This window comes from Euleptes europaea, chromosome 1 (genome assembly GCF_029931775.1).
Source record: "Euleptes europaea isolate rEulEur1 chromosome 1, rEulEur1.hap1, whole genome shotgun sequence".
NCBI lineage: Eukaryota > Metazoa > Chordata > Lepidosauria > Squamata > Sphaerodactylidae > Euleptes > Euleptes europaea.
In genome coordinates this window covers 79,135,175-79,257,070 of record NC_079312.1, presented here as the reverse complement: position 1 = coordinate 79,257,070, position 121,896 = coordinate 79,135,175, and the positions used below count along the sequence as shown (strand labels likewise).

The 121,896-nt window shown below is 44.7% G+C and overlaps 2 protein-coding genes across 2 annotated transcripts; one reads left to right on the top strand and one right to left on the bottom strand.

The window, feature by feature from the left end:
• Nucleotides 1-3,629: 3,629 nt before the first annotated feature.
• Nucleotides 3,630-72,205, bottom strand: UIMC1 (ubiquitin interaction motif containing 1). Its single transcript, XM_056866361.1, has 13 exons — nucleotides 72,059-72,205; nucleotides 47,296-47,386; nucleotides 41,849-41,973; nucleotides 40,373-41,542; nucleotides 35,582-35,646; nucleotides 32,187-32,275; nucleotides 30,591-30,670; nucleotides 24,764-24,929; nucleotides 15,371-15,449; nucleotides 12,816-12,954; nucleotides 5,540-5,603; nucleotides 4,539-4,578; nucleotides 3,630-4,000 (listed from the first exon to the last, which is right to left on the bottom strand). The coding sequence occupies exons 1-13, from the start codon at nucleotides 72,203-72,205 to the stop codon at nucleotides 3,787-3,789; spliced, it is 2,469 nt and encodes an 822-aa protein (XP_056722339.1). The 3' UTR covers nucleotides 3,630-3,786.
• An 11,686-nt stretch (nucleotides 72,206-83,891) lies between these two features.
• ZNF346 (zinc finger protein 346) lies at nucleotides 83,892-109,066 on the top strand. The gene is made up of 7 exons (XM_056854712.1): nucleotides 83,892-84,003; nucleotides 89,727-89,830; nucleotides 89,927-90,022; nucleotides 92,373-92,514; nucleotides 92,960-93,196; nucleotides 107,438-107,531; nucleotides 108,720-109,066. The coding sequence occupies exons 1-7, from the start codon at nucleotides 83,943-83,945 to the stop codon at nucleotides 108,823-108,825; spliced, it is 840 nt and encodes a 279-aa protein (XP_056710690.1). The 5' UTR covers nucleotides 83,892-83,942; the 3' UTR covers nucleotides 108,826-109,066.
• Nucleotides 109,067-121,896: the final 12,830 nt, after the last annotated feature.

Here is a 121,896-nt window from a genome sequence, read left to right as displayed (position 1 = left end):
GGCATGGAGACTGGGGCCCGGTCATGCGGGGCTCCGTGCGCCGCCGGGTGTATGTGTGGGCGGGGGAGGCGGGGAGGCTGGGGCCTGGTCAGTGTGCGCGGGTGTGTGTGGGGGGGAGGAAGACTTTTCTCTTTTCTTCCTCTTTTTCTGTCACTCTCTCCCTCTCTTTCTCCCTCTCCTTTCTCTCCCTCTCTCCCTCTTTTTCTGTCTCTTTCTTTGTCTCCCTCCATCCTTTTCTTTCTTTCCCTCCGTCGTTTTCTTTCTTCCTCCCCCTCTCTCCATTTCTTTCTCCCTTTCTCTCATTCTCCCTCCCTCCCTTTTCCTCTTTCTGTTTTCCTTCCTCCCTTGCCGATCAACTGTGGGCTGTGCCCCCCTGGCATCTCGTTTGCTGGGGCCCACTGCTGGCTGCCCTCCTGCCTGGGAGGGGGGAGAAGGGCCCCCTGCAGGCCTTCTCTGTGTGGCCTCCCCTGGGTTTGCCAACCTCCAGGTGGTGGCTGGAGACCTGGCAACCCTAGCCTCTCCCCCCCACCGGGAGATCTATACCTGGTATGGCCCCTGAATGATGTCATAAATGTGCAAATGGCCCTTGACAGGAAAAAGGTTCCCCACCCCTGCCCTAAATGGTCTGGTACCTTCGTACCTACAGAACCGCCTCTCCTGATATACCAGTCAAAGAGCATTATGTAGCCAAATAACCTACTGGAGATCCCCAGCCCAAGAGGTATCCAGCTGTCCTCAACTAGGATTAGGACTTTTTTGGTTCTGGCTCCGGCCTGGTTGAACTCTGTGTAAGCGGAGACTCAGGCCCTGCAGGACTTAGCTCCGTTCCGCAGGGCCTGTAAGACAGAGATGTTCCGCCAAGCCCATGGTTGATGGCAGCGATGGTTCCACTATGACCGGCCTCCTTGCACCCACTGCGCCACCTGCCTATTTTCTGCATTCTTTGCATTAGTCAATCTCCGCCTTTTCACCGGGCTGGGACACTGCCAGTACCAATTTTAAAGGCACCGTTGGACTCTTTGGTATCGTTGTTCAATTATTAAAATGTATTGTTGATTTTAATGATATTTATTTATGATGAGATGCTGTATTTTAACTGATGTAAACCTCCCCGAACCCGACCATGGTTGGGAAAGGGCAGGCTAAAAAAATCTAATAAACACTGTGCTTCCCACATTATGTAGCTGCCATGGCCGGGCCTGCTGAGTCTCCCAGGCCATGCAGCCACCATGGCCAGGCCCAGCATGGCTCCCATCCACCCACACACACTCACACACACACACACCAACAGCGATGCTCTGTCTGCTGAAACAGGAGGAGGTAGGTGCATGGTGTGCCCATGCGCAGACAACACTTTAGGGAGGATTTAAACTCCCCCTGCAATTTGTTTTACCGATTTCAGATTTTTCTGCAAGCCTGGGGATTCTCCCAAGGCCACCTATGACCCTAGGTGCTGATAAATGCTTGGGAGGTAGTCACACCACCAATGTTCTTGTTTTGATCATGGAATGAGACAGCTCCAGCAGAATTAATAGTTGTACCTTCTGCCTCAAGGCCCACAGGATCAAAACAACAACACCTTGATTTCTCTGGAACTGAGACAGCAAAGTAGGCCAGTCCTTGCTGTATGCTGTCTTTCTTTTTTGGATGGCATGCTGATAAGGAGACCTTTCTGCACCAGCAGGGCATCAACATGACACATAAACCTTTTTCAGGACACCTCCAGGCCACTGAAATCCATCCCCTGTAGCAGGAGCCAACACCAGCCTTTTCACAGTAGATAAAAGCATGTCCCATTAAGATAACATGTCATCGTTTCTTTTGTTCTCCCTGGCCTCTGCAAGCAATTTAGAGACAGGGATCTCTCTCTCTTTTATGTGTAATTGCTGCTACCTGCAACTTGCCCTTGAGCTCTTCCCATGGCACAGGCTCTGCGTCAAAATAAAATAAAATCCTAAGAACACATAGTATTTTGTATGAACACAACAATTAGGCGGCAACAGACCATCAAGGTGTAGGCTAGTTGCTCTTGCTGTGCCATAGGCCACTGGTTAGGTACCCCTTGGGCCTCATTTTCAGACTCGACTCGTTCAGGCAAGGGCTGAATGAATTACATACTAGTATAATGGCCGGGACAACTGAGCCCAAAGCTGGATGTAGCTTTCAGGAGCTGCTAATTAAAATGGAAGCAGCACAGCAGGGACGGCTCACAAAGAGAGTCCTACCATTGTTCCTCTAACTCAAGGATGGCAAACAAGTAACTGGTGGGCCCCTATTTAAGGATGCCAAGCCACTAAATGGCATCTTTGAGAGCTTTCTGGGTGGGGCCAGGGCCAGAAATGATGTCCAGCAGCATGTGACCATCCATCCAGTCTAAAACCTGGATGTGACATAAGCACATTGGGTGACACTCTGGCTGCCCCTGAAAACTATGGACACAGTCTTAACTATGTTAGGACTCCCAGAGCATCAGCTAACATGCTTATATCACATCCAGGTCTTCAGGTGGATGTGACATCATGCATCTCCAGATATAATTTCTGGCCTGGGTATTTTCTCCTGCCAATCAGAGGAGCAAGGGTGGAATAGAGGGTCCACCAACTGAATCTAACTATAAGCAGGCAAATGGTCTGCCTAGCCCAATTTCACCCTTGCTGTGGTTTCTGTGGCCCCACCATCCTTCCACATGCCTCACAATGCATGAAGTACAATGGTAAAGGTCCCCCGTGCAAGCACCAGGTCATTCCTGACCCATGGGGTGATGTCACATCCTGACGTTTACTAGGCAGACTTTGCGGGGTAATTTGCTAGTGCCTTCCCCAGTCATCTTCCCTTTACCCCCAGCAAGCTGGGTACTCATTTTACTGACCTCGAAAGGATGGAAGGCTTGCTGGGTGCCTTCCATCAGCTGGCTACCTGAAACCAACTTCCGTCGGGATCGAACTCAGGTCGTGAGCAAAGCTTGGACTGCAGTACTGCAATTTACCACTCTGCGCCACGGGGCATCATAGCAAAGAGGAATCCAGCCCCTAAGCAGCTTGGCAAGTGAGAGCCCAGCCCTTCAGGCTCAAGAAGCTGGACACCCCAAAGAACTGCCCACAGGACTGGATAGAAAATGGGAGCCACTTTTTCTATTGTTGGATGCCTCTTCTCTTTAGTGTTTATTCATCTTCGCCTAGGGCTTGGACTACCTGTCCATGAAGCACAGAAGCCAAAGTAAAGGTGGATAATCCTTCCCCTAATCCTACAGAATCTATTTTGCAAAATTAGCACAATCAAGGAATGGTTGTTGATAAAGTTAAGAACCTTTTAAGTCCCATTGATTGGGAAATTAAACATATGCTTAATTATCTTCTGTTGGTCTAAGAGGACTTGAAAATGTCCAGCTTCAGCAAGATCATGCCCTACATTTTCGTATATACTAGGGAGACAGTTCACACTGACCTGTGGGCTCTCTCCTTTATCTACAAACACGAAGACCAGAAAGCAGTTTTTTACACTTAGGATTTTTTAAAATAAAGAATGCCCAAGCACCAGCAAACTGGAGTTTATAAAAACATAATAAATATATTTTTCTTTTGTAACTGAAAAAACAAGGTTGAATAGGCACCTATAAAGTCCACATTCAATTTATGACAAATGCTTGTACAATTCATACAAAAATGTACAGAAGAGAGATGGTTGATGCTGTGTGGGAGGCAACGCTCTTCCTGCCAAGCAAAGTCAGTAGAATAGAAAGCTTTGCTTTTTATTCCACTTTGAGTTCCCTTTCTCATTGTGCAAGACTCAGAATTTCTTCCTTCTCCTGAAGCTGGCTTTGGTTTGTGGCCGACTGCCTGAGCCTGTGGCCAACTGTTTTTTCAAGTCTGGTAGGCAGCTTTTGGCTTCTGAAACAGACGTGAATGATTTAAAAGGAGAGTCACTGCAAGAGGCATGGGGGGAATGGCTCCAGTTGTCCTTGTCACACTCGGCCTCCTTGTCCACCTCTGGTGAGCTGCACCTGGTGAGAGGAAAGTGCAAAAATACTCTTCTTCTTTCTTTTTTCTGCGCAAAACCAGGCAACACTCTCAACAAGTATGCATGTTTTCATCATGGCACTGTAAGTCACAGTCTTACAAACAGAACCCTTTCTAACGGTTTCCTCTTCAGTTCTGTTGCTAGTGACCTGTACTGACTGGGACATTATTATCACCTACTCTTTTTGACCATTAATGCACGAGCTAGAAGAATGGCAAATCAGGAGAGTTTCCAGTACCACAAAAAAGTCCCAAGATTAAGAAAGGGAAGGTTCTATTATCTGGTGTATCCAACAACCTGGCCCTGATGAAAAGCTACCTGCACTTTGAGCAAGAAGGTAATGACCAAGGTTCCCGGGAAAACAACACAAGCTGTTGGTTTGGGCTCCTCTCTGGATTGCCAAAGCTTTTCTCTTGGCTTTGGACCTGGTTACTTTCTCTCAGACAAGAGTGGCCCTGCTTTTTGCTCAAGGCCTTGCTAAGCTGCTGACAGAACCTGTGACGAAAGAGTCACTAGCTAACCTTGAGTCTTCTTCAGATGGTGTGGCCCCCGACTCTGCATCTGAAATGAGAACAGATCACAGACTCTTAATTAGCACAGACTCTCCATTCCAGCAGTACTAGCAGATGCTGGTGTCTTGAGATCAGGCACAGCTATTGTTCCAGTGGACAAGCAGAAAAAGAGTAGTCCTCACTAAACACTGTCAAACCAAATGGGACAAGAAAGGGTAGACTACTGTATTTATTTAGAGCATTTTTAACCTTCCATTCTCTGGTCTATGTCCTTCCCTTGGCTACAGTCTGAAAGGAGGCACATAGCAGTATTTAAAAATCCGTTTTAATTTTATAACTTCTATGACCCATGCTGTCTATTCAGGTACAGGGCAAGACCACATACATTTAGAAAATTTGTTCCTGAAATGTTTTTAAATGTACCATATTTTAAAACACTACATGTACCATGCAGGGAAGGAGATCAGTATGCTACACACATGGATGTAAAGTAGTAGCTAAAAACTGAGGTACGAATCGGGAAGTCCCTGGTTCCACTTTCACCACCCACGGATTTACTAGGTGGCTTTAGGCAACCCGCGCTCGGTCCGCCTCACTCTTCCATCTGCAATATGGGAATAATACAAGATTACCTTTCATCTGACCTACCATGTAAAGATTACATGATGTACCAATGAAGTACTTAGAACATGCAAAAGCACAATACAGATGCTAAATATCAGTCTCAGGCTCTCCTGCCTTATTGCAAAGCTGACCTATCAAGTACAAAGCCAACTGAGGCCCCTTGAAGAAAGAGAATCCCACCAATGGCTTTTGCTCTCACCATGGCCAGCAAGAGCTACAAAGGCCTGGTGTTTGTGTACAGACACACATAGTTGAGGGAAGAAGAGCAGGACCGAGGTTGAATAAGGAGGAACAGTAGCTCAGTTGTGCTATAGAGGGCAGTCATATTCAGCAGTGCTACCCTACAGAAAACTGACTAGCTAGGCACCAGGGCAGGTCCCCCTTACCGGCAGCTTTGTGTTCAGATTGCTCCAGCATGTTTAGGAGTCGGCCTTCACTTCTTCCCTCCTCCTGTAACAAAATAAGAGAACAAATTCATGAAAACTTCCACAAAAAATGACAATATTTGCTGTCTCCTGGATAGAAGTTAGGAGCATGGGGTGGGGGTGGGGGGTTGAGGTACATGTGAGGTTTCAGAACAGAAGCAGGCTTTCCAAATGGGAGGCCCTGCCTTTTTAGCTGGTAAGCAGGTTTTAACATTCTCTAATTGTGAAACCTCAGATATTTTGTAAGCTTTATACAGCTGGTACTTTCCTGTGCCTCAGGATTTAGAAATGCTTTGCCAGAAAATGAGAAGGAGGGTTGAATCTCACAGAAACCTGATATGTGTGAATGCAGGGGGACAAAGGAGCAAGGATTCTTAGATCTCTTGCTCCTAAGGGCAGTACATTGGAGAACATGGGAGAAAATTACTTCCGGGTGTTAGCAGTAAGGGCCAGGATTCAGGAGCTCTAACTCCAGATTGTGTAAAACTTCTCTGCAGCCTTGATAGTGTTAGCCCTTTACCTGGGGGATAATCTCAGCCTTCTTTCAGAAGAAAACACTGCTGAGGTATATTCCCATTGTGGGTGTCTAAAGTACATGGTCCTGGGAAAAGAAAATGTGAGCCACTCTGGGCCCAGCCTCAGCTGGGGTAAGAGGGGTATAAATTTAATAAAATAAAATAAACTGAGAACAATTTATTTGCCTAGAGGTTTGCTATCTCTGGATGAGGGGAGACATCTTAAGAGCTTTACCAATCTTCTTGAATAATACCGTAGCCATGTGAGGGAGCTATGCTCTGGGACAGCCTGCAGGCTATGTGGGGAAACAGGACTCCGACTTACAGTGAGATACTAGGCAAAATCCCTGCCCGAGGCCTAGGCTCGTCTCCTTCCAAAAGGATGCCAGGCAAAATGAGCAGGAAGCTGACAGGAGTCATAAACTGTTTTGGACATGCTGACCTCTTGCAACACCCTTTACTCTCCAGATTAGACTTTTCATACACCTCTCTCTCTGTCACATCAAAATGTGAATTGCCATGGAAATAATCCCAGCTCATCAGTCCATTTTCTTCACTACCAGAAAAACTTGCTCCCTGAACATGCCAGCAAGTCAAAAGTCAAGGCTGGATGGCATTATCTATTTGTAGGCAGAGATGTGGACTTGGCTGGAGGAAGGGAAGGCGAAACGAAATTGATTTGGTGAGGGGCTGACGACAAGAACTTACAAGAAAGAGACAAAGGCAACCCAAGAAAGGAGGTGCTAGGAAAGGCTCAAGAGAAACTCAGGATTTCCTTGCCTGATATACATCTATCAGGGGGCACACTGTATCCCTTCCTCCATGGAGCTAGGGACAACTTACAAGGATCTCTGTTTTCACAACAACCCTGTGAGATAGGTTAGGCTGAGACCACGGGCCTGGCCTAAACTCAACCAGCAAGCTTCACGGCAGTACAGGGGTTTGATCCCAGCTGTCTTAGAACCTAGTCCCAACTGAGACAGAAAGCACCTTTAGTACGACAGATTCACTTTTCTGCGATGGCACATCAGAAGGTGTCAATGATGATCTTTAGACCGGAGCTAGAACAGACTTTATGAGAGTTGCATGGCAGCCACCAAAAAAAGGAGGCCCTTTCTCTGGCTTGTCATGTGGATAAGGATCACTGTACTGGACAGACATCACCATGTGGCCCAAGTTTCCCTTCCCCTGCAAGCTGCGCCAGACGAAGGAGGTGGAGGCAAAGAGACTCTGAGCAAAGTGACACCTCGACATGTAGAGGCAGGATTAACCAGTCGTTCTGGAGGAGAGGAGGGGGATCCAGGATGGCTGCTTCTGACAGCACGTGCAGAACTTGCCATCTAGCTTCAGCCAATGAAACTGATTTCTTATTTTGTTTTGCAGTACGTATTACTGTTTTCCCTTTTCCTATACCCAAATGTTGCCGTCTCCATTGATCAACTTCTTTTGGTTTGTCGTAATTGGACACAGAGCCCTGTATGGTTATCTGGAAGAATGCTGAGGTAAACATGTCAACTCTTGGGGTTCAGATTCTTCAGTGAAAGAAAACTTTTTTTAAAAAAAAATTCTTATGCATCTTCTCGGGATTTGGGGGTATGAGTAGGGTTGCCAACCTCCAGGTAGCAGCTGGAGATCTCCCACTTTACAACTGATCTCCAGCTGATAGAGACCAGTTCCCCTGGAGAAAATGGCCACTTTGACAATTGGACTCTATAGCATCGAAGTCCCTCCTTTCCCTAAACTCCATCCTCCCCAGACTCCGCCCCAAAAACCTCTCGCCGGTTGCAAAGAGGGACCCGGCAACCCTAGGTAATGGGACTCGTCCCCAGGAGAGAGAAGCAAGGCTAGAAAAAGCTCAAGAGAAGCCGCTTGCACTCTGACCCTTGCTAGGGTCAGAGTGCTAATACCCAGAGGAAGAAGCATCTCTCTTGGGCCAGTCCTGAGGCACAACACCAAAGGGGCACCCCTCTCATGTCTGTTTTAACATAAGTTCTGTCCACACAGAAGAGAGATTTGGGAAGCAGAGTAAATGGCATGAACAGAGGCCTCCCGCAGTGCTGGAAACGGCATCACGCTTGGCTGTGCCCCAGCCAAACTCATCAACAGGCAATCTCATCGTTTGCGTGTGCATCCCTGAGGGGCTGGGGCCTGTGATGGATTTAAGGGATTAGACAAAACCGAGACATCTTGTTGCATCTTCCTGCTGAGAAATCACATTGCCTGAGCGCTCACACTGCTGCCGTGGATTACAACCTCACCGTCAGAAATAAATCAGCGAGGAGGCTGCATGCAAACCTCTACTGCAAATAAGAGGGTAGGCAACTGCATCAGAGGGGGCTGCAGAACCAGGATACTGAAGCCCCACTGACCTGTGAGAACTGTATATGATTGCAGCGTGGCCTGAAAGAATATCAGTGACGAGTACGAAAAGAAAGGGCCAGCGAGATCATCTAACTACAGTGTTTGGTGCTTGGCACTGACAGTAGAGTTTTTGGAAAAGACCATCATGCTAGCAAAAGTTGAGGGCTGCAGGAAAAGAGGAAGACCCAACAAGAGATGGATTGAATCAATGATGAAGCCACAGCCCTCAATTTGCAAGATCGGAGCAAGGCTGTCAAAGATAGGACACTTTGGAGGACTTTCATTCATAGGGTCGCCTTGAGTCGGAAGCGACTTAACGGCACTTAACACACACACACTGACAATAAGTCCAGACACACCATTTCACAAACTGGTGTGATGAGAGTGCATGCTTGCTGTTCATAATGCAGGCTACCTTTCTTGGTTGTGGTGTGACCTCTGATAAATTTTGTTCTTGCTTTTTTCACCTGAAAAAAATGCGAGAGCATTTCTCCCCCCCACCACAGCAACCACTGTCAAGCTGCGATACCAATTGCCTTCCCTATCCTGAGAACGCATCCCAACTTAATTTCCCAACTTCATCTCTCCCTCCATGTCTCATTCCTAATTCATTTCTCCATTTACAGGTGTTTTTAAAATGTTTTCACTGTGATTTTGAATTTTTTGCATGATTGCACATTTTAAATGTACCCTCCTCCCAATTCTCCTGCTTATATATAGTGTGATACAGAAACATGAGGGGATTCTGGACCTCACTGATACGCATGTCTCAAAAAGGCACAGAAATGCATTTTCGGCTGCCAGCCAGCCTGCAAGCAAAGGGTGATTTTGCAAGTCTCATTGCTAACTGGAAAGGTCCGGGTTCTGTCCCTGCTCACGGTTGCCACTGTGAGCAGGGAGATTCTCCAAGCCTGACAGGAACCTATTTGCATTTGCTGACTGAAGCAGTGAAAGAAAGGGTGCGCCCCTCTCCTGTGGCAGCTACAAAGGAGACAGCCATGAATGTTCGTAAGCAGACAAAACACTGTTGTGGAATGAGCAGATGAGCCACACGAGGAAAAGAACAGTGTACGTTGTCTCAAGGCGGAGTGCAGTACATTTACTAACCACAAGGAATAACTGAGGTACATACAAGAAAACATTCACATTTTGGATGAATATGCAGATATTACAAACTGATATACTCGGGGGCTCTGGCTCTTCGCAGGCCCTTGCAGTGGTCTTATGCTGCAAGCAAGCCCCACTTGTTCTATTTATTATGTTAACTGGAATAGGAATCTTATTGAGTTTAGATACTTTTGTGATTTTAATGATTTTAGAATATTATTGTATTATTGTGGTTGGTTTTGAGCCGCCCTGAGCCCAGCCTTGGCCGGGGACGAGTGCGGGGTATAAGAATGAATAATAAATGAATAAATAAATAAATAAATGAAATAAGTGAACATCTTGCGAGTACTCAGAAGTCACCTGAAGATTAAAAAATGGGGCAAGAACAGCATCAATATTCAGGGATTCGTTATGAATCAGTTCCTTACTATAATACATCTCTGAATGCAAAGCGGGCTTCTTTGGAGTTGGGAGAAGCATATCACCTCCAGCACTCAATCTGCTGGCATGGACAGAAGAAGGGAATGGAACATAAGTTTGCAACGGGGAACAGGAATGTGTGCTTTCTAGAAGAAGACGAAGAGTTGGTTTTTATATCCTGCTTTTCTCTACCTTTAAGGAGTCTCAAAGCAGCTTACAATTGCCTTCCCTTCTCCTCCCCACCACAGACAGGCGGAGAGAGTTCGGAAATAACTGTGACCAGCCCAAGACCACCCAGCAGGCTTCATGTGGAGGAGTGGGGAAACAAACCCGGTTCACCAGATGACAAGTCCGCTGCTCATATGGAGGAGCGGGGAATCAAACACGGTTCTCCAGATTAGAGTCTGCTGCTCTTAAACACTGCACCACACTGGCTCTCTAGGCTGCAAAGATGCAGTTGCGCAGAGACTGGTAAAAACTATACCAACTTTGCCAAAACCACATGTCTCTTCACTCAGAAATAAGCCATTTGGCTTAGAAAAGCAGAGCTGACTGCCAGGGAGTTGTACAGATGTCGATGTTGTCCAGCCCCTCAGGTTACACCACTGAGGAATGTTACTTTCCAAGTGGAGATTGATTTTTTTTCCTGCTCCCAAGAGAAAGGAAGCTGTCCTGGAGATCCTCCTTTATCAAGCATGTCAATGACTTTTGCAGAAACATGGAGAACAGCATAGACAGGGCCCAGAAATCTCCTTTCAGGGCACAGAGGGCTTACTAGCCCTCGTGGACGTTTGGGGGACAATGGCATAGTGGACAGTATTTGCTGAGAAAAAGGCGATACACAGAGATTGCTGCAGTCACAGACCAAGACCTTCCAATCTTGTCTTAAGGATTTAGTGTAAGTTGTATCATCCTGTTTTCATTCTGTCTACACAGTCCTGTGAGAAAGACTCGACTGAGAGATAACTAGTTGAACTGAAGTTCATGGCTGATTTGGATCAGGCTGTTTCTATATAAGTTATTTACCCCAGATTTGATGCTGCAGGGAAGTAAATTTCACCCCCTGCTTCTCTAAAGTATTACAATGCATTCGTTCACCTCCTGGGGTTTCCCTGGCTTTTCCCTTGATCTTTCCTACATCTGTTTTGCTCCAAAGTTGGGGGAAAGATAGCAGCAAAGCTTGCATGGCTGCTGTGTGGGTGGGGAAGTTCAAATTTTTTCAGTCCCACCCACATGGCAGCCATTTTCCCCATAGTAGGCATTTCTCCCCCTCCCCTCAGGGGGGAGCTTTTCAAAAAATTGACAACTAAATATCATTACAGCAATATAACATCATAACAATTAGTGTAACAGGTTCTCTGAATTTCCAGCTTTCGTTTTTTTTAAAAGTACGTCTCTAGACTCCTTTGTTGTACACATATAAAGGGAAAGGCATGTCTCGTTAATGCAAAGGACTAGAAACTTATGTTTTTAAATGAAAGGTAGAAATTCAGAGAGCCTGTTACAATATTGTTATAATATCACATAGCAATATTCAGTTGCTGATTAAAAAAAAAAAAAAAAACCTCAAAAATCCCTAGTGCTTGCAGGGATTGTGTGGCCCCTACCAAGGGGCCAGGGCAACTATGGGGAAACCTGCCATCTGGAAGCCCTACTGCCACTGTAGCAGCAACAAGGAAACTACACATGCCTGTCCCCGTGTGGAAAACATGTCAGTCCCTCTCATTTTCATCTCCACACTGGCTCACTTCTCTGCTCCTTCCTTCACTGACTGAAACCAATCCTGTGTCGTTCCCACCTATCCTTCTCCACTGGCAGACTGGCCTTGGAGCACAGTGGGGGTTTTTTTTGGGGGGGGGTTGTACACATAGCACTGAAAATAGGTTTTTGTTGGCACCTTCAGACGTACCTGCAGTCACACGAGAGCTACTGGTCTGTGAGCCAGTGCAGCTGCAGGAAGCAGCTAAATGAGGCAATGATGGGGACAGGGAGCAATCAGGTGGGACGAAACCCACAGAACTGGCACCCCCTCTCCCCAGGGTGGCCCATGTCCACAACTGCTTCATTCAGCCATGGCCCCAGTCAACCATGGAACTGACTCCCAGAAGTGCAGCTGTCAGGCAGCTGGAAGTACATATGAAGAAGAGGAAGAGTTGGTTTTTATATGCTGACTTTCTCTCCCACTTAAGGAAGAATCAAAGTGGTTTATAATCCCCTTCCCCTCCCCACAACAGACACCCTGTGAGGTAGGTGGGGCTGAGAAAGCTCCAAGAGAGCAGTGACTAGCCCAAGGTCACCCAGCTGACTTCATGTGTAGGAGTGGGGAAACCAACCCGTTGACCAGATAAGTGTCTACCACTCATATGGAGGAGTGAGGAATCAAACCAGGTTCTCCAGATTAGAGTCCACTGCTCCAAACCACTGCTCTTAACCACTACACCACGGTGGCTGAAGGGAACTAGAGCCAAACTTACTTTTGTGGTAGGAGCTATCAGCCCATCACAGTCTCTCTTTGGGGGAATAAGACAAGACACATGAACACATGAAATTTCCTTATACTGAATCAGACCCTTGGACCATCAAAGTCAGTATTGTCTACTCAGACCAGCAGCGGCTCTCCAGGGTCTCAGGCAGAGGTCTTTCACATCACCTACTTGCCTAGTCCCTTTAACTGGAGATGCTGGGGATTGAACGCGGGACCTTCTGCATGCCAAGCAGATGCTCTACCACTGAGCCACATCCCCTCCCCCAAAAAAGCAGGACAGCTGCCTCGTGCGCGCAATCATGGCTTATGGCATCGGCACCAAGCCTTACAGAGAGAACCCCTCCCTCACCTTTACACACCGCAGCCTCCTGCCGCCCTGGGTTCCATTAGCACTTTTGGAGCACCTTTGGAGTCGAAGGCAGCCGTCAACATGCCTCCGGTAATCCTTCAGCGGCATCAGAGACTTGCAGACATAACACTTCTCATACCTGCCAGGCCAGAAGAGAAAGGAGCCCATTAGGATTCGCTCTGCTTTGAGTGCTTCTGCAAGCCATTTCATGGATAAGGCATGTCAATGAAGCTGGATGCACACAGCGGGATGACCAATAAAGCTGGCCTGTTGCCAATCAAAAGGACGGAGTGATTAGCAGTTCTCCCCCAACTGCTTCTCTGTGTCCTGCTGCTGTAGCTGTGGGATGGTAATGAAATCAGCTCCTCTAACTATCTCAAACAATGCAGATTCCCCTTCAGATATAAAACACCCTGTCATCACAGCCGAAACGAAGTGTTACACTTTTGCAAAAGGGAGTTACATTCCCCCCCCCCAAAAAAAATCAAAACCAAGCGATGTTAAATCAGAGACCAGTTTTTCTTTCTCTGAGCGAACTTGTAGAACTGGCAATTCAAGCCTTTGTGGGCAGCATCTCCATTTTACAGCGTGAAGCACGGGGAATGCAGTAAGGCTGCAAAGAGCTTGGCAGAAGGGCCAACCTCTCTCCTCCTGCTGTCACTCCAAGCCAGCTCATCCGTGTGCAAATGCTCCCCTGCAACTTCAGAACCAGCAGTTTTGCCCAAAGCGGTAAGGAAAGCTAGACCCTGAGAATGACGCTGGACGATGGGAGCAAGATCTAAAAATGGAATTGGATGAGGCTGCTCGGTCAGAGGTCTTGTACAGAAGGAATCTGGCAAGCCGCGCTACTTTGTGGCATCTACAATGGGCCTGAAGACCGCCCTTCATGCTACGTTCTGCAGTACTTTTCCATATTTTCTTTCCAGTCATTGCTGATTACCAAGATAATGTGTCTAAACAGAAGCTGTCCTCTCTATAATTAGCCTAATTCCATTAGTGATGTTGCCATCCAGTGTTTGCAACAGCAAAATTACTTCCATGGCAGGGATTTTTTGCTGTCAGATCCATTCTTATGATGCCGTGTGGGTGGGTGGTGCAGGAGGAGGAGGAGGGGCAGCGGCAAGAGGGATGAAACAAAACCCTCTCCATCTGAACAAAGTCTAATTTCATTAAGGATGTTGCCACAGGTGCCACTCTTGCCAGCCTTCTCCATCACAGCTTCTGGCTGACATGCACACGCAGCCACGCTATTCAGACCTGCCCTACATACTCCTGTGGCTTGTCTGCAGCCGAGGGTGAAAGACCAAAGCTCTGGCTTGTGATGGTTTGTGCTTGCCTTCCATCAAATCTGGCCTCCCTCCCGCTTTTAGGTTCCATCAAATTGTATTGGGGGAGGGGGGGCTGATTGCATTGCTGGGCATGTGGCGGCCCTGGGCTCTAATGATGCGGCATTTGTTTTATGAAACTGATTAATTTTATAAGATTTTAATGATTTTAGGTAGTTTGTTTACATTTTGATTGTACCATTGTATGGTTTGTATAGTGTTGTGAGCTGCCCTGAGCCCGGCTGGGGATAGAGGGCAGGGTAGAAATCAAAGAATAAAATGAATAAATATTCATCTGCCCTGTTAAGGGCTTGCACCCAAGCTGTGTGCTCTGCTGCAGTCTGCCATCACGCGGCAAAAAAGGCTGTCCAGGCTTTGCAGGCCCCATTTTCTTCTCCTAGCTGGCTATCAGGGCTTTTCACTGGTCAGCTACTCTCACTGATCAGGGTTTTGTTTTTCCAACTCAGAGCAATGTGAAATTGTACCTTTCTATCATACTGAAACACAGATGTACGCAGCTGTACAAGCAACCAGCAATCCCCTCCAACCCTAGAGAACCAGGGAGAAAACAGGCACCATGGTCATGTGATCTCTTTTTGTGAAAGAGGAAACAGGCAAAGGCAGCAGGGAGAGAAGAAAGGGGGGGCACGAGCAGGCACCAGCCCAGATCAAACCAGGTGACCACGGTGGCCATGTCAGCCATTAACCGTCGAGGATCATCTGTAGATGTTTTTGTGCTAATCTTTCTACTGTGACCAAGAAACCAGAACCCAGGGCAGGACTGGCTTGGTTCCCAACATCTCCCACTGAGGTCTGTGGGATGAAGCCAGAGGCATGGGTCTCAGCGATGGAAGGGGGAAGACGCTGGAGAGTGAGTGAAGTACCGGAACTTCTCCCTCGTGTAGCTAACAGTGTATAAAAAGCCTGTGGAGAAACTGTGTCAGATCAAAGGCTTCCAAAAACGGAACACAGAGTGGCGCAAAACAAACTAAAGGAGAATGACAGGCAAAAATCAGCAACGAAAGTCAGATGAGAACCAAATGGGCTTTTCCTTCACAGCAGGCCTCTCAGATTCTAAGGGGAAGCATGGTGGGGAGAAAGAGAGAGAGGTGCCGGCGCAATCAGCTGAAAGGAGTCGTGCAGACAAAGACGTCCCCGAGCGGCCCAAAATGGAGCCTTCCCGCAAACTGAGGAGACGGGGTGCTGTGAGATGGCAGCAAACCTACTTACTTGCCCGTGTCTACTGGTTGGGATGTCTCTTTGCCCCAGGCGGCTTTGCTCTTGGCTTCCTTCTGTCGCCGGGTCATCACTTCAAAACAAGAAGAGAGAACAGCTGCTGCTTGCCAGGCACCACCTCTCTCCTTAAGAGCCGGAGGAGGGTTTGTCAAATGTCCCAACAAAATACACAGTGCCAGTTTGGGAAAGCATTTCAAAGCCCTCCCAGCCAGTTGCTTTGGGACATCATGGTGGGAAAGGTGAGAGGAGGACTAATGTATAATGGCGCTGCCTTCTCTTACTGTGAAAGCTGCGGCAGAAGAGCTTCCACCCAGAAAGAGCATTTGCTTTCTGTCATTTTGACCCAAACATTAAAAAAAAAACAAAAAAAAACACCTCGGTGACTCCTTTAGAGTTAGCTGGTGAGGGCTTAAAAGAAGACTTTTTTTTCTGGTCAATAATCTGTAACTTGATTGCCACGTTGACATGAAATCTGTTGGGAGTCAGAGGAGAAAGGGGCTAAATACTGCCTTTGGAATTCAAAATAAAGATTCTCTTTGATTATTTGGCTCCCTTACACAAGCAACGTCAAAATGTAGGACCACTCTATACAAGTTTCAGGAGCCCCTTTCTCCTCCAGAACTACGCTGCATCCCTAAAAGGTGGGAGATCCTCTGGTTTAAGTCAAGGTTTGGCTAGGTGGAGCTCTGTGAATGAAGATAAAGACTATTCCAGTAGTTTTGTACATAGTGCAAGGCGTTTTATGACAAGTCAGAGGTCAAAGTTGTACTGAGGAAAGACTCTGTTCAATTAGTGTACAATCCCCAAAATATAATTTTAGCGTACAATCCCCAAAATATTCTAATTCTATACTCAGATTGAGTATAAATACTCAGCATAATTGGGCACACTTGCATGCATTTACTTAAAGGTATATAATCCACTGTGATTAAAAACCCTTGATTTTGGCAGACTTTGGAACCTTTTGGCAAGGATTCTAGATAGTGGAGGGAAGGGATGTGCTGGACAGCAGGGGAATAAGAAAAAGAACTATGGGAAGAGGGAAAGGTTATTTCCTTTTCAGGTTGTATAAATCATTTGGCTTAACACAGATGATGATGATGAAGAAGAGTTGGGTTTTTTATACCCTGCTTTTCTCTACCTTAAGGAGCCTCAAAGTGGCTCACAATCACACACACCCTCCACAACAGGCACCTTGTGAGATAGGTGGGGTTGAGAGTTCTGAGAGAACTGTGACTGGCCCAAGATCACCCAGCAGGCTTCATGTGGAGGAGTGGGGAATCAAACCCAGTTCTCCAGATCAGAATCAGCCACTCTTAACCACTACACCACACAGGCTCTATCCTCTGATTGGATGCCTGTGTCCAAGGCTCCATTTAGTTTTCTGAATCTTTAGCTGATGCTAACCACACTCGCTGAACTTTCTCTTTGGGGTCACGAGGACTAGAAGCACACGTGATTTTTAAAAAAGCAAACAGATGCTGATGAAGCCAAATTTTATACTTAATTTAAGTGTACATATCCACAACCCCAAGTGTGGGCAATGGCTCTCCTCTTTTTTTCTAAACAAGTGTGGCAACAACAATGGCATCGAACTCGACGATGTGCATTTGTCAGCAAGCCCAGCCAGGCACCCCAGATTTTCTCGCCAGACATCTTGGAGAAAAATTTTCAAATGTTTCCTTCGTATAGCTGAATCTCCCTCATTGCATCCCTGTTGACAGGCCACCAGCTAAGCTACTTGGGGAACACAGGCGATAACCTCAGCCATTTCCACCAGGGTGCTGGAGTTTCTAATGCAGAAACAGATGTTGCTTTAAGCACTCTTGGGCAATCTAGCAGAGGGGACAGTGTTATTAGAACACTTTTACAGCCTGGTATCAGATCTTCCTGTGCTCCATACTCTCATTAGGGGAAAGGTCTGAATCAGTGTTATAGGCGCTATAAAACCATTATTGTTTGCTCAACATCTGCTAGAAAGGATTCCTTATCATTGCCGGCACAGCCTGGGCCTTGGAGCATACATTTTGACTCCACAGCTCCTCGGTCCCCGTTCTCTTGGCGGTTACGATAATGGACCGTTCATCTGCTCGCTTTAATGGATGCACTTTCCAACTTACATGCTGCAGTGACCAGAGTGCAGTCTGTGTGTTCTTCAGGTTGAAGTTTATAGTTACAGGAGGATTCTGGGAGATCTATTAGAAATGGGGGTGGGGGGAGAACTACACCTTCGCCCCATGCCCATAGACACTGACTGGTCATTTCCAATAAGCCTGACTTTGCTTTGAATCAGTGACCTGGGTGCAAGAGGCTCTCCTGCCCTGCTGTTAATCCTGGAATTACTTGACACTCCCAGAGGGCTTTTTAACAAGTCTGTTTGCAGCAAAAGCAGAACAGCTCTCAGAGCCAGTGTGCAGTTGTTAATATTCCTGTAACAGTCTCTCTTAGAGTGCCTTGTGCACAGCTCAGGTGTTAATCAGTGCTATTTTTTTCCAGGAGAAGAGAACACATCTGGCACAGCAAGTCTGCTAGAAACCTTTGGGACTGGCACTACAGAAATGCCAGGAAACACCTCCAGCTGTGCTGCCAAGAGCAGCAAGAACAGGGACGGCATTGCCAAGAGGCTCACCCGACACAGACAAGTTGGCCTGCGCCCGTTCCAAATGTGGGATCCAACGGTGCCACTGCACGACTGGCCCAGCAGAGCTCAACTCCAGCCGAGAGAGCAAACCTAGAAGAGGGTTCACTCTGGAGAAGTCAAGGGGTGGGAAAAACCTCCTTAGGAGAAGCTGCTACAAGATAAATTCCCCCTCAGAACAAGAAAAAGAATGTGCCGCACAACAGCAGCAGCAGAAGCAGAAGCAGAAGAAGAGAAAGAAGAGGAAGAGGAGGAGTTGGTTTTTATATGTCGACTTTCTCCACCACTTAAGGAAGAATCAAACTGGCTTACAATCACCTTCCTTTCCCCACCCCACTACACCACGCTGGCTCCTACAAGTTCCTACAAGCACAGCAGCTCCTCTCAGAACCTCCTGCAAGGCTACAGGCAGCCATGATCACAACGTGAACTGTAACCAAATTAAAACTTTACCAGAATCAGACTTCATCCTACCAGGACAAAGGAAGTTGGCCTCCTCCTGGCTCCTCTAGATGTTCTCTCGCCCTATGATGATGCACCCCACATGGGCTAGACCTTTCCATCCATGCTGAGACAGTGTGAGAATGTGAGGCAGGATGTCACAGGGAGGCTGTGCATGCGCAAAGAGGAATGGGATTTTGACACAGAGCAAGCTCAAATTCCTCTTTCCTTTGCTCCTACACTGAAATTTATACCTGGCTCTGGACTGAAAGCAGGCTGATACCCTCTCCCTCCGTGCTTCAGGTGGGCTTTGTTTTTGGTGTCCCCTCCCCACCCCCAAAAAAAACAGCTATCAAAATGATCTTTGTCAGTGTTTGGGACTTTATGTTTAAGCTATTTCTCACTTAATTCTTTTACACTTTGAAATCTGCCCAGTAAATCATGACCATGCACCGTCCTGCTCTGAGGGGGCGGGGAGAGTGCAGCTTCAATGAGAGACACAAAGTCTGGCCAATCAGACTGTACTAACCTGGCTTGCCAAAACAGGTTCCCTTTGAGCCCAATCTAGGCAAGATGAGTATGTGTATGTCAAAAATGAAGCGAATGTGCCCCCACAGGGGGTTCGCCACTGCATTCCCATACATCTGGAAGCTCTCTTAGATTACTCCAGGATGGGGTAATAAGTGGCTTCCCTGAGGCCTGCATGGTCTTGCAGATTCCCGAGAGCCCCAATTCTCTCTCTTTACATAACAGCTGGGTACCACTCACATCCAGGTCTTTACAAATATTGGAGAAAGTATCCTTAAACTGTATCAAGCGCCTTGCTGTGCTGGCTGTCCTTTTTGCAACAGACATCCAATTGCCTCTATGCAGGGCTTCTTTTCCCCATTTTAAGTATCTATTCTCATTTAGCAGGCAGACTATTTTTGTGAGAGTTCCTATTAATGGAAAGAATTCCTTTTACATCGGCCCTTCTAAGAAGTGATGAAGCTCTTCCCTGCACCAGTTGTTACCTTTAAAAAAAAAATGCTGCATCAGTGCCACTTCTCTTAGCGTTGAAGCTCTTTTTAAAATAGCATCAGCACCAGCGTGGCTGCGGCTTAAAAAAAACTGAAGGCTGTTTCACCTTCCACCTGAGACGTGGTTGCAGCAAGGAAGACATCCTGCCGTGATCTATTCTGATGCTGGATGTCTTCAACAATGTGGTCACCACTGGAGGAATGAAGTTAGAGGTCTGTCAAGACCAAGAGGACTTGATAACCGTCAGTCTTTGGTAATATTCTTGGTCAATATTCCTGGAAACCTCTGGAGGGCAGAGTGGAGGGGAAATGACAGAAGGAAAGACAAGCCGTTTTCCTCAAGCTGTCCCGTACTGATAGTTGTGCAAGGCACTAGGGGTAGGTCACAAAAGGAGGAGGACTCCAGTGGCAGGATGCCGGTGCCTAACTCTCTATATAAGACTGGTCACTTGCCCCAAGAAAGAACTTCTGATCTATCTCTGCTGAACCTTGGTTCCGCCACTACACATGGCCAGAGGATGGTACTGCAGAAATCAGCTTAGCAGGGTGACATAAGAGGCGGTTAAGGTTTCCTCTAATCCTGTAATGCTGCTGACTGTACCTGGCTCCTCCGTTTCAGAAATTCTTTGCTCAGGCACGGACTGAACTCTCAAGCTTGCCTGTCCGTGCATACCTGCTTGACTGTCTGCTTCCCGGTTGGACTCCAGATCATCGGCCCTGACAAGTTCCAACAGTATAGAAAGAGGTGTGGTGTGCATATTGTCAGAAAGATGCATGCCAGGAAGACTTGCCGCAGAAGACACAGGTTAGCTCAGTGAACTTTCTGAAAGGCTTGGGTGTGCAGCTCCATGAGTACTTGTTGCAGACGAGTGTTCGGCCACGGCAACAGGGCAAACAAACAAGACATGCATCTGCGTCCGGCGGAACAGATGGCCTTAAGTATCATCCAAGATGAAATGGCTTTTTAAGGCTCCAAGCTCAAACAAGAGCTAGTGAATTTACAGTAAGGCAGTAAGAGAACAGTAGACTGACAAGTCACAGAGGTCCTTTATAACAGAAAACACTGAAAGATGTTAGAGTTTATAGTACCGGAGACCTCTAGAGTAAATCCAATTAAGCTATCCTGAAAGTGGATCGTTGACCTCTAAAGCCAACAGTGAGGAGGAACTACAGCCGCCTTCCCTGAGCAGATCAAGAGGGAGGACGCTGCGCAGAGCTTTGATTTTTCTTCCACACTGTGCTACTGCCCTGATCACAGGCCAGCAAAATACAGTTAAGGGCGGGGAGGAAACCCTAGTCAAGGGTGGAATGCAAAATCCAGAATTTTCAAAGTCAGATCAGTCAAGCTTGGCTCAGCAAGCCTGATGTAAGCTTGTACCAGCTTTTTCCCAGGTGTTTATTCAACGAAAGAGCATTAGCTAAGTTTGTAAATGTGAGCTTGGCCCAGGTTCACAGGGCTCAGATGAAAAAAAGCAAAACAAAACAAAAAAAGACTTCTATCAAGATTCAGACCTACACTTTATATGAGTTGCCAACAAGGACTGGCTGCCATATTGCAGTTGTGAGTCCCTGGTGACAATTCCTGTGTAAAAGTACATCAGGAGCCCAATTCGGATTGGGACCACAGTGCAGAGGGAGGAGGGGCTCCTGCCTTCCTCCCCCATGCTGTTTTAGGGGGCTGAAATGGCCCTGGGGGATGACAGGGCAAATAAGACCCCACAGGCCCTGGGCTATTTCAACCCCCCAAAACAGCACGAAGGAAAGGCAGAAGCCCCTGCCCTACTGCACTCCTAATCCAAATCTAGCCCCTGCTGCACTTTTACAAAGGAGTTGCCACTGGGGACATCTTGTCTGCAGTATGGCTGCAAGTCCCCATTGTGGACTCATGTAAAGCGCAAGTTTGGCCTTAGTTTTCAAAAGGCGCCAACCTCTAGACATTGTGTGAAGGAGGAGGGAGAAATCATCTTTGCTTTCAACCTAAAGGGAATAATTAGTAGAGTCAGAAAGGATGTGGAAAGATTGGATTTAAAGCCAGCTTTAAACAAAGGGAGGCGACAGAACTGAGTAGAGATGGCAGGTAGGGACAAAGGGGACTTGGAGAACTGCAACAACAAAGTAGATTGGGTTCAAATTTATATGTTGTGATAATTTCCAAATTTTGCATTTACCTCACTTCTTCCATTTCCCATGCCCAAAGGTGCATAATAATTGTGCCATGTCTAGGCAATTCAATTCCTGTTTCTGCATGTGATTTGTTTTTAGTAGTAATTTACAGCTTTTGGGCTTGTGTTGCAGACATAATGTCTATTTGTGTGCTACATGAACAAAACTGCATGAGCAAGCTCAAGGCTCTTTCCAATCCTTCCTGCCACCAAACATTCAGGAGTTATTGGGGCGGGGGGGGGGTATTGGCAAACCAGTTTGGCATTACATCCAATCCAGCAAACAACGGTTTGTCGCCCTGCAAACCAGAATGGCAAACTGGGAACAAACCATGGTTAGCAGTCCTGGTTTGCGCTTGCCCTGCAAGCTACAATTTTCTGGTTCCGACCCAGGAAATAAATACTAGCTTGTAGTAGGCAAAGGGAGGAAGGATTGTACAACTGAGTCTAAATCTCCCTCTAGGCTCATTCATATGGTGCCACACTCTAGCTGATCTGAACCAAGCCATCATTTTAGGAGCCATATTTTTCAGAGCTCCGGCCTCGTACTATACAGTTTCCCCTAGGCATGCTGGAAGCCAAGGCTTTCTATGTGCTGCAGCTGGGATATTTGCCCTGAACTCACCATATTATGAGGTTCCAGAGATGTTATCCTACATTGCCCTGTGCGGGTAGCAACAAGCTCAAGTGGTATAAATGCAGACTTTCATCTGGATTTGTGCTGCATTTGCCCACACTTGTAATGTTTTTCGCTATATTTAACAGATCAATTGAAACACACGCATAATACACAAGACACCTCAAGAGTAGGTCAGCAAGGTAAGAGCATGCAACCTGCACATAATCCGTACTTGTTCTGTGGACCCACACCCTCATTGGGATTTTGGGAATGCTTCCTTTCATTATAAAAAATTCCATGCCTCCTGGCTGCAAAGAGATTTGTGCCAAGTTATGTCAAAAGAGTTATGTGCTCAAACACAAGTTTAAAAAAGCACTCAAGTTTATTGCATTTAATTGTCATTATTTTTAATGCTATATACTAAGATTTTTTCAAAGGCTGAGTCAAGTTTTTCACATTTGAGGGCAACTATTTCAGAATAGGCATAATGCCTGCTAATAATTTATAGTAGCTTGGCTTGACAAGGCTAACAAAAAAAGCTATGCCAATTATGTTAATCACATGCCATTAAATATGCAAATTGGCAATGGCCCTCTGGCTTATAATGTATTTCAAATGTGGTCCTCAGCACTGATCAAATTTTCTACTCCTGCCTTAACAAAAGAAAGGCCAGGCACTGCAATAGCGCTTTCTTCACTTGATTTCATATAATGACTAATAGCTACATATAAAACCATGGCATTTGTGGAACAACTGGATTGCTATTCTTGTTAATTAAAATACAAAAATGTTATGCCATCAGAGGTAGATCATTAATAGCGAACAGCCTTTGTATCTACGTGTTCAATCCGCCTAAAGCTGTATTTGTTCGGGTAGCCAACAGCCTTTCCTCACATTTTGCCAGCTGAACAGTTACAGAAACCATTGCATGTGAGAAGCCTCCTCTCTCAAAGGGCTACTTTGTCAGCAAGGAAGCAGTAAAAAGAGTTAGGATTTTCTTCATATCAACAGGCTGCAAAGAGGAAGGGCTGCGCTGCCTCCAAAGGAAGTTTTGGGGGGGCCCACCGAGGCCAAAACTTTCCCCTTCCCACAAAAACCCGTGCAACCGCTCCATAGGGTTGCACGGGGATACATCACCTAAAAAGGTGGCGTATCTCAGAAAAAAGGAAAGGAAGCATTCCTGGGCCGAAAGAGCTTTGGAGCCTGCCAAAAGGCAGCTCCTCCCCGGCCCCGCGCCAGAATGCCCTGGAAACGCCCCCAGGAAGACAGCGCACTTCTATGCCGGTGCAAGGCTGTGCCGGCGTCCCTGAGCGGCGCTGCCATGGCAGTGCTGGGAAGACGGCATCTAGGCCTCCCCACTGGTGTCTGTGCCACTCTGGGTGGCATAAGTAGCATGGGTGCCGGCGCGGGGGGCACAAAAGCCAGCACAGCCCCTTCCTGGCCTCCAAAGGACTTTCATCCTTGTGGGTCAGGAATGGGCTGTATAGCTTTCTTTACTTAGTTACTGAGCACCTCCAAGCAGCTGACTAGAAAGGGACTTTGCAGTGAGTAGCACTTTTGCACTCTTGGCAGATGGGAAGGCCTTTCCGTGTGCAGCATCACTTTGCTACCCCCTTTGCAGCAGATGTGAAGGGGGGGGGGGAATAGAGGATGGTATATGGAAACAAACAGGGACCCAGACTGCAGATGAGATTTCTCACTGACAACATAGTGCATTCAAATCCAGATGAACACTATAGTTGTGAAATAACAGCCTGTCTAGATTTGAGGGTCAGGATTTATTCATAGGGAATGGGGGTGGGTGGGGAACATGATGGAGGCTACGCTGAAGAAGATCATAAAACCTGATGGGTAAGCTGCAGACCTAGGAGCTCCAGTGTGTTGGGGCCTGAAACAAAAGCTCTGCAGATTTGGCACTGGCTCCCTGTGCTATAAACGCCACTGATCTGCAGGCAAATGAAACCTATCTTCAGCCACTGGCATTTATAAAAACTCCAGCCTGGTCTACACGTGCAGCAGAATGAGCTGGTAGAGGTATCCCTGCAGTCTGGGGGGGACAACCCATCTCAGCACTTTAGGTGTCATTCCCATCTCATTCATTCTGTTGCATCTGCAGAACTGGCCTCTGCCTTCCCTCGGTTTGGACAAACCTTTGTTGAGGGAGGCCACTCCGTCCTCCCTCTGTGCCAAATTATGGGCCTTCATCAGCCTGCCCTTCTCCAGCCTGCCTGCTTCCAAGGGACTCCCCACACCAGGATCTGATCATTTGACAGGCACAGACATCAGCCATTTCTTTACAGTACAGACCATGCTGTTTTAAGGCAAGATATTAGACTAGGTTGCACACTGTATCCTCACCTTTCTGATTTCAGCCTTCTGTCTGAAGCTGGCCCAGATACTGATTATTCTAACTAACTAAGGCTCCAACAAACATACACAGGGAATAGCTAAAAGGGGGCTAAAAGGCTACCATGAACAACTGGAAGGTAAGGCAGACATTTCACAGACCTGGGCCATCTTCAGCTATGTCCTCTCCTGTGCCATTACAATACATGGCGTGTTGCTCAATTTCCGAAACAGGGAATCTGTAATCGCACAATGGACAGGAGATAGCACCATCAGCCAGAAGGCGGGGTGCAGACACACTCTGCCTGGCATCTTCATCCGCATCAGCCTGAGGACAAGAGGTAAGATATAAGTCAAGTTGGTCTTCTGGGCAAGGTTAATTCATCATGATCGACCCCCACCCCCTTGATCTCCTGCAGTTTCTGACCCTCCCTGGGCCATCTGCACTTCACTTCTGGCCGTACTTTCCATTCCCACCGATCAGGCCAGTTGTAGGAACCATGCACTAATGAGCAAGCACTGCAGCACTAATATCTACTGCTTATTTCAAAGGCAGCATGTCCTCCCAAAACCGCCATGAGGCTCCCCTGGAGAACCACATGTTCTATTTAAGGCAAGGATTACCTGTGCTCTGGGGAAAGGGTAAAACATATTTAATGGAGAACGTGAGAGTGTCAGCAAGCAAAAACAAGTGAAATTGACACAGAACTCCAGCGCCTAGTCCACAGCTGGCAGCACGACCTGCAGGGAATATTCTCCTGGGGAGTAAAATGAGATCACTGCCACGGCTAGCTTGAAGCAATGGGAAGGTTTCGCCTAGTGGCACGGACTGCATGGTAGCCAATTATGGGGTACCCATGCATTTGTATGGGGAGGTCTGCGCTGGTCTGAACATCAACTTTGGTATGTGCTTTGACCAAAATACAGTCACTTATAAGATATCACATTTAACTGACCCAAAGGGATATTATCACACTGAGAAAACTAGTGAAATGCTCATGCAAAGCAACAAGCACCATGCATTTTTTTCCTCCTTTCCTGACTCCCATTTTCTTATTTGAATACAGCCAAAATGCTTCTTTAAAACCCCTTGCCTTGGAAAGGGGATTTATACCTGCACCCAACAGCCTTACTTTTAACCCTTTCAAGGACAGCATATTTTTGTTACTGGAAAACCAGCAACCAAAAAGCACAGCATGCTTAAAATCCAGATTGACAATTGTGTGAACAGAGGAGGCTGCCTTATATTGAATCAGACTGAGTCTATGAAGGTCAGACTTGTCGACTCTGACTAATAGTGGCTTTCCAGGGCCTCAGGCAGAGAGGTCCCATCTCCTCCTACCAGATTCTTTTGTCAGGACTTCAGCCGAGGACCTTCTGCCCCCAAAGCAGATGCTATACCACTGAGCCATGGCCTCTCCATTTTGTTCTTTAACAGGCAGCGTTGCAGATGGACTGCTGGCTTCAAAGGATTCTGTTAACTAAGCTTCCTGCCCTGACAACTCTAGCCAAGTTAGAATACAGCTAATTGAACATGCTATTTTTATGTCGATTTTCTTACATGCCTGATTTTATAGCCTGCTTCTCCTGAATAAACCTTCAAAATTGTCTGCCATGCTTCAAGTTATTCAAACTCTAGCTGCCAACAAGCAATATTACTATTGCTATGTGGATGCCATATTCCTGAGGCAGGAAATAGAGAAGGATAAGAACATTAGGGGTGGGGGGAGAGAGAGAATTGCCTCACAGCCCCAGGCTAGTTGCTGGGGAACCAATAAGGGAGTGTGTCTGTTGTCTTCATGCCCTGCTTGTGGGCTTCCTGACAGCATCTGGACGGCCACTGCTGGAACCAGGATGCTGGAATGGATGGACCATTTAGCCTGCTCTTTTCCCATTTTTACCCATCAAGTTCAGTGCTCTGTAACTGACCCAGTGCACGTGACTTAAACAGACTTCACTAGCCGGCCCTGTTGCTTGTCCCAAGCAGCTGGTGGTCTGGATTTACTCCGTTCTGCTTTGAATTCAGAGGTAACTTTTTAGCCTTCAATGGACCTATTCACCACGGAGGCATCTAGACACAGGTGAAAAGTACCCCCTGATGAGTAAGAATGAGGAGCAAGGATTTCACGTCATTTCTAGGTAACCCTGGCTTTGTTGATCAGACACATCTATCTAGCGGAGTCACAGTTGTCTCCCTAACTCTTCCTCTGGGGCGCTCAGGGTGGGTTATATGGGCTCACTCCTTTTATCCCCACAACAGCCCTGTGAAGGAGTTAGGCAAAGAAACAGCAAGTTGCCGAAGGTGAGCTTCATGCTGGACAAGACTGAGACCCAAACCTCCCTGGTCTAAGCACAACACACTTAGCATACCACAATGGCTTACTAGTGACACAATATGCAGTGAAGTTAAAGCAACTGCTTTGGGTATCACCCCTCCCCCCCCCCAAAAAAGGAATCCTAGTGAGCTTATTTTTTTTTCCTTCAGTGTTAAATGTCACCTCAGGGCTTGGTTAAGAGAATAATGTTGGTTCAACTAGATCAGCCCTAGTTCTGTAGCAGGGATATAAGATGAAAGAAAACACATCAGAGTTCTTTCTTGGCTTTTTTGTGGGATAAAAAAAGTTAAGCACTGTTATCTGCATGTCATTAAGCTCACCCATTTTTTTTATCTCCAACGGAGCCTCATTGACACAGTGCGCTTCTCCCTCTGAAATGCAGAGCTTCTGCCTTAAACTATTCATGTTTGTAAGAGGCAGAAGGCCAGCTACCGCTCCCTTATTCTTAATACTGGAAGCCTTCTGCATAATGTCAGTCTACCACCAAAAAAAAGGTCAGTCTAACCACACACACACCCAAAAAATTAAAGGGTCCTAAACCTTTAAAGCAAAGAAGGTTTGCCAGAACCATTAAAATGTCTGTTTAAATATTGAACTAGCTAGATGGAACCTGTGGGAAATAACTCAGGAAAGGTGGTTTTTATTGGGGTGAGCCATGGCTCTCCCTCTCTCTCTCACACACACACACACACACACACAAAACACAAATACAGGGAAATTGTCATCTCTGTCCTTATAAATGCACAGTTCCAAGGAAACCAGAGAGAGCACAACAGCTTAGGCTTGCTTCATTTTTTGTTCTATGAGTGGTCTCCATTATATAGGCCCGTTGCTTAGCAGCTTCATTACAGAATCTACATTGTCAAGCAAAAGCCCAATTCTATGTAAGGAATTTCATTGACTGATTGAGGATTGCTTGCGTGCGTGGGGGTGTGTTGGATTGGTCCTTTTTTAAAAAAAACAATCACTCAAATGTGCCAAACGCCCCGCTGACAGGTGATCAGTACTGAGCTGCAGGAACCGTCAACAATTCCGCAGTCAAATCCCACACACACACAAAAAAAACCTTCCCTAAAAGAGAGCAGATGGCAAAGCGGAAGACTTGGACTGAGAGTTCTGCGGTCGTTCATCTACACCGCAGCTACTACAACACCACCACATCTTCCTTGGGTGTTTCACATCCCGGCACTGCTACATCTCGTTAAGTGCTGATATGCGGCGGTGTGTCACGAAGACACGCCAAGCATGGAACGAAACATGCCAAAGATGAAGAGTTTTGATCAAATCGGTGTTACCCTAATAAGATGACACGTACACAGATGTGAAGAGCTCTCTGCTCCTTCCCGCTTCCACTTTGCACAGCCGCGCAAATCACATCTTTTGCAAATACCAGGTGTCCAAATAAGCTGCTTTACACTCCCACAGTAAATAACTCATTGCAAATGTAAATGCGGCATTGTGTAGTAACACTTGTCAGCCCCCTCCTCCCCGAATGGCTTCTGACAAGCCCTGGGAGCACGACTGAAAGAAGCCTTCCCCGCATGATTGGCTGCCCACCCAGCAGAAGGGGAAGCGGCACCAGCCCATGCTGCTTGCGAGGAGAAAGGCCCCAAGCAGCCCCAGGCCTCCTCCCTTTGCGCGCAGAGCTCCTGCCTTTGGGTCAGCAGAGGCTGCACCTGCGTGGATAGCGTTCACCATAGAGAAAACCAGGCAGGCTGCTGCATGGCTCGCCTCCCATTATCTGCTCACCCATATGACACAAGGTGCTTTCGATCTTTGTCTGGAGGGCTGAGATTCAAATCCGGCCACTTCACCGGAGCCTTGCAGTTCGACAAGCGGACCACTAGAAGGCCCAAGGGCTGCTGCCCTCTTCAAAGACTCCTGTCATTCCGACCACCTGCTGAAGGCCTGCCAGGGATAAGCGGCTTGAAGAGAAGCCCCTTGCTCACTGCATAACTCTGGCCTCCCAAGAGGTGCCTTGCGCTTCCATACACCTTGTGCGAACATAGCATCGGCTGTGAGAGCACAGCAGCTCGGTGGGTGCAACGTCCCACTCCTAGCAAACCGATGGCACAGCGCTTGACAAAAACTGAGCTCTGAAAAGTGCCAGAGAGGCAATGGGGCGCTATTAAGACACCACCGATTATGTGAGGCTCCTCTTACTTGCAACAGCCATCCAGCAGGGACCGAAGACTCCGAGAATTCGCCTTTACAAATGAACCTTCTTGTTAAGAGCTCTCCAGTTCTCCGGTATTCATGTATCCTGCCAGAACAGCTCTTGGAAATCCCTTTGATATTTCCCCTCTTAAAAAATGCAACCTAAATAGAGCTTTCTCTCTCCCCGCCTGCCCGAAGCAGCAACTGAAGTCATATGCCATTATTGTGGCAGCTGCATGGCAACTGCTGCACAGGTGTGGTGAGGCAGGAAAGACAATTGCACCGGCTCAAGGGAGGAGGCAAGCAAAAGAGGCCTCCCTTGGGATTAATCGGCCAGACATCTAACATTGATCAGCTCTCTGGTAAAGCAAGAGGCAAACTTCGGGACAAGTCAAATAGCCAGAGGGCCCCGCATGAGCACAGCACACGTCCCAAAAGGAAGCGGCCTCCAGGCCACTGCCCAGATATCTCACACACATTTGACAATGAGATGCTCTTGGTGTCCCTGCAGAGGTATGGAGGCCTCAGGAGACAGAACTGGCCCGCTTCCCAGCAAGTCAAGGGCTCCTCTTGTATATATTACTTTTTACAAAATTGCTAGCCATTTCGAAATTTTGCAAAGGCGGCTTGATTTGGCAAGTAAACCAATGTCTACTCGGATGTCAGTCCCGCTAAACTCCACAGGGACTGACCATGGTGGATATTGCAATCCTTGATTGGATCAAGAAGACTGTACTAGATCTAATTATACGTAAGTGTTTTTTTAAGGCTTCTTAGGCCAAGATTTCCCTGATCTGGGCCAAGGGATCCTTTCCTCCTGCCAGCCCAAACATAATGAATAACCTCTATAAAATATAAAATAAAATATAAAAAATTGACTCGGTGAAATTACACCAGGGGTCCCAACGGCCGACCACGTGCTTCCACTAGCACAGAATAAAAACTCCAGACATCTCACACTCTGCCTGCACCCTTGTTGCAGAAGAAGGATGCAACAGTCTCATCCCCAGAGAGGAGCGAAGAGCCAACAGCAAAAGTCAAGTAACGTGCCAAGTCAAAGTTTTGCCAACGTGCTTGTAAGCCCTTTGTTCATTCAGACATTTGTGCGAGGAGGGGGGGAGGGGAGCGACTGACACCCTTTCCACCCTTTCCTCAGCAGGGCCCAGAAGCATGTCACACAACCCAAGTGACAGGTGTTGCATGCAAGATGACCAAAGATGAGAAAGTCGACAGTGCTCCCCTTCAGCTAATGAGAGTGCCGGGTTTGCAGTCCCTGGCCACAGAAATGGCAGAACTGAAATCCCTGGGAAGGGGCCGTGCGCAAAGGGTGGGAGAATGACGGGCAACCCAATGCAAAGACACGCACAGGCTCCCTCACCAATATTTCCTAGCAGGCTGCATAGTTTGCACAGCAGCTCATTTTGGAAGACGGGCGGGAAACGAGACTCTGCATTCCAGACGCTTCACTGGCTGTTATCCCTGAGGGATTTGCTTACCTGCAGAGAGACATCTTTGCTGGATGAATGGATTTCTCTGCTCTCGGGCTCAATAGCTTGCGATGGACTCGGCTGGGTCTCTGCAACAGAAGCTTCCCATGTTAACAGCCGCTTGCCCCCTCCCCCCTCCTCCGCAAGCCCTCCCCCCGCCACCCCCCCAGCACATTCCACACTAGCTGATAAAACTTATCCCATTTGCTTTACAGTGTCTTCACAGTTTCTAAACATTTTTTAGACTTGTCACAAATGTTAGCAGACAACGTGCAACAACATAGCTAGAGTGGAAGTTTAAAGCTATAGTGCAGCGGTGTGTGTGTGTGCGGATAAAACCAGTGCCACTCTGTAGCTCGACGGGGAGCAAGAATCAACAGGGGGTGCAGACTGTACACTAGGTGAGGTGTTTGCTGGTGAACGGCACAATGCAGGAGCAAACGCTGGAGAAAGACAACAAACCCGCTTAGTTGGTTTTTTTTATATAGCTTCCTTACTCTTTGTATTTCATTTTTAATACCCTTAGACCACCCCCACCCCACAGTTATTACCCACAATGAAAACCTCATCCAGCCTCCTGCAGGGAACCTCTCAATTAAACCTGCTCCTGCCCCAGATGTGACACTGAAGAAAGCTCGCTGTAGAAAAAAAAATCATTTCAAAACCAGATCGGGTCTCAAAGAGAACAATTTAACCTTGAACAATTTTCTTGCTTAGTGAGTGTAAGAAAATTCCTTTCCCCTAGCAGAGTTTTGAAAATGCGTGATGAAGGCAGAGAGATTTGTAAGCACTGCTGTACGACTGATTTGCTTTGGACTGAAAAGAGAAAGACATAATTCAAGATACCCTCGAAACCACTAGTGCGCAAGGGCCACAGGCTTTTCACCGAGCAATGCTTCGCTGTGGCTGGCATCGCTGGGATCTGATGCCCAAGCAGCCACGGCTACTGTAGCTTCCACAAACAGACTGCTATAGGGGGCAGAAGGAGGTGAGGGGGCCTTCCTTTGCTGAACCAGAGAACAGGAAGGATGAAAACAGCACGTTCCATTTCTGAAAGGCAAGAACAAGCATTCTTGTCCCCGTGTGCTATCCTAAGAAATAGGAACTGTTATAAAACACTTACATAAGTGTTAGTGGGACAAAACAAACCAGCTCAGCTGGTAGAGTTCACTCTCATCCTGCATCTGACGCCAATCCAAAAAAACAAACCAGGAAAAAGGATGCGGCAGAGCTGGTGGGCAGCCAGGATTTTCTTTCAAGTTCCCCAAGGGAGGCAATTCCAAGGAAGCCAACAGGAAACAGCATGAACGCCTCCTGGTTCAATCGATGCTGCTGCCCAAGCAGCAGGATAGAGTGAATCCAGTTGGCTGTCTCCTGGCTGAGTCAAGGCACACAATTTTTGGAATTGGGGTGGGGAGAGAACCAGGTAGGCCTTCCTGTTTTCCCAAGCAACTGTCCTTGCCTCCTCCAAGGCGCTCAGTCCCACTCTGAGAAAAGTGGGATCTCACAATTTTAAAATCCAACACACAGTGCAGAGGTTTGTCTGCTGGAGCAGGTCGTTGCCCTTCTGCCTCGAAATCAAATGAGTCGCAACGGGGCTCTTACCAGGACAAACGGTGATTTCCTCTTCGGCACAAGTCTCAGCAGCAATATCTGGGCTTCTCCTACTATCCAGGGGCGTCAAGGCAGAAATGCTATTGAGAGATAAACAGATAAAACCAGTGTCATAACAGGGGCGGGGGGCCTGAACGTTGGCTGCTGTCTTGGGAGCTCTTCTTAGCAGAGAAAATCAGCAGGACGGTATGCAGGTGAGGCACGGGCTTGAAAGAGCCACCCTGAATAATGTGACTGAGGAGGAGCTCTTTCTTTCACAAGACTCCCCTAAAAGAAAAGAGCAGGTCATTGTGTCATACTAGAGAAGGAAGAATATCTGCGCAGAACTGCAAAACCTTCTTTGATGCTTTCTGTTCTCGGTCGCCGGAGTACTGCAGGTAACAGAACAACCTGAGTCTTAGTGAGGGACTCCATGGTGCAGGAATGGGTGGAAGCCTGCGTGACACTGAACTCTCCTTTCTCCCATCCTTTATTGCTAATATTGTTTTCGTTTTATCATTGCACACGGCTCTCTAAAGCAGCGGGGGTCTGACACCACTCAACGCTTCCCTACAGCAAAGTCCTGCCAACACAAACCGAGCATCTCTTTCATGCAGCATTTAGCTGTGTGTGGCTCCCTCTCTTTTGACCTTCCAGTGCCACCAATTCCCCCGCAAAGCACAGTCTCTCCACGTCACGTGGGAAGATGCAGGCTGAGCGGCTGTGACATCAGTTCTGTCATCCTCAGAGTTTCTGGGTGGCTCTCTGATTGGTTTGATCAAGTATGCAAGGACTCACTTGAAAAACACGAATCCCTGTACTGACAAAATAGAAGATTTATTAAACTAAGCCATGAGCCACTGAGAGTAAGGAACAGCCACCACAGATTTATGATAAATAACAAAATCCTGATGGGAAACCACAAGTGACTCCTCTCTCTCACTAAATAAACCATCTCAAAGCATTTGTTATGAGCCCAAGCTGGGTACAGCTTACTCTGTGTAAACCATCAAGACTTACTTCAAAAGGCCTTGCACTAAACAATTTGCGATGACATTTATAAAATGGGCTAATCAATTTGAAGTCAAATCACATTGCTTGCTACACCGACTATCTCCTAGTAACAAAGCATATAATCATTTATTAAAATCTCAATCTAGCATACTTTACACAACATGGGAAGCAGCAGAGCTGAGTGGCCTACAGCAAATAGGGGGAGGAAGGTGTCTCGGGCGGACATGGCTTCCCCAAATTACTCCGACCGCCTAAGAATCAAACGGCATCTGAAGCCTGCTGACCGGGGCATTTGTTCTTCGCCCAGCACAGGGCTCTTCTGGCGAACTGCCAGTTGCCAGATGGCCACACGTAATACGCTCAAAGCGGAGAATGCTGCGGCCACCGTCGCCTCGATGCAGATGTGCTGCCTGATGAAATTAGATGTCGCAGCGCGCAACGGTCAATCTTGATCCCAGCGGCCTGACGAGGGTGTCTGCCGGCTGCGTCGTAAAGTTCCCAGGGCCACAGCTTGGCAAGCGCGCTGCACTTCATCAACCTTGCTTGTGGCTCGAAAAATGTACGAGACACCTAATAGAACCAGAAGACTAATCCTATTACCCACATTCTGACGAGGAAATGGTGGGGGCCTCAAGGGTAGAGGAGAGTCGCACCAGCACCGCTTGTTGCCTATGTGAAGGAGGTCCCTGGACGGAGCTACAAGGGCTTTTCCAAGTCAAACTCTGGTGAAGAGGAGGAAGAAGAGGAGGAGGAGAAGGAAGAAGAGGAAGAGTTGGTTTTTATATGCCTACTTTCTCTACCACTCAAGGGAGAATCAAACCGGCTTACAATCACCTTACCTTCCCCACAACAGACACCCTGTGAGGCAGGTGGGGCTGAGAGAGCTCTAAGAGAGCTGTGACTGGCCCAAGGTCACCCAGCTGGCTTTATGTGTAGGAGTGGGGAAACAAATCCAGTTCACCAGATTAGCCTCTGGCTCATATGGAGGACCAGGGAATCAAACCCAGTTCTCCAGATCAGAGTCCACTGCTCCAAACCACCGCTCTTAACCACTACACCATGCTGGCAAGTACTTTTAATATTAAGCCCTAGTGAGGAAATAGGACTATTGGGGAAAAAGAGAGACATGGCCTCTCCCCCCCCCCCACCCCATTCCTAGAACCTCCTGACAGCTTTGACAGCAAGAAAGGGATTCTCTACTGAAGCTCTCATCCTGAGTATCAGGGTGAAACTGACATCATTTTTATTAGGCTATGTACACACTGGCGCTCGCCCCACTGCAGGGTGGGAAGAGCTATCACATTAGCCAGTCTGCTCCCTCGCTCAGCATTCAGCCAAAATGCTGCTAGATCAATGAGAAAAGAGGATATCAGGCAGAGAAAAACCCATGGCCCCATGCCAATAGCATTTTAATTATAAAACCTGGGAAAACTAACCACAGAATCAAGTAACTTCTCACAGCTGGACTTGGGGCTGAACAGCAAATACGGAAGCCTCCTTGGCAAATTACTCCATGAATCTTCTCCTATCTGCAACAGCTCCTGCCGCTTCCTTCATTTCCTGAACTCCACTGCAAGCCATCCCAGCCAGCATGTTTCACTCTCGCTTTGGGAAGCTTTAAGGCAGCGGACCTCCCGGGAGGTATTCCAGAAATGGTCGCCACGCTGTGCCCTGCCAAAGGAGGCAGCAGGGACCCAAACGCAAGAAGCAGGCAGCCGCAGCCCAAGCTCTTTATTTAATCATCTGAAGCAAACAGGGTTTGGACCCTCCCTCGCCATGCACGCCACTTGCTCATGCTAAAATTGGCTTTCCTGGAGCATCGCTTGCTGCCTCAAGGAGACAAATGCGCTGCCTACAAACATCCGACGGGTTTTCTTGGCCTCTTCTTCTGTTCTCGCCTCCTCAAAGAAATACATATATGTACATTATAAATAAAATTCCATCATGCTGTGTGCATACCCACCAAGATGATGCAAGACCATTGCTGTAACTCACCTAGATTGACAATATTTTGGGCCAGGGGCCACACTTTCTAATATTTACAGAAAGGGCTATTTCTTGCTTTATATGTTAAAAGCATGGAAGCATTATTGATGGTCACACTCCTCTGCCGGAAAACATTCTAAAAGGCAATGTGGGAATTACAGTAATATATGCAATATGCTCAGGGAGAAATTCCTACAAAGGGCCCGAAGCACCTGCATATTTGGCCATGTATAAATAAAAATGAGGCACCTCTCCTCACATCCTGCACCAACATAGCCTAGTTAAAGGTACAGAAAGAAAATGCCCATGCTATAGCTTTCAAAGTTTCCAATGAGTTCACAAAGACCTGATCACAGCAGCAGACTTATACCTCCCAGGACCAACTACTCCGACACGTACCTACTTACCTTTGTGTAATCTGCATGGGCTCCCCTTCTTCAAGGGCATCTTCTGCAAACAGTACTTGGGAGGCCTAAGCAGAAAGAAAACAGCGAAATCAAACCACCTAGCCATCTTTTTACTGATGGCTTCCAAGTCAAGAACTTTCAACATAAGACAAAAGGGCCTGAAGGTCATTTGGGTCACAGAATCATAACAGTTGTAAGAAGCCAGACGATTATCAAGATCATCCTACAAAACCCTAACATAGGGTGACAGCTCCAGCCCCTATCAAAGCACATCGCCCCGACTATAACGTGCTAGAAGCAAACCACAGTACTGAGAAAATCAGGTAGCAAAGATGAACCAGGAATGGCAAGGCTGACCCCTGAAAGCGTTAAGCCTGAAGGGTTAATTCAGAAGCAGAAATCTTGTGAAAGCCAGAGCTGAGAAAGAAGCTGTCAAAAACTCTCTGAGAAGCAAAGTCGTTATTTGCAACATTGTCCTCTAGCTGGAACATAAACACACACACACAAACCAGTCTCCCCAGACCTTCTGAAACCTCAGCGCTTAGAACTGAATACAACAACAGGAAACTAGCTTGGCAGCAGAATTAGCCAATTGATTATAATATTGGGGGAATGGATTACCATTAGGTGTTGATGGAAGTCACGGGAAAAATTAGTTAAATAATGTGCTAACAGTGGAAGTTGAGTAGAAATAAACTTTACTATAAAAGCTGTGATTGAAAAATTTGAGAAAAATTTGAGAAGCCTCCCTCCCTTACTTAAAGACGTCCAAGTGCTCTGCCCTCCTTATGTAAATGCAAGATTGTATCTCACCTGTTTGTTCTCTCTCAACATGCCTGCTTTTTAATGTAAAAAGGGGGGGGAGAATCTAGAGGTGGAAAGTAAAGTTCTCTAGCTCAATACTCTTAAATCTTTTCAGACCCGGGATCTATGACAGACTTTTAATTATGATTGTACATGTCCAGTTTTGCTTCCCCCGTCTGTTTTTCTTCTTCCTTCTTTCCATTTTCCTCCTCTCCCTCCTCCCTCCCAAGCCCCTCATCTTTTCCCCTCATTACTACAATTGCTAATGATCTCACTCGTCTGATCCACCTCAGGTCAGTGAAAGAGCACATCCCACAATTAAGACCAATGCTTTGGCATCCTACTAATCCCCTTTCCCCACATGTACCAAAGTTCTTGCACAGCCAACAGCATTTTATGACTTGTAAGCTGCTGTGGAAGGAAAGCATAAAGGCCTTAGACTGGTCACCATCTAGTCCTACACCTGTGCTATTGAAGGATCCTCCACTCCTACCAGTCTAAAGAGTTTAAAACAACACTTTATAAGCATCCACACTATACTGTTGAAAAACACCTAAATAGGGAACTGATACCTGATTACAACCTACAGTGTAACACCCCATCTAAAACTACCCAGCTCAATCCTAAAAGACTGCTAATTAGGCTGTTTATTCAAACCTGTCCATAAAGGTTTGGAAAAGGATGCTGATTTTTGTGTGTGTTAAGTATAGGATTATTCATTTTTAGAGTGAATTTGGCATACAGAATAAGGCCACAATTAGACATTATGGCAAGATGCCATGCTGCTATGTCTTTTTCTCCCTAAAACATCTAGAGATAGCCAACACATAATATGATGTTACTGTATTGCAAATGGTCCCGCCCCTAACAAGCAGCAGCCAAGAGCGGAGAAAGAGGAAAAGAGTGGTGCTCAAGTTTTACATCACGCATGGAGCATCAATAGATGTTATGGTTATGAATGCTAACTCTAGTTGAATCCCAGTTATATACAGTGACAAGACTTTCAAAAAAATAAAAATGTTCATATAAATGAACAGAGGCACCTACACATTCCCAGAGAACAGCAGGAAGTGCAGTTTGAAGGGACAGCTCAAGGATCTTCACTGTCCTAGCAGCATTTCAGGGCAAGAGGACTGGACGAGGAGCCACTAGAGAAAACCAGGAGGAAACTGTCGTTGCTGTCTTGATTAACAGCTTTGTAATTCAGCAGATGCAAGGAACATAGTCAGGAAGATCTGCCAGCAGCTTAAGCTGCTGGAAAAGCATGACACAGATTTTTAGCATCCCAGGCTAGAAATGGTTCAGAGGGTAGTCATGATGGTCTGCAATAGAACAATGGGATTTTGGGCGCAGCAGCACCTTAGAGGCCAAAAAGAGTTTCAGGATATAAGCTTTCAAGAGTGAAAACTCCCTCTCTCAGGCTAGAAATGGGTCAGTTTTAATACAGAAGAGCAACAGGTGTTGGGGGGGGGGGGTACCAGCAGCCTGATCTGAACAGCTCAGGAGACACGTTGACACCTTAAATGCATCAGGACTTCCGCTACTGTCAACACAAAAGGGTGCTGAAACAGTGACAAAGAAAGCCGGTGGGTAATTATGGCAGAGAAAAATGTATTGCTCAAATGAGGCTTAAAACATGGGGAAGTGGCCTTTAAATTACCTGCCATCAGCTCCATGTTTGATTATGCGGCTTGGGAGGGGGGCGGAAAGGAAAAGGGTGTTAAAGAAGCACCTGCCACAAAGCATATTGTCAAACCAGGCGGAAGCCTTGACTTTGCTTCCCTGCTACCCCTCAGAATGCTTTGGTGCATATTTTTGAGAGTTGGGGAACTTGAGCTTCTCCCATTTTAATTGTGTTTTCGGGTCGCCCCAACAACCCCATTCGCTTCTCACTGCCCCAGAGCCATTTTAAATGTCAACTCTATTACTCCTTGTTTTTGCTGGAAGACTGCTTAAAAGGAACATGCTAAAAGCTTGCATTCCTTGAGGAAGCAGCAGAAGGAATGTTGAGCCAGTGGTTTCAGATGTCTCTTCTTCCAGGAATTCATTAGGCATTCATATTAAATAGGTGTTGGAGTCAGCTGTCAGTTCTGCCTGTCCCTTTTGGGTCTCCCAACATTTTCATCAGCATTTCACTTGCCAAAAAAATCTTCCAGGTTATAGGCTTGAATTTCTCACAACGGCAAGCAGATACAAACAGTTCTGACACAAAATCACTCCAGTCATCGTCATCTATCATAAAGAAGCAAAACGAGGGCACAAGTCCAACATTTTCCCCTTTGCAGGTCACCTTTAAGGTGTGTTTAAATATAGCCTTGCTGGATCCAAGATTGTGAGGCACAGGCTGAACTGCACTTCTGGTCCTCAAAGAAAATGCAGACGTGACAGTTTTCCCTCAGAGTGTTCAATATTACAAGACAGAATATAAATATCACAAAACAAGTTAAGTATCTTTCCATCACGAGGGTAAACAATCAAATTCACTTGAAAATAGTAACGACAAGGTTGAGCTTCAGTCAGAGAGAAGATAAAGTTATACAATGATCTAGCAGCGAAGTCATTATGAAAAATGAGGGTAGGAAAAGGCTGACACAAACCTAAAATACAGCAGCAATAAATACTTCATCTGACTAGCAATCTGTTTAAACAGCAGCAGTGGCCAAAAGCTCATGAAATGAAACAAACACTGACACCTAGTGGCTATCAGGCAGGTGATAAAATGGCACATTAAAAAAACATTTAAAGCAACTAAGAAACGTGGAAGGAAAAGATTATTTTTGGCCCAGCTTTGTATGCCAACTAGGAAAATTATCAAGTTCTCACTGTCACATATCATCCTATTGTCCAGCAGGATGAAAATTGCTCTTGCTTTATCTGTACCCCATGAGGAACTGGGACCTCTGGCCTCTCTCCTAATCCACTCTGGGTAACAACCACATTTGTTCCAGTCTCTTTGACAGGGGCTCACACCTGAGTGAATTGCAACAGGATTTACAGCAAATCTCTTTCTCTCTGCTATAATTCACTCTCTTTCCCCACCCTGTTTGTAACTTTGGTTATAAATATGTCTGCAAAATGATTACACATTCCATGCTTCTCATGAAGTGAGGTCTCTCATGAAATCTTACGCTGAAATAATGGTTTATTAGTCTTTTAACCTGCCACAATACTCCTGTTTATGTTTTACTGAACAAAGGAAGCGGTAATAAAGGGATAAGAACCACCGACAACACCAGGACAGTTTGTATGGTTTTGGGGATGTTATAACAAGACAGTGAAAACAGCAAGTTAAATTAAAAACAAAAAAGAATAACACAGAGCAGTGAAAGTTTTCAGCCTAAAATATTATTTAAAAATAGACTGCATGGCACTTTGCCATCTCTAATATCTCACGGATCTCACAGTACTTGTAAGACAGAGAATGTGAAGGGCAAGACAAATTAGTTGTTGTATTAGCAAAACTAATATCAGCAGGAAGAAATCAGCTTTCCCCACTGAAACACTCCGTGGACGTTCCATGATTTGCAGTCAGTCACACTGTCACTTTCCTAGACAATTAAGTGGTTAGCTATCAACGGATGATCACTTCATGTTCATTAGCATTTTTGCGGACTTTTTAAGAGTGGATCAATACACCACTAGATATTTTCTAGGACGGTTACAGTTTGGGAAATGGACACAGCAATAGAGGGAGGGAGGCTTGCTGCTTCCTCACCATCTGTCGTTTATTGACGCAACAGGACCAAAATAGACCGCCACCTACTAGATGTTAACTCAGGGTCACCACACAACTCTCAGGTGATGACTCTCTGAACAAAGCACCTGGCAGGCCCAAGGGAAACAGCACCTCCCTAACTATGAAAATCAATAAATGCAGCAGCTTCCGTGTGGCCGAGGATACTGTATGGGCCAAGTTCATACCATAAACCAAGATGATCATTCACTCAGAATTCACCAGACAGACGAGACCAGCAGAACAGTGTTTACCTGACAGGAGCTGCTAGTTGGCTCATCTCCACGCTCACAGTTTTCTCCCCTAGCCACATTCTGTTGTGGACTGCTGTCCAGCTTTCTGTTTGCTGGAGAAAGAAGCCAAGCTACGCCCTCAGGTTCCTTTTTATCACCCGTATCTTCTCTTTCCTTTTCATCCGGACCTCCATTCCCCTTAAAAGCCTCCTCCTTCACCTCCTCCTCCTCCTCTGTACCACGTTCACTTGGGCTCAAAGGACAGGAATTAGGAACGACTGGCTCCCCAAACCTCTTCTTCTGCAGTAGCTGCCTCTGAGCTTGTTTCAAGCTTTTCTGGTAAACTTCAAGCTGGCACAAGATGACTTGGGTGTATTTATTGGGATCAACTCCTTTAGGACAGAATGGGACGCCCCAGTAATAGTGTACTGTGTCTCGGTCCTCTTCTTGGTTGCCCTCCTCATCTGTCGTTTGAAGTGCGTCAAGCGGTGGGACATTTGCTGGCATTTCAGTCCTTTTCAGGAGCTCAGGAGAAAGAGGCGCCTTCTCCCTGTGCTGGATCTGCTGTTCAAGCTCAGAACCTGGGCTACTGCGGTGGTCCAGGGTGCTATGCTTCTGAGGTACTTTTACTAGGGATTCTGAGCACCCAGCAAGGGGGTCTCTCTCTGAACAATTTTGGGAATGCTTTTCTATTTCCTGGCCCGCAGGTTTTGAAGTGCTGCACCCTCCTGCAAAGAGACGCCGAGGCGCCAGCGGCCAAACACCCGGAGGCCTTCGGGGAAAGGTGGGACTTAAGGCAAATAGGTCTTGTAGGTTGGGTGGCGTGTCACTGGAATCACTCCCTGCTGGTGAGAAAGACCCTTCATTTGATCTTGCAAAAGGCTGGCTCTTCCCTGGAGATACAATTATGCTAGAGACCAGCGAGCTTTCAACTATCTCCTGGCTCAACCTCGTCAGGACTACAAGGGGCCTCTTGGCGACATCTGTCTGTCCGTTCTCATCAGCTTTGTAGCTGGGTGAGAGAGAGCTGCCCTCGGAGCAAGGAGATTCAGAGCAAGGCGGCAGAGCTGTGAGGAGCTCAGAAGTCTCTGGTCTAGCTGGGTGGCTTGCCACTGGAGACTCAGGTGCCTGAGTGAGAGGAGGCAGAGGAGGCAGAGCAGCTGCAACGGAAGAATCACGGGGCAGGCAGCTCTAGAAGGGAGAACAAAAACACACACACAAGCCATTTGCCTTTTCAAAATGTACACTCCAATTTGCTCCACAACAATTTACAAAAGAAAGATAGCTAAAGGTGAAATTAACCATTAGCCACCAATAACAGCACAATAAAACCTATAAAATGTGCTTGGAGCTCACCTCGTCAGACACATTTGTGCCTTATGGAAAACTGACTAGACTTCGAGCTTGAGACCTGCCCTGGAAACACTTCTTTAACAGAATTGAGGGGGGGAGGACAAGAAGGGGGGTAAGAAGGGCGAATATCTTTGCCCTACTTACACTGAGGCTCTCAGCAATAGCCTTTCTCAGGAGCTCTTCCTCTTCCTCATCCTGCGAGTTCAGCTGCCTGGCTTCTTGCTCGCTCATTTTCAGAGCCAGGGCAAATTGTTCATCTTCTGTCATTTCTGGAAAGAACAAATAAATAAATAAATAAATCGATGCAGCAGACTCTCAATTCTCACACCCTCAAGGGGGTACCCAGGGACTTTCACCTTCACGGGGGGGGGGGGAACTGAATTGGATCAAAGCTGTTACATCTCAGCTTACCTTACTGTGCCCCTTCAAAACTGGAACAGACAGTGCTAAATGCAGAGTAATGCATTTTCTGCACTCTCGAATCATTGAACCAAAGACAGGGCATTTAGTTAAGGGTAGTCATCGTAATCTCAACTCTGACTCCTGAGGTGAATTCCTCACAATGAAATGTTTTATCAAATAATCACCCAGCTGTATCCCCCATCTTGTACTTCCACACACAATCCAAGAGCATAGAGAGGAAAAAAGATGTCGACTGAAAACTGAACTGTGTGTGAACAGACTCTTTTGAGAAGGCATGGTCTTGCTGGCAGCGCAGAATGCAGTTCTTTTCCACACAACATTGCTGTTAACTAAAATACAGTCACACTGCTCTGTTACGTACACTGCCGTGGAAAGGTTTTCCGAAATCAAACCATGCCAAGAACATTAGGAGAACAACCTGGAGACTGCAAAGAATAATCTTCAGATAAGAAAGACCAGCACGACCAAACACCTCTGTCACGGGCTCACTTAGCCGACTGCTCTTTGGGGCAGCCTTTTCCCACCTAGACACAGCGCTGCCCTCAAGGATTTCCCAGGGCACGGTGGGAATCGCAAATGACGGGTTAAAAACAAAACCATTTTGGGAAATAGCTGTTCATTGAAATTTCTGACCCACCACTTTTGTTCTATTAAAAACAGCCAACCGGAAAAATAGAATGCAAAGGCAACTCTACAGCTTTCTGGGGATTTGAAGAGTACCCTGAAATGCTCTTCAGTCAAACCCTTCTAGGTTGGTTCTGAGTAGCCCTCTCTCTCACACACACAAATAGCTCTTGAACAAAACTTTAACCAAACAAAAGCACCTGAGTCCACAATGCCATACTCAAGAGTTTAGAAGAGGGGAGACAAAGAGAGGTTTTTGATCACCTCCCACAAGTGATGAAATACCATTGAGATTTCTTAATGCATTACTGAAAAGCATTTGGGCACCAAAAAAACCTAGAATACAGTCTCAGACTCTTTGAGAGTATCTTGAAACAGACACATTTCACATGAGAAATGCCTTTCCACCAGACCTCACATATGGAATCCAAGGCCCCTATTTCTCAGCTGAAAGGAAAAGCCTGGACTGAGGGTGGGGGGGAATGGCAAAATACAGACTTTGTGACATCCTCTGGAGAGATCACAACTGCACTGAAGCAACCCCATGCGACACAACACAATGTTTCATTTTCCTCGGCTGCGCAAGTATTTCTTCACCGGGGCTGAATTTAGCTATTCTTTCTTCACATGGAAGTGGACAGGGACACATGTTTACAGGCACTCCTCTACATGGAAGTAATCTGACTTCTTTTCCCTTCAATGCCTAATGGAAGCGAGGGCCAGGAGGGAGTAACAAGAAGGCAGACAGCAGTGCTTTGAAAATCTGCAAGAGATGTCTGCCATACTATAGTTTTACGGTGGGAAGGTGGAAATCTGTATTACTTGTACATGGACAGGGCTTGGAGATCCTGAAGATGGATATGTAATGCACTCAAACCAATTCTATTCACCTGTGTCCGATGAAGAACCTGGCACAGCACAATTACTAGCAGAACATCTGGAAACAACTGGAACTGGTCAAACCAAAGCATCTCAGGCAAGACGGCTCTGGCAGGTTCCAAGGGCCTTAGAGATAAAGCATAATACTTGCAGCGGCTCTGTAAGGTAGGCCAGTGCTGTTATTAGCATTTGGTAAGATAGGGAGCTGAGAAAGCGTGGCTTGCCTAAGGCTGCTGAGTGAGTGTGCAGCAGTGGTAAGATTTCAACCAGTGACTTCGTGGACTACAGCTCATTTCTTAGCCACTATTCTACAGCAACTCTCGGACAGGACCCCAGTCCTCAGCATTACCCATCCTTTCTCATTTTCTGCTTCTGTTAGAGATTTGTGCTGGCACAACCAAACTATCAGCTACCATAAAATGCAATGCAAATCAGACTCTTACTTATAAAGCAATATGGTGTCTCCTTTTGCTCTCCCCGCCCCTTCCCTGGCTCAGCAAAATGAAATACTCCAGACAAGAATTCTGGCGTTTCAGAGAGAGAGAGAGAGAGAGAGAGAGAAAAGAATAACAGTTTTTATTCTGTTCTCCAAATACACACGAATTGGAAAGAATAAATTCTTCCCTTCCCCCGCCCATGAAATACACAACCTGTGTGACAGTGAAAGAAGCAAGCCACTTCCCCGAGAGAAGCAGGGCATCTGTTCTGCTGAAACCATGCTGCGTATCCCTAGCTATCATGTATTATTCTGCTTAACATCTGATCATTTCTAAACGCTGTCTGCAAAAGCTCACAATTTGTGTGCGCTTGATGTTGATTACATTGGTCATAATTTATGATGATTAGAAATTCTAAGTATTGTGTTAGCCTCCTACTGGTGTGGGCAAACAGACTATTTAAGAACTCAGAGACACAAAAATAGAAGCGGAGATCTGAGAAATAAGCTCAATCTGAATGGTTTGGCAGGTAGTCGGTGTAACCAGGGTCCAGCAGACAGGGAATCATCTGCAAGCCAATTTGGGCACAAGCTATGTACAAGCACATATGGGCATGCAAGCCCCAAATAGCTCCATTATCGTGCTGGAAGAGGTTCTGTTTGTTTGCAAAAGCCAGCATAGATCCATTGTTCCAAAACTAGGTTTTCTGTATGCTGTACTACTAGAGCTACAGATGAGTTGTTAGAGCAGCCATTTAAAAGATATATGAAATGTAGCGTCACATGACTAACAGAACCAATCTCACCAAGAAAACGATGGGAAGGGGGTGCAAGAGAGTCTTTGTAAAAGACATTCTAGCCTTAAACAAATTAAACCAGTTCAGAGCCTTTTTACATGCTAATATTGCAATTTACAAAGCAATTCATATTTCAGTTTGACACTTGCAAAGTGAATTAGATGCAAAGCTCCACCAGTTCAAGTCCTAGCGCTTACTAACAAAAGATTTGCAAAGAAAGTATAGAAATATTGCCCCCATAATCTGAGTGAAATTACTCTATACTAAAAAAAGAAAAAGGGATCCAAGATGTTTTAGAAAACAGTCATCAAAAAACATTAACAAGAAGATTTCAGTAGGTTTGCATAATTAATTTTACCATACCAGAATACTGTCATAGATGTATTTAAACTATAAAACACCAAGTTAGAAATGAACAATGTGACTTATAATGAATAAACACACAAAATACCAGAAATGTTTCAGCATTGGGAAGTGGCCGCAGATGTAGTCCTGATTTTGTCTTTGGGTCCTGAACCCTCTTCCCACCCCCACACACACGGAGAAATCCCGCTCTCCCCAGGCAGCCTCTTCTACAAGAGGCCAGTTTGTCATAAAACCTAAGCAACTCTTTAAACACAATGATTTTTTACTTTAAATAAATGAACCTCAACATGTCTAAAAATAAAATACCAAAAGGCTAATTATAGTTTCTAATAAATAAAAGAGCAGACATTTAAATAGATGTCCCTAATTAATTACTGTTAATTGACCGCTTCTACGGCGGACATGAGTCCTGCATCCAAAGCAGAAAACTGGAGGAAATCGGTGCAAGCCAGCATTATCAGAAACAATCCAAGGCCAAAGTGGGCCCGAGGGTTATTCTCATGTTGCAGGGGGCAAATGGATCCCATGCACATAATGGGGATCCAAAGCCAGTCTCAACATTGTACGCACATGGGTACAAATAGAGGAGTTCATGTATTTTTGCTCTCACTTGTGAATATGTATGAATCCTTTGCTCACTGGGAGTGTGTGTGTGTAAAGTGCAGTCAAGTCGCAGCCAACTTACGGCGACCCCTTTTTGGGGTTTTCATGGCAAGAGACTAACAGAGGTGGTTTGCCAGTGCCTTCCTCTGCACAGCAACCCTGATATTCCTTGGTGGTCTCCCTTCCAAATACTAATCAGGGCTGACCCTGCTTAGCTTCTGAGATCTGACGAGATCAGGCTAGCCTGGGCCATCCAGGTCAGGGCTCGCTGGGAGTACTGGGTATGAATCACTTACTCATAAAGGAATCTACAAAACAAAATCTTTGCATTCTACTTAGCATCTCTTGCACTTGGTACACACTTGTTCTAACCACTGTTTGGGGTCTATTCAGAAATGAATTCAAGTTTATTCTCACATCAGGTACTGCAATGCAAACCGAACGTTACTCACTATGGCCTCATTCAGATCTAATGGCAGTGCAGACTGTCATTATGTGAAAGATCCTCAGGCTCACACACTCCCTCTCCCCTCGCACACGATCTAACTAAAGACTTCATCTTTCAGGGCAAACGATCGCTTGTTATTATGGTTCAGATGCAAACAGCAATTTGCTTTCTTGCCTACAAACCAAAATTTGGTCTAATCCTGGATGGAATTCCAGTTTGTGGGGGAAAGTGCAAACCTGAATTCACGTTGCAGACACAAAGACAAATTAAACATGTATGCTCTGTGAGCACAATGCCTTGTTGTAACCTTTGAACCATGTCCATAAATCTTCTGAACTGCAGCACGTATAGAAAGTACTGCAGGGAATTTGAAGGAAAGGGGTATACCGGGGAGAGCAAATTGTGCAGAACAGTATGCATCAGGCAGGGGAAGATCCTAGACTCATACCAAATACTAATTTCATTTATCCGTATAACAAGTGATCCATAAAGCTAACTACGGCAAGAAACCCACATGGATTCTCACCCTAATGACCAAATTATAAATCAGGAAATTCTGTGAATAAAAACCACACTTTAAAGGGCACCAGGTACAACTGTGTCAAGATGGGGCTTAAGAGATGAGCAGAATCTGACAACTGCCACTCCTTCCTCCTCTATCCAGGATTCCAGTGACCATTCAGTACAGCCACTAGCAAAGCCACTATGCAAAAAAATTATAGCACTGCTAGGCTTTACACACCCCACGGTACTCTTGGGTCTTTACAAGCCCCCTCTCTTTTATACAATTTAGCCCACCCAATGGCACTCCAGTTATGATAGTTTGGGGTACATGTGGCGCTATCAGGACTCCAACAGTAGTAGTCTATGCCATTTGCAAAGCTAAGCGGCAAGGCTGAGTTGTGCTCTCCCAACCCAGATGTTCTGCAAAAGCATGCATGAGAGGGAAAGGTAAAAAAAATCTGCGCACTGTTCATTCTCCACTTCCCCCTTGCACAGAACACATGAGACCTACGTGCAATTTTTCTCTTTGCTGCAAACTTCGCTCTATCCAGCTGCTGCTTTGTTCTTTTCTTCTGCAAATCATATTCCTCCTTTGACTCTTGCTGCAGAGGAAGAAACAGGGTAAGTATATAAACTATAGGAGATGCTTCTGTTTACCATCCTTCCCCCCCCCCGCTCCCACACCACTCTTCCTGTGTCACCTTTGTCCAAACTGTGAAGACCGGGGTGGGGTGGGGTGGGGGGAGAGAAGCTGGCACAAAGACAGAATACTCAACTAGTGAGAAATGTGACTTTCAAGCACTAATAAAAGAACACGCTAGAGCTATTAAAAGAACCATGTGATGACATAATGAGCACCGAGAGATGCAGGAAAACGTGTAAACAGACGAGCGGAAAAGGACAATAGACTTCAAGTCATTCATTGCCACACAGCATACCTGCTGCATAGGATTTTAAAGAGAACGGTTTTGCCACTCCATTAACTTCCAGAAGTCATAAGCCCTGGAAATGGAGAGGGGGGGGGGGACACCTCTACAAGATCTTCCAGCAAGCATGTCTAACTGGGCAGAGAAGGTTCTGTAGTCCAGCTGATAAGTTTTCATCCAACAAAAGTTGCTTCATCAAAAACAAGGGGCACTTGGTGGAAAAAAGTAAAATAAAAAGCACACTGCCTAATACCACTTGCTATTAGACACATCACTCCACTACTATCTCTCATATTTCAGTTGAGTAACTCCATTTACTCTCATAAACAATTCTTATCCTTTGAGGGGAGAGGGTCACATCCTTCAAACCGCTATCATACTACAGCCTCCCTGAACTGTCAAGCAAGTACATTTTTAAGAGTCAACAGCCTGAACATTCGTCAGGGGCGGTTAAGGTCTGGAGAGGGGGGGGGGAGGAACAATGGAAGCACAATTGCAAGCTATAGAGGGGGAAACTAGAGGAACTGAACAAGAGTGATACGGCTACGCAGGAATCTTTTAAAATGATCTGACAGCCTAAAATGGAAACTTACCAAAAGGGAAAAGGTGGACAGATTGCTAAGGACAAGTATAGTGGTACAGCATAAAATCAAAAAAAGGCAAAGGTGCAAAATGCACTGCAACTAGCCAGGGGTGTGGGGAACAATCCAAAGGGATTTTACATGTACGTTATTTGGGGGTGGAATAGATTGGGGCTGCTGCTTACATCAGAAAGAGTCTGACAGATATGACAAAAGGGGGAAATGCTTGATATACACTTTGTAAGAGTTTTTTTTTTCAGTTACCAAAACTACAAGCAATATAGAAAGTACCCAAACGAGCTTGTGTGTGTGTGTTATGTGTGCGCGCCATCAAGTCACAGCTGACTTATGGTGACCCCATAGGGTTTTCTAGGCAAGAGACGTTCAGAGGCAGTTTGCCACTGCCTGCCTCTGTGTGGGCTGAGAGAACTCTAAGACAGGGGTGGGGAACCTTTTTTCCGCCAAGGGCTATTTGGAGATTTATAACATCATTCGCAGGCCATACAAAATTATCAACTTAAAAATTAACCAACCAAGCCCCAAGCAGGCAGCTGCCCCAGATGACCCCCCCCGGCACGTGGGCAAGCAGGCAGGCATCCAACCGGTGGCGCACTTGCCCACCTGGTGGCACAGGATGGTCTGTTGCACCAGCCAGGGGTAGCCGTCCAGCCACATGCCAGAGTTGCTCCTGCTCCACATGGTCGGGACCGGATTCTACAGCCGGCTCCTGCTACCTCTGCCTGCAGGGGTGAAATGAGGACACACTGGCCTTTAACCCCTCCATCGTTGCCACTTCCGCCCCCAGCCCTCTTGTAGTATAGAGGGAATACATTTCTCCACGGCCTGGGAGGGAAAGGGTTAACACAGTTTCTTGGGCGGTCCTAGCAGCTCCATAGCTAATGACTCTTCTGCAAGGGGGAAAGAAGGTTCCTTTTCTTGGCAAAACAAACTCACATCCGCCTTGAATAGAGGCTATTCCTGTCCGCGGGAGGGGGTGGATCACCAGTCTTAGATCCTTCTGAGCTAGAGATCTGCCAGGACCCACGAAGAGCCAAACCAAATGATTTTGCGAGCCTTATACGGCCCCTGGGCCTGACGTTCCCCACCCCTGATGTAGAAGAAAACAAGTGGGGGCCCTGCAAGAAACATGCAGGAGTGGCTATCCCATTCCCCCCACCTTTGATTGTTCCCCTCGCCCTCCACTTCTCTCAGTGTCTCTCTTTCTCCCCCCACCCCCTCCCTTACTTTCTGTTTCTCTCCCCCATGTCTACTGTCACGCCTCTCCTGCCTCTCGCATCCCCTCTCTTTCTGCCTCCTCCATGCTGATCACTGTTTCTTTTTGCATCAGTAGCTTGCACAGCCACACAGCATTTTCACTGCCGTGGTAGTGGCTGCGCCTCAGTGGAATTAGTGGTGGCTTGATCAGCCCCTGCCCGGCAGCTTCACCACCTGTGTGGCTCACCAAGCCCCTTGTCCAGCCTCTTCACTGCCACAGTAGCTAAAGCTTACCTGCCCCACCCCTGCTTCACTGCCTTAGCGATTCCGCCAGCCGCTCGCCCAGCCTTTTCACTGCCATGGTGGCAGCAGCTTGCCTGCCCCCACACCAGCTTTACTTTCTCTTAGCTGCTTCAGCGGCTGGCCTTGCTATTCAACTACTAGGTTGTGGCCTCTCACCTGGTCAATGTAGCGATGGCAGCTCACTTGGTACACCAGCAGCTGTGCTGCCTTGGCAGCAGCTGCCCCTCACCCAGCCTTCCTGGCCTGTTTGCTGCCACAATGGCAGTGGCAACTCCTCCCCCACCTGGCATGATGGATGGACATATAGAAGAGCTGTGTGTGCACAGACAATACTACTGGTTTAGAGGGAAATTAAACTCCCCAGTGTATATTTTTTTACTTTTTCAGATTTTTCTGTAAACCGGGGGGGGGGGGGCAAGTTTTCAGGAATATCGGTTTTCTTCCTGTGTGGCCCTGATCTGCAGATTTAGAAATCCGCAGATGAGACCACACTTTTGCTATTAGAATATATGATAAGGCCAACTATAGCAGCCAAAAGGGTTACATTACAGAAAAAGATCACACCAAGCCAACTTGTTCTCTTCTCCAGTCTATTAACTGATATAGTAGGTAGGGGGAATATAGCTATCCAAATATACCTAGGCAAAGATATAGAGCCCATCATGTACACATTACCAGAAGTAACATCATAAGGACATGGAGTTTGTTCCCATTTTATAATCAGGAATAGTGAAGCTCTGTTATTGGACATGGGTTGTTTCATAGGCCTTAGATGTCAACAAGGATATTGATCCACATTCAAATTACATCCTCCTAAGCATGGATTGTGTGAACTAGATGGAGCGACCACAAAGTGGCTAAAAATAACTGCACTTAGTGAATAATAATAAATTGACACAGAAAACAGGAAGCTACTGGAGTTGCACAGTAGTCAGTTCTCGAGCCTGCATGGTTTTGTTTCACAAATAACTTCTACGTAAGAGATGATGGTACATGTATCAAATTTGTGGGTGACCCCAAAGTCAGCTGGGGTGGGGAAGAAACCACAGACTATATTCGAAACCCTTTAAATGATCTGCATAAGCTTGGACATGGGGATGTGAAATGGTACAGTATAGCCCAATCGCATCAGATCTCAGAAGCTAAGCAGGGCCAGCAGTTGATGGGAGACCACCAAGGAAGACTTTGCAGATGAAGGCAATGGCAAACCATCTCTGCTTAATCACATGCCTTTAAAACCCCTTGCTGTGGTCACTATAAGTCAGCTGCGACTTGATGGCCCTTTACACACACACACATAAGCTTGGAGGCTGCTGGACTGATGACAATAAAATTAAAATTAGCAAGCAAGTATAAGAACCAGGTTAACTAACCAATTAGGCAGTGGCATTGCTGAGAAGGATTTCAATGTTACAAGAAGTAGCAAAATAGAATTTAGTGTTGACACAAGGCAATGCCAAAACTTACGAAGTTAAAAAAAAAAAAAAAAAGCTAGACAGAGACAGATCAGGGATGCTTTAGAATCTGGTTAATCTGTCTCCAAGTAAAGGGCTTTGGTGGGCTGTCTTCTAACATCCCTTTCAGTTCTAAGATTTGGCTGTATGACTGCCTTCAGACATAATGACAAACCTGCCTGGGACATCCTTGGGCTTGCATCTTTCGGTCCCCTTCGTTTATCATTATGTCCAAACCATGGTTAGTTTCTTGCCTAAAAATGAAGTTTGAACCATAGCTTGGAGCCCTGGTTTGGAGGCAAGAAACAGATCACAGTATGTGCTTCAGAGGGAACCAAGAGTCTCCAGTTGCCGGGCTGCTCGTGAGGGAAGACAGGAGACCATTGATTTCCAAGGCTCATTCTTGTGCTGACAAACTGTAGTTTGTTGTTAGGTAATGCAGCCAAAGAATCCTGCCTGAATATAGTGTTGGACTAGGCCTTTGAAATCCCTTTCATATTTACAGATAAATTATTCTGGTAACACTAATCACATACATGCACACATACATCCATATCAGCCTGTTAATATTTTGCAAGGCTTCTAGGTGCCTTCACGGCTTTGGGACTGAATTCCTTTTAGTCAGACTAAACTTTTAAGCAAAAAGCATACCAAGAGAGCCAGCGTGGTGTAGTGGTTAAGAGCGGTGGTTTGGAGCGGTGAACTCTAATCTGGAGAACCGGGTTTGATTCCTCACTCCTCCACATGAGCAGTGGATGCTAATCTGGTGAACCAGGTTGGTTTCCCCACTCCTACACATGAAGCCAGCTGGGTCACCTTGGGCTAGTCACAGTTCTCTTAGAGCTGTCTCAGCCCACCTACCTCACAGGGTGTCTGTTGTAGGGAGGGGAAGGGAAGGTGATTGTAAGCCAGTTTGATTCTTTCTTAAGTGGTAGAGAAAGTCGGCATATAAAAACCAACTCTTCTTCTTCAATGTGGGGCACAGATACTGTACAGGCAATCGTTCTCCTGGTACACAATACACTGCTGCCATATGACTACTTTAAACCTACCAATTTTTATTTTTGCTTTTGTCCTTCCATTTCAGGGCAATGCTTGAATTTTTTACCTCCCACCCTCACACATGCATAAGTTACATTTTTGCAGGCCAAGTCTAATTTTCGGATTTTCTGCCCAGGTTTTCTAGTCTCCCCTGGCCCCTTTGGAAGGCTCTTCTACGGCTTGCTGTTTCTTACAATTTACCATCACCCGTGGATTTCATTAGCGCACCAGATTCTGATCATTAATGTGGATGTTAAACACAAGCAACCCCGACACCAGTCCCAGCCTCCCCATGCTATTGCTCAGAACTAGTTTCACGGCTGTTTCCCGCTACCTTTGTCTACAGTTTTTTAGAAAATCTCGTCCCAAGAGCATGCCTATCCTACTAACTGCAAGGCATAGTAGTGTATGATTTTCCAAATCCCAATATGCACTTTCTTTTGCTGCTTGTAAAACAACCAAAAACAAGGAAGCATTTAGTGTGGTAGACGTTATTCCCCAACCACTTTCTACTCACCTGAGAGACAATATTTCTTTTTCTTTTCCTCCTATGCCTCCCAGCTTGAATGCTCCCTAGCTAATGCTCTTATCTATCGCCTATTCCTTGTCATATCTAGGGCCAAAGTACGGTTCTTCTCCTTCCTGGAACATCAGCTCTGTTCCTCACACGGTTCATACATCAAGCGCCACTTCAGGAATAGAACAGAGGCCTAGGCTCATTTGCAGATGGGCATGCTTGGTACTCCAGGATGACCTGCTGGCAGCACCTTTTTTATACCCTCTTGTGGTATGGGCATGCTCTCAGAAGCTGCTCTGAAGAAAAGAAGAGTTGGTTTTTATACCCTGCTTTTTCCCTACCTTCAAGGAGTCTCAAAGCAGCTTACAACCGCCTTCCTTTTCCCTCCCCACAACAGACACCTTGTGAAGTAGGTGGAGCTGAGAGAGTTCAGAGAGAACTGTGACTAGCCTAAGGTCACCCAGCAGGCTTCATGTGGAGGAGTGGGGAATCAAACCCAGTTCACCAGATTAGAGTCTGCCGCTCTTAACCACTATACCACGCTTTGCGCAATTTGTTCCCCTCTTCTCACAAGCCCTATAAATACTTTCCCAACCAGCCATATCCTTCATTCTGAACCGCAGAAACTAAGCTTTGCTTCATTACTCCTCCTTCATGCTGTTGCTTCTTCCTGCCTCACTGCTGTCTTATTATGTTTCCTTCTGGTCTCCTTTTTATTCCAGCAATCGCTTTTCCTTGCCTATCTCTCTGGGGTAGGATGACCTTGGCTGCACAACAAGATTGGACTCTTGATCTGCATTGTTTTATTAAGGGGGATTCACTTCCCCAGTTCCTAAGTATTCCTACAAACTAGCCTTTGTTTAGTCACTAAGAACGTCTTCTTTTCCCAATACTATGCACTCTGACACCGTTCCTGATGACAAGCCAAACATGCTCTTGCTTCCCCCACCCCAGCATTTGCCAGTACTCACATGATGCACTTCATTCTTGCTGTGGCTTCAAAGCCTTGGCGATGAACTCTGAGATTATATTGAAAATTAGCCTTCTCCTGCCCCTATAAGGTTGCAGAGCCAGGAAAAAGAGGGGCAGGGTTTAGGAGCGCCTGTAGATAATGGGAGCTTAGAGATCCAGAACATTTCGACAAAGAATTCTGTTTTGCCAGATTTATCACCCTCACAACTGAAACACCGTTTAATAACTCAGTGGTGCACATTCTGCGACAAAAGTACATCTCAAATCCATATATTAAAGAAACCCAAATTCTATGCTTTTGATATGCTCTAGAAATCAAGCAAATCCACATAAATCAGATTAATTTGAATAGTTTCTGCCTACGGCAATGGATGAATGGGGCTGAAGCGCTGAACTGATGACTCCTCCTCCATAATTTCAATGACAGGAAGAAATGAGGAGTGATGCATGGGGTAACGCTGGGAAGCACACAGATACAGGACCTTATCTAAGTACAGAGCCACGGCTCTTCACTTTGTAGACATATGAGCTACACGCACATAATATAGCTGAGACTAAAAACCACAGACAATCCTAATTCTCACAACACTAGGCATACCCACTAACGCCCTTCTCCACCAGCTACTCCTCCAATTGTTTGCCTCAATACTACGAGCAGATCTAAACAGGGTGCAGGATTGTGGGTGACACATAGGGTTGCCAACCTCCAGGTGCTAGCTGGAGATCTCCTGCCATTTCAACTCATCTCCAGCTGATAGAGATCAGTTCACCTGGATAAAATGGCCGCTTTGGCCATTGAGCTCTATGGCATTGAAGTCCCTCCCCTCCCTAAACCCAACCCTCCTCAGGCTCCGCCCCAAAAACCTCCTGCCGATGGCGAACAGGGACCTGGCAACCCTAGTGACACAGGAACTTCTTAATGGTGATGCACCAGATGTGGGTTGGGTACCCGAGGTTGGGTGAAAGGAAAATATATATAAGTCTATGTATAAATACTAAAAGTATAATTTATTAGAAGGATGCCTTGGTACTTACCGTGAAGGCTCTTTCTCTTCCGAGGCGAAGGGCATCTCATGATTGGGTGTTTTCCCGCTGCTCCCAGGAGGCAGGACCAAACAGAACTTCCTGTCTCCTTGGCGGGAAGACCGCCCCAATCCTCAGTTACTGGCTTGCCTAGCTCCTAGAGAATTGCTAAACAAGACTGAGAACCGTAAACAAGTAAGGAAGGAAACAGGAGTGTTTAAAAAACATAGAACATTGAACCTATATGACCCCGGAGGGTTAAATGGCAACTGGACCGCCAACGAGCGGAAACTTGAGAACTTCAGTCCCGTCGTCACTAACGGAGTGTTGACAAACGGGGTGTAGGCCGAGTAAACGTCATCAACTGCTTGGACGCTCATCCAATGGTACGATGTGCATTCTGGTCTGCAGATGAGTAGATATTCCGTCCGGGTGGGCCAGATGCCCTTCGCCTCGGAAGAGAAAGAGCCTTCACGGTAAGTACCAAGGCATCCTTCTCCTCCGAGGCAAGGGCATCTCATGATTGGGACCTTCTAGAGCTCCCATAGTGGGTGGGTCAGTTCTCTTCCAGCACATGTTGGAGGACTCTGCGTCCGAAAGCCGCCTGAGCCGATGACCAGGTGTTAATTCGGTAATGTTTGATGAATGTATTGATAGTAGACCAAGTAGCCGCACGGCAAATTTCGTCCACTGGGGCCTGTCGGTTGAATGCAGCTGAGGTTGCCGTGCTGCGAAGGGAGTGAGCGGTGATGCCCTCTGGAGGAGTAACCTTGGCTGCTCTGTAGGCCTCTATGATGCACCTACGCAGAGTGTAGCTTATAGAAGCAGACGACATTCTTAAGCCCTTGTTGGGATTGGAAATGTTGATGAACATCGAGTCAGATTTTCTAAACTCCTCTGTTCGATCAATGTAGATGCGGATAGCCCTACGGAGATCCAGGGTATGCCATGCTTTCTCAGTCTGACCGGACGGATTTGGGCAGAATGATGGAAGGGAGATGTCTTGAGCTCTATGAAAGGAGGAATTGACTTTTGGTAGGAAGGCAGGGTCCAACCTCAGAACAACCTTATCTTTATGGAACGTGCAGAGACCTTTGTGGATCGAAAGGGCTCTGAGCTCCGAGACTCTGCGGGCTGAAGTGATAGCTGTCAAAAAAAATACCTTCATCCGAAGGAACTGAAGGGATACCTTTCGCAGAGGCTCAAATGGTGCCGAGGTGAGAGACTTTAAGACTAGGTTTAGCTTCCAAGTGGGAAATCGGTGGACGGTAGGAGGACGTATGTGTGTGACACCTTTCAGGAAGGCAGAAATGTCCCTGTGTTGAGAGGTAGGAGCACCTTCTATAGAAGGAATGACAGTGGAGATGGCTGCAATCTGACGTTTGAGAGTTGATGCTGATAATTTCAGCCTTACTCCCTCCTGTAGGAATTCCAAAATTTTACTAACTCCCGGATTTAAGGGGTCGATTTTCTTCCTGAGTCCCCATCTCACGAAAGCCTTCCAGGATGCCGTGTATATCCGACGCGTAGAAGGTTTGCGAGCTTCTAGGATAGTCCCTACCACTTCCTGAGAGTAACCACAAGCTAAGAGTCTTGAGCGCTCAAGAGCCATGCGGTCAAGCAGAACCATTGGGGCTTTGGATGGGTTAGAGGGCCCTGCTGAAGCATTGTTGGAGTGGTTGGGATCTGCCATGGCTCCTGTACCGAGAGACTGCGGAGAGTCGCGAACCAGGGCCTGCGTGGCCAAAAGGGGGCCACTAGAAGAACTGTGGCTCTTTCCTGCCGAATCTTGCGCAGGACTCTGGGAAGAATCGGAATCGGTGGGAAGGCGAACAGCAGCCCCTGGGGCCAGGGAAGAAGAAGTGCATCCGTCCCCTCCGCTCTTGGATAGTAATACCTGGAAAAGAACCGAGGGGTCTTGTGGTTGTTGGCGGATGCGAAGAGATCTATTACGGGTTGGCCGAACCTGTCTGTGATGGCTTGGAAGGTCAAGTTGTCGAGGGACCACTCGCCCTCTTCCACCGTTTGTCGGCTTAGCCAATCTGCTTGTGTGTTTAGTACCCCTCTGATGTGCTCTGCCTTCAGCGATAGAACGTTGGATTGTGCCCACTGGAAGATCAGAGACGTCTCCTGGTGAAGGGCCATGGACCTGGATCCTCCCTGTTTGTTGACGTACGCCTTCGTGGTCATGTTGTCCGAGCGCACGAGGACATGATGGTGTTGGAGGTCCCTTGAGAACGCCAGCAGGGCCAACCGTACTGCCCGAAGCTCCAGGAGGTTGATGTGGAGCTTCCTTTCCTGTGGTGACCAACGACCCTGTGCTACTTTGGAGTTGAGGGTAGCTCCCCAACCTTCCAAACTGGCATCCGTGAAGACCTGCAGCGGATCTTCGTGTATATACTGTAGGCCTTTGCTCAGATTGGAAGGGTTGGTCCACCACCGAAGGCTGTTCTTCACTGAGAATGGTACTTGGATTTGTTTGTGTATTCTGCGGGTAATGTCTCTCTGAAATGGCCGGAGTAGCCATTGGAGTGGGCGCAGGTGGAATCTCGCCCATGGAACGATATTTATGCTTGAGACCATATGACCCATGAGCTTCGCTAGCGCCTTTAAGGTGGATCTTTTGTTCAGTATTGCCGCTTTGGCTAAGTTGATTATTTTGAGGATTCTTTTCTGTGGTAAGGAAAGAGTGTTTGTGGTTGAGTTTATGTGAACTCCGAGATGGATGATGTTCTGTGATGGTTCTAATGAGCTCTTCTCCAAGTTGAGAATGTACCCGTGTTCCTGCAGGATCTGCGCAACTCGCGCGGTGTCCGCCAGGGACTGGTGTCGGGACTGGGCACATACCAGAATATCGTCCAGATAAGGGTGGACTTGAATGGATTCCTGTCTGAGAATTGCCATGATGGTTATGAGGATCTTGGAGAAGACTCGGGGCGCTGAGGAAAGCCCAAAGGGGAGTGCCCTGAACTGATAGTGCTCCTGGGCATAAGCGAATCGGAGGAATCGCCTGTGAATAGGGTGGATAAGGATATGAAGATAGGCTTCTTTGAGGTCTAACGCCGTCATGTAGGTTCCCGGGAGGAGAGATTCCACAATTGAACGCAGTGTTTCCATTCGAAAACGCTTCTTTTGGATCCTGCGGTTGACAAATTTCAAATCCAAGATTGCTCTCCAGTCCCCATTTGATTTGGGGACCGTAAAAAAGATGGAGTATACTCCCTGGAACCTTTCCTGGGTCGGAACAACCTCTATGGCCTTCAGCTGCTGGAGATGGATAATAGCTTGAAGGGTTCTTAGATGTTTCTTCCTCTTTGCTGGTAGGGGGGAAAGGATGAAGCGATCCGGAGGTGGGGTAGAAAATTCCAGGAGGTAACCCCTGGAAACTATTGGCATAACCCAGTTGTCGGGGTTTGAATGTTGCCACCTGCTCGCAAACGCCTGCAGCCTTCCCCCAATATGAAGAAATGTAGAGTCATTGGGGGTTAGGTTTGGCAAACTTGTCAGATTTGTCCGAGCGAGTTTGTTGACCCTGCCTGAAGAACCTGCCGCCTTTACGAAATGATCGGGAATTGTTGTTATTTGAGCCCCAGGATCCTTTTCTAGATTCTGATCTGTACCTGAAGGGCGCTCTGGGAGCACGAAAGGACTGGTATCCAGATGGGCGATTGTCCTTTCTGAGCTGCTTAGGCATCACATGACGTTTGTCTCTAGTTTCTACTAGGATTTTGTCTAATTTTTCACCAAATAATCTCCCTTCTTGAATGGGATAGGCCATTAAGGAAGATTTGGCCTTGAAATCAGCAGGCCAAGCTCTGAGCCATAAGGCTCTCCTAACAGAGGTGATTGAAGCCATAGATTTGGCTGAAAAGGAAATTGTGTCCAGAGAGGCATCCGCCATCAAGGAAGTTGCCTTGAGGACCCTATCCAGGCCAGCAGCCACGCGTTGGTTCTCCTGAGGAACTAGCTGGATTAGTTTCTTTATCCAGAGGTAAGAGGCTCTGGCAAAAATGGACGTCGTTGCGCTTGTTTGGATGGCCATGGCAGCAGCCTCATGAGCCTTCTTAGTCAACGCCTCAGCTTTCCTGTCTAGTTGGTCTTTGATGGATCCAGCACCATCTTCAGGAACTAGGCCAGGGTTTTGAAGGTCAATAACAGGAGCCTCCACCAGGGGAACCTTAAGAAGGCTCATGGCATGGGGTGCTAAGATGTAATTCTTTTTAACTCCACTGGGGATTTGCTTCCCTGACGTGGGATTGTCCCATTCGTCCTTGACCGCCTGCAGGAAAAATTCTGGGAATGGTACCGTGTTAGTCTGGGTCCGTTTCCTAGGAAAGCACTCCTGCACTCCCCGCTTGCGCTTTGGGGTAGGTTCCTCCAAGGCTTCCTGATCCTCATAGAGGTCCAGTGCCAACAGGGCCTTAGCTAACAGGTTCTGAAAGTCATCCCCAGAAAACAGCCTTGGCTGTTGCTCATCTGAAGGCGGGATGTCTTCGTCAGAGTCATATTCGCCTTCTTCGCGCTCCCCTGGGTCAGAAGACTGATCCTCCTCCGAGGAAGGGTCCTCTTCCTGAAGTACTGTGGTGTGAACTGAGGCCTTCTTGGCCGCCTTAGTGGGCCACTTAGAAGAAGTAGAGGGGATAGGTTCAAGATCCTCTCTATCAGTATTATTAGGGTAGGAGGAAGAAGAATGTGGGGAAGCTTGTTGCACCACCCAGGGGAAGGGGGGGGAAAGCCTCATTTGAAAGGCTTGGAAGGCTTGCCATTGTCTTTGCAGGGCCAGGTTAACTAAGTCATTGGCCTCCTCATTGGTAAATGTTCTCCCCTCACCCACAGCGCTCGAAGGGGGGGGGATGCCACCTCCCGCCTGGAGCCCCCCTACTGGTATTCCAAAGTGGTTCAAAGGCTGCACCGAGGTTGCAGGCTGAACTGGAGCCGGCTGCCTTGTGGATGATGGTGCGGGCTTGGAGGAGCCGATCTTGGGCTTGCTGGAGCGTCTCTTCTTTTTATGAGCGCCGGGGAGCGGCGCTACCTTCGGCGCCGATTTTCGCGCCTTTTTCTTTGCTGGCACCTGCTCTTCCTGCTCGCCCGAAAACCTCGCCGCGGCTCCCTCCCTTTCCAATGATCCGTCGTTGCGGTCATTGGAGGGGGTTTGGGCGGAGTGGACCAGCCCGCCGGCCTGATAGTCTTCCACGGAGAGGAGGTCGTCCTCTCTCCCCGTTGCTGCGTCGGCCATCTTGATTATGAGCCCGTCTCCTCGGCCCCTCGCCAACCCGCGCTAGCGGGGAGGGGGGGGAACGAAACGGGGGGGGGAGACCAAAACAGGAGACGAACAAACAACAAGGACACGCCAACGGACAGAAACAAAGGGATAATTTTTTTTTTTTTTTTAATTAAGGCTAGAGCTAGAAATAGTCGCTGCTCTCCGGACAAGGCAGGACAAAAAACTGAGGATTGGGGCGGTCTTCCCGCCAAGGAGACAGGAAGTTCTGTTTGGTCCTGCCTCCTGGGAGCAGCGGGAAAACACCCAATCATGAGATGCCCTTGCCTCGGAGGAGAAGCGCTATATAAAAGTTAAAATTATTTAAAAGCATTAAAATAGCACAATGGCATTTCCTGAGGTTGATAACTATAACCACATACCAAACGCATTTCGGCCTATGGGGCCTTCATCAGTGGTTAATTAAAACCCTTTGTAAACCTGCACACATTTACAGAAATACATTAATGAATACAAATACAAGCAATTCAAACCCAACCAGGCATGTGTATATGTTGTAAATTCCAGTCTCAATTACTCAAATATCTGGTATAATAGGTTCTTGTTGTAATACTGGTTAATATAAGTCTCTCAAATACTATGTGTGCAGGTATCAACCAGATGTGGACACTTCCCTCTCAGCTGTTCAGCTGGCCTCAGCCTTTTGCATTTTCAGCACCAAATAAAAACATATTTGCCCAAGCTTTTAGTTGGTTTTTTGCCCTTTCTCTTATCCCTGTTTTAATGCGGGTTGCTATTTTAGTGCTGGGAAAATGAATTATTGGGAGAGTCCCGTGCAACACTAGTAACAAGAGAGCATTTACTGCATAAAAAGTGGAAGTCCCGATAGACCCTCTATACAATTTGTTCTACTGGATAGTTACGTCCAGGGAGCTGCTGTAGTGAATCCAATTAATCCTCGTGGCCTAAAAACACACACACTCACAGAGTTTACAGTGACTGAGATTTTTAAAACCATGCTTATTTAATAAAACTAGAAAATGAAAAACACTATTTAATTAGGTCTTAGATCTGCTCATGGGAAGCTTGTGTTTCTAGTGGGAGCAAACCCCATAATCCAGAAGCACTCTGAATCCGTGCTTGCAAGGATGGCCTTGATATACCTCCATTCAATGCAGAGAGGGAAAGAAATCAGCAAAGGCAGTGGGGCCGCTCTAATCTGACCCAACCTTTTAATAATGCTCATCCGCCTACAAGAATATCAACTACTCAAGGGACCGTTCAACCAACTGCCTTTTTAATAAGATCGCTAGTCCAAAAATAATCTTAATCAATTAAATATCCCCAAACTGCAGCCAACACTGCCACAAGGTCATTCCTAATGCAAAACTTACAAGGAAAACTAATAGTTATGCTTGATTTGATTTCTGCGCCGCACATCTCCACTCACAGTGAGAACTCCGGATAAAGTCTCCCTTTCTTTTCTCTAGGTTAAAGAGATATTTTAAAATATCACAGCCAGAAGTAATCTGGGTTTTTTTCCCTCCATGCACAGATCTACAGTTTAATTTATGCTTACAAGCACTTTTAGCGTAAGCTTTGCCCAGAGATCACAGAAAGAGATTAGTTCTTAAACCCTCCACATATTTTAATGGAAGAACTGCTTTTCTTCCCTCTCTTTTAAACTCGGCAATTTGAAACAGGCAGCAGAAATAAGAATGAACTCTGGCAACCCATCCTTACGCAGAGCCTTGAAAATAAGGCTCGCTGAAATCACTTTGAACAAGGTCTTTGCATCCACGCCCATAACTCAAATATCTAAGATGTAGATATGCACAATATTAATATGGTATTGATATAGGGGGCAGTATCTTGGCCAACAACAACAACAAAACACACACACACATTGATGGTATCTGAAAACAAAATTATCAGGAAAATCTTTAGTCATATCCGGGAAAATGAATCCTGGAGATGACAGAAGAGGAATAAGAGGGCTCTATGGCCAAACAAGCATAGTGGGGCAGTGTAAGGCAAGCTTATTACAAACTTTACAAGGCATGGCTAGAGATGCCTTTTGTTAACTGCACCTCTGCAGCAAGCTACGCTCCAGTGTCGAGACAAAATATATATAAATATATATATAAATATATATATAAATATATATGGTGGTGGTGGAGGAGGAAAGTCCCATCAAGTTGCAGCTGACTTATAGAGACCCTGTAGCGTATTCAAGGCAAGAGACATTCAGAGGTGATTTCCCATTGCCCGCCTCTGCCCAGCAATCCTGGACTTCCTTGGTGGTCTCCCATGCAAATACCGACCAGAGCCAACCCTGCTTAGCTTCTGAGATCTGACGAGATCAGGCTAACCTGGCCCATCCAGGTCAGGGCATGGCAGCCTACCCCTACTTTAAAAAAACGGTTTTTATATGCTAGCCAGGCACCATAGTTTATATAGCCTACCGTGACCATATTAAGACAGTTGATACACTTTTCCCACTTATGATGTTCTCTACGTAAATTACAGAAGCGTGGACTGCAAGTTACTACTGCATGATTGATGAGTTGTTAGAGCACAGAATGGTTTGCTGTCAGGATAGAAGCAGGAAATACAGACTAGAGACAGGTTCTAGCTCTCAGATGACATCTGCCCAGTGTTTCAGCTGAAACAAAAGAAAAAGAGACTTTGGATAAGTGAAAGTCACCTCTTTCTTTTATGTCCTTTTTGTCCCCTGTGTGTTATCAGGTCAAAATTCTGGAATGAGAATAGAAAGTGTAACTAGGAAGATAATTCTTCCCTTCCTTTAGCTTCCCTGTCTCTTGATCGGCCTTCTTAGCACCTCCTGTATGTCACCTTCCACAGTTTCTTCTGAATGGAGTGTTGTCCAATATTTTCAGAGCCATCTGTTTGCTTTCCTCAATTCCTTTTCTCTTCTGCCCTTTTCCTCAAGTCACTTATACTTACCTTCAGGTTTCTCTCACATACTCTGCACCCTCTCTTCAGCCTCCCTGACTCTGAATCTTCTGCCCCTTATCTTCCTTACCTCCCTGGTCCTTTTCGTAGTCCTCCATCTGTCCATGTTAGGGTTTAACCCCAGCCAAGCTGACAACTTTCCCTTTCTTCCCATAAGTTAAACTACAAATTGCTAGGTTCTCTGACCAACTGAACATTTCCTGTTACTACAGCCACTCAGCCATTCAGTTTCAGGGGCTTCATTTCCACTCATACAACACAATATAGGTACTTGTTTTGAAAATGAAGTGTTCTTAATATAAAGAGAAATTCAACAACGGAAGTCAAAACTTGCCTGCATCGAACGTAATTATATGTACAAGGGGGGAAATCAATGCTCCATTAATGAAACAGGAGATAATAGGTAAGGGAGGGGAACCTATGTAGGTCTGGGAAATTACAGCCTAAATAAACACATGATGCAACTTCAAAGAAATACCAGTCAAACTTTAAGACAGGAGAGCTGCAATTCTAAGAACACTTTCCTCGAAGTAAGCACCACTGAATGGAATAGGACTTACTTCCAAGTAGAGCGGATTAGGATTGCTCGTGAAGACACTGTCTCACTCCATTCCACCATAGTCAGACTGAAGCAATGAACATATACAAAGGACAGAAACCAAAAGAAGAAGAGAAATAAGGCTAGAAAAGACTGACAGTTGAATGGGGAAATGACAAGACCTTTCTAATACATTTAAACTTTTCTGAAGCTGCTCAAGCAGAAAGGCTACAGAAGATAGGACAAGACATAATGGACTTCCATTAAAGGAGGACAGATTTAGAACATCAGCAAGAATGTCTGAAAGTGAGAAAAGTTAATAAGAGATATTTTGGAGTGACACAGTCTCTGATTTTTATTTTTATTTTAAATACAAAGATTTATCAGATTTTTTTACTCAAGGGCGGGCATCACCTAGACCAGGGATGGGCAACTACATCCAATGTCCATGCCTGCCATCTGGGGAGTGGTGGTAAAACGATGGATCAACCAACAGTAATGAAGTAACAAAAAGCCTGTTTCGCCATCAGGGATTGTGTGTTTGATTATTTTTTAATGCATCTCAGGGAACAGATCAGAGCAAAAAGCTTTAAATTATCCAACCCCAAACCCAGATAACATTTTAAGATTCCGTTTAATGCTAAAATTATACAATTCTGGGAAGGCTTTTTTATTTCTGTGTCACAAAAACACTGTTTCCCTTGGATAGAACCAACGCCCTTAGGCTGCCTGTCCTCTTTAACAGAATGAATTAAGCCAAACATGGTAAGCAAATATACCTCCAGGCTCTCTCTTAATCCCTTCAGCAGGTAAAGAGTGTCTGCAAGGAGACTTAAAAAGGGGTCAGATGTGAATGGGTTGAATAACCAACCAACTGCATGACACACATTGCATTCCAGGTTATAGGACCAGTATTGGCTGTGTAATGTGTACAGTTGAAAAACTAAGTACAGAAATCCCCCTCCTCAAAAGGCCCTTGGACTTTTCAGGAATGCTTCGCCTACTTCCGATTTAGTATTACTCCTCCACATAGATAGGGTTGCCAAACTCCAGGTACTAGCTGGAGATCTCCTACTATTACAGCTGATCTCCAGCTGATAGAGATCAGTTCACCTGGAGAAAATGGCCACTTTGGCGTCAAAGTCCCTCCTCCTCAGGCTCCGCCCCAAAAATCTCCAGGTATTTCCCAACCTGGAGCTGGCAACCCTACACATGGATGGCCATCTGAAATGTGCAGAAATAACACGTGGTACAGTCCTGTCTTCACTGTGCCACTTCAGACTGCTGGTGAAGGAATATCATGTCACTGCATGTGGAAAGCTGGCGGATTAGCAAAAAGCCAGGGTGGAGGATCAGTTTGGACAGTCCATCCCAAGGATGACTGAGCCGATGGATCCCTGACAGCACTTCCCTCCATGGCTTTTATGCTATGGAGTCCCTTTGTGGTTTTATTCTGTTCTTCGTGCCGCTTAACAGCTTCATGAAACTTCGGGGAAAGATTGTCCTAGGATTTGGAGGTGTTATCAATATGCTGAAGCCAACAACCCCCTCCCCCAATTTATGTATTGAACTAAATTAACAAAATGTTTCACCATCATATTGTTTTAAATTTTAATGGCCTGTTTTATAGTTTTATGCTGTTTCTTGGTTATGCTTTGATTTTCTGGCGCAGAGTGGTTTTTATTATTTACTTATTTACAAAATGTATATTCTGTCTTTCTGCCCTCACTAGGCCCATCAAGGTGACTAGCAATTTAAAACATACCTGATAAAATTACATTTTAAAACCATTAAAAATCAATCCCCGCTACGCATCACTAAAACAAATAACTCCTTTGGCCCGGGAGTGAGAGCGGGATAGAAGATGAAATAAATAAATAAATAAATAAATAAATAAATACAGAGTGAAAATATATACAAAGACATAAAAACAGGAATCAAAACATTGGTCAGGAAGGAGGAATCACTGAGGGAATGCCAAACGAAACAAACAAAAAAATCTTCACCTACTGGCAGAAGATGGCAACTGAAAGGGACAGCCCTCTCCCAGGTTGCCACCCGCCTAACCTCAGAAAGCGGGGGTACCCGAAGAAGGGACTCCAAAGATGACTGTGGTCATCAGGTGGGTTCATAAGGGATCAGGCGATCCTTCAGGTATGTTGGTCCCAAACTATATAGGGCTTTGAAGGTCAAGACCAACACTTGAACTGAACCCAGAAACAGATTGGGAGTCAGTGTTCTGTTTGGTGTGGCTTGCTGTTTTGGTCATTTTATAATTTATTGATATTGTTCGGGGTTGGATGACTTAATTGTTAATTAGTTATTTTAATAACCGATTGATTGCTTTATGGTTTTATTTTGATTTGACATTATTGTAAGCCAGCTCAGGCAGTTGTGCCCTGAGAGGTGGTGAAGAAACGTACTATGTAAATAGGCTAAAACTCTTTTCTGAGAAGCTAGCTGTCCATACAGAGGAGCTTTCCTGGCTTTTTTCACATGGCAGAGCATTCAAGCATATGATGGGGTAAGGAGAGATCATACCAATCTGCTCTGCTATCACTGGTGTATTTCACCAAATGCAAGAAGTTGTGAGGGTCTGCATGTCTCTGTCTGCTGGTCCCAGTTTCCCCCCACCCTCTGAACTCGTAAAAGCAGTTCACACCGTTTGGCATTTCCTGGGTTCAGGCGCCATATCTGTCAGGCCCTGGCTGGAATGCCTCCCCTCTAACAGATGCCTCCCCTGCTGTGCTTTGATTCACTCCCTCATGCCAGATTCGGCCTTGGAGACCAGATAGCCCTAACAAGCCCTCTGGGGTCGATTGATGTCTGTATTGTACCCATCTATCTTGTAGCTTCCCATGACATAGGTGTGAACTTTGGTACCCTGTAGGGGATATAATTCTGTAGCTTTGGAGTCTTGCTCACTTGCAACTTTTACTCGTGTTTGACCTATACTGTCTGAAGCCTTCAATAAACTCCTTGTTTCTGCATCAACGTCTGAGCAAGTGATTTTATGGAGTTTGCACAGGTCGGTTGGGAACTCTCACAGAAGTGACCTGGCAGCAAAACAGCCTCTTGCATTGGTGAAAGCTTCTTCAGACCAGAGGAAAGTGTCCCTAAAATAAACCAGTCATCTCCAATCCACTATCCCAACACACTGCCTTTAGCAGTATAGTCCAAAAAGGACCATACTCCATCCCAATTCTGAACATTTCATTCAGCCCAGAGAATGCAGGAAGCTGCCCTGCACACAAACCTTCTTCCCTCCATAATAAGGGGTTGGATCCAACAAACTATGGGGACATGGATCATAGATCTTTCCCTTGTTTCCCTTCCCCCCTCCAGGGGTACATTCTGACCACAGGAAAGTTGATTCTCAAGTTTTCAGGATCCACATGGCAGGGCCATAACTGGAGTGAGAGAAGGGCAGCCGCCACCCCTGTGGCATGCAGAGAGGGCGGCAGAAGTGCCTCTCCTACCCGAACCATTCCTCTGCATGCCACAGGGGAGGTGGTTGCCCTCCTCACCCGCCCCCCCCAGCTACGGCCCTGCCATGTGGGCCAGTAGCCACACAGGTCAGGGAACTGTATCGAGGAGGGAGCACTGGAAAGGATCCTTGGGGAGAGGGGAGCAATAGAAGGATCCACATTTGTCCATGCCTTCCACAGATGGCTTGCTGGATCCAATACAAAGTCCTTTTGGGGGGGTACGCCTCCTCTGGGGCTTTACGGCAATGCAAAACAAGTACAGAGTGGAAAAATGACTTTAGTTGACATAAAACATCTGCCCTAATAACATGCGGAAACTAGAGAGGCATGAAGTAGTTTCCTGTTACGAAGCTAAAAACTATACTAAATCGACCATTGATCTGAACTGGTATAAGGCCATTTTGCTTGTTCAACCCTACAAGCACTGCAAAACCAACACCACACCAAAGAGAAGACAGCCCACAGTGCAAACATATACTTATCAGGTTCACCAAACACACTACTGCAACTCTTCTTCTGCCTCCCTTCAACTGCAATCTTCCACTGGCTTTACTGCCATTTCTTGAGCATTTCTTCCAAGGTGAGGCTGGCTATTTGAAATTATGAGAAAACAATCTGCTCCAGTTCCGAAGGCCAGAATATGACACAGTAGGCAAGATGCTGGGCTTCCAGATGGGAAAACTGGATTTAAATCTCTGCCCAGCTGTATATTCAACCTTTGGTGCACCAGCCATCTCTGAAGACTTAACTACAGAGTACACTGTTCCCACATCCATTCCAGGATATGCCCTGCGCCGTCAAACAGATGTGTGTTGGGAGTTCCTGAAGATTCTCCGGTACATGGAGGCTAATTCAGAAAGGGACTGCAGCTGGCAGGCAGAGGGGGCTTTAGCTTCCCCTGTGCTGTTTGCCTGTCTTGAAACAACCACGGACGCCACTTCATTTCAGGTCAGGAACACATTGCATAGGGAAGGCTTAAACCCCCCCCTCTCTACTTGTGCACTGCAGCCCTGATCCAAATTGATGCCCACACACCTGAGAATCTAAGTTTCCCAACATGCCTGCTTGATAGGCCATGGGGTATTGTGTAGCTAGGCTCAGCCTAACCCTCCTTGCTGGGAAGCTACAATAGCATTCCAAGCTCCTCAGAAGATGGTGAGATACAAATATAACAAGTAAACAAGTTAAGAAATCTAACACACATTTTTTGGAGAAAGGCATCAATACTTTATGGCTAATAGCAGAGAAAGTCTGAAGACAGGGCCAACCACCACAGAGCAAGCTGAGCCTATAAGTAGTAGTTATACTGACCGCTGGGAAGAAATGTTTCACCAGATTAGTTTCAGCAGATGCTGTAACAAAGTCCGGAGCAAAAAAAAAAAAAAGTTTGCAAACTAGCACGGCCGGTTTGACAATAAAGCCTGACTGAGAAATTCCAGGGAGACTCCGCCTGCCAGAGAGCATCAAATGTGAGATGTTGGACACTTTCCAGCTGCAACTGCTACAAAACATCCTGGCACATGAGAAATATCGGAGGCTTGTTCTAAAGATCTGTCGGGAGGTTGCAAAAGAAAAAGTCCGCCGCACCTCTGATTTCCAAACCTGCCATTACCCACCTTCAAAATGTAAGGAAGCACATCCCAACAGCTGCCAGATGAATTGAGAATCTACTCCACTCTCAAACAGCTATTTATCTAGACTCTTACGTGCCTCTTATGAAGAAGCCTTTGCTCCATCAAGAATGGAATTCAGAACTCGAATTTTGCATTGCGTGCTTGGCAAGTCTGAGAAAATGTTTCAGGAGTTAGGCACATCTTTCACAATTCCCAAGAAGCAGATTTTTTTGGAAGAGAGAAAATGAGAAGGCAGCATTATAGCCCCAGATCTAAAAACAGAGCAAACAGAATAAATCCACTTACTCAACTGGCTGTGAACTGTTTTCACTTACACAGAACCTAATTGGCTCTTTAATGGCCTCCCTGAGCGTATCCTGTTCTGTAATATGAGCGATTATGCCACCAGAATTTATTGTTTATAGGCCTGAACATATAGTCTCGCCAAAGTGCCTAACATTTTTATAGATGCATTTTAAGAGCTATTTTGTTTCTCTATTTCAAATGCGTACACATTGAGACAAATAATAGTGGCCAATGATAGGTCCCAATCTCCCACGTACAGTAGATGCTTGAAGCTGCTGGAGTCGTCTTTCCTTGCAGAATTCAATATACAGATCGACAATACAGCGCAAATCCGAAGTTAACTTAGCGCCCTTGCCAAGCTGGGGGTTTAGTGAAGAGGGATAATTGCTGCTAGATGCTCTGGTTCTTTTAAAGGAGTTTCCCAGCAGGGAAGATCTCCAATAAGTACGCAGACCTAACTTGCAGCATCAACTGCTGCAAAGCTTTTCCCTCCTCTGTTTAACATCTATAGGAGTTTTTAACCTTTTCACATAATTACCATCTCTTTATCAATACAGCCCAGCAAAGAAACAGAATGCAAGATCTATAATCTGTAGGGAGGCTGAAATCGCTTAGCGATGTGTAAATATCTCCTTAAAAGCATCAGGCAAAAATTTTTGAACTGCAGATGGTACCATGATAAATTAGTTCCTCTGCCAGTCATTATGCGGGACAAAGTCCAGGTCATGGAAACTCGGGGCCATCTCCAGAATCAGCAATGCAACTGCTAACACTTAAACTTGTGGTAAATAACGCAGCTATCAGCACTGATTTAACAGTTAAGGATCTTCATTATGGAGTTCTGTGGAATGCCCCACAGCTTGACATTCAGGTTCTATCAATTTAACATAAATCTGTCACACTGGACACGCAACATGACTCCTCTCCAGACAGAGGCAGTTGAAGCTTACCAGACTGTTCATCTTCTCACACTGTTAACAGAACTACAATTTGCAAGAGGCTCTGTGGTTAGGATGCCTTGTGCCGCTGCCATCACCGGGGCACAATATTTGGGGGGGAAAACAGACACCACAATCAGTCGGCTTTGGAACAAACTGAGCATCATCCCCTACTCTTTAGATGCTTTCAGGGCAAATTCTCACAGCATGGGTGCACTTTCAGGAGTCACATGCCATTGTAAAATGCTATGCTCGAAGAATTTCGGGTGGTTGGGGCAGCCAGAGCCTCTTTTCACCACCTCCAGCCGATGAGTAAGCTGCAACCCGTTATTTCAGATGTGAACCATTCATCCTTTCTCGGTCTCAAGGCACCCCTACTGCGAGGGCCTGGTTGACCACTGGGATAACGCAGACAGTGCAGAACACACCATTCCCCTCCCAACAGAAGTAGCTCACCTCGGTGTTCTGAGATTCGGCTTTCGACTTCTTTCTGGGCAAAATACAGTGTAATTTTGCAATTCGCAAGGATCATACCAAAAAATGTGACCTCTAAAGCCTTAAAACAGGTGAGAACTAGTCCTACCAAACTGCCCAAGACACTACTTCCTACTCTTTGTCACCACGCTTAGGGCTGTTTAGCTTGGAAAGAAGGCGGCTAAGGGGAGACATGATAGAGGTCTATAAAATTATGCATGGTTTGGACAGAGTGGACAGGGAGAAGTTTTTCTCCCTCTCCCATAATACTAGAACACGGGGTCATCTGCTAAAGTTGGAGGGCGAGAGATTCAAAACAGATAAAAGAATTTTTTCACACAACACATAGTTAAATTGTGGAACTCCCTGCCCCAGGATGTGGTGATGGCTGCCAGCTTGGAGGGCTTTAAGGGGTGAGTGGACATATTCATGGAGGAGAGGGGTATTCATGGCTATTAGTTAGAATGGATACCAGTCATGCTGCATACCTATTTTCTCTAGTATCAGAGGAGCATGCCTATTATTTTAAGTGCAGTGGAACACAGGCAGGATTGTGCTGCTGCAGTCGTCTTGTTTGTGGCTTCCTAGAGGCACCTGGTTGGCCACTGTATGAAAAGACTGCTGGACTTGATGGGCCTTGGTCTGATCCAGCAGGGCCTTTCTTATGTTCTTATGTAACACAAACTCAAAGAGCAATTGAAAGCCTCTTCTTTATAATGCGGCAGTGGGAACAGAAAGGGGAACTAAGAGACCCTCTGCAGTGACAGCCCCAGCTATGGAACTCCCTTCCTCAGAAAGCCCAGGCAAACTCTGACAGTGATACAAGCCTTCTCACGTTTAAGGCAGTATACAGCTTAATGTGCTTCATGGTATGTCTTAAATGTGCTGCCTCGTGCCCTTGTGATGTGGGAATATAACTCAAAATAAATACAATCTATTTGGCAAACCTGAAACAAAAGGGGCCAGAGAAAGAAAGTTAGGAAACAAAGGGTTTTTTCCTACTTGGATACATGTAGATACTATGTGAGCCCCCTGGTGCAGAGTGGTAAGCTGCAGTACTGCAGTCAAAAGCACTGCTCACAACCTGAGTTCGATCCTGACGGAAGTCGGTTTCAGGTAGCCAGCTCAAGGTTGACTCAGCCTTAAGTCCTTCCAAGGTCAGTAAAATGAGTACCCAGTTTGCTGGGGGTAAAGTGAAAATGACTGGGGAAAGCACTAGCAAACCACCACGTAAACATAGTCTGCCTAGTAAACGTTGGGATGTGACATCACCACATTCCCCCATGGGTCAGTAATGACCTGGTGCTTGCACAGGGGACTACCTTTACCTTTAGATACTATATATGAGAGAGATAATTTTTGGGACAGAAATTCAAGCAACCCTAAAAAACAGCACAACAGGAAACGACAAGTAGGTGCACAGCCTATAATTGTGCTATGGCAGTTGTTTGCAACTGGATCATCATGTCCACACAGGAAGTTCCAAGTTGCAAAGGACTGCTGCAGTGCACCAATAATGCAACACCCAACACTACGTGGAAAGCAGCCTTAGAGAAGAGGTCACGGACAACAGCGTTGAAATCCATCTACTTAACTCTGAAGAGATAGGTGGAACTGACTCTCCCATAGAATTACCTCAGCACATAAACAGGCCCTCCAAGGAAGGATCTGTGTTCTTGACCACTCACCTCTCCATCACTGTCAGATATAACAATAAATGCATCATCAAAGCCGCGCTTCAATTTGGCACTCGACACTCCCCTTGACTCCTCTTCTCCCTGATCTTGGCCCCGGGAATTGGGCCCGTCTGCACTTTTCTTCTTCCTCTTCGGCATCCTTTGCACTGCAACAAACAAAGATTTTATTTTGTCGAAGGCTTTCACGGTCAGAGTTCATTGGTTCTTGTAGGTTATTCGGGCTGTGTAACCGTGGTCTTGGAATTTTCTTTCCTGACGTTTCGCCAGCAACTGTGGCAGGCATCTTCAGAGTAGTAACACTGAAGGACAGTGTCTCTCAGTGTTACTACTCTGAAGATGCCTGCCACAGTTGCTGGCGAAACGTCAGGAAAGAAAATTCCAAGACCACGGTTACACAGCCCGAATAACCTACAAGAACCAAAGATTTTATTTACTCTTTTTTTTCCCTGTTCTGGTTCAAATTTCCCCCTAACGATTGGGACTCCTTGTTACTTTAAGACAAAAAATCTCTCGACATTCCCATTCTTACAAAGAGCCCCACAAACTTAAAAGCAGCGTTAGGAGATACATGCATCAATCCAATAAAGAACCACTCCCACCCACAAGCAATGATTGCATCGTTAACTGCAAACAAAGGCAGCTTCTGCATACTCCCCCAGGAACGCTAGAAAAATAGTAGTTTGTAAATTAAAGAAGGAAATAAAACCCAAGCATCCTGACAAGCAGGCGCATTGTTGTCCAGCATCTGAATAGATAGATAGATTAGGTAGATTAGGTAGGTAGGTAATATGCAGCACCCTAGAATAAATTCATTCAGGCAATGTTGAGGTGCATATCCCCAAATTCCAACCCCCAACTCTCTCTCTCTCTGAGCTAGAGAATCAGTTAGGGCAATTGCACTATACCAGTGGTTAGATTCAGGGCTAAGTGTGCTGGAAGCTCCTAATTTAGTCCTGGAGCTCAGCACTCTGGTGCTTTTATGCTTCTTTTTGGGGGGGGTGTCCCAATTTATCTCCCATTCCCCAACACATGCACTGTTCTTTACAGGCCCCCAACTTGTACCTCGCCTAGCCTAGACAAAGCCAGAAAACACAGATTCACGGCAACATGAAGCACCCATCCGAAGCCTGTGGCATACCAGCCGGCCTGAACCCTGTGCTGCTGCAGATTCAGAAGGCAGAAGGACCGTGGATTATGCTGTGCTCAGCACTTCACAAGGAAAAACAAAACCATCAGAACCAGTTGTCCACTGTTGCATTCAATTAGCAATGGGACTGGAGAAGGGTTTTGTTTTTTCCCCTCTAATACCGTCACATTCCCAGAGCAACACCTTGGAGGTGCACTGTTAAAACAAGGCAGAGGCCAGCAGAACAGCCACCCAAAACAAAAAGGACTAAATGAGAATTAGGGGGAAAAGTCAAGGACACTTATGTCTCCCTTTATGGCCTCAGCTGCCTACCAAGCTGTATGCTCACACCGCCCTCTGCTGGGGCAGACTGGCTACCGGCTTCCAGAAAGGGCATTCTCCAGGCAAGGAAAAACCTGCTGACTATTAGCATCACAAAATGCGAAGAGTGATGAGAAACGGAGGGGAGGGCAGGTGCAAGCACAATTACAGCTAGTGCTTTCGGCAAAGTCTTTCCTTGCCAGACTATACATAGCAAGAGAGCTACACAGCAAGCTTTATCAGGGAAAGCACAGCCAGGAAAGCTGATTAGAGCCCCTGGCCAACTGAAAGAAGCCGCAAGATGGCAAAGGCTCCCCACCCCATACACACACATTCTCCAAAGCTCTTCTGGCAATCAGCTGAGCAGGCAAACTGATCATAGCACCATCAAGCATTTTGATGATGATTCTCACTCAGGAGGCCTTTGCAGAGAAAGCCAAAGGATATACTGAGGGCAAGGCATAGTCCCTTTACACGATAGCAGAGGTGGGATTGCAGTGCCAGAGTTTCCTGCTGTCAGCACAGATATTGGTCTAGATCGCATGACGGCCCTTGAAGATGGTCAAGGTCTCTAGTTAGCTGGACGGGTTCCTCAACAGGCTCATACAACCCCATCCTCCAAAAACAACCGCATTAGCAGGGGTGGGATTCTTGTGAGTCTTAATCCTACCCCCAATTTTCCATGATGTATGGTCTTGCACCCCTACTAGTAGAAATCATTACACAAGTACAGTGGGCTAAGGGTGCTGAGAAAGAGGAGGGGGAGTCACAGAAGTTAGCTGGCCTAGTGATGGATCTTTTCATTATAATGGGTGGGGGAAAAAATAAATTTGATATTAGTTATAGTCCGCCTTTCTCACTGGGACTCAAGGCTGATTACATAGCATCAGTCAGTACAATACACATGATGTGACATCCAATAAACGGTGCAGTAGGATTTATTCATTTAATTCATTTGTGTCCTGCCTTTCTCCCCAACGGGGATCCAAAGCAGCTTACATCCTTCACCTCCTCTCCATTTTATTCTCATGACAACTTTGTGACGTAGGTTAGGATGAGAGAGCATGAACTGGCCCCGGCGAACTTCCATGGCACAAGTGGAGATTCACACTCGGGATTTGGATTGCAGAAATCTGAAACAGAACGTTTGGAGCGGTGTGAGCTGAGAAGTCCCCGGTTCAAACTTCACCTTCAGCCACAAATTTACCAAGGGGCCTTAGGCAAGCCTTGGTCCCATTGCAACGATATAAGGGTAATAATACTGGCATAGCTTACAGGACTCTCATAAAGACTCCTGAGATCAGGTATTTTAATCATTTTGAACACTTGAAATTCACTATGTTGTTTTTTCTTCAAATAGCAACACAAGGGGTTAAGAGAAAGCAAGGACTTATTATTGCAGTGAGTCCTCCTCTCCCCACTACAAGCCTCTTGAGTTGCTTTTTGAAGGAAAAAAACACCAGAGACACTTTGCTCTTTTTCCATACATGCACACACTCATGCCCAACACCTGTATAACCCAGAGAAAGAGGCTAATAATCTTGACAGTAACCCTTGACTGTTTCTTCTGTTATTCAGCATATATCAAAATGTTCCCTCTGAAGAGCATGCTGCATAAAGGAGAAGATCCCAACAAAGAAGAAATGGATAAATCAATGCTCAAAGCAAGAGCATAACCTGAAATAATAAATACATTCAGGTAGCCACCGAGGTTATTATTTACTAACAAAATGCCTGTGGGGCAAAGACCTACGTACTGCAAGGATACACCACAAAGCCCTGAGGCACTCCTATCAAGGAGGCCAGGTTACCCTCCGTCAGGAGAAAAGGGCAGGTTTGGAGCCCATAACAACACTATTCTCAAGTGCACTATTTTTCTCCTGCAAGTAAATGGCAGCCATTCATCTATACAGGAGAAAGTAAAGGAGAGATATAGGAAGGAAAGGAAACTCAAGATGCACTGCTGTTGCACTGAGGACTAAATCTACCCTCTACCCCTGGTGCCCTGAAATAAAGGGCAGGTTTTGCCTTCTTTCGCCAGCACTGTTTCACTGCTGCCATATATTATTTTGTCTCTCAGAACTGGAAAAGAGCCACCATGAATAGACTCTGCTCCCCTCTGCTTTCAATTCTATTTCCTGGCCATCAATGGAATGTTGGGAATACAATGGAATGTTGGGAATACAATGGAATGTTGAGAAATGGCTTTTAGATGGCAGGGGGCTGTATGTACAATGTATGTAAAGACAAGCCAATGCACACAGAGGGGAAGTAAACACAAATTGGCCCAGGCCCCACATTTGCAACCACAAGAGCCTCACCCCCTTGTTTATAAACATAAACCCAAATGTGGGCACAGCTCCTACTCTTGGACGAATGCCTGTAGGTGGGGGGTGCATGTGTGCGCACCTGCACCCCACCTGCGGACACTGGCTTCCCCCTACATATGTCACCTGTAGCATCAGTGTACATGTCCCTTTACTGCACAAAGAGATCAATCCCTATCCCAATGAACTTACGATCTGGCGATGCAGAACAAACTCTAGGAAGGGACGGAGGAGATATATGAGCTAGCAAAAGATCAGTTTGAGGAAGTAGTTATCCTAGTGTAAATTGGGGTTGACGGCGAGAGTTTTACAGAAAAACCGGGTTTTGAAAAGGTTTTGGAAAGGGGAGGAAGAGAGGGGTGTGGCACCCCAGCAGTGTTCTTGGAGGACCTTCAAAGGGTGGTAAAAGAGTGGACAAGGCCGTTTAAGAGAACAGGAGCCCTCTGGCCAACCATGACACCAATCACAGAGAGAAACGTCCACGCTAGTTCCCATCTGTGCTCCTTCTGCAGCCTTAAGCAACCAAGGCACGAACAGAAAGGAACAGGACAGAGATCTGCATGAGATTCTGGGCAGAGAGAGCCAAGGAAGCAGCTGCATGCGCTCAGAGCTCACTGCGCCTGCTGCTTGCCTGTCCTTCTCTCTGAAATGGCACATTTGCAAAGAGACCATTTCCACCCTCCATGTCTCCACTGTCCTTGTCTTGAAAGCAATACAATCAATGCTGCCTTAAAGTCTCCATCACTTGGGGAAGAGGCAACAAAACGTTCCAATATATACGCCACTTATGCCCTTTAGAGCAATTGGCAGACTCTGCAGAGAAGACAACTCGAGACATTTCAGATGTGGAGATTGTGTATTTTAGCATGCCTCTGAAATACAGTGAGACAGATCAGGGAAGAGAGCCGTCGCACCAGCACTCAACCCGCTCCGGTTCTGCAATATATCTTCTGCCTGATAGATCACATTAGATAAAGAATTGCTAAGAAGCGCTAACTGGAGGTGGGATGACTCACGTATCCTGCGCACTTCCCAAGAGGTGCCCAGAGGTTTAACCACAGAGCTCCCAGAACAGCTCTGAAAAGCGACGGCCCGATGTGACCAGATGAGCGCCCCCCCCCCCCGCAACAGCACATATTCAGAGCCTAAAGCAAGTCAGGAAGCACCGAAATGGTTACACTCCTTTCCTGGCTCCCTCACCACCTCCACTGGTAACCGAGGCCAGTGTTAGGTTTCAGCAAAATGGAACAGGTCAAAGAATTAATTACTTGCAGCTCATTCTGCAAGTGGATTCACGGGTTGATTTTTTCACTACTCTGCTGTTTCGCCTCGGGATTCTATGAGCCCTCTCTCTTTCCCTAAGCTGAAGACAGCCAAGGTGACCCATTAATAAGTGAATCCGTGTGCACTTCATTTCACAACTCGTGCTTTTTTCAGGGATATCCTTGAAATTTCCCCATTTATGATTATTTGCCATTTTCTTTCATCATCATCTATCACTTTGATGAATCAGAAAACAATTACCAGCAGGATAATTCACAATCTTGACAATGCAGCCACTAGAGCTGCCAAGCTGTGACAGCTTAAAATGCTCAAAAACGAAGCCAAAAAAAATGAATGACTCTCATCCCCAAATGAGTTTCTGAGCGGTTGAAGCCACAGGCTGTTGATTTCTCAGCCACTACCCCAAACTCAGGAATGATAAATACATCGCTGACAATCAACCCCATAGACCAAATCCTCATCGTCACACACATTAGCGCTCAAGCATAATACACAGAGCTCCCTTCGGTTTTAACATGCTCCGCAAACACTTAAAAATCCACAGCCACTCCAAAAGACTGGGTTTATTGTAACCACTTTTCAGAAAACCCTAAGAAGAAGAAGAGTTGGTTTTTATATGCCGACTTTCTCTACCACTTAAGGAAGAATCAAACCGGCTTACAATCGCCTTCCCCTCCCCTTCCCACAACAGACACCCTGTGAGGTAGGTGGGGCTGAGAGAGCTCTAAGAGAGCTGTGACTGGCCCAAGGTCACCCAGCTGGCTTCATGTGTAGGAGTGGGGAAACCAACCCAGTTCACCAGATTAGCATCCACTGCTCATTTGGAGGAGTGGGGAATCAAACCCGGTTCTCCAGATCAGAGGCCACCACTCCAAACCACCGCTCTTAACCATTACACCATGCTGGATCTCATATGCAATATATAACCAACACTGCCAAATGTTCAGAAAGAATATATGCTCTCATACTTCAAATCACTGCTAATTGCTCAGGATTAATTAGACTCAGTTTGGTCCCATATCAGCCTACTTCAAGAGTCTTGGATGTTCATATGAAGTATTTTTGCATGAGTGTTGCCTACTAAGAACGTAAGTACATAAGAACCATACTGCATCAGACCAAAGGCCCATTGAGTCCAGCATGCTGTTCACACAGTGGTCAACCAGCTGCCTATAGGAAGCCCACAAACAAGACAACTGCAATAGCATTATCCTGTCTGTGCTCCCCAGCAAATGATTTAAAGATGCATACTGCCTCTGGTACTGGAGGGAGTAGATACACATCATGACTAGCAGACATTGATAGCTCCATCCTCCGTTAATTTGTCCATTCCCTTTTTAAACTGTTCAAATTGCTGGCCATCACCACATCCTGAGGCAGTGAGTTCCACAAATTAACTATGCACTGTGCGAAGAAACACTCTTTATTGTCTGCCCTGAATCTCCCAGCCTCCAGCTTCAGTGGGTCTCCCTGAGGGAGGGAGAAAAGCCTCTCCCTGTCCACTCTCTCCCCACCATCCATAATTGTATAGACCTCTATCATATCTCCCCTTACTCGCCTTTTTTCTAGACTAAACAGCCCCCAGCGCTTTAACCTGTCCTTACAGGGCAGTTGCTCTGGCACCACGATCATTTTGGTTGCTCTTTTCTGCACCTACAATATCCCTTTCAGGTGTGGTGACCAGAACTGTACACAGTGTTTCAAGTGTACTGTCAAAGACAAGATGAGGAACAAGAGCAGTAGACCACAAGGCTGACCTAAATCAGGAAAATCCAGTGGTTTAACACTTACAAATAATAATGGATTCAACAGAGTCCCTGTAATGTGAAACACTTGTGATATTCTTAATGGTGGCTGCATGCAGAGGCTCAAAAAGCAAAAGGCGGAAAAATCGGAATAACAATTTAGAAGTATATAGCTCCAGGTTCATGCCTTATACATCAGACAAGCTTCTTTTTTCTGTAAAGACTGTGAGTCTAAGCACACACCTTGAAATCAAAGGGATATTTCCAAGCAAATGTGTTTAGATTTAAGAAGTCTTGCTTCTACAAAAAAATCTCTGGCCTCAGGCTGTTGCCTCTGAAAACTCGTGACCCAGTAATCAGTCTTCAGGGAGAAGCAACTACTCTGTTGCTATAGGCTAAAGATCAATTCAGATATTAGTTATGCCATGCAAACACCGCTGAAAGGCTCTCCCCACATCAGAGCATAAAGTCTGTACTACGCTTACCGTATTAATTCTTCTTCTTAATTCTCCCAATCAGACGTGCATATCTCTGTGTCAGTGCCATCTTTCTCTGGCATTGACATCAAATTCCTTTGCAAAAGAATCTCATTCCCAATACAACAAACGTGCCACATCAATACAATTACTTTTCCAGTACCAGCTAATGCCAGACACATTCTGGTGTAGTTCAGGAGTTAAAGAATCCCTGATCTGATGCTCATTCTTTAAGAGGACTTATGGTGCAAGTCCCCCAACTATCAAGATGTGTTTCTTGTTGTTGTAGATCCGTCTGCAACCAAGTCTAACGAACGCCATGCCAGAAAACATTACAGAGACTGTCCCAGAGACCCACAAATGATTCTACTCTTTTTATGAAGGTCACAAATGTTAAGAAACAAAGCACAGAGAATACACTTGTTCTGTAAGAGAGGCAGCACCAACTTCACAAAGTTCTATGCATCAGTCATTCTACGTTTCCAGAGACATCTCTCTAATATTCCTTGTAAAAAAAATTTACAGCTTTCTGTTCCTTCTCTTCATTTTGCATAGAACATGTGAGCACTTATTTTTTGTCCCTGGCCAAGTGTGGCTGATGCATGTTTAAAGGCAACTTTTGAAAAATACACCCAAAATGCCAATAAAACCAACTAACTCTTTTGTTGTGTGTCTACAGACAATCCTAGAAAGCATGCCCCAGTCCCTTCCCTTTTTTTTTGCATGATCATCCTACATGGGTAGATGCACCAAGGCGAGGAGGGTGTTGTGTGCCTTGCTGCAGAGAAAGCTGCCTTCTGCAAGGAATGCTGCTTTGTACCTTTTTCTGTGCAGCTGTTCAGCTTTGTCAAATTCATCAGCAGCATCAATAGTGGATAAGTGAAAGAGACAAGACTTGCTGGCAGGCTCCCTAAAGTATGGACGGTATATCTCAAGTCCTGTCCATTTCACATACAAATTTATTAAAGAAGTGCTAGTGAAATGGAAGGAGAGAGGATACCCCTATTAGTATTTACCACTATATTCCTTTACAGGAAAAGATGAGTGCTTCTACACATTTCTCCAGTTGAGAAAGCATTCACCCGCTACAGATCTGTTACATAATGGTGATGATAAAATATAACTTTTTAAAAATACATACATAGGCAATGGGACAGCCGTGTTATTTATCACTGCTAATGCACAGGCAGTGGCCTATGTATAACACATATCCACATAGCTCTCAGGACTGTATATAGAACATGTTAAATGTGGGGAGGATGAAACGTGACTTCAATGCAACAGAAGAATGCATCCCGTAAGTAAAAGCTCCAAAACATTGCTTCTCTGAAAATTCTAATTGAAAGCACTTGTGTATCTATGGGCAGGGGAGTATTTCTACACGATATATCACCAATAATATTCAGTTCTCAGGTGGAAGCAGGATGAATTTGTCAAGCTCAATCAAAATAATTTTAAACAAAAATCTATGTTCTAAGATCAGGCACCTGAGCTATGAGGTAGAAGGTAGTTATTTCTCATAGAGCAGGCACGGTGTAATGATTACAGAGTCATACTGCGATCTCTAGTATGAAGGAACAGGTTTGATTTCCCATTCCGGCATGAAAGCTCACTGGGTGATTTTGGGCACGTCCCTCTCAGCCTAACTCACCTCACAGGGTTGTTGCTATGAGAATAAAATGAAGCCAGGGACCACACTTTTGCAAGATAAGTGGGGTATCAATAAATGAAAGTGCCAATGCAAACAGGTTTGCTAGAAACAGGAAGCAGGGATTCCTTTGGTAACCTCTGCAGAAACCAAGCTGTTTGTGGGAGATCGGACCCTACTTGATGGTGGTTGCCAACGTTTAAAGCCTGCTGCAAGCCAGCGGCAAAATCAGCTCTTGAGTTATGCCGTTAATAGCATTTAGCAACAGACAGCATTTCATACCCTGAGAAGTTGTACCAGAGGGTTGGGGGGGGGGGAGATTTGTCTTTTTTGCATATCTAGCTTTTGTTAAAGCACAGGCGCATGCCAGCCGGGTGTTTTTCCCCGGCTCGATGGCCACCCAGGAAGGGAAAGGGGCTCCAAAAAGCCACCAAGGGCCGCCTGCAAGATTAACCGAGCGGAAACCTCCAAGGGTAGCGAGTACTCCTGAAACTGGGGAGGGGGACACTCTAGGTGGAGATCGTCCTTGGAGAACCGTTGGAAAACCGTTGTTTGGGGGGGGGGAGAAGAGGCGCTACCCGGTTCTGGACCCACGAGAGAAGCAGCAGCAACAGCAGCAAAATAAACTCCATCGGCGGAGCTGAGCAGGGACAGGCTACTCACCGGCCCCGGAGACTCCCCACCGGGCCGGTGCCCCGCCCCCTCCCACGCCGACCCCCACCAGGCGGCAACGGCAGACAAGTCGACGTCCCCGCAGCCTTTTTGCCAGGGAGGCTTCGCACTGATTCGGCAACGGCGGAGCCGGAGCGATTGCCCGCAAGCAAGGTGGCGCCGACGGCTTCGCTTCAACCACCGACAAAATGGAAACGGAACGCGCGCGCTCGGCGGTCACGTGAGCGGGGGCGCCCTGAGGTCATCCTCCAGTGAGGCCTTCGGCGGCATCTTGGAAGAAGGCTGGCCGCCCAGCTTCGTCCCTAGTCAGAAGGGAGCGAAAACGCACGGTCGCTTGAGCCTCCTTTCTTCCCTGTTCCAGCCAGGATTCAGCCAGGATCGAACGCACCTCCGTGCGTTCGATCCTGGCTGAATCCTGGCTGGAACAGGGAAGAAAGGAGGCTCAAGCGACCGTGCGTTAACAAGGAGATGGGGGAAGATGCAGGCCGATCTGGCTTTGATGGTTCCCTGCTTTTGCAAACGTCAAAATGCGGGGCTGGTTTTTCCTTCTAGAGTTCATCTCCTTCGCCCTGCAGTGTTCAAACTACGCCCTTCCGCCAAGAAGCCCAAAGCTATATACATAGTTCTTGTAGGCCATCCGGGCTGTGTGACCGTGGTCTTGGTATTTTCTTTCCTGACGTTTCGCCAGCAGCTGTGGCAGGCATCTTCAGAGGAGTCACACTGAAGGACAGTGTCTCTCAGTGTCAAGTGTGTAGGAAGAGTAATATATAGTCAGAAAAGGGTTGGGTTGAGCTGAATCATTGCCCTGCAAGAAGTTTCAATGGTAATGTGCTAATCATTGTCCTGTAAGAATCAAGATAATGTGCTAATGAGGGTGTGGTATGTTAATGTAGAACCATTGTATCCTGAGTGATCTGTTAATGCGTGAAATCCAAAACTAATCCGCATGGCTATTGTGGACTGTAGTCTGATAGTCTGGAGGTTTTCAGGACAGGAAGCCAGGCCTTATTCATTCGTAAACTCTCTTCTTTTCTGAGAAGAAGACTTCACAACAACCCTGTGAGGTATGTTACTCATAGAGAGAGAGAGAAAGGCTGTCCCAAAGTCACCCAGCAAGCTTCCGTGGCAGAGTGGGGATTGAATGTGCATCTACTACTGTTTCTCAGTCTTGGACTGTGTTAAATAATTTTTCTATTATTATTACTGTATAGCTTTTCTTAGATGTATCCTGAGAACTCTGTAAAATTAGGGTGGGGTTGTATTTAACTGTTAAACCATTTTGAACTCAGGAAAAGCAAATATTTTAACTTCAACAGGCCATACAATTTCATTGTTTATTGAATGTCCCGTTCTGTTTGTTGTATTGACTCCGTGCAATCCGCCTTGAGTCCCACTGTCCCAGTGCGAAAGGCAGACTATAAATACCGCAAATAAATAAAAAGGATTAGCTTGTGCAACCGCCTCCAACTCTCCATGGGTATGAGATGATCTATCCCTCATTTTTATCCCGCTCTTGCAATAAGGAGGTCGGAACAGCTGGTTACATCCTTCTCCCGCCTTTCATTTTATCCCCACAATAACCCTGCGATGTAGGTTAGGCTGAGAAAAAGTGACAGACCCAAGGTCGCCCAATGAGCGCCCTGCATGAATGAATGGGGATTTGAACCTGGGTCTCCGGCTCCAGGCTGAAAAAGAGTTTGCAAAGCTGCTGTTGTAGTGTACAGAAGATGGGATTTAAACGAATGTTTGGCATGATAAATTAACAGGTGTAGGAAAGCTCATACTGTAATAAATGTTATGAGTTATGAAGGTGCCACTCGATTTCTGTCTTGTTTTGCTACAACAGGCTAGCAGGGCCATACAGGGCCCCACGCAATACAGCGATCGCACACATTAATCTTGGTATGAAAAAACATCTGTGTAAAACCTCTAAAGGCAGCCATCATTTAAACATCGCCTGTTAGGTTTAAACTGCTGGCACCTGTAGGCGTCTAATGGACAGTTCCCTTAAGGGGAACCGCCCCCCAGGCCTCGTGTGCCCTTATTAAAAATGGCGATTCAGGAGGCTGAAAATGAGTCATATGACTGCCTTCAAAGTCTATCGAAATCCGAATCTCGCGGGAGTACAAGGTACCGCCGTCCGTCCCGAGCTTTTCTATTCCCGGGCTTCAGAAGAGGACTTCTCGCGATGTGTGCCTTTGAAGCGGGGACGTCTCGCGATATCTCGAAGCTCAGGGAGAAAGCGGGTGCCTTGGGGGCGGCGACGCTGGGACAAAATGGCGGAGGAAGCGGGTAGCAACGGGGACGCTTTAGTTTTGCCGGTGGGAAAGGAGGCAGGTGAGGCTGAGTCTCCTTCGTAGTCTGGCGGGGAAAGGTGCTTGTCCTCCTGTGGGAACTTTCCGCCGGCTCGCTTTAGTTGGGCGGACCTAGAAGGCGAGGGGCCTGTCGGTCTTTCCTCCCCTCTCACGTGCGGTTGGGACTGTCCATCGTCCCTGTCTCTTTCCACTGCTCTGGTTCTGGAGCCCTAGGATGGGGACTGGCTCTTCTGCCGACTACTTCACCAGCGTTGCACCCGACCCTCTGTTGCGTCTTGCTTCCTCCGCTCCCCGTCCTAGTGAGACCCTTGTGAGAAAGGCTTTGACACAAGACTGGAGCGCTCCTTAAACGTGGCTGACCACATCTAACCGGCGTGATCAATTAAGCTTTCTGTCTTGCTTTAGGAGATAGGGTAGGATTCAATGGCACAGCTGAAGGGAAGAGGCTGTCGTGTGTCTTGGTTCCCTTTCACGTCTGAGTGAGATGGGGCAGGGTGTCCATCCCATTTCACGTGGGGTTTAGAAAGGCATGCTTTGTTTTATTTACTGTATTATAAAAACGCTTTTCCTCGTTGGTCAAAGCAGTGTACAATAAAGCAAGCAAATTCTAGCATCCTTCTCTCAACGCATTCCCAGCGCTAGGACTCTGTTGTTGTGTGAGGGTTTTAGCTCCTCCTCCAAGGACGATAGGTGTTTAATATCCTGAAGGCCAAGCAAGAGAACCAGCTAGGTGCTGCTCTGCCTCTGATGGCCGATTGGCGCTTACTTGGATATTGACCACAGCTCACTTGCACTTCCAGAGAATGTACTTCTAAAGAAACATGAGACTGTAGTGTTCAGGTTTTAGTGACTTGCCATTTCCTCTGTTCATTATGTTTCTGATGCTGGTCTCAATGCAGTTTTCAAGCAGCACTTGGGAATGAAAATGAATAACTCTTGTATGCTGCGTAAAAGGCTTTGAGAAGGGGCAAATCCTGGTGGATTTCCCCTGTGATGCTTGTCTAGATCCATAAGTGTATTTTCTGATCACAATAACTGCAAAATTATATTGAGTGAATATGAACGGCTGCTTTTTTGTAGAGAGAGGGCTACAGGTCAAAAAATTTCCTTGATCATCATTGTACCACATAGGTCATGCATTTATATTGTAACATGCCACTAACTGCATTCCTGAGGTGGGGGGCTGAAAGTTCTCTGGAAGCGGCATGACCCAGCCGCCAGCATAAATGGCCTCTTATCATGGAATAGGAGGCATTTACACTGGCAGTGGGGGGCAGTTCCGTTGGCGCTGCAGTCTCTCTGGGGCCTAAATCCTGGAAAAGCTATGCGGCGCCATCATGAGGGGGCATTCCCAGGGGTGAGCTGACGGTAGTCAGCTTCCAAAGCCCCTCCAGCCTGGGAACACCCCCTCCAGCAACAGTGTTGCTGCGCCAGGTTTTTCCTGGAGTAGCATTACTGTTTTCTGTGTGGGGGGGGAAATCCCCATTTTCTTTGTTTTCCTTTTAAAAAGTCTTTTTTAAGCCTTGCAGCAGCTGAGGAACCTTTTTGGAGGTGCTGCGGCGTTGCTGTCCCCGGCCACCACACAGCTCAGGAATGAGCTGTAGGAGCTAGAGAATGTATCATCTGTTGATCTCTCTGGATGTCCTATTTTATGCCTAATAATATTGATGCAGTTGCAGAGTTTAATTCTTATCAGAAATATTTTTGTGTATATGCTAGTGAATTGCATGGACATTTACCATCCATCTCATGGAAAACAGGGATCTGACCTGTAACTACCACCAGCACTTACTATTACTACTTATTTATTGAGGGACAGAGCAGTGATATGTCGAAGGAAAAGGAACACTAGAAATAAAAGAAGCACCTTTTAATGTCGATTGCAATCCATACCTGTCTACAAAACCTGCTGTGGCTGAAAGTCATGGACAAACAAACGTTTGAAGAAAAATATCACGCGCCCTTTCATCCAGCTTTCCAGAGATCCATCAGTGCTCTTGGTTATTTTGAAGGCTATAGCTAAATTGATTTCCTTGTGTTGAGGTTTTTGGTCTTGCTACTCTGACCTGGCACTATGATCCTACCATTGAAATTAATGTAGTTGAGTGATAAGCTTATTTTAATTTTTTTTAACCTTGAATGTGTGAGTTACCAGTGGGAATCTTGTGTCACTTTAAAGAGTAAGAGTTGGATCCTTGGCACCACCATTTTGAAGCACTGGTGGAAGTAGATTTTTGCTGCCTCCTCACTGCAGTCTGCTGTGATTGCTGAAGAGGCAATACTAGGAGTTGGAGGACCCTTGTGAGTAAAAGCTTCACATCATGTGAGGCTGTAGTGAAGAAGGAGAAGCAGACAGAATTGCCTTCTCTGGTGCTGCTCTTGGGAGCAGCAAGGGAGGGTTGATTCTTCCCCCCCCCCATTTCCCACTCAGTACAGCTGTTGGTGTGTGTGGCTTTTATATATGTGAGCTCTTAACCCCCAGCATCACGTTTTCAGCAAACAAGGGCAGATGGGAGAAGAGTGAAGCTAGGAAACAGAAATACCTGTGATCACATTCTGTTGGAAGAGCATTGGATAGAAGACCAATAAGATTTCAAGAGTCAAGGCTTCCTTTGTCAGAGCTTTGACTCTCAAAAGCTTCTACCCTCAGTCTTGTTCGTCTTCAATGTGCCGCTGGGTTCAAAGCTTGTTCTGCTGGAGGCCAGCATGGCTGCCCACCTAACACTATAACAGGCTTGTTGTAGCTTAATGGTTTTATATAGGGCATACTTTCTGAGCATCTCCTAGGTTAGGGGTTCTCAACCAGTACCATCAGTGGGGTGTAGTCTAGGCAGGATGCAGGGTTTCCATGACTATTACTAATAACTTGTTCTCCCTCGATCCCCATGTCCACCTGCAAGTGTGATATCCTGACTCTGCCTTCCAGATTATCCATCTGTGACCTTCTGGCATGCTAGTAGTAATAACAGAATACTTGTAAACATAAGTCCTTCTTGAAAAACAGTGGGCTTTTTGTTTCTATTATGGTGGGATCCAGGTACTTTGTTAGAATGATTGGGTAGACATAAGACACAAAAGGTAAAGAACCACTGTCCAAGGTATTTTCAAGGTTGGATGAAATCATCCTTGTCATTTACAGATCACTCACAGTCTCCTGCGAGACTGAAATGTTCCCCACTAGTTTCTGAATGTTGTCATTTTTTTATATCAGGTTTGTGTCTGTTTTATTGTTTTGAATTGAGATGTTTGCCTTAGGTAGGCAGCAAAAGGACATTGTTGGCAAGTGACAGCATTTTCTTGAATAAATAAATGAGCCTTTGATGATATGGCGGGTGATGTTAGACTATGTAATAGTGTTGCTACCTGAGAGGATATGGGGACAGAGTGATACCTGAATACATTGCACAACCTAGTTCAGAATCTTCTTGATAGCTGGTGAGTGGCCTGATCTTTCTTACAGACTACCACTCAAGATAGAAGTATCATTGCCCATGATGGGCTGTGCATGACATGAGGATATATTGAAGTGGTGGTACCTGTACATAAGTGGCATTCTGTCCCTTTCTGTCTTGGGGGCCCATCCTGTAGAAGGCTTCTCTTGAATACTTCTCTGACATTGTCCGTCTTTTTCTTAGCTTCATTGGTGGGCATTGTAGTTTTAAGAATTCTTAGCTGTGTTGTTCTCTCCGTTGGGTTATTACCACCAATTACTACTGTTGTTTGTGGCCACTTGTACCCCATCCTTACTCCAAGTATCTCAGCACAGCATACCTGATTTTGACTTCTGCATTTTATCCCCTGTGAGGTAGGTTAGGCTCACAGTGTGTGACTGGTGTTGAGTCACCCACTGGCCTTGAGTCATCCACCAAGCTTCATGTCAAAGTGGGGATTTAAACTTGTCTCCCAGATCTTAGTTCTACCATCTAACCTCTGTACCACCACTTTCTTACACTTTGCACAGGAACACTATTGAACTGTGGTGTGTTACTCATTTCATGGTCTTTGGGGACCTCCTGATCAGAATTTTTCTGTTTGAACCCCTGGCAAGTTGGGTTCATGTCCACAAAAACTAATACCATAATAAAACAGCCTTTAAGGTACCACAAGCCTTTGTTATATGAGGATGTGTATTGCACATCTTGACATTGCTTATCACAAGAATGCATAATTCAAATGTGATTCTGACTTGCCTAAGTATTTGAAATGTAATTTGTCTTGTCAATATAGTGATTTTTCAGGAGTTTGTAAAATTAATGCATGAAATGTGCTTTGAAGAAAATTATAGATCAGTCGCAGCTGAGAAGATTTTCTTCCCACACAGTTGTATTTTCCAGCTTGTTTAATCACTGTGTAAAAGCAGCTTCTTGATTGTGAGATTATTAGCCTGCTATGTATGCCCAGTCTAGCTAAATACTGGAAGCTAAGCAGGGTTGGCCATGGTCAGTATTTGGATGGGAGACCACCAAGTTATAGCAGGGTCACTATGCAGAAGCAAGCAGTGGCAAACCATCTCTGAACGTCTGTTGCCTTGAAAACCCTATGGGGACACTTGACAGCAAAAAAAGTATGCATGTTGAATGAACTACTGACCACAAAGTGACCCTTGTTTCTTTAAAATATGAGCTGGATCCACATTTAACTTCACTCACCAAGTCACTTCAGTCAGTGCAACAACTTTCCTGCCCCCCCCCCATTCCCATTGCAGCCCATTGATCTCATCAAAATGCTTTTTCTGGGGGGAAGGAGACCCTCATGGATAACATCAGTAGCACATCAGGGCTCTGCAGCAGGAAATGGTGAGAAATTACACCTCCCTTTCTATTAGTGGAAAATTTAGTCTAGATCCAACCTTATGTGAGGTGCTAGATATTTCCCATTTGGGACCCAAAAAAGTGCCTGACGTTCTGTATGTGCGCCTGTTGCTAATAGACTTCCATTAGACAATTGACTATTCAGTTGAAGGTTAATGAAAGCATTGGCATTGTATTTAAAATGGATGTGGATCAATGCTAGGAAGTGATGTTAAACCTTTTTGTGTGTTCTGTGTTGAACTAATTATGTTATTTTAAAGTTAATCATTAATTGAAATTGTTTGTCTACAAAGGATTCCTGACATGTGAATTAAGATATTTCTTCTGTTGCATGTTTTCTTTCCATTGGTCTCTCCTTTATTCAGAAAAGTGGAAGGTTAAGTTATTAAATCCTATAGTTCAACCCCTCAGGGAAAGTGTGTTTTCCAACATATTAAGGAAGTGTTAGACATTGCATTACTTACTGGCTTACTACCGGATGATCAAAATTTTCTGCAATTATACAAGTTTTTCTTCAGTACAATGTTGAATGAGAATTAACTGATCACAATATTTTTTTTTCTTGACTGACAAATGTATTTGGTTTACTTCTCCCTGATTGAAGAATTAGAATTGTCGTGGAAAAACTGAGACCATGTATTTGCCACAAGGTCTATATGTAACCACGGTCTGAAGCTAGCAGTGTCAGCTAAGTGATTCGGGCAGAGACCCTGAGGGGTATAGAAAAAGAAGAAGAGTTGATTTTTATATGCTGACTTTCTCTACCACTTAAGGCAGAATCAAACCGGCGTACAATCTCCTTCCCTTCCCCACAACAGACACCCTGTGAAGTGGATGGGGCTGAGAGAATGTGACTTGCTCAAAGTTAATCTGCAAACCTTCCCAGTTCTGTATCAATATGCTTGTTCTTGTTTTTCCTCTTGTATTTTTCCAGTGGATCGACTGATTAAAGAAAACAGCCATATCTTCACTGACACTCAGTGCAAAGTTTGTAGTGCAGTGCTGATCTCTGAGTCACAGAAGCTTGCTCACTACCAGGTATGCTTCAAGCTATGGCCAGATGCTGAAACTTAACATGAATTGTAGAGGCCTCTTGATGTGCTTATCTTGGTTTTTCTCTTCTCTTTTTTCCAGAGCAAGAAACATGCAAACAAAGTTCGGCGGTACATGTCTATCCATGGTGAGGAAGAACTCAGCCAAAGCAAGAAAATAAAACTGGACACAAAGCAGGTAATGCAGAGCAGGTCAAAAATCCAAGAATAACAAGCAAAGGGCTCGCATGCACTGGAAGTATTGGTGTATGCGCTTCTCAGGATGTCCAGTAATTCTTCAGGGAATTTCTAGGATCAGGCATTTTGCAAGTGTAGTCTGCAACACCACCTGCAGTGCTATGGTGAACCTTTAAAGCGTATATTATCAAATATTTGTTGTATCTTATTTAAAATGTCTCACTCTCTTAATGTAAACATTCAAGAGGTATCTTCTAAAAACTAATTACCAGGGAGAATAAAAATCAATGATTTTTAAAAATAAAAAAATCAGATTTTAAAAATTTAAATTGGATTTTAAAATAAAATGCTTTTTGAAGGAAAAGCTATTTAAAGATAGTTTTCTATCTAAGGTACATTATAGACCAAAGATTATTTATCACGAAGTAAGGATTCATTTTAAATTATATATCATGGGGCTGTATATTCATGCAATGTTTAAATTTTTTGGTAAATGAATTCCATTAATCCATTCACATTAATTCATTCACAATGTCATGCTCTTCCAGAGGTTTCTGTAAGATTATTTTGGGCAATTTTCTGTCTAGACGATGTTATCACAGATGCTTTCTTTTGCAGTTCTGAAAAATGTGAATTTGTGTTTGCAGAGATAACATGCCTCTTCACAGCAAAAAAGTTATAAAACAAACATACAAAGTTGAGAAAAAGACCTTAATCCCATTGTTCCATTGCAAATCTGTGTACACAGAATCAACCCCCTACCTCTTAGGTGCTAAGTTTCAAGAAGTTCAATAAATAGAAGATTATTTGGAGTGGAATAGATCTGCACAAGGAGCTAAGTGTGAGGAAGGTTGGGGCAAGCACTAAAAATGAAAGTGAAACCTTTGGAGCAGAATACCCCCACAAATCTTGGGATCTTTGTGTGTATAGCCTGAGGTTTATCATATTACTCTCTCCCTGGAGGAGAAAATCCAGGGAGAGACTAATATGGCAGCAGGCCATAAAAGAGACCCAGTTTGGAAATATTTTAATGAAGTCATCTACCTATGGGTAAGGCATGCATACATGCAAAATGCAAACACTGCAATAAAGAAATGTAAGGCCTGGTGGCAAGAATGAAACTGGTGATCATTCACCTCACATTAATTTCATAATTGTCTATCTATGTATTTCCAGTAGTATAATCAAATCAGTAATTTTTTTATATAACTGTAATACTAATCTGGAAAGTTATTATTCTAAAAATGAAACCTTCATTTGGTTGTAAATATTAAGATTATACCAGCAAAAATGTCTTTATGTAGAAAACAATTATTTAAGTCAAGTCTTACTGACTAGTGATTTAAATGATGATTTAAATCAAATCTACCCTGATAAGTACCAAGCAAAGCAGCAGCATAAACGAGCCATAAAACAGATATTACAAGGTCAGATAAACTATGAACTCAGAGCAATTGAACAGAACATGAACAGAGAATACAGAGTAACGGAACTATAAATGAACAGAGAATACAGTAAAAATACAGCTAAAAAGTCAACTGGTGCCAATAAGTCAAACTAAACAAGCTAAAGCAACTAAAAGCAAAGCCAATCATTTAGCATTCTACAAATGCCCAGGAAAATAAGAACGCTTTCAGCTGGTGTCTACTAAAGCCTGGTGAGTTTGACACAAAACAAACAGCTATAGGAAGGCAAGGCACTACAACAGAAAAGATTCTGCCTCTGGTAGCCAGCCAGCCACTTTGCCTTAAAGAGGAGGTCATACAGAGCCTGTCATCTTAACAAGCAGGCAAAAGTTAAAATAAGACAGCTTTTTGAAGGGAAAGAAAATTCTTACACAATTTATAATGAGCCTTTTCATGCTAAATTAGCTTGAAAACTAAACATTCACTTTTTCACACTTTCTGGAATACCATTGAGAATGCCATTATAGTGCCTACAAGGAAAGGTAATTATATTTTCCTGCATATAATGTATACTTCTTGAGTCATCCTACCTTTTCCCTTGATGCTTTAAACCAATTATCTGTGGTAGACTGATATTGTTTAAGAAGTATAACGCTAAGGAGAAATTGCAGGTAAGGATTTGCTTTGTATTCCTTGTTCCTGTCATTTACCGATCAAGGTTATTTATCTCACCCTTTGGCCTATAATGGGTTTCTTTGGTTAGTTCTCTCCCTCCCTGCACAGGAGGTTTGTGTGAAACAAGTGTTCAGAAAGGTATGGTGTGTTAGGTTGAATCAAGGAATTGCAGTCCAGATGCATTTTCTGAACATGGGTTCACTTTATTGGTATACCTTCCCTCTGGCTCTTCATAACCAGTAAGCCTCTGTCCCTTCTTGTAAACAGCAGGATAGCAATGGAGAAGACAGGAACAAATGCTGTCCCATCTGTAATATGACCTTTTCCTCACCTGTTGTGGCTAACTCCCACTACCTAGGCAAGACCCATGCCAAGAATGTGAAGCTGAAGCTGCAGTCTCCTAAAGCAGAAGGTATGACCAGAAAGATGCCAAGACTTGTCTCTTGCTGTACTGTGTTTAAATCAAAAAACACCTTGGTTAGAGTACTCAAGGGATGTTCCAAGTAGCTGTGGTCATTAAGAGAGTTCATGGTAAACTTTTTTCTCAACTAAAAATAGGCATGCTTGTTCTTCCTTGATGACCTTAGTATTAACAAACCCGAGCTATGTAAACCCAGTAATACTTACACCAAAATCTTTTCCCTCTTTGCTGTCTTTAATCTATCTTTAAGCTTTTGTCAGCTGCAGTGTTGTGTGTGTGAGTGCGTGCTGATAGCGTTAAATCTGTACTTAAAATAAAATTCTAAATGCAAAATTCTGTCCTATTGAGGATTTTGTGGTTAATATAGAATTGTTATTTTGATTCTTCTGGTTTGTCTCCAAAATTCTGTCTTTTTGTATTTGGGTTAATTTTGCAGCTGTAGAACCTGCTCAGAAACAACCCACGATTGCACCCCCGACTACTGTGTCCTCTAACGAAGAGAACCAAAACACTTCTGACCCAGACAAATTCTGCAGCCTCTGCCACGCCACGTTCAATAACCCCCTGATGGCAAAACAGCATTATGTAGGCAAGAAACACAAAAAGCAGGAGACCAAACTTAAGCTAATGGCACACTATGGGAGAACGCCTGAGGAACCTGCTGCTTCAACGGGTGAGTTTTTCACAACAAGGCTTCTGTTATAAATAAAGGATATGGGTGTTTTGATTTTTGTAAAGCTATAACTAACTTATGGAGTGTCCTACATCTAATTTGGACGTAGTTTGGGGATGAGCTATTAAAAGCAGTGTTCTTTTCTCTTTGTCAAACCCCCCCTCCCCAAATCACTGTGTTCATAAAACAGAATGTGTAGACCTGCAAGGGGTGGAAGTACAGGGCAGTAGTTCACCCACACTAACAGGAACCCCTGAAGCATGCATGGTTTGTAAAAACACTCTCCTCCCCCCAGGAACAGTTATATAGCTGTGTATGTGTACTTGAAAGAAACAGCAGTTGAAGAGCGTGCCGGTGCAAAGCTGGAGAACACTGAACCTTGAGGGAAGGGTGTGAGGGAGGCTGCAAAGCTCACAAAAGGTGTGGGGAAAGAAGTTGGCTGGGTGGAAAGTGAGCTGTCTGCAGGGCCACCGCAAGGCACTGCCATCCATGCAAACTGAGCTGTTGCCTAGCTTGGTTAGTAAAACACACAGCAGTGGAAATGTAGAAACATAATTCTAAAGTCACGAATGTGCATGTCTGGATGACTGGACAGGAGTAAATGAAGGCAGCATTGTGAACATTAAAGTGAAACGTAAAGGCACTCTCATAAATTGAGGGTAACCCTTCATTGTGAGTGGGGATGCAGCAAGAAGTTGAATAGGTATCCCTGACACTTGCACAGTCTCTGGCTCCATTCATATAATTTGTATCACTTGCTGCAGAGAGGGGGCTTCTGCTGGTTCCAGCTTCTTACTGCAGCACCACACACTACTGCAAGTCCCTCTAATCCTCTGAGCGCCCTTTGGGAAAGATAGGAGGATGCACTAGGAAGGGTTAAAGCAGTAAAGACCATTTCCATTAACTTACTGTGTTCACAGAAGAGTTGGAGCCAACCTATAATAATCAAAAAGCAAATTGTCAAAATCATAGTAAGGAGATTGAGAATGATGTGAACGAAACTGCTAAGTAAAAACTCACTGTGTGGCAAAAAATGCTGGCAGCAGAGCATGTATTGGGGGAAGCTTAAAATTGTAAATGTTTATGGGAAAGTAAATTGAAAAATATAAATGACAGGGGGAAGGAATCACAGATAATCATAGAACCGGGTGGAGGGACAATAATAAAAGTAGCAAATCACAAAAATAAACATGTTAATTAAGTAAGTAGTTCGCTTTGGTCTCCATTGTTCTCCAATACAGAATTATTATTTTTTTAAAGAACTCGATGAGAAAATAATGGGATGGTACATTCAAAAGGAAAGAAAAAGACAAGCTTGATAAATAGTCATACAAACATACAAGTGGGAAAGTAAACTCTAGCTAATCCCAAGAAGAAAGACAAGTTAACAGTAGCAATTTGTAGAACGGGTCCCATAGAAAAACTTGTATAACCAGTTAGTGAAGAGAGTCTTCTCAGGAGGCTGATGTTGGTTCCTGGTTCCCAGTTCCAGTACAGACACTTCTTTACAATACATGCCTCTTGATGGGGACCCAAATAGAAGCCAGTGGGTCCAGATCCAGTATCTCGACCGGGAACCACTGTACGTATTCTTTCAGGGGACAGTCTCTGAAATGTGGGGTGGTCCAAATATTATTTTGGGGTGCACCTGGGCCCCAGTGTCTGTATATGCATTTGTCCTGGGGGCACCTCACTTGGGAGCACCTGGTACACAAACTGGACTTTGGACCAGGAACCAGCATGTACCCCCTCAGAGGGCACAGCTCCCTGAATGTGGGGTATATGATATATGGTGGTCCAAACTTTCTTTTGGGGTGCAGAGCTTTTAAGCTGTCCTCAATATCATTCAGGAACTAGGAAATGTGAATAAGGAACTGGGAACCAACTTCAGCCTCCTCTCTTCCTCCACCTCCCACCTCCCATAGCAGCCTACCATTTATCCCAACATATTCTCTTTGAGAGTCAGGGGACATTCATAAACAAAATGTACTGCATTAGAGGGGACTGAAAAGAGGAGCAGGAATTGGCTGAAAGCCCCCTGTACTGCAGCACAGTTTGTTTGTGACACTTTAACTATCAGAAAGAATTTGCCGGGGGAGAAAGTTAACAGGGTTCTATGGAAAGTGAGAAAGATCCCCTTTACTAACTGGTTACACAAGCTTTTATGTGGGATCTGATCCATTCAGTATTCAAGAGAATTATGTGTAAGTATGTGGGAGTGAATGAGAAGGAATTGAGGGCTGGAAGAAATTCATTTAAAAGATTCAATGTTTCAGGGAGGATTGAAAATTTGGATTAAATCACACTTCAAATACATTTCTCAGTGAAGCATGCATACTATCAGTTTGCTGAAATAATATTTAAATGTGTAGATTTGCTGCTAAATAGAATCTCTGTAAAGCCCAAGAGAAAAATCTAAAGCCTTTCATTGATCAAGCTGCTCCAGTGTCTTTTGCACTACAAATTGATGTCTGGTACTATCTCTGTATATGCCAAGAATATCATCAAGATTACTTGAATGTTAAAGTTGCATTTTTACTCATTCATCTTTAGAAGTGCTATTTAACAAAGTGGCACTTATTTATAAGTAACTATGCATACAATCAGGTCATAAGTGCCCAGAACTTTCCATAAGGAAGGCCTGATAGTCACTTGGCAAAGTAGCATTTTTGCAAGAGCTGAAAAAATTGTCTGCTTTGAGAACTGAATGTAATGCAGCATTCAGGTAGCTGGAGAACAAATAAGATAGCAAGGTCACCTGTATGAGCTTGGTAGATATCCTGAAGAGATGCCGCATTGTTAAGTTGTTACATTACTTGACATTAACAGTTTTGAACATACTTGTCAGTACTGTTCAGCAAAACATTTCAGGTATGGGAGACAGTGTCTTTATATAAAGCACTGCCGTAATATGAAGGCCACTGATTCCCATAAGTACTGTCCAGTACTTGTACAATATGGGAACATCCTCTTTTATAGCTGTTCTTAGGTACTGTATACAGCATAAATGCTTTTCTTTTGTAGACTCAGTTTTAAAAACCCACCTGGACATGTAAGGTACTTCAACTACAGGGTACAGTATATGATGGACAAAACTATGTCCTGAGGCATTTTCATCCTACTTTTCCACCCGATTATGGCCCCTCAAAGTAGTGAATAGTAATAAACATTAAAACCAACTTTAAAAATAATTCACACACACACAGTTAAGAACAAACCTGAAGGACATTCAGTAAAGGAATGCCAAATGAAACAAAAAGGCCTTCACCTGCTGGCAGAAGATAACAGTAGAGGAGGACTAACTAATCTCCCTGGAAAGGGAATTCCACAGTCTTGCTGCCACAACTAAGAAGGCCCTTTCTCAGGTTGCCACCCATCTAACATCAGATGGTAGGATCATATGGGAGTAGGCAGTCCTTAAGGGATGGTGATCTCAAGCCATATGGGAAAAGGGTGCTTGAATTGTGCCTGGAAGCAAATTGGAAGCCAGTGTACAAGATAGGAGTGATATGGCTCCTATGACCCACTCCAGTTAAATTCTTGCCACATATTATGTACCAGTTGTAGTTTGCAGACAAGAGACAGTCCCACCACGAGTGCGTTGCAATAATCTAATCAAGGTATTCCCAGGGCATGCACAAGGTTGGCAAGATCTTTTTTACCCAGGAGAAAGTGCAGCTGGCTGACCACCCAAAACTAGTGAATGGTGCTTCTGGCCACCGTTGCCACCTGTCCAACAGGAGGCCCTGCTCAAGTTGGTGCCAGTCCATCAGCAATTGTAGGCTGCATCTCTGCTCATAGAGAAACATTTCCCCAACTTCCTCTGCAAGCTACCATGGTCATTTATGCGTGGTCGCTTTAACCTCCTTTATTCCCCATTTCAGCCAGGATCAAAGTAACTCAGGTTGGGGAAAACTCTATGCATTGGGTGGAATGATCAGGGACAAAACTGTGTTCTAATGGAGGCATGAATTCAGAAAAGCATTCTCCCAAGTTCAAATCAAGTCCCACCCCTTTAAATGCTGCTCTGTAATTGACTGACTTGCAGTACTCACCCTGAGAGATTTCCTTCCCCCCAGACCCAACTGCCATATAAAAAAGCATTTTAAGAACTAAAAACAGAGCAATCTGAAAGAAGGGGTGGGGAGAAATCCAAGCCTCATTTTAAAAAAGCCTTTCCTTTGCTCAGAAAGAGCTCCGAGGTAGCAGGAAGCACTTGAATCCCTGCCTCTTTACACACTGCTTCATGATTGGTTGTGAGAGAAGCCAATCTTCTGTGCTTCCCCTGTTTGGCTATCTCCATGCTGCCTTGAAGAGGGGTTTGGAAAAGGGTGGGGCGAAGCTCAACCTGAGAACAGAGTATGCACGCTCTGTGACTCTGGAATGAGCCAGGAAGAACAGTTTAATTCAGGCCAGAAGAGGAATGGGAAAAGCCAGGTTCGTTTTGCGTTGAAACAGCGTTGAACTTCCAAGGAATGAGGTAACGTGCACACTGAAAAATTTGATCCTGGCTGAAACAGGGAATAAAGGAGGGTAAAGCAACCATGCATAAATGACCCATGTCCCCAAAACGCTGCTTCTGTGCTTAGGGGTCCCTCGGAATACCAGTGAGCATAATGTGAATCTACAGTGGAAGGGAGATTTGGCAGAGCGTGCCCTTATGCTCATGGAAGACTCACTGGCTGCAGCTGAATGTACTTTAGATAATCAGGTTCAACAGATTTAAAAATGCAGCAAATAGCAAATTCAGATCTTATGTGGGAACTGCTGTACAGGTGAACATTACTAAGCCAAGAAATCCATATGCAGGAATGTAGATGCAGGCTGTTGAAAAAGTAGCAGTTTTTGAATCATGTAAAGGTAGATGCAAGCTGTTGAAAAAGTAGCAGTTTTTGAATCATGTAAAGGTAGTAAAGCCTAATGCTGGTGGATGCATATAGTCAACACAAGCCCGGTTCACAAGAAGAGTGAACACCTGTACAATCCGTGTACAGCATGCACTACGTTTTCCTTTATAAGTGCCTTGAGTAATTCTCATGTTACATTTGATGTCTGTATAGCTGAAAGTGTAATTTAAACCCTACATTTATCCAGATGTTGGCCCTTGGTTTCATTTGTTAAGTGAACACATGTTGGCTCTTCCTTATATGTACATTTCTTCACTGTAACGTGTGAACAGGGCTTATAATTCATTATAAGTGTTGGTATCTCCACTTGGTTATTGAGCTTGACATTGTAATTTGATGAACAATTTGAATTCACAGATAGGAGTCACATAGCTGTAATTTGTGTTTTACCATTGGAGAAACTTTTGGCTGGATCCTGCACAAAATCTCTTCTGATGCAATGAATGTCTTTAAGCTCAGTGGGGTTTTCCATCTCCCGCTGCAACCCAACTCCCCCCCACCCCGTGTTGCTTCTGAGGGACAAGAAATAACTCCCCCCCCCCCCGAGCAGCATGAGAGCGGAGTCTGGCACAGTAGGAGGGAATTGGTGGAAATTGCCCCCCTTCTCTCAGCAGAAATCATCTTCTTCACCACAGTCACTTTTAATGCTTTGTTCTTACTATGTTTTACTTTGTAAGCCACCTCAGGCAGGCTTCCTGGAAAGGCAGCATAAAATTTGTTAAATAAATAATTACAGTATTGTAGGGGAAAGGAAGATTTTTGTAATTCGAAGTAAACAACATAACAAAGGAAGAATCTTAAGGGACAGGATGCATGATTGTATTGGGGAAATACTGGGAAGTTAGTTCCATCAAAGTAAATGTATACTGTTGGATCTTAAGAACTGCCCACACAGGTTTGCTCAGGGGATGGATCTTTTTACACCTCCAGTTCTCTCTGTTTTCAGAAACCGTTACTGAGGTCAGGGGATGTGGTGCAGGGAGGATGAAGCTGAAGGGGGAATCTATGGAAATACCCCCCCCCCCGGTCTGAGCAGAAGCACCTTTAGAGTCAAGCAGTAACTTTTACATGTAATGCAAAATTATTTGTCATTGAAATTATTTTAGAATAGCAGCATCCTGATCTCAGACTGTGTATCTGAGGGTGAGTTTGGTATGCAAAGTAAGAATGCTGTATCTGTGTATAAATATTTTGGAGGTTACAAATTATGTCTGTGATCTTTTTTAAAAAATATAGCCTAATTAATAATCCAAAAGAGGTAGCCATGATTGTAGAAAAAACTCGGGAGTATTATGGCACCTTAAAGACTAACAAGCTTTTATTTTAACTCAAGTTTTTGTGAATTAGTGTCCACTTTGTCTGATGCTTGTAGTGGGTCTTTACTAGAAAGACACACACATAGAAAAGTTAACAGCAGTATTAATCTCAGCTCCATGTTTGTTATCAACTCTCAAGGGCTAAACAAGAACCTAGCATTCCTCAGCTATACTGGTGTCCAGAAACTTAGTAAAACTAAGGAAATAGTATCACAAATCGCTGCTGTTGTGGATCGTGTCTGTACTTTTCTTGATATTTGAATTTTACATAATTACAACACAACCTGTACTACTTTTTCTGAACCTTGCTTTTGTCTAAAGTATGTATTCTTTTTACGCTAGGCAATAGGTTAAAATTACAGGGAGTGTATCAAATTAGTCACGTCAATAGAAATTCCAGATCCAGAGGATTGCATAATACCTCACGTGTTAAAGGACATCTGTATGTAAAATTTAATCTATAAATAGTATGCATAATAATAAAAAGTGCAGTGAGAATATCCCAAGGAGTCTTCAAAATTGCACCAAAACAATTGTATCCGACCTGTTAAAGGCAAGGTAATGAGCAAACTGTTCAAAAGAAGTGCAAGTGAAATGTGTAGGTGCAGGTGTATGGTTTGTTACAACATCCAGGGTCACAATACTACAAGACCAAGTAGCATAGTTGTGCAAATTTAGCAGTAACAATTGAACGTACTTCCTTTTAACATTGACGACTATCATGCTTAGATATATTGAGAATCCTAAAGCTATGTGAAGCCTGTTTGAATGACCTTTTGGTGATAACTTGCGCGTGTTAGTCCACTCATAGGATAGATGCCACTATGTTTAGAGACACTAACGAAGCTTGGACTTTAGAAGTAGCACAAGTATCAGATACTGTGTTAACTGAATGGTTTGAAATTGGTTAACAACATGTAAGTAGAACTAGGACAGATGATTGAAGGTTGGAAGGTAGCTATTCAGCAAGTGATTGGTACCCCAGACTACCAGATTATGTACTAATGGAATGGTGGAATCAAAAATAGGACAAGAGTGTGGGACAAAAGCAGGGGGGGAATTGGAAGGATGAACAGTGTATCGAACATATTGAGTTATTTTGCATGAGGTTTCTTTTCATGCTTTAAGAGTAAAAATCATTTCATGGCTAAAAAGTATCTAAATGTTTCAACTTCCTGAAGCCCTAATGGGGAGGGAAGAGTAAACATGGGTATTTTAGGGAGAAATGTTGAAGTAATAGTTTCATCTTTCAAAATTCTTATCTAATTAAAGATGTTTCCATATATGTTTGCATTGAAGCAGTAATCAAATGCCACTGAACTGGGAAAATTCAAAATGAAATGTGAGGATTTCTTTCAAAAGTAATTTCAGTGAGACTGTTAGCACCAAGTAACCTCTTGACATGGCTTTTACAACTAAATCTGGGATTTTCCAGCATGCAAAATGTGATCCAACTAACAGGGACAAATAGCATTAGAGGTGAATTCCAAATTGGGCTGGTGGTGACAGCAGAAACAAATTGAGAACAATTGGAAATGTTACAGTTGCTTGAGTAGATTGCACAAAGTAGTTGAACAAAGGCATATATTCAAGATCCTCTTTGCCTGTGGATGAACTTTGTTAAACTCTGTTTAACTGGACAAGAGGAACATGTACCAAAACTATAACAATGTTATCAAAGAGAGGCGTTTATTTAAGTTGCCATTATCAACATATACAGTTGGACATAATATAAATACTGATTCAGTCAAAAGACTTTTACAACATCTCTTTGACACAAAAATGGAGCAGTGCTTATCACTCCAGTATCATACTTTGAAATAAAAATATACACATATAAGAGCAAGAGCACATGTGCTAGAATAACGTCTGTGTGAGGCAGAGTTCTCAAGAAGAATCCACTTTTGCACGTGCTGCGCCTGCTATCCTGGCTCCTGAAGACGAAGAAATGTGATAATACTAATAACATAATTTCAAAAAAGGGCGAGTAAGTGAAACACCTTATACTGTTGACCAAATAATTATGTTGGTGAGCAAATGAAATTGTCTAAAATAAATCTGGTTTCCTTAGAGAAGAGAGCTATTGTACAACTACTAACATTAACACAAAAATGACTTGAAATGGTTGGGTTTAGGATTGAATAATTGTGTATGTGATTACATGCTTAATGAAACTCAAAAGTTTTAAACATATTAAACAATTTTAATCTCAAGATTGTTGTAAGAGAAGGAGTTAGAATTTTGGTCCAATTCCCCCAAAATAAATATTCTGAAACATCTTGAATACTGTTGGATTGTACTTACTCAATATAAGGGATTTAGAAGGAATATATGACTTAAAATAATTTGTAAATTCTGGGACCTGTTAAGGCTATGTGTGTATTTACGGAAGAAACAAGTATAAGTACAATTATTTGTATCCAGTTTGCTACCACATCAAGCAAAGTTACTACAGTACTGTAAACAAAAAAAATAGACATCCCCTTCTAAATACCCAATTAGTAAGGGAATGAAAAACAGCATAAATGTTGATTTTGAAGAAAAGTTTATAATGTAGGGCCGTGGTGGCGAACCTATGGCACTCGTGCCAGATTGGGCACTTAAGAGCCCTCTCTGTGGGCATGCGTGCCGTCGCCCCAGCACAGAGTTCGCCTGAGTTCGTTACTAGAAAGCCAGAGGGACGTGGGGCCGGGCTGCTCCCCTCCCCCTTTTCACGCGCGCCTGAGGGAGTTTCTCACATCACCCGCCCCTCTGCCCAGCAGCCCAATGGGAGTGCTTCCTCCCTCCCCTGTCTGGGGTAAGGCGTGTCGAGGAAATGGGACACACATACCCCAATTCCTTGTTGCTGAAAAATCTTTGGCCTGGCTGGGGAAATCAAACTGCAAGACATTCCAGGATGCGGCTCAATTAAAATTGGTAAAAAAATGCAATTGCTTCCCCCATCCGCCAGACCACTTGTTGTCATAGTAACAAATGGTCCTGCCTCAGGGAACCCCAGGTGATCTGGAACCCCAGGTGATATGCTCTGTAAGCATTTGTCACCTTGGTGTTTTCTGTTGCAAGCCGGATGTCATCAATCTTTGGTCAGTTCAGCTGACATCTCCAGAATCTCAGTGAGGTTTGAACTCCCCCCCCCCCAAGATCCTGGAAAATGAAAGTGGAACACACACAACTGCATGTGGTGGCCTGGACACGTGGACAGCATGTTGGATACCATCAATTCATCTGATTCCTGGGGCAGGGATATGCCAAACGGAACTCTTGGAACATTTATTGAATGCTGAACTGATGTGCATCATCGCTTTTGGAACGGGTAACGTTTTTGTAACTTGCAACGCTTTTGCCAAACTTGAACCTAAGAATCCTACTGTGTAGCCAGCTGCTTAAAAGCGTTGTTGTTTTGATTTGCTTTTGAGAACGTCACACTAATTTTTATACGATCTTAAAGGTAAACCACAGAATTGCTTCTCCAATCCTATTGGAAAAGAAGTGCATGCAGAATTTCACATAGCTGTGAGTGTTCGTGAAATACAGCATGATGCAGCTATCCAACTAGGATACTGCTGGCTTAATAAAAAAATTAATGCAATCTTGCACAGTATTACTATTATTGACAGTATTTATATTTCACTTTTCTAACTGCTCCCTATCCCTAAGGGACTCACAATGTAAAAAGAAGCAAAAGAACACCAGCAGACAGCCACCAGAAAAGACCACTGGGGTGCGGAGGACCAGTTACTCTCCCTCTGCTCAATAAAAGAGGAACACCCACTTACCCAGCATGTAATTAACCTGTGGAACTCCTTGCCACAGGATGTGGTGATGGCATCTAGCCTAGATGCCTTTAAGAGGGGATTGGACTAATTTCTGGAGGAAAAGTCCTTCACGGGTTACTAGCCCTGATGGATATGTGCTACCTCCTTATTATAGATGTGGGCCACTGTGAGATACAGGAGCTGGACTAGATTGTTCAAAAGCATGCCAAATGCAAACTTTTACCTTTCCATAAAAAGTTGTGTGTATCATTGAAAGCTCTGTTGTGTTTTTCTTTTAAGACAAAATATGTTAATGTATGAGTTGTTTTTTTCTAAACTAAAACCTCAGTATTCAGGTTAAATTGCCGTGTTGGCACTTGGCGATAAATAAGTGGGTTGGGGTTGCAGTTTGGGCACCCGGTCTCTAAAAGGTTCGCTATCACTGCTGTAGGGAGATGAATAATAAGCCAAAAAATAGAAATTATAAAGGGTAAATTAGCAGTAAATGTGAATTTACTCAAGAGTACATTGTGATCAAGTGCATATTTACTCAGGAGCAAATGTCAGTGAGTGTGATGGTTTTTAATGAATGAAAATGACATGCATGAAAAACTTTGCACACAGACTGAACAAACATGGTGCAGAAGAAGACGGGGGGGGCGCTAAGGAATGGATTGGGATTTCATATGCCTAGCAAATATGTGTTGGTTCTTACCCCTCGGATCAGCTTGGTGCAAGGAGCCTTACTTCAGAGGAAGAGCCCTTTGTGCTGGAATGAGGCTCTGTATCTAATTGAGCATAGGATCCAACCATATCAGTAAGAGCAGAGGAGATGGAGAGGTGAGCACAGGTTTTACTACACACGGGCAACCAAAATTCAATTTGAAAATGTATCCAAATATTTTAAACAATTTGTTTAAGACACTTGATATTTAAAATGCTGCTTCACGGTTTTCTGCCTCAGAAAAAGCAGATTCTGGATACTTTAAATCCAGAAAGTCTAAAATTCTGTACCATAGAGGAACAAAGGCCCAAGCATGAAAATACATTTGAGTGGCTGAGGTATTTTTAAACATCTGGCAAGAATACTGCAATTGATGCACAGCCTTCAGGGAAGATATGTAGGCTGTGCAGCAAAGGGAAAAGGTGTGTGTATTTGCTAGGCAAAAAGCAGACTGGGTTGGATCCAGACTGCCCCAAGGGAGATGTCACCTGCAAGCAGAGCACTTGATCGACTTCTCATGTGAGAGTTCCAAGGTCTTTAAATGTTCCAGTCGACATTTGCCATCATATAAATCCTACAAGAAGCTGGCCCTGTTTAATGATAAGAAGCAGTTCTTAAATTAGGCATAAACATCATTCTTTTTGAGGTAAGCAGGTGTTTTAAGAATCAGATCTCTCCCTAGTGTGCAGTTGCCATTTTTATACGCATTTTTTCACCCTTTCTTGCAGTTTGGTATCAACACTGGTAGAGTATTTTCATTAATGCTCTGGTGCTTCCCCTACCTCTTTAATTCCCCTTGCACTGACACACAACTTCAGATCTAACAGGCTTGCCTCTTCAATAAAAGCTATACTAGGACAAATCTTTGTAAAGCCTGAACACATTATGTACCATTCTTAAAAATAAGATCTTCTAGTGAAAGAGGTATCAGCAAACGCAGTGGCTCTTATCCAATGAGCAGTGTAATGGTTACAGGATGAGACTTTTTCTGCCTCTGCCCTCCTGCTGCATCCCATTAAGCCCCATGAAATTATGTTCCTTGATATCAGGGGACTCGCCCAAACCGGGGGGGGGGCGCGGGGGGAGGCAAAGAGACGTACAGCAGAATTCTTGAACCCTTCCCACCCACAGTCAGAAGGGTACTTCCATCATGGAGAACAATGGCAAGATACAAACTAGTATGTCAGTGTCACAACCCCATTGAATTAAAAAAAAATGCTTTCCTTCTGGTACAAATAAAGACTGAAGAGAAAAGAGATAAGTATAGAAAAACAGTTTTGCAGTGTTAATGCTATGGTCTGTATGAAGAACTATATTGCTGCATAAGACATCCTAGAAATTGTTCCAGAAAACATTGATTAGGCAAGCTTTATTTACTTATTTAAACGTAGTTCTATCCTTCCTGTCTCCCTTTCTTTCTCAAAGGACTGGAGGTGGGTTACAGTAAAAACAAAAAACACAACTAAATTTCAAACATGCGAACCAGGCTTAAAAGCAGGGAGTGTCGAACTATTTTGTTACCAGGGCCAGATATGACATAAACTTAATTTAGTCAATCTGGGCCATGTGTACCAGCCTGCAGCAGACTTACCATCCCAGATCGGGCTGGGGGGCGGGGTGGCAAGTCCACAGCAGGCTCACCAGCCCAGATCAGGAGCGGGGGGGTGGCTTCCTTGGCTGGCAAGCCCAGCGTGTACATTGCCTTTCCCAGCAGCCCCCAACTTTGGAGGCGGGGGGAAGGGCAATCCAAGCACTGGGCTAGAACCCAGTGTGTATATTGCCCTCCCTTGCAGCCCCTGACTTCAAGGGCAGTGCAGAAGGGCGATCTACACGCTGGGCTGGAGCCCTTGCCTTCCAATCCCTTCTGCCTGCAGACTCGGACCGCTACATGGAGATCCCAGCCAGCAAGTGGTGTGGATCGGAAGGCCCCCACAGCACAGAATCTGGAGTGGGGGTGGCTGGCTCAGCTCACAGGCCAGATAACAGCACTCAAAGGGCCAGATCCAGCCCCCGGACCTTATCTTTGACGCCCTTGCTTAAAAGAGTACTATAAATACAGGTGAAGATTTTAAGACCAAACGAATTGATGTAATGAGTTTAAACAAGCCCTTTTCAGTCAGTTTTACAGAAAGCAATTAAAATAGAGGTCTTCCTTATACCCTTCAGAAGATCATTCCACAGTGCCGCTGCTGCCACTGGGTAGCCAAAGTCCATGCATGCTAACCAGTAGTAGGTTTTGATAGGCAGAGTGTGACTGTTGTGGGAAAGAGGTGGTCTTGTACAAGGATCCCAGGCCATAAAAAGCTTTAAACCTACACTCAGAACCTCATTGTGTTCATTTGACAAGTCACCATGAATGCCACTTTGTATTAGCTTGGGGACATTGCAAGATACTCTGTTACCAACTATTTCTCCAAATTCATTCAATATAAACACTTGTATAGGACCTTAGTGGTGGGGGTGGAAGGTGCAGTCAAGTAGCAGTCTACTTATGGTAACCCCATAGCATTTTCAAGGCAAGATACATTCAGAGGTGGTTGGCCATTGCCTGTCTTTGCGTAGCAACACTGGAATTCTTTGGTGGTCTCCCATCCAAATACTAACCAGGGCTGACCCTGCTTAGCTTCTGTGATTGGTCTAGTCTGAGCCATCCAGGTCAGGACTCAGGACCTTGGTAGCATCAGCTATAACATCAGAGGCTCATTCCCCAATGTGTGGTGTACACAGTCATCTGTCAGCAATGCCCCTTTGCTGTCCACGCAGGACAAGCAGATTACTCTGTTCAAAAGAATAAATGGGCACATATCAATATAAAAAGACAGTATTTAGAAAACTCGAAGACCATCTGTTTACCAGAATGTCCTGCAGCTGATCTGAAACGCAATGGGAGACTTCAGAGTGAAGATGACGAATAAGAGTTTATCAAGACACATTTAACTATCAAATGGGCTTGGATCCATATTAGCGTTTCCATAGTTGCAAAGATTTCTACCTGCCAAGCATGACTTTCCTGTCTCCTCCCTCCAGCAGCACAAGATCCCCCCAAAATGTGAAAGCCAGGGCTTAAGCAGAGATAATGCAATTATCACCTGCTACAGGTGTTCAGTTGCTTATCATAACTAGGGACATTGTGCTGTCACCAGTTGCAGCTTTTGTGAAAGAGCACAGTGCTTATCTTGCATGCTTTTGAGTTTTGCATGAAAGTGTTACAGAATTTAGCTCCTGCATGCATTGGCCCTTTAACCCCACTGTTCACATTTTCCCCTCCATGAGTCTGTTGACTAAGAATTCACCTCATGTATCTGATGAAGTATAGATTGTAGCCTACAAAAGGTTACTCTATAATAAATCTGTTAGTGTTTGAGGTGCCAAAAGGATCTTTGTTTGTTTGTTTGTTTGTTTTGCTGCAGTAGACTAACACCCTTGATCCAATGAACTTTGCAACTGTTAGTTGATTTTCAATTTGATTGTGTTTATTGTTTCTACTTCAGGTCTCCATTAACTTGGTACTCACATTAGTTTAACACTATCTTTTTCAGCTGGGAAGGGTTATCCCTGCAATACCTGCAACATAGTACTGAACTCTATAGAGCAATACCAAGCTCACATCAGCGGTTTCAAACACAAGAACCAGTAAGTGTTTAAATGTCCTGCTCTCTGTAGTCATTGATTATGTAAACTGCTGATGAAGGGAAAACAGTGTTCAGCCATCTGATTTGCAGTTCAAATTTTTGCAAATTTATTCTCCTGGCTTGCCTCTGTTAAGTTCTGTGGGATGCTAAGATGGGCTGTTTGCTAATAATGAACCAAAGTAATAAGGATTTATTAAACAAATAAGGTTTATGAGCCAGATGACACACTGCAGCATATTCTAATGATGTCATCTGGTCTGGATCCATTTCAGTTAGCCTGAAGCAAGAAAATTTAGTCGCTGTGTAACCTCTTCTTTTGGGGTAGGTTCTGTCCTGTTAGCCTGCCCGTAAGTGTTCTTCAGTCTTCTTGGCTCTACTGCCGCTCTGGCCGCGAGCAACAAGTTCCTGGGTTTCATATTGCTGTCTTATTAAGAAAATATTTTTAATTTGGACAAATTTGTCTTGGAACTGCAAAACCTCTAAGTGTGAGTCGTTGTAATGGTGCCAAATTGCTGTAAACATTCTCAGAGAAATCCAGAGGAGAAAATCTTTCACGTAGAATAAGCTGATCTATGTTGTGTGACTGGCAGTCTTTGGGACTGGTGGAGGACAAGGGGAAAACCACTTCAAGTATAACTTTTAACATACTCGTTTTGTATCTTTGGGGGGGTTTCTATTCAAACTGCCATGGAGCCATCATTGAGCATGAAGATTAGAAGGGAGTAGAATAAAGGAAATTTTCTTCATATGCAGAATGAGCAGTTAAAGCTTTTCATGCCATAGAGCTACATAACTGTCACCTGATAACTGCTGCAGATCAAACGGATATTGAAGTGACAGCTGTAGGGGCCAGTTTTAAGTTGGCAGCCCTAATTATACATACCACAGCATTACATCACCAAGTGCAATCTTATTGACTTAGCAGAAAAACTCACCTGTAATGTGTGAGGCAAATTATACTCTGTATAGGTACGTCTGCAGATGAGCCCACTTCATTGCTGGACTCCTGTCCCAACCAAGCACCGTGTAAGCACGAAAGGTGTGATGGATAGAGATGGGATTTTCCAAGACCTAGAATTTTGCAAAGTGTTGATCCAAGCAAACTGTAAAATTTCCTAGTAGAGAAGTGTTCTCTTCCTATATACTGTGAAATTATCTGTTCTCATACCTATTTCTTCTCAAACTACAGGATACCAGGAGCTGTACCCATTACAGGACGATACCAAAAGCAGCAGTACACACGCGAGGAGACAACAGGCCCTGATGGCTACAGCTACTTTAGCCAAGACCTCTAGAGCAAGCTCCATTGGATTTGGATTGCAAGTGGCCCAAAAGTGAACATCTTTTATCAGCCCACTATGGTTTTGTTGTTCCTCTGGCTAAATGAAGGCCTCCTGTCCTGCAGTGCACAGGTTTAGCTGATTTCACAACTAACAATTGGCTAAAGGATCTAGAAGGGACAGATTTACTAGTTGGCATTTGCTCAGTCCTTTAGAATAGTGTTCATTGTGTAATCTCTTGCAGTAATGGCTGGGGGAGGGGTCTTGTGTCTGGCATGAGTGTCTGCCAGTGTTCTCTCAAGCCTATCCTTGTCTTCTGCTCAGAAGATGCTGAAGGAAGTTCTCCACCCAGTACCAGCAAGAGAAGATTGACTTTTGGAAGAAAGCTTGTGATTTTGGGTAACAGTGCTTAAGTATGAGGTGTGGTATGGGCATAATTGGACAGACTGTCTACCCTTTATTCTCCTAGAATGGGGAGTTAAATCTCTTGTGTTTGTCTTGCCCTTTCTTTGATTGGGTTTATGTGCAGAGTTTCTTAGGTCATTTATTGCCATTTGCTTCTTTTTTTGTAGTTCTGCAGATGCTGGTTCTGGAGCATCTGATGATCTGTTCAATAAAGTTGGTTCGGTTAATGGTATGCATAATCTGCTTCCGAAAGGCAAGGAACAGAGGGGGCTAGGTGTGTTTGCAGCAAAGTGTTCTCTTTAAGGTTCCTGATACTTTTAATGTGACAATGGCTTTTCAAATTGCTCTTTCTCAAAATCTTAAAGCATTTGAGCAAACCTGCACAAAATGATAGTAAGACTGAAAGAAGCGAGCAGCTATCATTGTGATTTGAAACTTTAAGATAAAATTTGTGGAGTGCTCTTCACCATTTACTGAGGAATATTCCATCCTCTTTCTAAGTTACAGAAGAGAGTTTTGCATAGCAGTGTAGGACTTACACTTCTGAAATTTGTAAGTCAGATAACCATTTCCCAAGGCTTGGATTGTGGATGCTGTGTTTCAGAAGGCCTTTGTATGTCAGCTTGTTTAGTTCTGTGTATGTAAACTGTTTTCTACAACCAAATGTCTGTTTTCCAGGGGATCCCTTACATTTCTTTTTGATAATTTCCTGAGGCTCAGAAAGGAATGTAGGTACCAGCTGGGAATACTGCTAAATTGGCTCCTTAATTTGCTAGGAAATGAGGTGATATTTGTTTGTGTATGGAATCCTCCTCTCCCCTTGCTTGTGTTACAAGAAGGTGGTAAGCTTGGAGTTTGCTAACACCAGAGTTTGTATGAAATCTGGCGGTGGCATGTATCCAAATCAATGTGAAATTCTCATCTAATTTTCTCATCTAATTTTTCCAAAAGACAAGTAACAACAAAACAATTAGAGGACTGGCCCATGTCTGAACTGTTTTTCCGCTCCTGTCTGAAACCTAGGCTGTTCTTTTTTCTTGTTCGGTTCTGTTTCACAATTACACATCAAAACAGGAATTCCTTGAAATTGGTACTCTTGAGTCTTGATGGACTAAAGCTTTGCTGCCTGTCTTTAGAGCTCCCTGCTTTCCAACTAGTTTAAGGTTTGAGCCCCAGTAATTACCCAGAAACCCATATTGTCTCTAGGTGCTCGTTCTTATAGTTGAAGGTATTGTATGATCTCGCCTATTCTCTACTGCTAATCTCATCTCCTAGCTATATGGCAAGGACATTCAGAACTAGGGATGGGAATAGGGAGGGCTTGTCATTCCCTTTCTGCTGTGATGGGAGATGGGTAGTGGCTGGCACCTTTGCCTCTTCTGGCCAACTCTGCATCTCCTGCAGTAGTGCACAGATGGAAATGTGTGAATATTGCTATCTGTATATTAACATAGCTTCTCTAGCTTCTCTAATATGTGAATGCGTGCATATGCACTCTGTGCCACCATAATCAAGTTAAAAAGAGGGTGTTTGCCTCATTTCTTTTCCAGCATTATACTGTGTTAAGTCAGGGTGAGTTCCAGGTCAGATCAAACCAGCAGTTCATTTTCTTGTATTCCCTGTCTTTTAGGACAATTCACTGCTACTGGCAGATCATTCCAGGTAAGCAGTCCTGCTCATAATAAAAACTTTCCTTTCTTTCACCATTGCCAGGTTTGTGTGTATAAAATGTTCTCCCTCTGAAGAGTTCAGACTGAGCAGAGGGGTGGGTGTTGGGAGAGTGGCAACTTCAAATTGGGTTGGGGTGATGGGGGACATGGCTTGGATTTGCCACTGGACTTCTGTTTCATTTTGGATTTGTGTGGCCTGTTTCCAGAGGACTGGGAAGTGCTTATTCTGCAGTGCCCCAAAATGGTCTCATATCTTTAGCACCAATCATACACCATGATTGAAGCTGGAGATGGGGGGGGGGAGGTGTAAAATAACCTTTGAGCATAAGCTTTTATTCTTTAAAACCTCTGGTAAGCCCTGTGTACATGCTATGCAGTTTTTCTGTAAATAATAGATGGGACAAATATGTATCTTCTTACATACCAGTAGCTATGTGTACATAAGCATTGATTTTATGCTTCATCTTTCTCTGCATTTAATATTTCTATTTTAGCATCCTCCAGTGTCTTGTGTTGTGTGTGGAGTTTGGTCCCTGACATGTCCCGTGAGCACTTGCAGCCTGCAGAGTAGACACGGTGGCTGCCTCTGTGAAACTCTGGATTTAGAATTTGGTTTTTATTGTATATTGAGTTTTATTGCAGTGGCCAACACCTGATATTTTTGGCAAGTTCAGAGCTGAGAGTCCTGTTGCCATGTTTAACAGGATCAAAATGCTGACTCAGCCTGACATAAGAAGGGTCATGATAAGTTCATGAATTTTCTATCACCTGTTTTTATTTATATGTAAATATAAATAAAAGCCAGGCATCTGCTTCCTTATTTTTGGAGATTAAAGTATTGTTTTATATTCATAGCCAAAGTAGGTGTTCTGTTTTTGTTTGTGTGGATAATCGCTTCCCCCTGGACCTGGTTTTAATCTACAAGGCAAGGTCATGCATCTGAATTATAATATAAAATCATAAACGGCATGGTTTGATAGCAGTCCTTTTTTCTGCAGAACTTAAGAGTGTTTTTGAAAGGGAGGGTTCCTTGGAGTCATGAGTTTGGGGGAAAGTACTGTGGATTAGTGGGAGAACGGGCAGGGACATCAACTTTTGAACACAGTTTTTGGAGCTAGATCCTTGCCTTCTACACTTGTGTACAAACACAGATATTCTCAAGAAGCAAAATCCTCTGATGTGTCACTGTTGTGTGGTACTCAGGTGTTCTCTGGGAAGAGCAGGACTCTGACCATGGATTACAATGTAGTGTCAGGGGGTGCTGCCCACAGCCTTCCTTCTTGGCAGCTGCAGCAGGGAGGAGCAAACCCCATTGTTCCTGCCAGAACTGTGCAGGACAACCTGGTCCTCTAAGGGCCCCTTCCTTACCTTCGCAAACATCAGGGAAGGAGGGGCACATAGCAGGCTTGCCTTGGGACTTGCTCCAACTGCAGCCCACTGCAGCAGGAAGCAAGCGGAAACAAACAGGGAGGAAAAGGTCATCCATTCTTTTGGGCATTTACTGCTCCAGCTGCCTGACAGCTGGGAGGTGGGTTGGAGGAGAAACCCCAACTCGGCTAGCTTGCAGCAGAGAGAGGCGGCAGCCATGCTGTATCCCTCATTGAAATCCCTAACCGGACAGCTGTTGGCAGATCAGGCACAGAGAGGGAGGAGTGTGAGCATCAGTTATAGATAGCCATGCCCTTTCACTGGCGGAGTGCAATGAAGGGGGCAGGACGAAGACACTAGGCTGTGTGTGACAGAAATGGGAGTAAGCTGTTCCCTACTGGAGAGCAGCCTGTCTCGCCAGAGGTCGGCGGGTTGTGAGGCAGGTGCCGAAGTAGAATAAAGAAGCATTTCAATTATTTCAATTATTATAATAACAGCATTTTCCAGAAGGTTTTTTGAAATATTAATTTTAGCAATGTTTAAAGGGAGACCCAGCCACTGAACCATAGTTTTTCTAGCATTCTCTCTTAATATTAAACTGATTGAAGGTCAAACCTTTTAAAAATAAATATTACCGTACTTCCTGATTAATATATCCCAAATCACAGTTCCACATAGTAACCGTTTTTTTTAATCGCTTCATTTCAAGATCAAGGAGAATATTATGCATTTTTGACAGGAAACCTTTTGCGTTTTGTTAGGATGAAACTTCAAATTCTGTGAAACCTCTGAGGGGCCATCCCATTAATAGCTGAGCAATAAGGGAACATTTAATCTTCAAGAACTGGAAAACTTATTGGGGTGAATTTCTGACCACATCTATCCTTAAGACTCAAATGACAGTACGCCAATGTTGTAGATAAAATCACAGTACCTGGATATCAGTTTGTTCCCAAAAATCAAAACTGCTGCCTAACATTGACAGCTTAACGTCCTTCGAACAGAATGATGAAGCTCATGGTGAAAAGACAGGAGATATCTGTGAATGTATTTTGGCCAATTTTTTAGCATTTCCTCTAATATATAATTTTGTCCTCTTAAGAGATATCAGTCTCTATTTGTGTGTGTGTGGAGGGGTGTTACCCACAGTAGTACATTTAGAAGTACATCATTAAACTCTGTTCCAGACTTTTAATAGTGTTTTCCTTCTTTTGTGGGGATAACCAATTTAGAACCTATGTAAATAGCAAAGCCACCCTTCTTTCATCTTTCAAACATTACATCTAAGCTAATACTTGGCTTTTCATATCCCAAATGTAATTTTAAATAAACCCATCTAGAAGCTTCTAATCAAGCTACCAGAGAGCAATATTGGTACATTTTGAAAAAGATAAATTAGTTTTTGAAGCATTACCATTTTCAGAGAATTAATTTTTCTCAAAAGCATTAAAAATGTCCTGAACTGAAACTTATTTTAATATCCTTAGAGCAACATAATTGAGCATATACAAATCTTGATCATCATTTGGGGTTATTATCCCTAAATATTTAACTTTGTACTTTTCCATGCATTTCTTGAACTGCAATGGGCAGTCTTAGGGGTAAATCATATATTTCCATATTATATAAAAGCATTTCAGATTTATCCACATTCAGTTTATAGCCAGCGAGTAAGCCATATTCCCAGATTTTCTAAATTATTACACTAGAATTCACCACATCAGTTAAAAATATTGCTACATCATCCACATAAAGATTCAATTAATGTTGAACTCATCCAACATTAATACCCTTTTTTCCTTTGAATTTGTAATCATAAGCGCTAAAGATTCTAAAGAAATCACAAACTGAGTAGAAAGGTGACATCCCTGCCAATGCCTCTAACTCATATAACTCTTAACTGTTTGAGAGATGGTGATTAATACTAATACTTTCCTTTAAGACATTCTTGTTCAAAAGTCTAAACTCTACAGAATGCATTTCTTTGCCCTAAGTGCAGTATGAAACCTCAGCATGATAGACCCTGTGTGTGTGGAGGATTTGCCTGTGAAACATGGTTATTGAAATGGCCACATTTTTTTCCCTGAAACCCCTGAATATTTCATATGCCTACAAAGTAGAGGAAGGTAATTTACATGTCTGGGAGTAAGGGCTTCACATACATGCAAGGTACCTTTATTGATATACTGTTTCATGCTGCAGCTTTACCATCACATGGCAGCACAGCAAGACACACTACTGCTTGGCTTTTTGTTGTATTTTATCCAAGAGGAGGCATTCCTAGACTTTTGATGATCCTTCCCAAGTATAACTGTGATTACCCGTGATGTGTTGGCAAAGTCCACAACTGTGTTAGACACTGGAAGAGGTAAATTGCTGTAAAAGAGTTAATGCAGGTGGGGGTCAGGAAAGATTTTGACCTTGCCTCAGTTAGCCAATGTTAAGAATCTTAGGGATTGATCTTCCTTACTTTCCAATTACAATTAGCAGTATACCACTAGCAATAGGTGATCAAGAGCTCCATAGCAGATCTGATACATTTTTTGCTGCAGGTGGTTTTTCATAGTCTGTTTTCTCCCACGTATGGAGAATATGTGCAGAAGCAGCTTTGGGACATGTAGAACCCTATTCAAGGGACTGGTGTTGAAATCCCCTCCTGAGAGGAGCGTTTTGAAACTTCATGTGCTCTACAGAGAGAGGCGAGTGCCTTCCCAGTCAGTTCTTTTCCAGCCACCATGATTCCAATGTGGTTGAGAATTTAGAGGTGATTCTCTTAGTTTTCCATTTTAGGGTCTCATTTTGAGTTTCTGATCATGTATCTTGACTGGGTGGACTTTATCCATATTTATGCTTTTAGCAGGTTATTCTTCCTTTTGGCCCAAATTACTGTGGTATATCAGGCTTCACTGTAAACGTTTTGTTGCAGGGAAATATTGGAGAACTGTATAAGACTGAATCTTTCCTGTGCTGTCTCAGTCATTAAGCAGGCTCATAAAAAGTATAGTACTTGTATTGTCGAAGGCTTTCACGGTCAGAGTTCATTGGTTCTTGTAGGTTATCCGGGCTGTGTAACCACGGTTACACAGCCCGGATAACCTACAAGAACCAATATAGTACTTGTCTTCATGCCCTTGTCTTGGAGAAGGCTTTGGTAGCCCCTACTCTGATTTATCTGATTGTAATGCCTTCATCTGTGTCAGCTTTGTCAGTGTTTGGGACCATTGGTATATTTAAGAAATCATCATCTATTTATATGTAGTAAATTAGCTGTTACTTTTCCTGTAAACAGGAAATTTCCAACATGGAACACGCAACAGTGTGTCTTCTCTGGGGTACTGTGTGAACATAGTAAAAGTTCCACCTCAAACCTAACTTCCAGTCCAGCAGGGCCTTTTGCCTTCTTACTTCCAGGCAGAGCTCCATCAGCAATTGTCTGGGTGTTTATTCCTGACCTGGTGGAGCTCACATTCAGCATTTCCCAGGGTTTTTGGTAGTCATAACGTTTGTCATACTGTTCTCTTGTCTCTGTGCGCATCTACCTCCGTTGTAGCTTCTCTGCATTTTCAGCCCCTTTGAAGATCAACAGCCCAAATGTTTCAATGTCTTTTCAGCGTTCATTCAGTCATTACTGCTCATGGGTAGACATTCCAAGTTTGCTATTGTGGTCTCCATTTTGTACCCACCGTAGCCTTCCTGTACTTCACAGTCAACAGCAAATGTATCACTGCGGTGCAGGAGAAATGCATTGCAGACATCTGGCAGGCAACAGATTCTGATCCCCTGCACAACACACCATGTACTCAGGTTCACATGAAGTTCTCTGGAACTCTTTTTGTTGTTGTTGCCCCCTTTGCTTTCTGTTCTAACTGGCACATAATAGGACAAGGCACTACCATCAGTCTGGCAACCATGTTTTATATTGCCAAACCAAGAGGCACTGCTTCATGAACACGGTGAACCACGCCTTTGGGACTGGTGCATAGTGGGAAATTTTCTTCACAGTCATGTACCCATGGAGCCTGAATCATTCAAGAGTGGATGTCCTCTGTAGGGCAGGAAGATGCACTGACAAACAGTCACTACATCCACTGTATCTGCTCCTGATTTTCAACATCCAGGGCCAGCTTTTATTTGATCTTTTTGGGATATATATAAATGCTACATGTCCTCTTGCAGCAGGGAAGAGTTAGGTCTCCCTAGTAGACAGGACAGCCATTTATGTTATGCCTCTCCTGCCTCTGATCACCAGGTTGCTGGGGAATGTTCGTAGCAATCTGTGTTTTTGTTAGTCCGTGGTGACCTTGGCAGCTGTGGTGATCTCACTTGCTCCAGTTGGCCAAGGGGAGATACTTTGTTTCCCATGGCACCTGGATCTTTTGTCTTGATTGCCAGGGCTGCATTCTGCTCCCCAGTTATTGGACCCTCAGCCTCACAGCATGGGGGAATCCAGAAAGCCCACCATTCGAATGCCTCGTGGTGCCAAGTGGAAGCTACCAGTATTTGCCCCATACTTCTCCCCAGCTACTTCCCCCAGTCCTCTTGGGGGAAGGGGATTTCAGCACCTGTTCCTTAGATAGAACTCTTGAATGTTCCAAAGCTGCTGCTGTTCAGGCTAAGGATCCATATATATAACTGCCCCAACGACCACTTGAAGAACATAATTTACAGGTGAGCAACCTGTTCACCCAACTGTAAGTTCAGGTTTCTGACTTGTTGCACTTTGGTATCTGGTATTTTGCTTCCAAGCCATTTGAATTTATGCTGATTTACCAGCTCAGCTAGTGGAGGACTGGGGCGAGGAATTGGCTCCATGGCCAGAAACCAGATTTTTGTATCTTTATATTGGTTGTCAAATTGTTACACCCTAATTGCTGGCTACAGTTAGTTATGTTTACACTTGGTGTTGCATTATTCCTCTCTAGACCAATGATTTTGAGAGAGCGACTTTTGCCTGCCTTAGATATGTCACTGATCAGGCTCTTCCCTTAACATATTAAGGAAATGTTTTTCAAATTATTTTGCTGTGTGTGGGGCTGCTTTCCCATCCTATTAAAAAAAATACTGGCTTGCTTCTTCCTATCATCTAGTGTGTATGGCTAGAAACCCTGATTAGATAAAGTATTTTAATCATTTGCATCCTGCCCTCTTCCAGGGATTCTGGACATACTACAAAAAGAATACTACCTATTGAACAATATGGAAGTTTCAAAGCTACAATTAACAACAATGAAAATACTATCAAATAGAGCTAAGTAACTGGTTACTGAGGGCTGTTGCTTTTCATCTGGAACGCTGTCCCTTTTCCAAGTGATATACATTTTGGGCTGCACATACAATGAAGATATATGGATATAACACCTCATTGCTGATGCATTAAACTTGTGTGCAACCTCAGCATTAGCTGTTATTAGAACAAACAGGATCGAATCCTTATTCTTCAGATACAGGTGGGTGGGAGGATCAGCTACTAAAATGTCTTGCCTTTCGTCATTTCCACACAGGTTGTTTGCCCTAGGGTTGATTCTGCTGGGAAGCAGTGTTTGTTTGTTTTTCCCTGCTTCCCCACAGCATTGTGGTTTATTTGTGCACTTCCTGGGGTTTCCCCAGCTTTTCTCCAATTTTTCTCAACCCTGCTTTGCTCCAAAGTTTTGGGAAATATCACAAAAAAGCCTGGTGGGCTGACATGTGAGCAGGAAAGGTCAGATTTCCCGATCTCACCCATGCGGTAGCCATTTCTCCTGCTACACCAGAGGCCTGTTTTGTTTTTTAAGTGGCAACTGAAGATCATATTGATATAACAATATGTGTTGCAGGTTCTCTGCATTCTCAGCTTTCTTTTCTTTTTAAAGTCAATCTCCAGCCCCTTTCATGGGGGGTGGGGGATTGGGAAGACAATGAAATTAAAGGAAACGAGGAAAGACAATGAAATGAAAGGAGACAGAGGCTTTTAAAAATAATTAGAGATTTGGGGACCCTTTGACACATTTTGTTAAAATAGTATGCTGCTATAATGATATTCAGTTGCTATTTTTAAAAAAAACTGGAAAGGCCCTGATGGTGTGGGGGATGGGGTGACCTACTGGGGAACTGGGCAGGGAAACTATGGGGAAACCTGCCATGTGGAAGCCCCACACCCCTGCAGCAGCAACAGGGAAACTTCCTGTGAGGCAAACACCTTTATCTACAAGGCTGTTCTTGCACAGAGTACAGCAGCAACAAATTCCAAGTCATCTTTTTGTTTGTAAAGACTTTGAAGAATCTGCATATACATCTGACAGAGTCTGTTAAAAGCCTAGTGGCTTGTCTTGGTAATGGATGACTGTGTGTTAAAAACTAAGTGTGAATTGGACCTTGGTATACAGTGAAGAAGCACCTCAGCCAAGTCGTGGTATTTGATGTACTATAGCACTATTAGAGTATCTTCTGAGAAGGACGCAGACTGTATAGGGGAACAAATATATTATCTCAGTGTCAAAATGCTGCAGTTAGAGTCCTGAGAAAATGTTATATCCCTGCACCAAAAGCAATACATCTGGATTTCCCACAAATGCATACTTATATGCACACACACTCCAGTTATCATGAAGGGGAAAAGAACTACATTTGAGTGGGAAGCAAAAAAAAAAAGGCTACTTACACCCCTGTATGGGGTCTTCCTGCCTTCTAGTCCAGCATTGCTTGTGCCTAATAGTTCAATGCAGCTATTCTCAACTCAGTCTTCTGGCCTGCCCTCTGTTCCTGTGAAGGGAGAGGTCACTATTGCAAAGTCTGGGACATCTTTCCATGGAGGAAATCCTGTTTGCCTATGTAATAACCTTTGAGACAAGAATACTGGCGTTTTCCTGTGTCAAACACTAAATTTACTAGACTGGTTAGCCCAATTCAAAACTGTACAGCTTTGGAATATTTATTGCTAATACTGGCTTTTTATCAAGTTAGTTTAACAAAGTTGAACTTCAGTGCTTTCCAGAATTGTTAAAATTCACTTCATCCTGTCAAATAACACCATGTGTGTGACTAGTCCAAGGATTTAGAGACTAGATTATGTAATTAGTGGAAAAAATGAATTTAGGGAAATGTAATCTTCCTTAGGATGTGTGAATTCTGCAAAACGGTATTAATAAACAGCACTTATGTGTTTTTCATTGATTGTGCAGAAAGAGCGTAAGTCATGACAAACTTGTGAAGAAGAGGCCTCAGGCTGCTAGTAGGAAGTGTTGGGAGAGACCAAAGGGGCAAAATCATGGGTGAAGTCAGTAAATGCTGTATGCAGCTGAACAAACACATTGGAAGCCCCTTGTTGTGGGCTTCAATATAAAGCCATTTTTGTGGTCTCTGTGCCTCATACCAATGGGAAACTTGAGCATGTGCGGAGTCCAGCCACAGAAACGTCCAGAGCTAAACTAAAAACGACTGGCTTTGTCCACTCCCAAGCAGCCAGTAACAACACAGTCCCAGACAGGGCAGAGCTGTACTTGCTGCTCAGTTCTTCGACCGAGCAGCAGGAGACATTATGAAGAACTTTCTCTCATTTTTCATAAGCTAGGCCTTATGGTTCCTGCTTAAGCAGCCATTTCCGTTGGGCTTTTATCTCTCTTTAGATCTATATAATTTTTATTAGCCATATTACTTATATATAAAGAAGGTCAGTCTTAGCAGTGCATGTAGGACACTATTCCAACAATGCAGGAAGATGTCTTTCCTAAGAGTATCACACAGGAAAGGGGAGCAAAGAAAGATATGGGCTGAGCTTTGTTTGATTTTTTTTTTTTAAGGGCTCTTGTACCCACAGCACAGATGAAAAAGCCGCTCACATTGCAGGACGTAGACTATGGTCTAGTTTTACAAAGAGGTAGCAAGAATGTGCATAAATTCTTCCACTTTACTGCTATGGGGGCTCCTGAGGGAATGCTTCTCTACGAAGAAAATTTCTTCCACATAGGAAAGTCAGAATGCTATGATACAGCCTTTCTGACATCTAGTCTTCTATTTGTGGTGTTTGTTTTTATACAGAGAAATACTCCATAATGTAAGGCCTAACTGGCAATACAAAGTGGAATAGTACAAACATGGACTTACCTCCTCATCTGCTGTTTGTGAGCATTAGGATAAAGTCACAGTCATAACATGGAACAGTCCAAATGCCTGCACAGAATAAAAATGGCATAGCCAGGCCTCTAACATCACTGACCACATGGGGGTGTTGAAGAAGCATGAATTTGTTCACTGCTTAAAGCAGTAATCGTACCTACCTGGATTTCAGTACCACTGATTTCAATTGATTTTTTTTAAGTAAACAAGTGTAATACTGGTTTCCCAGTCTCATCCAATTTTGTTTTGTATTTATCCTAAGTTCATTGACTGGAGCGATCCATTGATGTTGATTACTCAACATGTTTAGTTGTTCATCAGTGTGACCTCCTTCACACTATGAGCATGCAGAAAATCGGGACAGGAATCCATTTTAAAGAACTGTTAGGTCCTTTATGGCGTTTCTGTGTTTCATTTTATAGAATCTGTATGGCACCAATAGTATAACTGGCAAGTTATATTTCCCCTGTAGCTTTGTACGCCAGATTTTCTGTGCAACTGTTGGTGCCAGTGGTTGCCATTGTTTCAATCCTGTGTTTCCTGTAGCTGTTGATGCACATAACATAATGTAGATGGACTGTTGCATGTAAACTATTGTGGCAGCATCATCTGTTTCGTTTTTTGCCATCAAGTTGCTGCTGACTTATGACGACTCCATAGGGTTTTCAAAGCAAGAGATATTCAGAGGCAGTTTGCCATTGCCTGCCTCTTTGTAGAGACCCTGGTGTTCCTTGGTGGTCTCTCATGCAAATACTGACCAGAGCTGATCCTGCTTAGCATCCGAGATCTGACGAGATCTGGCTAACCTGGGCTATCAAGGTCAGGGCATGTTTCTACTGCTGGTGAATTTTGGTCTATGGATATGTAAGGTAAATGTAATAGCTCAAATAGGGAGTGAAAGTATACTTCCCAAAACCTTGATGAAACAAGTAAAACTTCCAAAAGGCCATTAGGGAAGGATCCATACGCATGTCTCATGAAGGGAGTATTCTATAAGTGAGTTGCCACTTTGATAAAGACCTTGTCCCTGCTAGAGCTCACATCAAGTGCAGAGGGCATCCAGTCATTCCTCGACCATCATATTTTTGGAGACCCCACCTTTGGGGTTGGATCCAACTGATTTTCTGACAGTAAAAACAAGAACGAGGGTCCCCTTTGAACATTCAAAGCATGTGATCCAGGATCTGTAGTAAAGGGAACTGGGTGAGATTGAGTGAAAAAAGTGGTTGGATCCAACCACTTGTCCTGTGTTAAGACTTCATGGAGGTAGGCCTGTAATGTATTCTCAGCCTTCATTGTGCTTTTCTTTCATTTCAGCTTCTGTGCTCCCACCCCTCCCGTGTCCTTCCATTTCCCTTGAGCTGTTCCCTCCTCATTTTCTTCTTTTAAATTGTTCCTCGGAATCCACTTGTCCACGAAGCCTCTCCTCATGGGATCATTATTAAGACTGGTGCTATCTAACTTGTTCATAATTGATCTAGAGACAGATAATTAGCTGCAAGGTAGCCATGTTTGCTGATGTCACCAATTATTCATGATAGTGAAATCCAAA

Coding starts and splice junctions, on each gene's coding strand:
- ZNF346 (XM_056854712.1), top strand. CDS start 83,943: ATGGCGGAGGAAGCGGGTAGCAACGGGGACGCTTTAGTTTTGCCGGTG. Junction 89,831..89,926: donor AGAAGCTTGCTCACTACCAG/GTATGCTTCAAG, acceptor TCTTTTTTCCAG/AGCAAGAAACATGCAAACAA. Junction 93,197..107,437: donor GGAACCTGCTGCTTCAACGG/GTGAGTTTTTCA, acceptor TATCTTTTTCAG/CTGGGAAGGGTTATCCCTGC.
- UIMC1 (XM_056866361.1), bottom strand. CDS start 72,205: ATGCCGAAGAGGAAGAAGAAAAGTGCAGACGGGCCCAATTCCCGGGGC. Junction 30,671..32,186: donor GGAAATCACCGTTTGTCCTG/GTAAGAGCCCCG, acceptor CTTCTGTTGCAG/AGACCCAGCCGAGTCCATCG. Junction 24,930..30,590: donor GCAAAGATGTCTCTCTGCAG/GTAAGCAAATCC, acceptor TCTTGTCCTCAG/GCTGATGCGGATGAAGATGC.